Here is a 144179-nt window from a genome sequence, read left to right as displayed (position 1 = left end):
TTGCTCCCTCTTCCTCTCGCTCCCTCTTTCCTACAGGACCTTTGAAATGGCAGACCCCCCCCCCCAAATAGAGATGGTTGGTTTCAGGTTGGGTTCACGTGCTCTGCCGTCTCAGGCTCCCAGAGTTGTAAACTTGGGCTTCACAGCTATTTGCGTGAATATTTGAATAGAATTCTTTTGTGATGACCCGTAGTCTCTCAAAATAACCCCAAACCCAAAACATACATTAAAGTTTGGTAAAGCCTTCAACTTAAACTTCACTGTTTTATTAGGCACAGTTTAAAGTCACAAAAGTAAATAATGAGGCAAACAGAAAACCAAAACAAACTGCATTGATGAGAGTTCCGAAGCAAGCCAAGATAACTAATCATAAACTCCAGGAAAATAACCGAGAAAAGTCCATGGGAAGAACACCAGCACAGATAAACCTCTTTCAAGGTGAACACTAAATTGACTCCTGTAAATTCTAACTGCGCAGTTGCAAACTTATATACATAGCTTCCACCTGCAAGCCACAAGGAGGATCATGGTAATCTCTTGAGTAGACCCCGCTTTTCCCTTATCCTCTCCTCCCTGAGTGACCTAGGATGGGTAGGGGATGGGCCTCGATCCTCCTCTGACTGCTCAGCCGGCCTCTGACCTTCCCCAGCCTTCTCCACCTCTGGAGCCACACTCCCACTCCCTGTTGGCTGTTCCTCCTCTTCCTCAGAGTCAGTCTCCACCAGGGGCATGACATCTTTATTGGCCAAGTGTGACTGGACACACAAGGAATTTGTCTTGGTGCGTGTGCTCTCACTCTACATTGTTCTGACCTAAACCTTGTTCCAAGGAAACAAACACAAAACAGAGGTAACAGCAAAACCTTTTAATGATTCTTTACAAATTCCGTTCCTTCCCAGTTAAAAGGCTGTTTCAAACTAATTGCCTCTGATAAGAACGAGCCTTACCAAGGTTGTGCAAGTCTGCCAAGAACCCAAGATAAAGTTACTAAGAAATATTTCAAACACAAAGAGTCTCCAAACACCAACCAAGATATTACAAATGTTCACCAAACTTGAGTGCAAAAACTTCTTTGCTTCCTCCAAAGAACTCCGGTTTCTCAGCTGGCTTTTATCTCTTAACGGAGGGGCCATTACCTTGCAGCTTTACTCCCAAGTCACCCGTGCTGCTGAAGCTGCTCTTTCCTTCAAGCAGCCCTGTGCGCACTGGGTACAGACTCCTTGGGGACCTCTTCATCACTGCTTCCAGCCTCCACAATCTCCGAAGGCAGCATTCCACTCCCTGATGGTCCTGGCCCCATCCCTGCATCACATACAGACCCCTCATCTGAGTCCTCACTCTCCAAGTCCTCAGCTGTCCACACTTGCTGCCGATGAACCATAACATACATAAAAGAAAAGATGCATTCATCAAGAGTCAAGAATCATAAGATACAACACTTAATAATAGTCATAGAGTACAATAAGCAATCAAATCATAGTAGGAAACAGTCAATAGGATACAAGCAACAAGGTTACAGTTATACAGTCATAAGTGGAGGAGATGGGTGAAAGAAAGGATGGGAGGATTAATAGTAATAGTAATAGTGCAGACTTTGTAAATAGTTGGACAGTGTTGAGGGAATTATTTGTTTAGCAGAGTGATGGAGTTTGGGAAGAAACTGTTCTTGTGTCCAGTTGTTTTGGTTGGTGTGCAGTACTCTATAGCGTCATTTTGAGGGTAGGAGTTGAAACAGTTTATGTCTGGGATGTGAGGGGTCTGTAAATCATTTCACAGCCCTCTTTTTGACTTGTGCCATATATAGGTCCTCGATGGAAGGCAGGTTGGTAGTAATTGTGTTGTTGTTTTTTGCTGGTATTTTGCTTCTTTTTTTAATGAAGATTGGACCAAGAAAAGGCAACAGGTTCAGGCCTCACAGTTTGTTCTATAGCTGATTGTAGATTTGAAATTTTCATTTCTGTTCAACATTTTAGATCTGCCTTTTCCAATTCGTGTAACTCCCAACGAATATGGATCAAATGTTGGCCATACTGGATGGGAATCATAGGATTTGTAGTTCAGCTCATCTGTGGAAAACCTGGATGGAGAATGCTGTTCTAAAGAATCAGTAGAACAGTTTGCCTTCAGAAATTGTGGGTGCTTCATCAATGGAGGTTTTTAAGAAGAGACTTGTCTGAAATGGTATAGGGTCTCCTGCTTGAGCAAGGGAGTGGACTAGAAGACCTTCAAGATCCCTTCCAGCTTGATTCTGATTCTAATTCTAATCATTGTTGCTGCAATCCTGGGAGAAATTCTTCCTGACATTAAGAGACTTCTGTCAGAGCATGATTTTAGGATTAAGTTGTATAACATGACCTACCGTTATGATTTTATGCCATATCTGTTGAGTTCTATTCTTCAGTTTTCCCCAGTTTGTTACAAATCTCCATTCAAAATTTCAGAGATCTACTAAGGAGGGCGAATTCTTATCAAGGCCAAGCAACAGAAATTTACTTGCTAGAAATACAACTCAGTTCTGCAAAGCAGCGTCATAAGCTAATAGGTTCAAATGATTGCTCTGGAGAAGTCACATTTTGGCTTAATTTTAGTGGTTTCTTGTGAAATCAGTGTGTTTCTAAAGGCATATAACTATTTCTTGTCTTCCACGAGCTGTTCCTCTTTTGTTATCCACAATGAATAGAACCTTTCCAAAACAATGCATTCTGTAAATAGAGTATATCCTGAATTAGGAATGTATTTCAGAGGGCTACATTCTGTATTGGCCTTTGAGGGTGCAGAAGTTGTGGTACAATAAATATGCATATCCTGGAAAAGCAATGAGCAGGACAGATTTTTTTAAAAATAACCATAAATTTGATTGGATGAACTTGTACATGGAATTAACAATATGTTATATAAATACAGTTAATATAATTGCCAGTGGCAGTGATTGTCTGACTACATCTACCAGATGCTCTCAAAATTTCAAGTATTCATTTGCCCATCCCATCCTTCAGATGTTGATTAAGTCCAAATACATTTGGAGGACATCACACTTGGTATTCAATTTATCCTCATTCTTTCTTCCTCTAGCACCATCACTCCTTTTTAATGCTGTTTCTATTGTAAAACATTTTTAGGATGGTGGCTTTGGGCCAGTCACTCTCTCTCAGCCTAACCTACCTCACAAGATTGTTGTTGTTGTGGGGAAAATAGAAGGACGATCTGTTGAATATGTTTGCCACCTTGAGTTATTTATAAATAATAATAAAGGAATAATAAGTAATAAAGGGATATAAATAAATTAATTCTTTGTAATAAGAAGCAATACAGAAACCCCTGTATCAAAATTAATAATAAACCATAGAGGACTAACTATGGTACCCTGTTCATTTATTTGTCTTATTGGGTTAAATTGTTTTCCTACTGCATAAGACTGTCTTACCCATCTTTTTTTTTAATAAGCAACATTCATTGAAATGACCCGAGACTGGAAGGTTTATCATCCAGAAGATGGTTGTATGAAACTTGAAAGTTCTCTTTTTTTGTGAAAGCAAAACTCCCAGCATTTTGGAACTTCCCATTTCTGGCCATTTTAGACACACCACAAACCTTTCTTGACGGTTTGGTTTTTTTTAAGTTTCATTTTTTTTAAAAAAAGCTAAATAACGAGTAAAATAATGTGGCAATACAAGTCTAGAGTGTAACTGAATTTAATGTAATTTATTCCTGAGAAAACGGGAACGTCATCATTGGCATTTGTTTTCTGTAACGCCTTTTCCTTCGACCCATCTGGTAGAACAATCAATTTCCTTTGTAATAATCAATATGTATCACAGAGCTATTGCAATTATTCCAGGCAAATTAGTTTCTGGAACAAAATGGGAGAAATTCAGGATAGAGTTCTGAATATCTCCAAGAGAGATTCTGGAGCCTTTGATGCAGGTCTTAGTTTTGTTGTCCTTATATTTTATTTTATATTTTATATTATTATAAATAGCCCTCAATTTACAACCATCCATTTAGTGACTGTTCGAAGTTACAATGGCATTCAAACAAGTGACTTATGAGCATTTATCACACTTACAACAATTGCAGCTTCCTCATGGATATGTGATCAAAATGTGGATGCTTGGCAACTGACTCATGTTTACGATGGTTGCAGTGTCCCTGGGACATGTGATCCCCTTTTGTGAGCTCCTGACAAGCGAAGTCAATGGGGAGGCCAGATTTACTTCACAACTGCAGTGATTCACTTAACAGATAATCAGAGTTGGAAGGGACCTTGTAGGTCATCTAGTCCAACCTGCAGCTTCCAAGGGCAAGCTGTTCCATTGGTTGATTGTTCTCACTGTCAGAAAGTTTCTCCTTATTTCCAGGTTAAATCTCTCCTTGTTCAGTTTCCATCCATTATTCCTTGTCTGGCCTACAGGTGCTTTAGAAAATAGCTTGACCCCTTCTTCCTCCCTGTGGCAGCCCCTCAAATATTGGAAGACGGCTATCATGTCTCCCCTGGTCCTTCTCTTCACTAGACTAGCCAAGCACAGTTTCTGTAACAGTTCTTCATAAGTTTTAGTCTTCAGTCCCCTAATCATCCTGGTTGCTCTTTGTATTTTTTCTAGAGTCTCAACGTCTTTTTTATAATGTGGTGACCAAAACTGAATGCAGTACTCTAGGTGTGGTCTTACTAAGGCTTTATAGAGTGGTATTAGTACCTCACTTGATTTCAGTTGAATCCCTCTGTTAATGCAATTTAGGATTGCATTAGCTTTTTTAGCTGCTGCTGCACACTGCTGGCTCATATTTTGCTGGTTGTCCACTAAGACTCCATGATCCCTCTCACAGTTACTGCTATTGAGCCTGGTTTCACCCAGTCTATATGTGTACTTTTGGTTTTGGTACAGTTGTGGCAAGGACGGTCGTAAAACAGAGCAAAACTTACTTAGCAAATTCTTGCTTAGCAATGGAAATTTTGGGCTCAATTGTGGTCACAAGTCGAGGACAACGTGTATTGATATCATTTTGCTGACTTCTGAAGAGTAAACATTAACTGTCTTAATCTTGGAATGAGGAAATTCAGGTGACATTAAATATCTATGGAAAATGTGGTACTAGATGTAATTAGAGTTATTTTGTTAAATTATATTCTGGAATGATCTGTGCTGTTCTGTGTGTCTTTGCTAATATTTTATTCGGCCTCTCTGTATTTGTATGTTTAGGGTTCATTTCATATTGTCCTTTTATTGTTAAATCTTACTCTACATCATGGGTGTCAAACTCACGTCGTCACAGCAGCGTCATGTGACATATCAGAACTTTTTCCCCCTTCGCTAAATGGGGCATGGCCAGTGCGTGACGCATCCAGCTCATGGGCCAGGAGTTTGACAGCCCTGCTCTACATAATAAATATATAATTATCTACACGAGGGGTCTCCAAACTTGGCAACTTTAAGACTTGTGGACCTGAACTCCCAGAATTCTTCAGCCATGGAATTCTGGAAATTGAAGTCTAGAACTTTTCAAGTTGCCAAGTTCAGAGACCCCTGATCTACATAATAAATATTTGCATAAAAGTATTGTACCATGTTCTGAAATCCATAGGTCACATTCCAATGGAACAGGGGTGTCAAACTCAATTTCATTGAAGGCTACATCGCCGTTGTATTTGACCTCAGGGGGCTGGGGTGGGTGTGGCTAGGGTTGGCATGACCAGCTCGACATCACTCGTGTTGGGGTCGCCTGTGGAGGCCCGAGTTGTCTGCCAGTGATGGCCTCCTGCAACCTGCTGCCAGCGAAAAAGGAGCTCAGGAAGGGCCCCATTTTCACTGGCAGAAGCGCCGCGGGCTGGTCCTTCACTATGTCCAGGGCGGCCCCACAGGCCAGATCTAAGCACCCCTTGGGCTGGTCCCTGGCCCCCGGGTCTTGAGTTTGACATCCCTGCAATAGAAAATGTTACTTGTCATGCATTCCAGCCACTCAGTAGCTAGAACAAGCTAAAAGCTATAGAGAGAAATTTTCTCTGTAAAGTGTAGTGGTGGAAGCAACCAAACAAACTTCTGGGAAGTTGCCACAGTAGGGATTGTGAAGAAAGGATGTAAGGACCTCTGTTGGAGGGAATAGATATACCAGCCCACCACATCCCCGTGGATGCACGTGCAGTCATTTACATACACTGCTTTTGCAAAAATATTTTAAATCAAAAACAATAGTAGTTATAATACCCTTTATAGTTTCTGATGAAAATGATTTTGCAAAGTTTTGGATGTACCTACCCACTTTCCCCCTTCTAAAATCTAGGCAAGGACATGTTTATTAAGCTGAAGGGGGAAAAAAATCCTCTGTCTTCCACTTCTGCAACATTATTTAAATGTCTGCTTGTTTTGATCTGAATGGGGACAAAGGCAGCTAATGTTAAACACATCGACTTTGCAGTTGCCTCAGCCAGGTCTTTCCCCCTTGTTGAACTATCTGTTTAGCAAAAAAAAAAAAAGCAACACTGGTATGAAATGTGCTGGCCACATTGCCTAAGACTATGCTGCTTATATTGTGTTTGTTCTGAATGACTGTCATATACTGCTCCCCTGATAATGTGCAGCCTGTGATAGGCAAGGAGACTGGTTGGTTTTACCAGCTTTCTGGCCATTTCCACTCAGAATATCATTAGCTGTTGGGGAAAACATGCCAATCACAGAATGGAGGCTGGAATGGGACAGAACTAACAGCAGTGCCCTGATGTCCTTCCTGTATCTTTTCTCATATATCTTGTTCTGTCGGATTAGCTTTCTTTAACTTTCACGGAAGTTCTATCTGGGAAGCAATGCCCTGGATGGGAGGAAGTTCCTTTCATTCCACTATTACTCTATTTCACTGTTATGCTCAACTGATAAGGGCTATGGAATCAAAGCACTCACAGCAGTGCCAGCTGAGCTATCTGGGCCAATTGAACAATTCTGGTAGACAACCATTTAAATTTACCAGACATCAGTTGTTTTTACCATTGGAAGGAGAATGTAAAATGATGGCTTCCATGTGTCCTACTGTGCTATATAGATAGATATGCACTTGTCTCAGGGGGATTGTTTGCATGAAAGGAGAGTGGAATTGCCAGAATAATGTGAAAAGGGCACTTGAATCAAATGAATGAATGAATGATCAGATTCATATGCAAATCTGAATGGTTATCAGCAGACCATTACTGCATCCAGCTCTTTAGAAGACAACAGCAGAATGCCAATATATGAGGTAAACAGGAAGAGGAGGGGAATGTTTGCATCTGCCCAAAACAACCAATAAACACTTCTCTGACCCCATTTGCTAGAGATCACCTGACTTCACCTCCAAAATAATAGGTGGGAAAGGATCTTACATCTCTGTTAGATGCTGTTAGCTGAAAAAGGAAATTCCCTATCTGTGTAGTTATAGACAATTTGAGCCTGTCTGCCTAATGCAATTGGGATGAGGTAAGGGTGACTGTTGTAACACAGCAGAAAAATGACCTTTCACAGTATATCACAAGACTATTTACTGAAGTTCATTTAAAGAATCTCAAGTGGGAGAAGGAAATAGAATGGTATATTTATGGGCAATCTACAGTAGAGTGGCGTACTTCGTTGAGAAAATGCAGTTATGTGTTTTTCCATCAGTAGGAAAAGATGTGAGAAAGAATCAGACCTCCTTAATGCAAGCATGCATTTTCCTAGGATGCTCAGCTGCAGTGTGTACCCACACTTGATGTGAGGGACCTTTCTATCTTTGGATCTAAAGCACAGCACATCCTTTTTAATCAGAAGTTGGAGCTATTAAGCCTGATGTCAACCAAATCATGATATGAAATTAAATATTATTTTAATTCATGGAAGATGAGGCTCTCCATCAGTGATGGTATTCTACCGGTTCAGCCTGGTTCTGCTGAGCCAGTAGCGGTGATGAGCAGCGGAGACCAAACCGGTTACACCAAGACAAATTCCTTGTGTGTCCAATCACACTTGGCCAATAAAGAATTCTATTCTATTCTATTCTATTCTATTCTATTCTATTCTATTCTATTCTATTCTATTCTATTCTATTCTATTCTACTCTACTCTACTCTACTCTACTCTACTCTACTCTACTCTACTCTACTCTACTCTACTCTATTCTATTCTGTGTTGGGCCCACCTGCCTGCCTGGGCTTCCATACTAACCTTTATGTCCTGCTTTTGAAGCACAGCTGCTTTGCATGGCCCAGCAATTGCCACGCGGCAGCTGCTGAAGCGACAGGGAGAGTGCAGGATTGCAGGAGGTGAGTCAAAACGCCTCAAAGTGTATGTTTGGCACATGCACATGCACACACAGTGTGCCCACCAATGCCACACCCACTGAACCAGTGGTAACAATTTTTGAAACGCACCACTGCTCTCCCTGTGTTTAATTACAAATCCCATCATGATCCCATAGCAGAGTGGCGGAGAGTTCTGGGAATTATACTTTAGTACATCTGAAGAGCTTCAACCTGCTAGAGACTCTGCTAATTTACAAACATTTACAAGCCACATATAATCCTGTTTTTAGTATCTACCATACTATTCCAGTAAGATTAGTAGTAGTGATGAAAAACAAGTCTTGCGAATATTAAAATAAAGACTGATATAACAGCAGTTAAATCCGCTTTCCAAAGTGTGTTAAAAGTCATACAATACAGCTTTTCTGGTAAGTAATCAGTAGAATCCTGCACTGTTTTACTAGAAGCATGTAGGAGGAACAGTAAAGGTTAAAACTGTAGTAGTGGGCTTGTTGCCCAGAAGAGAATCGAGTGATATCTGCTTGTACAGCTTATATGTGGGAGAAAGTATGAAAAAAAAAAAAAACCTCTTGCAACAAGGCTGGAAATTTGGGGGAGTTTTATTTTGCTTATTATCAAGAGCAAACAATAAAGAAAAAATAATAATTCCACTCCCTCTTTATATTCCCAGAATGATATAATCTATGGTTGGGGATTAATGGCAGAGCCAGAGAGGATACAGAAAACCTTTAGTTCCACAGAGAGGAGTAGTTTTTTAAAATTTATTTATTTATTTATTTATTTGATTTGTCAATCGCTTACAAGATAATAGGTGTAAGAATGAACATGAGTCTGAACACAGGAAATAGGTATGAATAAATGGAGACAATAGGACAGGGATGGTAGGCATGATTATACACTTATGCATGAGAAATCAGTAGTATATGCATATCCCTTTAGAACTGCAGCATGGGCAGATATGGGGTGGTTAACATTTTCAGCAGAGAGACCAGTTAAGAATTCAACTGAGCCTAGGGTTGGATAGGAAAGAGTGCTTTGGATGAGAAAACACGGAAAATTGGATACAGGAGCCATACTGGTAAGTGGTCAATCACTGCTCAATCTGAATGGGGGCTGTGTCTTACATAACTTACACAGAGCATCAGGTAGCTGGATCCAGAGATACTTAAATTGAAGAAGCCTGCAATGGGAGGCTCTGTGTGTGTGTGTGTGTGTCAGAATTTGCAGATGGAAACTTTTCAAAGCGAGATCCAACCTAGAACTAAGGAGAAATTTCCTGACAGTGAAAACAATTCACTATCTTGTCTTCAGAAGTTGTGAGTGCTCCAACACTGGAGGTTTTAAAGACGAGATTGGATAGCCATTTGTCCGGAATGGTATAAAGTTTCCTGTTTGAGCAGAGGTTGGACTAGAAGACCGCCAAGGTCCCTTCCAACTCTGTATTCTGTAACAGTACTCATTGTTGAATTACAGTAGACGAAGTAGTTTTGGACATGGACTATCCAACTTCCCAAGTGATAGTTAGGGGACACAGGGGACTGAGCAGGGGTCTAGAGCAGGGGTCTTCAAATGTTACAGCTTTAAGGCTTGTGGACTTCAACTCCCAGAATTCCTCCTCTACTCATGTTAGCTCAGGAATTCTGGGAGTTGAAGTCCACAAGTCTTAAAGCTGTCATGTTTGAAGACCCTTGATCTAGAGTGAGCAGAGAGGCAGGCATGTTCCTGCCCTAATTGAGACTCATTCCATGGGCTGCATAAAAGTCCTTATCATCTTTTGTAGCCCTCATAGCCATCTAAATATATAGGAACATGTAATGGATATAGCCGTATTTCTCAAATCATCCAGAAGCTTCCTCTACTGTAACATGTAACACACACAGGGATCAGAATAAATCTTTGTAGAAAAAGATCTATGTAGATGTAGAAAAAGATCACATGGAAACCCCCTTTAAGTCATCAGTGAAACAGTTAATTTTTTCAAAAACAAATTGATGGGTTTCAATAACCTCTTTTTTTTCCAGTATGAGAAGAAATGAGTGCTGAGCTGAAATTACCTTTTAAAAAGAACATTTTAAGCAACTGTACACACTTCCTTGTACTCTGTGATACCATCATGTAGCCACAGTTAGATTGGCTAATCATGATTCTAATTGTGTCCAATTATTATATAATTATCTGAGGCTCCTAAAGACAACGCAGCAAAGGGAGAAATGGCACTAAGGCAGACACACATTTAGAGAAACAATTGTTCTGCATTGAGTTGAACAGATTTCTTTCTAATTTCTAGTTGGCCTGAAGATTTATGGCAGTTGAAATCAATTATATCTAGAGTGATAGAGCTAGATCAGGGGTCCCCAAACTTGGCAACTTTAAGAGTCCACAAGTCTTAAAGTTGCCAAGTTTGGAGACCTTTGAGCTAAATAAATAAAGGAGTAATAGAGGAAAAACTGAACATTCACACATATTAAGGCTTACTTGGAATTCTTTTCCCAGGAAGCATTTGTCCCCAAATCAAACCTTCAGAATGTGAAATTTTAGTAACAATAAAGTTTCACAGCATTGTTTCCGGGAAGAGTGAACAAAAACATCTATACATGATTCATTTATTATGTTCTATATAAAGCAGTAGCAAGTTTTATTTTCAGTTTGCTTTTTTAAAAAAAAAACACAACACAATCTCAGAGGAATAGTTTTGCCACAGTTGATTAACTGCAGGAGTTCCCCAGTTTACAACTAGGAAGCTTATATAAAACTTTTTTGGTATATCTATGATGAAATGCTCAAGACAGTGGTCGGTTTCAGCATATATTTTGCACAATGCAAGTTTATTATTTTTAGCTCTAGCTGAATAATAATAACATAAAAATATATATTTAAAATATTTATTTTTTCGCTCTATAATTCATGTTGACAATATTTAACTAAGAGTTCTGATTTAAGATTAAAATTTTATTTTTATTTTTATTAAATTAATTATTATTGCTAAATAAATTGATTTTAAAAATCAACCAGCACCTGATCTTCACAATTTTTTAAGTGACCAGCTGTATGTATGTATGTATGTATGTATGTATGTATGTATGTATGTATGTATGTATGTATGTATGTATGTATGTATGTATGTATGTATGTATATATGGTATTCAGCTTTGTTTGGGTATTTTCTCATGTCATTATAGTTGTGCTTTTAAAGTTGTAGCGATGTTTCGGCAGAATCTCATCTGCCACGATCAGGCTTCTGTATTGTGTTAGTCAGTGAGTCAGGCTTTCACAGCCGTTTCTGTTTTAAATTTGGTGCTAGCCTTGTGCTTTGTTAGAATGGTTTTTTCTTCATCCTGATTGGTTGGGAGTCTTGGTCTGTGTTTATTGGTCTTGGAGTTTGAATGTGTTCTGCTTGATTGGTGTTTCTAATATCTTCTGTCTGTTTTGTGTTTTTAGTGTTTTTTTGTCTTGATTGGCTGGCAACATTATGTTTCGTGTATTGGGTTTTTTAGTGTGGCTTGGCTTCGGGTGAATGGCCGGTTATCATTTATTAGGAAGCTAGGTTTCATCTGGGTGCCTGGTTGGGGTGTGTTTGAGCTGGAGGTATCAGGCAGGGTCTATTTGTGCCTAGGTGTTTGCTTGGCTTGTGGTGTGGAGATTTTTTTGTTTGTGAGTGCAGGCTTCCAGATAATTGACAGTCTGATGGAGTCATCTCTTCTATTCATGCTATCAGGTCTTTTTTTCAATCTCTATGGCTTCTCTGATAATTCTGTAGCTGGGGTTTTCTCTAGTGGCTAGGGTTTTGGTGCCATTGAAGTCGATGCTATGACCTGTGGCTTTTATGTGTCGGACTAGTGAGGAAGTGTATTCCAGCTTTTTACTGCATTTTTGTGTTCATCCAGGTGGGTACTTATTCTATTGATCTGTCCGATGTATGTGGCAGGGCATGATGTGCAGGGGACTTCAGAAATGCCTTGGTTTTCCAGGTCAATTTTATCTTTGGGGTTCCTTAGGATGGCTGCTATTTTTCTGTCTGTTTTGAAGGCAGTCTTGATGTGATGCCTGTGTAGTATCTTACTGATTTTGTCTGTGGTACCTCTTATGCTCCATAGATCTCTATTATGTCTCAATGTGTTTTTGTGGATCAGGCCTGTGATTTTGCTTTTGTGGAAGCTGTTGGCTGTCAGTACTTTAGTCGGGGTGCATAGTTCAGTTTTTATGTGTGTCTTGTCTGCCAGGTGTTTGGTTCTGGCAATTAGTGTTTTGGCCATGGAGTTTATCTGTGTTGGGTGGTGGTGGGATTGGGCGTTGACGTAGCGGTTGGTGTGTGTTTACTTCTGGTATATAGTGTGTCCTAGTATGCCATCTGTTTTATTGTAGATTAGTACATCTAGGCATGGTAGTTGTTTGTTTGTTTCCATTTCCATGGTGAATTTGATTTTGGGGTGTGTGCTGTTTAGGTGTGTTAGGAAATTGTTTAGGTTTTCTTTTCCATGGGGCCAAATAACAAATGTGTCATCGATGTATCTTAACCATAGTTTGGGTTTGTGGGTGGCATTTGCCAGGGCCCTGGATTCAAATTCTTCCATGAACAGGTTTGCAATAACGGGTGACAGTGGTGATCCCATGGGAGCTCCTTCAATTTGCTTGTATCTTTGTCCTTTGTATATGAAATATGTGTTGGTTAAGCAGTGTTCTGATAGTTCCATGAGGTGTTTGGGTGGTTGGTATTTGTTTTTGATGATTTCTAGGGTTTCTTTTATCAGGACTTCAGTGAATAGTCAAACCATGTCGAAACTTACAAGCAGATTTTTTGTTCCACATGTAGATCTTTGATCATTTTTAAGAGTTTTGTACATGTGAAGCTGCTGCTTCAGCATGGCGCTTTGTTAGTTATTTGGCTAGGTTTTGTAGTGGTGCTCCTCTGGAGCTGACTATGGGTCTGAGAGGTATGCCTTCTTTGTGTATTTTTGGGAGGCCGTATAGTTTGGGGCATCTGGAAGATTTTTCTCTTGGGATGATTGTTGGATCTCTTTGCTCATGTTGCTGGTTATGATTTTCTTCTTGGTTATTTTTTCCACATATGTGGTTGGGTCCATGTTTATGGGTTTGTATGTGGAATCTTGGAGTAAGTCTGTCAGTCTTGTGTGTGTGTATGTGTGTACATACACCCAATTTGATTTTTGCAAAGCATGACATTCATACAGTGCAATAAATACTTACAAATTTATTTATTAACCAAATTGATATGCCGCTCATCTCACTCTGCAACGCGACTTTTTTTTAATTAGAATCATATAGCAACATAATATGTTGCTTATTTGGGGGTTCAACATGTATGCAGATTTTTTCCATAAACTTGCCAATTTTAGAGAAGACATTATAAACAATAAGCCAATTATCTAAGATCAGCATGAATTTTGTTTCAACTACAATTGAAAACACTCACAGATTTTAGATATTTTATGGAAGCCTCACAAATAAATTTTAGTATCACTAGAATGCTCTCATGTTACAAATAAAATGTAGAACATTTTATTTATGATATAATTGTTGCCACAGTGGACTGAATCAAAAGGAAGGTAGTCAGGCCTTAATTGTTGAAGCCAACACAAGAGCATCACAACTAACTTTTGAGTCACCAAATATTTTGTGTCACCATGATATTAGGGATATGGTCTAGTTTCTAACCATTGGATCCAACCCAATAGTACTAAAATAACTACAAGTGATAAGAAAAACACAACTCTATGAATAACAAATCACAACCAGTTCAAGACCTTAGCTTCCTTTAAACATACACTTGAGAGGAAATGGTGGGATGGGGGCCCTCTGAGTCAGTACTAGCTTGGGAAAAAGTACAGAAAATTCCCTGTTTTGTCCCATAATACCTTTTCATTCTATCAATATGCAAACTTCAAAATAAGATTTCAAATTACTTAATAATCAAGAATGACCTACAGTACACATCCTTCCTACCAGTATTTCCAAAATACCTGAAATTACATGATTGAAAAAATACCCATTTCAACATTTATGTGTGTTGGACATCTGAAAATGGTTCTTCTAGATCTTCTTCAGATGTATTTAAATCATGACTCTAATTAAAAGGGGTGGAGTGCTCCCATATTTGGTGAGCTTCCCATATGTGGGCTTCTCTGAATACTATCATCTTTGGAAAGATAGCATGAAGTGCTTGAATTTGTCAAAGATAAGGACAGTACAAAATTTCTTGCTTGTGCGCTAATGAAGTTACATTTCATTTACATGAACCAGGCACAAAATTTAAATCCATATTTCATAAGGGGCTGTTTTTCATATGAATATGAAAACTAGCACCTTTGGGAAAAGAAACAAAATAGATATAGGATATATACAATGGTGGGTTTCCAAAATGTTTGCTACTGGTTTGGAGAGCTCGCTTCGCTGAATACCACTTCTGGACATATATTTACAGACATACCTGTATCAATAAATTGAAACCATGTTTTATTACAGTCATCTGTAGCTGGTCTACTCTATCAATTCTGCAAACCATTGAGTAATTGGAGCCATGGGTTTGTCTTTCTACTGCTAAACAGAAAGGAGGTTTTTTTTGCCATAAGTCTATTTTCTTTGTTCAGATGTCAACTCCCTTGTAATAGAGATAAATTTCAAAGGATATATTAAATTGTTTCTAAATTTTCATCAATCATGTTTTGCACGAAAGGACCTTGTTTTTACAGGAACTGGGTTATACAAGTTGTCTCTGGACAATAAAATAGTAATGTTAATCCATTCATGTCCAACCCAGTCAGCCTGGGAGGTAACTGCCTGTTCCAAAAAAGTCAAGGGAAATACTATAATTACAATGGGTGAAGTAGTAAATTGAAGTTTTTATTTAAAAAAATAGGGCTATGTGCAAACAGTTTCTCAAAATTATGCATTCTATGGAAATAAAGAAATGGGAGCAGGGGAGGAAGGAAAAAGACTTGGATGTGGGAAAGACAGTTCTCATAATGTCTTTTCTTCTTCTTCTTTCTTCTTCTATTACTTGTTAAATTTATTTGCTGCCTGTCTTGCAATGGGGCTACTGTCCTTTTCTTTTAGTTCACATGAATGTCTAAAACTATTGTCTACATAAAAACCCTTTGGTAGACAAAGCTGAAGGTTACAGTTACTCACATTATCTTGTTAAGTAGTCAAAGGTTTTTGTTTTTTAAAAAAATCCACCCACCCAACCAGTGTAATAATGAATAGAACAGCAGACTAAACCCAACTGTAACAGAAATTTGCTCCTTCAAATTCCTATACAGATGTAGTCCTTGACCTATGATCACAGTTGAGGCCAACATTTATGTTGCTAAGCAGACCTTTGTGAAGTGAATTTTGCCCTTTTACAACCTTTCTTACCACAGCTGTTAAGTGAATCACTGCAGTTATTAAATTAGCAAACTGGCCATTAAGTGAACTTGGCTTTTCCATTGACTTTGCGTGTCAGAAGGTTACAAAAGGTCCATCCATCTGCTTTCTATAGTCATCCAGCTCAGTAAACAACTCTGATATATATATTTCTTTATATCAGTCATATATATCAGCGGTCATCCCCATCTTCAAAAAGGGAGAGCCCAGCCTAGTTGAAAATTACAGACCAATCTCCTTATGCTGCGTCACCTGTAAAGTCATGGAATCAATTATTAACCAATCCATTATCATCCACTTAAAGACAAACAACCTACTCTCCAATAAACAATTTGGTTTCAGAAAAAAACTATCCTGTAATCTGCAACTCCTACACTGCAAAAAACATATGGACTACACAACTTGACCAGGGCAAAACAATAGATGCAATCTACATAGAGCCTTTGATTCAGTGGTACACGACAAACTACTATTAAAACTAAAATCTTATGGTATCTCTGGATAACTGCATAACTGGATAGAGGCATTCCTGTCAAACAGACAACAAATGGTCAAAATTGGGAGTGTCCTATCAAATTCTGTACCTGTCAATAGTGGTGTCCCCCAAGGCAGTGTTCTAGGACCAACTCTCTTCATACTCTACATAAATGACTTCTGTGATCACTTTAAGAGCAACTGCGTTCTCTTCACAGATGATGTAAAGCTATTCAACACCACAGACAACACTGCTACCCTTCAAAAAGACCTCGACTATGTATCAGAATGGTCAAACAAATGGCAACTTCAAATCTCAACAAATAAATGCTCTGTCTTACATATTGGCAAAAAAAAATAATAATCAGAAAATAAAATACAAGCTGAATAGTCAAGACCTTGTTGATGATCCAAGCTCTGTAAAGGACCTTGGAATACTCATCTCTAATGATCTAAGTGCTAGAGCCCACTGTAACTACATAGCCAAAAAGGCATTAAGAGTTGTTAACCTAATCTTACATAGCTTTTTCTCTGGTAATATTATACTACTAACTAGAGCATACAAAACATTTGCTAGACCAATACTCGAATACAGCTCATCAGTCTGGAACCCACATTACGTATCTGATATTAACACAGTTTAGAAAGTCTAAACATTAGAAGCGAGAGAGAGAGAGAGAGACAGAGAGAGAGAAAGAAAAAGAGAGAGAGAGACTAAACAAGGCTAGATGCTAGTGCCAATAAGAGTTAAAAATACACATATGTTGGGTGTTTTTTTTTGAAGGAATTAAGACAGAGAAAAGATGAGAGAGAGAGAACGAGCAAGCAAGTGAGTATAGGGAGTAATATTGAGTCATTACTATCACAATACTTAACAGTCATTGCTATGTACTTGGGGCTGAGCCAAAACCAAACTCACCTACACTTTCCAGTTTCAAGTTTAGCGTATGCAGACTTTTTCATTGCATTATTAATTGTTAATACTGAAGAACTTACAAAAAGTACCAAGTTTTGGTACTGTGTATACCTACAATTTTAGGCATAAAGCTAGCTGGGTGACCTTGGGCCAGTCATTCTCTCTCAGCTCTAGAAAGGAAGCAATGGCAAGTGACTTTCAACATTTTACCCAAAAAACCCTGAAGGGAATTGCCAGGAATCAACATTGACTCAAAGGAGATAAGAGATAGAGAGGGAGATAGAGATAGATAGGGAATGGAGGGGGAGGCAGAGGCAGGGACAGACAGACAGAGATTTGAAGAAACAGATGAACAAGGAGGAGGAGGAGGAGGAGGAGGAGGAGGAGGAGGAGGAGTGGGTGGTAGTCCAGATGGTTGACAGAAGCTAGCAGAAGTTTCCTGATGTAAGGAACTCAGCCTAAGACTGTTTGGAAACAGAACTAATTTAATCTATGTTGTTGCCCTGAAACCATAAAATAGAACAGAGTGTAGCTTAAAAATGTGTGTGTGTGTGTGTGTGTGGTGTGTGTGTGTGTGTGAAAAGAGATAATGTGCAGGCTTGAACCCTGAGCTGGCCAATCGGTTTTACAAATGAAGCTTAAACTAACAAGCAAAGAGTTAAATTCATTCCATGTAACACATCCTTTGTCACAGCAGATGCATACAGGACAAACAGCTTATTCATTTGTCCAGGCACCGAAAGACCATGTCCTGTCCAGTGAACCTCATCTGTCTATTTCCACAAGGTATCAATCTTCTTTAATTACCCTTGCTTTGATGCTCATGAAAAAAAGCTTTGAAGAAAAGTGTTGATTTCTAGCCAATATGAGTCCTTCTAATTTACTTATTTTGCCAGTTCCAGGCCTCTGTGAATAGCAGAGAAAAGGGGGAAGAAAATGAAGAGTCAGGGGAGACTGATTCAATTTGTATTCAAAGTGAGAACAGAGCAGCAGACATTGTTCTGTGGCTTACAATTCAATATTGTGAAATATTGATGTTTTCCAACCCGCTACCTCCCTGCCCCCCGCCCCCTAGGGTAGCATATCATCCAGACTGAGATTCCTCCAGCAACACAACATTCTAATGCCAATGTCTCAGAGTGCCAAAATCTGTCCGTCCCTGGGAGAGTTACTGGATGCACAAACTACTTGACTGTATTGTCCTACCAAATATCCAATGTTCTTCTTAAGTTCCTTCCTGGAGAAGGCAGGATGACTTTGCACAGCTCCTAGTCGGAACATTTAATTCTCTTTCCCCCATATTCTTTTCACCTGTTCATCCTTGCAGCTCTATCTTTAGGTTGCAAGCAAATCTTACCTGAGTTTACTTGTTCCTCAACTCTTGTGATCTCAGCATCGGTGTCCTCCAGCTTCCCACTTGGAGGCAAGGGTGATGTAAATTGCTATATTGCTGAAGGATATGTTCATGTGCTAGTCCATCTGGTTCATCACAGGAAAGTGTTGCCAAGGCTGACTCTGTCTTCTGCAACTCATAGACATACTTTTATCCCGATCAGGCAGAAGATTTTGCTATCTGTTGCTTTGAAGTTGCTGTTGAGACCATCAGCACTCTTCCCCAGATCAGTAGCATGAATAGAGAAAAACTGTGGATGAGATTGTTGGTTTTCTTAAATTTTCCTTTTCGTTTTTAGAAAGGCGAATCTAGATTTGCCTTACATACATGTATCTATTGCAAAAAAATGAATGACAGGTGGCCACACCCATGTTAGGTTTCAGCTTCACCTACTTTTCACAAAAAGACTTACCAATGCAAGATAATTTATCAGAGACATTGCATGTCTTTCAGTATGTTTAAATCAATTGGAATAAATATCGGTATCTTGGATTATTACCTGTCTCTATCCACTGATGCAGAACAGAAGAATAGATTTTTCCACTGATTTTGTACTATTGTACTGAATGGACTCTTTGTGATGATATGATCATTGAAGCCTCACCACTTCAGATTAGGTATAGTATGAGTGAACTGAGTAAGGAGTACCATTTACTAGTCCATGGCAAGGGTGGAATTCAATAGACGAGCTAATTGACTCCCCCTTCTTTTTACAGCTTGAAAGCATCAGACAAAGCCATTTTCTAGTAAAAAGTCTATTCTAACCTTATTACAGTATAATCTGAAATCTGGAACCTCACTTTTCATTCCGCATCAACTCATATTACTTCAGCATTTTCCTACTGTCCGAAATTACGTTTATCGCTTTATAACAACAGAAGATAAAGGCTATAAACACAGAGACAAATATAGATGAAGAACCTGCCGATTGAGAGTAGAGAGTAGTTGGCAGGAGAGATGAGGAGATGTTGCAGGTAAAAATAGCTTATTTAGTCATTTAGCTTAGCTGACATAAGTTGATCCTGCTGATCACATCTCTATATTGGAGGATCTCAGGATGCAAAGCATTCTGCAATCTCTTTGGATTAGATTGAATTAGTTGGACTAAGTAACAAAAGATTTTAGGATTTAGGTAGTTGTGCTCGCTTGGTTACAACCGTTACTTGATATGTGAGAATTATAGGATAGATTAAGGAGTTTGAGTGACATGTAGACTAAAAGGTAACTGGGACAAAACAACATTAATGAAGTATTTTTTTAGTACTGATATAAAAACTGGTCTGCCACTGTCTTCTCCCAGAATATTTTATAATAACCCCATCTAACCTACAGCCCTGGGACCCTTTGCAAATCTTCACCCGAGTATTGTACAATCTAAGCTTGATGACAACTAGACTGATTAGATGACTGAAGCTTCTGCCAGGCAAAAATCTAATTGGAGAGCATGATTGATGACTCTTGGCTATGGACATGTTTTGTGGATGATACACCCAGAGGGGTGGGGGTGGGGATAAGCAGGATCAAGGGTGACAGTGAATTATATATGTCAGAGTTGGCTACTCCCAGGCTAATGCCGGCATGTTAACTTCTAATAAATCCTTTCAAGTTTTGGGAGTGTTGCTCTAGGCTCATGATTTAATTGGAGTAACTGCCGGAATCCTGACACTTGACTTTGCCTAGTTTCTGAATGCAGACAAAGTGAGGCTTGTACTCGCATCTGCTGTGGCAGAACAGAAGCAGTTCATCTGTTGGTTACCGAGTCAATGGCTCAGGAGAAGATATCAAAATCAACCACAACAAAAACTTGCATGTTGCTGAAATTGATTTATCTCTTCCTGTCAATGAAAGGGATAAACTTTTATAATGAACATCAAAAGATTTCTCCTTCTTAATTCTATTGAATAAAGTGCCTATGGAATGAAAAAGAGGATGAGATTCATATTGCCTCAACAATGTCTTAGTGATGCTAAAACCTGCTTTAGCCATTAGAAGGGAGGTATGTAATTTCCACTTCAGGGAAGATTACAATGGATGAAACAGAGATCATCTCTCTGCCTTGTATTATTAAGGGAAACTAGGGAACATGATCAACTGCCATGAGGTGGCCATTTTTTGCCCATGGGGGAAAAAAGTTATAAAATAACATTGTGTCTTGCCAGCAAAACAGTCTGCTCTTCTCCAGAAGAGAATAGATGTTCCTAGCTTTGGTTCTCCTTTCCCAATCCTATCAATAAAACTCAAAGCTGCACATTTCAAGATTGTATGATTTTACCCTCCGCCCTCCATGTTGTCCTGAATGTCTCTGAGGCTACATATGAAAAAAATAATCATACTTTAAAAATAGAAATAGAGGGTTGAATTTGTTACTTCTTAGGATATTCGATGGATAAATATATCCTGTTTGCAACTGAAACAACAGAATCTCAGCAGATTCTCCAAAATGAAAAAAAGGGGGCTTAATTATCTTTGAGCATGTATTTTTGGCATAAAGATGTGATTGTCTTGTTTACAATAAATAACTAATACACAATCAATTTTTTTGTAGTCATTCATAAATCGTGGTAGCAAAACAACTCCACTCCAAGTCCTCTGGAATGGATCATGCAACTAGATTATTATGGGTTGTGGGAGGAGAACCGCACATTCCTACTTCAAAGACAGAATTGAAATTCTTGAGTGGCCCCACAAAATGAGAGTGTCTCACAGAACTGTGCTTCACTTTTATTTTCCTTCTATATCCACACTATGTGAAAAAGTGATAGAAAAGGTAGACATGGGTGAGTCTCCTCAGGCTATCCAGGGTCACACCAACCTGATTGGGCCACTATTTTTTTTTTGACTCCAGATCCCAAACTTTGAATGAAAGTACAAGTCAGATGTTCCACCTCTGGAAGTGTTATTCCTCATTACACATACTCTTTGCTTGATTCCTCACTGTTTAGACTTTCCACTTTGGCTCACTATTTAATGAAATTTGCTCCTCGTTTTTTTATATATACATTTTGTGGTCAGTTATTGTAATGTTTTCCTCTTATTGGTATTTCCTTTTGTTATCTGATCCTTTTTTTTCTTTGAGGAATGTTTTCACTAAAAAAATGTACTTTTTAGCCCTCTGGCGGGACTTAGGATAGCACAATATAAATCTGTCACTGCAGGTGGTGGAAATGCAGCACTATTAAGGAAAGGAAATTTTTTAAAAATAGCTTAAATTGCCATTTGGGGGAGGAACAGACTAGTGTAGGAGTGGAGAAGATAAACTTTCCCTCCACAAAGTAAATAGTAAAACAATTATATTCTATTTGTTCTTTCTCTGCATCTGTATATTGTCTCCTGACTATCTATTTTAAACACGTTCTTATTTCTTACCTCTCTTCATGAAATCTTAACTCATTATAATCTACTTCATTTGTAAGAGATCTACTTTTGTCCCTTCTCTCATTTTCATGTTTTCATTTTTCTCTGTGATCTTTCAAGAACTTGAAGACACTGTGAACTATGTCCTTCAACACATTCTGTTTCTTCCTGTCAACTTCTTGTGGTTTCAAAACTTCTTCTATTGATTGCTTTTGTAAAGTTATGGTACAATTTCCATATCACAACTATAGTTCTCTAATATTTTGTGATCATAGCTGCTGAAACTCAAACATCTGAAGAGGAAGATAGTTGGTTTTAAAAGGCTGCATGTTTTGTGTGGGATATTTCACACACACACACACACACACACACAAACACACACACACAAAGAGAGGGGGGAGGGAGGGGGGAGAGAGAATTATAATCAAATTTACTTGAAAAGTTCTTTTTATTTCTGCTTGGAACTCAATCAGGAAAGTGCAATTTAGTTTTCTAATAACTGTATCTCCATATTTCTGGCTTTTCATGCTGGCTTCATAACCAGAATAAGTGCTTAAGTCATTACAGTTTGGCCTCAAGGCCATTGGAATGTGTGTTCTGTATACAGGATTTATACATATATTTTATAATATACCATATATATAAATTATATGATATACATACATTATCTAGTATAAAAATGAAACCATTCACTGAGCTATGAAGAATCAACAGTATTACTCCATGTAAATGTTTAATAGCCTTATATTTTACCTGGATGTAGCAATAGATGGGTTTAGGATGAAGACTGGATTAAAATCAAATAAAGCAAAGGGATATAGGTCACTAAAAAGCTTGACTTAAGAACTGATACTCAACCATTCTGGAAGAAGTAACATTAGTGTGCTGCCCGGAAAGATCAGATTTGTAACTGGGGAATATGTCCTTGATCATAGCTGAATTTTTAGGTAGCATTGGCAAGAAGAGCTAGTTTGACAGTATGCTTAATTTATAGACAATGAAATAGTATTGCAGAAAAAAAATCTAATTTGACAAAAGTTGTCCATGTGCTCATTTTATTGATGCCACAATGTTTTGTATGTTGGGTCGCTTCTCAATATTATTTGGAGTCTTTGATTAATGCAAATAGGGCAGCTGGCCAGACCAGACCAGAGAAAATACTACTGAAAGCTTTGTTTTTGTTGTTTTCCAGACAAAATGGAAAATGTCTGCCTTTAAACTTTAAAATAATTAGGATCTGACTAGCTAAAGGGTTGTCTTATTCAGTACAAAACATTGGTATTTTAAGGTCTACAGGAAATAATGTTTGGAGAATGCCCACACTACAGATCAGGTCTATGGGAAAAGACTTTCTCTTGAATCAAACATAAGTGGGGGACATATCCAGGAGTGAGATTCAATTTTTTTAACAACCAATTCTGTGGGCGTGGCTTAGTTGGTGGATGTGGCTTGGTGGTCATGTGACTGGATGGACGTGGCTTGGTGGTCATGTTATTGGCTGGGTGTGGCCAACTCAATATCACTCACACCGAGGCACGCATCTCCTCGCCTGGCCTCTCATGACTGTGAGGATGCTGCAACAGTTGTAAGTGTGAAAAATGGTCATAAGTCACTTTTTTCAGTGCCATTGTAACTTTGAATGGTCACTCCACACAAGCAAAGTACCAGCAAAGAAGGGGGGAAAACTCCAGAGACGTTCCAGAGACAGGAAGTCTAGTCCTGCCAAGAATGTAATAAGGGTTAATGGAGAGGCAGTTTCTGTAAGAAACACCAGAATGTTTCCTTCCTGCCTTCCTTACAGGATTAGGCCAGTAATTTCTTCTAACAACCAGTTCTCCGAACTGCTTAGAATGTTAACAACCGATTCTACCAAATAGGTGCGAACCTGTAGAATCCCACCCCTGGACACATCCTTTCACTGGAGGTGCATTTGTTCACCTTTGTGATAGCTCAACTGCAACATGTGTGATTGGGAACACCAGGGTTCTGTTTTTTATTTTTTATTGTTATTATTCCATAATAGACCTAGACAAGTCCCTGAAATTTTCTTTGCAAATTTTTTCCCCAGAAGTGCTTTGCGTCCTTCCTAGGGATGAAAGAAAGTGAACTTCTGCCAAAGTGGGACAAGAATTCATGGTCTCCCATTTTCTAGCCTGATGACTTAACTGCTTCACTAAAATGCCTCTCATAGTGATTCCATTAGCTATGGAATCAAGATAGCCCTTGATAGTCTTTAATATTGCTTCTTATGGATAATGATATGGTTGTTCCACCAGCTCTTGGCTGGATATTCTGATATCCTCAAATTTATTTTTAAAATAAGCTATCCAAACCTTAGGTGAAACCTGTGTTTGCCTTGTATTACTACTTTGATTTCTCTTTGGCCTTGGGAAACTAGTTCTCAGAATTTTATATCATTATTTTGTAAACATGACAGTCTTAATTCTTCCCACTAGGTGTAATCTTGTTTGCCCCTCTTTAACAGTGTGTGATATTTCCGGCATTTATCCCTCACCGCCTCAACCCTGTCAAATGATTTATCCCTCTTAATTTGTCTGACTATTGTAGCCAGTTCCTTTCTTTCATGTCTATATTTGTGGTCGAAGCACAAAATTCTGGTTCCAGTAATTTTCACATGCCATGGTTTACATACTAGGAGTTTGAGATTGCCAACCACTTCTTTACACATGGTATGTGCATTTTCTGGATTTTGAATAAGTGTAGCCCTCCATTGTGGCCCTGTTGGACTGCCTAATGTTGATCTAACAGCTTTGGCCAAAGGGGCTCTCCACTTCAGTGATTTGTGATTTTTTTAATAATGCCTTTTATATGGCTCATTTACGCTACTTTATTTCCACATATCCACATTAAGTACAAGCCAAGTGTTAAGTAATCACTCTCTGGACTCCTATAATATTAAAACACTGTACTAACGGGATCAATGAGGGTGATATGAATCAACAACAGGTTTCCCCCTTTATGGCTGACTGATGTATAAGAACTCCTAGATTGATTTCACTGTGATCCATGTAAATCAGATCTAAGCATTTTATAGTCCCTGGGCCACATCTAGGTCTTTGGCTGTCCCTGTCCTGCCTGCATGAGATCAATTGGAAATTAGATACCAAATGTATTCTTACCAGTAGTAGCTAATCAAAACCATATAATTTACTGCTTTTTATAAAGTGATAAAATTCATATTGAGCAGAATTAAGTTCAGCCAAGATGTGGTATTCAGCAGGTTCTGACCAGTTCTGGAGAACCGATAGCAGAAATTTTAAGTAGTTCAGAGAACCAGTAGCAGAAATTTTGAGTAGTTCAGAATAACACTTCTGACTGGCCCCGCCCCCAGCTATTCTCTGCCTCCCAAGTCCAGCTGATTGGCTGGGTCTTCTTTGGTTGGCCTGCACAGGGGAACAGAGCTGGAAAGCAGGTTAGTGGGATGGGGAGGGAATGGGAATTTTGCAGTAACCTTCCTCCAGGAGTGGGGTAGGAGATTTTACAGTATCCTTCCCCCGCCACGCCCACCAAACCATGCCCACCAAGTCAACCACGCCCACAGAACCGGGAGTAAAAATTTTGAATCCCACCACTGGTTCAGCCTATTGGTTCGGCCCTCACAACAGTTCCAGTTTCTCATGTGGTCTCTTTGGAAAATTAATTGCTCACTTCTGATGTAAACTGATCATTTGTAATTTATACATTAATTTGTGTAGGTCTAGTCCACGCTTATTCTGGGTCTTATCATGAGGTACATGTCTAAGAGGGCAGATGGATCCCAATTCAAAAAAAGTATTTATGCTTTAAATTCAATATTTCAAAATCTGGGCCAATTCTAGCATTAAATTCCCCACAAATAAATTATATTTATTGTTTGATGTAACATATTAACTAAAATATTGCCCCAGGTTACCCCAGTTTACCTATTATCTAGGACAGGGGCAGGAGTGGGATTCAGTTTTTTTAACAACCAGTTCTGTGGGCATGGCTTAGTTGGTGGGCGTGGCTTGGTGGTAATGTGACTGGCTGTGCCTGGCCAACTCAACATCACTCACTTTGAGACACGCATCTCCTTGTCTGGCCTCTCATGACTATGGGGATGCTGCAATAGTCATAAGTGTGAAAAATGGCCATAAGTCACTTTTTTCAGTGCCATTGTAACCTTGAATGGTCACTCCACACAAGCATAGTACCAGCAAAAAAGAGGGGAAAAAATCCAGAGAGGTTCCTGAGACAGGAAGTCTAGTCCTGCCAAGAATGTAATAAGGGTTAATGGAGGGGCAGTTTCTGTAAGCAACACCAGAATGTTTCCTTCCTGCCTTCCTTACAGGATTAGGCCAGTAATTTCTTCTAACAACTGGTTCTCCGAACTGCTTAGAATGTTAACAACCGGTTCTAGCGAATAGGTGAGAACTGGTAGAATCCCACCCCTGGACAGGGGTCTCCAACCTTGGCAACTTTACGACTTGTGGACTTCAACTCCCAGAATTCCTCAGCCAGCACTGGCTGAGGAATCCTGGGAGTTGAAATCTGTTAAGTTTGGAGAATAAGGAGACCAGACATCTGACCAGTGACTTCAACTCTTTAATAATAACAGGAATCAGAATGGAACAGAGCAATGCTATGGGCAGCAGTAACCCTTTTATAGGGTTAGCTGCTGCCTTATTAACCAATGGAACTGCGCAACAGGTTCCAACTACTGACCAATAAGGACAGTCCCAAAAGTAACCAATCAGGGACTGGTTCTGGCCCAATCCCAAGTTGTTGTATAAGGACCAATCAAATGTGCAGGTTTTCAACCCTAACTTGCATTTAGGTTATTCACTTTTATTGATTCACAACAAAATCCACAAGTCGTAAAGTTGCCAAGGTTGGAGATCCCTGGTCTAAGAGGCACATAAATGTTTACACAGATTAAGATTCTCTGTTTAGATTTCAGCCTCAGTATTTAAATTCCATCAATATAGTTTCCCAGATTAATCACTTCTATTCTCACATCAAGATGTACTGTGATTAGGCAGTACATTCTATAATTATATTATAAAAATACTCACCCAAGCAAGATGTCAGGACATAAAAATAACTAAGTGAAGATGCTTGGAACTGGGTTTCATAATTCAGTTTGGGGCATGCTTTTCATAATCTTTTCATCCAGAATCTTACTTATGTGACATAGCAGGTGGTACCATCTATGTAACTAACTTCATCTGATCTTAAAAAAGCTAGAGTGTTAACACTGAGTGGGAGACCACCAGAAGAACTCCCCAAAACTGTACACTACAATAATTTAAAAAAACAACATAGAAAGCAGGAAAACAATATGAAGACTTCAGTCTGAATTTGACTCAAGAGGTACATTCCTTTTTTAATTTTATAATTAGATTAGATGGGGGGGGGAACTACCCCTGCTTTAGTTAGAAACTCAAAAGCATTTACTTTCTTATTACTTTATAATCCCTTTCTTCTAGAAATGTCAGAGCCATTTATCTACTGAGGCTATTACTGTGGCCAAGAGCTGCAGGAATGCTGGAACATTTATAACATAAACATGCAAGTCCTGAACTATTACATCAACTTATAAATCTAAAGGTTTTGCTTTAATAAACTGTATGAATGATAGATATGTCATATACTTTTATAGTAAGATATCTGCATAAGCAATAGCGTTTTCAGACAGCCATATAAAACCCTAGGCTCATGGAATTATTCTTTAAGTGATCAGTGTTGGACAGTGAGATACCAGTGATGGGCAGCAGGATCTGTACAGGATCTTGTAGAGTAAGTAATAACTTTCTCTCTGAGACAGAAGCAAACCATTTATTTCTACCCAGACAGGCACAATTCCTTTCATGTATTTATTTGGTTTAAAAGCTTATGTGGAAAGAAGCAAGCAAGCAAGCAAGCAAACTAGACAGCCTTGGCATTTCTTTCCCAAAGCTACGTCTAAGATGTGCAGTCTCAAAATGCACCAATTATTACAGTTGTAGTGTTTTATCTTATTACTCTGTAAGGTAGAACTTCTCCCGAATCAGCAAGGGGCTGATAACACAAGGAACCCACAATAATACTGACTCCTTGCAACATGTTTGCAGGATGTTATGTGTATATCTTTTGGCCTATGGAATTTATAAGAAAACAAGTGTGCCATGTCATTTTAATTATCTGAAACAAGGAAAGAAAAAATAGGTCACCGTTGCTTACACCCACAGTCAAATGCCAATTCAAAGCAAACAGAATTTATTTTGCTTCCTGAAGAGAGACAGAATCTTTTCACATGTTAATTTTGGTGCATGATAGCCCCTTGAGAAGTCTGATTTGCCACCTATAATAAATCACAACCATTTGCTTTGATGCAAATGGAAACTTAATAGAATTAATCTAGGCCTCACTGACTTCTATAGCCTTCCTTCCTTCCTTCCTTCCTGAGGTTCTTGGGGAGATAAAGAGAATCTGGGAGTTCAGGTGTGTAAATTCCCCAGTAGTCCCTGCACGAAAGCCTTGCGCAGAAGACAATCAAATGCTGGAAACAAGGTCAATGATAACTTATCTTATAACTTATCTAAAGTCAGTGGCCTGTTTGGTTAATTTTACTTAACACTTATATCTCCGTAGATCTCTGTTTGGCTTACAACCAATTTGGAGTTTGTCCAATTCAGAAGGAGAATATGACATCTCATTTCATACTTCAGATCTATTTTTGTTTTCATTTTTTATTCTAATCATGATTGTTTTGTTTCAGTGAAGTAATATTTGTATAATATGATTAAAATTATTAACATGTTATTATTTTAGAAGCTTAAAATATTGAAAATAAAAAGAGAGAAGTGTAATTCCCTTTGGTGCTAATTGCCTTTAGGATTTTAGTGTTACACGCATACAATTATATAGCCCATCTCCCCAAAACAGATAGCTGAATAAGCCCCAAACAGGTGTTGGATATCTTACTAGCTTCCAAGCATCAAGGTTTTAGCAAACCCCCTGAGGAAAGGAAACCTGTGTGATGGCACAGAGTATAACCTTGCAGAATAGAAGGAGAGAAAATCCATTAATCTAATATTGCCATCAATTGGACTCATTTATTTTTCCTGTCCCCTCACTGTAGCTGCTACAGAGTGGGCCCTTTTCTTCTTAATGCATGGACTGGGAAATTAGAGAGTGGTCAGAAAAGCATCAGATAAGGATTTTGAAAAATATAGTTTTCTTTAAAAAGCAATTAAAATAATTATACATTTTTTTTATTTTTGGTGTATCATTATTATTGAAGCCCTCCAGGTGTCTTGGCTGCACTTGGATGATTTCATATGAATTAATGTTTTCCCTTTTGCTTCTTTCTATGCATTCCAGAACATCCAAGCTGAGAGCTAGTAAGTTGATCATGGCCGAGCTGAATTACAACGATCAATTTCATCACACACAAATTTTAATCATTTTATAATAGTTGGCATATTTGAAACTCTAAGAGCGTATTATGGGCTTACTTATAAAATGGCTATTCTGGTGAACAAAGCAAGTCACAAAACACCTAATTACTAGAAGACAAAGTGTAGGTGCTGCTCCCATCTTTCCTTCCAAGTTAACCTTGGTTTCTTCAACTTGCTCCTGTCATTGTTGTGGAAGCTTTCCAGCACAGCCCTAAGCTGCCCAATATCATTTGTATTTATTGTCAGTTCTCCTGGGTGTTGATAGCCTCCAAAAGTTTCCACTTGGTTTATCTCAAAAAGCTAAGATAGGTCCAAACTGGTTAATATTTGGATGGAAGACCATCAGGAAACACTTGAGGTTAGAGTGAGAACTTGGAAACATTCTAGATCAGGGGTGTCCAACCTTGGCAACTTTAAGACTTGTGGACTTCAACTCCCAGAATTCATCAGCCAGCAAAGCTGGCTGAGGAATTCTGGGAGTTGAAGTCCACAAGTCTTAAAGTTGCCAAGGTTGGACACCCCTGTTCTAGATGAAGGCAGTGGCAAAAACACTCACATATTGTTGTCATAAAACCTACAGGACCATGTCCAAAAAGTCACACGGAGCTGAGCTCATCTTGGAGGAGACTTTACTACTACTATTTGAGGCTGGAACATTGCTTTGCAACATGCCAACTTTCCAATTTTTTAATTAAAAGAAGCCTTCAAGATTTCGTGGCTGTTTCAATATTTTGAGAAGGGATGCTTTGCCAGCCTCCTCTGGATTCTTTGCATAACCTTAACAACCATAGTTATCCGGTTAAAGCAAAGCCTATGGATAATGAGAAATTTCCTGATTGACAATACTTAGGCAATCAATCTACTTCCTTTTGCCAATTCCACAGTGCTTCTCCTTTTATTTTTGCAATTTCCCTTTCTCACCTTATCATGGATGATTGATGGATACATTTATTTGGAATATTTTCTTTATACAGCAAGAAGAGTCATTCATTTCAATAGTTTATAGTATATGCTGTCAAACTTAACTAAGACATGGAAAGCCTGTGCTAAACATCATTTGAGCCTTTCATTGTTCCCTTTCTATCTGCTGATTCAGCTCCAGAACTGAAACTTGGCTGTTAGGTTTTCTCCTCAATGTAACAGCATCAGCCAATAAAAAAAAAAAATGATGGAATTTTTCCTGAACAGTTCTATGACTTGAACTAATCCAAGCTGTTCATCATAGATACTTGACTAGTTCAGGAACTGTATATCAATTCAAGGGTTTAACAGGAATGAAAACAACATTAAAACTTACTGACCCTTCAATTTGGATCAGGCAATCCAAATAAATTAAAGATACTGCCAATTGCATGATGCAAGTCAAAAACAAAGGGAAAGTTTGGTTTGAATTCATCGAAGTCGTAAGCAATGCCAGAAAATGAAATCTGCACTGCAAGATAGGCTCAGTGCTTTGAACTTTCCGTTTGGTTGCACAGTTTGAAGGTTGCAGAATGTTGGGATTTCATTTTCATAGTCTCTTTCCTCTTCTCCATTTAGCTATAAGTCATTACTATTGGCAATTGGATGTTGCTATATTCTTATAAAAGAGCGAAAACATGTTTCCCTTTAGTTCTTTTTTAATGTGTGTTTTTTTTAAATGTATTGCTGTACACAAAGCTTTCAATCTACTAGATAAGATATTCGATTTAAAGTTAAAGGAATAGTTACTTCTTTGTCAGGATGAGGTTATGATGACAAACAGGCTTATTCAGACTGATCATTTTGTATCTCCTATTAGGGAAAAGAGTCCAATGCCGGAAAAGACAGAATGAGGAAGAGGACAAGGCGAACCAGCAGCAAGGTGGATGGACTCGGTTACAATGGCAATGGGGGCACCATTAGAAGTAGGACCCAAATGGAGACAGTTTGTCATGGAGAAAATCTATCTGTATGGTTACTAAGAGTAGACTCTGAGTTGAAGGCATATCACCCTCATCGCTGATGATTAAAGCTGTCTATATTCTACAAACTGCTGAGACTTGGATTGAAGCAGAGGTGGGCTGCTGGGGGTTCGCAGGGGTTCGGGAGAACCTCTAGCTAAGATTCTGTGAAGTTCGGACAACCCCCAAATCCCACTCCTGGCTGACCCCGCTCACCCTGCCCCTCCCCTCCCAGGAGTCCCCAGGTGGCCCATTTTGGATGCACACAAAGCTGAGCGCACACAGAGGCTTGGGAAGGGCGAAAAATGGGCCTCCCGGAAGTTCAGGAAGGCCGGAAACAGGCCTTTTTCCAGCTTCCAGTGAGCCTCCGGAGCCCAGGGGAGGCTTTTTTCGCCCTCCCAGAGGCTTGAGGAAAGCCTCCGGAGCCCAGGGAGGGCAAAAACATGCCCCCCATGGTACAGGAGGCCAACTAGGTCACACCCACCATGGCCACGCCCACCCAGGAACTGGGCAGAGAATCCTTTGCTAAAAAAAATTAAGCCCACCCCTGGATTGAAGCATGATATCAATGTGGTCATTCAGTCAATCAATTAACCACTCAGTTAAACAAAGCTGCCACAGGAGAGCCTAAGTGTCCGGATCTGGATCTTGTCCTGTTCTGGTCCAAAGTGAATGCTTGGATGAAGGTTGTCGGTGTCCAGATAGAGTAATAGTGAGGGCAACCCTCCTTGAAATTTGCTTGCCGCCTTCCAGAGGTCACCACAATTCCAGAACTTGCCTTAATTACCTGGCCACAGTCTGTCCCTCTCAGTTTTCGTTATTGAAAATCCTGAATGTAATGTAAATTTTGTAATGGAATCACAAAAGCAATATACAAGCAAGCAAAATAAAGGTTGAAATGTTGCTAAATATGTGCACTATGATAATAATAAAGAAGTTAAATAGTCCTCTCTCTTTTTTATTGGTAGTGGATTAAACTTTTTATTGCTGGCTTGTATTTCTGTGCAATAAGAGTTCTGGACTTATCTTGCTGCTCTTTTTTTTTTGCAGCAATCAGCAGGAATTCTTGTCAGATTTCAGGAAACCCTTAAGATAGATTGGTTTTTCTTTCTTTTAATCAGTGTCATGCCAAACTTTATGCCCCAAAATGAGAATAAATAAATTATGTTTTAACTTATTTGGCTTCAGATGTACTTTATCCTAACTGATATAATTTCAGTTGAGTTATTTATTATATTTGTATACTGTTACAAACAGAACTGACTTCTAGTTATTTTAACTGTATACTCACCAACCTTGTATCTATTTGAAGAAACTTTTTGTGATATTTCAGGGACCAAAAACTATTTCCCCAAATCTTTATGGTCCGACAGTGAGAACAATTAACAATTAAAGAACAGCTTGTCTTCAGAAGTTGCAAGTGCTTCATCACTGGAGATTTTTAAGAAGAGAGTGGACAGCCACTTGTCTAAAATAGTATAGATCTCCTGCTTGAGTAGGGGGCTAGACTAGAAGACCTCCAAGGTCCCTTCCAACTCTATTCTGATTGATTAATTGATAAAAGGCATCCATGTCTTTTTTAGGCCAGTGTCAGCATTGTTCCTCTTTCTGTACTTTGTCATTCATTGCCCCATTAATTTTTGTGGGTTGGAGTGTCCCCTAGTGACAAAGATATAAGATTGTCCTTGCTTTCTTTCTTTTAGAACTAAATACATTCAAACTCATCTCTGAGTATAGGTTGGAAAGGCAGTGAATAGGAACTTTGGAACAGAAAAAAATGAAAAATATTGGGAAGATCTCATAGGGCACTAAGTACAAATCTTTAATATCTAGTCTAGATCTCTTGAGGTGTGTGTGTGATATTGGCCAATTCTTATTTCTTTCCAGATGAAACAGGCGACTTTTCAGAGTTGTTTCCCGAATATCCTCATAGGCTGGATAACAGTTGTTACATTAAGTGTGAATTCTATGAAGATGTTCCTTCATTAATTCATTCATTCGAGTTGATGCTGCCCGACTTCAAATGATTCTGGGCAGCTCACAAGACAATACAAAAATACATAGTGAATAACAACAAAACTGTTTTCTAGCTTCAAGATTGTCAGTTTTATCTATGGAGATTCTCAGTCATTCAGGTCATGGTTGTCCCAAAGGTGCTTTTTTCAAGAGGCAACTGGGCTTTCTGGTTTTTCTTTGAAGACATTTCGCTTCTCATCCAAGAAGCTTCTTCAGCTCAGACTGGATGGCTCTGACATTCCACTCCATCAGGGGTGGGATATGACAGGGTTAATTACCAGTTTGGGATTTACAAGCTTCCCTGCCCGCTGTGAGCCACGCGCCTGTTAATCGTCATTAGCATGCTGCGTGCACAGAACCAGCCTTTGAAACAGCCCTCTTTTCTTGTATTTTTAACTGCAGCTGTGCCTCATTCAGCAGCTGAAGTTGAAAAATCAGGAAATAAAGATCAGGTAAGAGCCCGGGTGGGCGGGTGGGCAAAAACATCAGCAGACATAGAACTGGTTCTATGTCTGCTGCTCTTCAGAGCTACCGGTTCTACAGAGGTGGACAGAACTGGTAGAAACCCACCCCTGCACTCCATCTAGTCAGAGCTGAAGAAGCTACTTGGATGAGAAGCGAAATGTCTTCAAAGAAAAACCAGAAAGTCCAGTTGCCTCTTGAAAAAGTGCTTTTGGATATTGTCAGTTTTCTTGTTGATAGCTTCTGCACCACAAATCATTTCTGAATGGGGACTGATTGGTCATAGAGTTGCCATGGTCCTATTGCTTATCTCAACACAGCCTTATCCTGAGTATGGCCATCTATCTTCCTCTTAGGAATGTAAACTTTGCAGGAGAAGATTCAAGAATGAGCCCTAGATAAGTCAGTCACTTCTGGCTATGGAATTCTGGGAGTTGAAGTCCATACATCTTTAAAGTTGCCAAGTTTAAGAAGCATTGATCTACAGCAGAATCAATAAATCTAGACATATTTATATATCAGCTCCGTGATTAAAGCTGTATTTTTTTTTCTTGGTGTCTCTTTGTTACAGACTTTTTCTGTTCATTTCTCATTTTTGGAGGTTGATGGAACCAGCATTGTGTTTTGATGATGATCTTAGCTGATCTCAAACTCTTATTTCTTGCTTTGCTGGCATCAGCTTTTCAACCTCCATTTAAGTATTACAATGAGTTTTATATGGGCTGCTCATCAATCAGTTCCAAACTTGAAATTTTACATCTCTTTCTCCTGCCTAATCATCCTAGCAAATGGAGAGCTGGTCACTTCTCTGTAAAAGAAATAGTTATGCTAGTTCCAGCTCTCACATCTGTCCATCATTATATTATTTGTTCAGGGAAGATTATAAGTATTATGATTGATGCTAAGAATGGGCTAGGCATTCATGTTGTTAATATTTTCATAGGAATTGGCTGAATTTGGGAGCTGGAATGCAATTTTCCTTTGTTTTTCCACTTTTCTCTGATTCTGGCATATTAAAAAGTGCAGTAAAAAGGGAGATTACAAAATACTAAAGAAAGCAGGGAACAGAAAAGACACAAATCACCACATAATTAAAATGCATATAATTTTTTAAATAAATTTTCATAAACTAACTCCAAACTATTTTTTAAATACTACAGAAATAGAACTTGAGCTGAAATTTACATAGATGGGGAAGAAGTGATGGCAATGAATCAGATTTATTTACTTATTAAAAAAATGAAACAGATTTATCTATTCAGAGCATGTGCACACCAACCGTATTATATCAATGGCACACGAACCCGTATTCTGTGTGTTTCATCTGTTCTTCTTTTCCTGTCTGTAGCATCTGCCAAACATTTCCATAGGTAATTATGTATATGTTCTTTCTATTTTTCTCATCAATCTTATTTCAAGGTTCACTAATCTCCTTTTATTGTCTGCCAACATTGTTAAGAGTGAAACATGGATTTATGTGCTATGTGAAAACAATCTGAAAAAAATCGAGTATTTTTTAATTTGTATCATAGTGGTAGATTTAATAGTAGTAGACTTTTTGTTAATGCTGAGGCATTGGCAAAAGATTATTCCTGATTATTCTCTAATGCAGTGGGGTCAAACTTGTGGTATCACATGAAGTATCGCAACTTTTCCACCTTCGCTAAATCGGGAGTGGGTGTGGCTAGGCCACGAGTTTGACACCCCTGCTCTAATGGATATAATCCCTTGGTCAGTTCCATCAAGATTAGTTTAGCATGCATGCAAACCATTTATCAATTTGCTTTGTGGACATCAGTAGGATTGTATGAGCTACAAGACATTTAGTTATTCTGAACTTTAAAACTGGGCATTGTAACTTGCTAGGGGTTGTGTGTATTGTTCTTTTGACAGATTTCTTTTAAAAAGTCTGCCAATCATTTTTTTAAATCTGCTATCTCAGTAGGTAAGAATGTTTTGAAAGACCTTTTGTGGCACTCCTACTTATTTTTTTAAATGGCAATTTGTTGAGGAACCACTCTTTTGGCACAGAAGTGCAGAATTGCACATAGTTGTTTCCCACAGAACTTTCAGGAAACAACTGGGTTTTTTTATCATTCACACAGAAATGTAATTTATGGGACACTTGGCATCAAACAGCATTGTGTTGCTGTTTCTTGTGTTTGGTTGGCAATTACTGCAAATATGAACCATGCCTTTGGCCTCTTGATGTTCCAAGAATATTCTGTGGTGGAATTCATATAATACCAGGCAAACCACTACTTTCCAATGCTGGATTATTTCAACTGTTTTGTCAATATATTGAACTACTGTCACTATATACTTGCAATTCTCCCTGAGTCCCATCTGAACAGATTCTACAGTAGTTCAATACAAAAGCACCTACATACTTTACAAGGAAATAATCCCATTTCAGTCTTTGACATGATCTCCAGGCAAGAAAGAGGTTATATCCACCTATTCATTTTCCAACAGACCCAGGAATGATATCATTGAATCCTTACATTGCCTTTCTGTTTTTTTAAACTTCTAGTTTAACTGTGGCACAGAGAAATCTCTGTGAAAATAATTCTGCAATCATAAAATAGGAGCTTGGGGCCACTGATTCCCTATTGGTTGGACTTTGTTAGGCACAAAGAATCAGGGTCATAAAGTTGCAGCATAGAAGATTTATTCAAGCCTGTACACAAGAGTCTGGTCAACAGATGGTCAGCACTACATTGATGCTAGATAAGAGTCAATGAAATTCAGTGGTGGATTTTGATCTCTTGTGCCAATACAAGGGCTCTAAACTGTTGATATGTTTAACTCAGCTACCCAACTTTGCCTCTCTTCTCCTACAGAATTTTACCTTTGTCCAACCTCTTTCACTACCCTTCTGCCTACCAGGAAGCTTCTCCAAGCATTGAGCTATGGTCCATTATGGACTCTTAGCTAAGCTTAGGATTCTCTGTCCAGTCAACCTGTCCGTACTTTGACCAGATGCAAGGCAATTTGATCAAGAGTAGGTGGTGATGCAGAACAAAATATTTTACAAGAAACAGTGCCTGCATGATTAGATATGAAGAGAGAGAAAAACCAGTACGCAAAGACAGATCCTTCTTGGGACCATGGCCAGAATAACATCCAGAAGGAAGCAGATGTGATGCAAAGATCAGTGCATCAGCCAAGTGTTACTGCCTAAGACCATACCTGAATTTCTGTTGGGGGAAAAAAGTGGAACGTTTTCACAAACTCTAAAAAGGTTATGTGAGCAGCCATGTTAGCAGATCTGTGACACTGTACTACTTATATTGTAAAGATAAGTATAGTCATGTACATAATCAATAAAGAGAGAGCTAGTGGAGCCAAAAAATATAGTGCCAAAATGAGAATCCTTCTTGGAGGTGATGCCAGTTTTAAATGAAACATTTAAATTATGCATATGCTTTGATGCTGTAACCTCTATCACCCCGCCCCCCTCTTTTGGCAAAAGTTAATGTAACTGAACAAAACAGATTACACATAGCCATGGATACAAGTTTGGGCTTATTGAAACATCGCAACCCATTTAATTTACTGTTTCCATTCTGTGAGGAATTCCATTTTTCATTTTCCTTCCCCACTTAAATGTTCTCTGAAGGTGCAAAGCTTGTAGAGATGAGCAGATGTAAAGGAATCCTACAGCTCTTTTGTTTTCCACTGCCACATTCTGCCATTTGTTCCCTCAATACATTTTCAATTTCCTTTGAGAAATACCATGGAAAAATCTTTTTTGTATTCTCCTCTCTGCTCTGTCCAGCTCTTGTGGGGACAGCAGCACAAGAGGCTGACTGGGCTGGAGAAAAAAATATTGCGGCTCATCAGCCTGCAAAACTCAAGAAGCAGCTCTTCTGTTGCCTTCCCCTACAATTTGGCTTTAGGGTTGCAAGAATATCACATGCCTTAAGCAGAAGGTCACAGGAATTTGGTTTCCCATAGTTAATTCTTAGGACTGTAATAATGAAGTTTTGCTTCCCAGAAAAAAAGACAGATTCCATAAACCTACCCAATCAAAAAATAAAGCATGCGTTCCTCCTTCTCCTCCTCTTCCTCCATTGTGATGAAGGAAGCCACAGAGTCACTTGAAAGTGAGATGGGCAGCATATCAATGTAATAAATAAAGATAGAAGAAAGGAAAGAAATTTCAAAACACAAAAGCCTTACTGCAAACCCCTGAGTGGTTTCTATTTCCTCTGGCCAGGAAACGGAGTTGGGTCGGAAGAACTGTTTTATTTTTTAAAACCAACTTTGGCTTGTCACTCCTTTTAAAATTTTATTTTTCATTGACTCCCAAAGAGTTTAGCGATGGAGCAGGAGCAAATGAACAGTTGGTACAACTTCTTTCTGTGGCTGAGGAGCCTTGCTGAAGCAGCTCTTTCTCCCCCAACCAAATCTTGCAGTCCTCTGCAGTCACCTGCCACACAGCCCAGATAAACAGAATAACAGAGTTGGAAGGGACCTTGGAGGTTGTTCCATATTAGCATACTTGGAATACCCTCTTCTGACTGGTCAACAGACACTGTACGATGATTGGTTCAAATGCCCTGTTACCATTGGTTCGCTAAGAATCACCCGTGATTGGCACGGCCGATCACGGGAGATTCAAAGAACTGTCATTGGTTGCGAGCCGCGGCAAAACCCGATAAAAAGGGCTGCCGCGGCTCCAAGATCTTGTACAGATCTATACATTGAAATAAAGAGCTGAAAAGTCACACTGGTCTCCAGTCTCCTTTTCCCGTGATCGAGGTCTTCTAGCCCAGAGATCCCCAACCCCCAGGCTGTGGCCTACTACTGGGCCATGGTCCTATTCAGAATTGGGCCGCGTGAGTGGCTGGCCAGCTTTACCAGTACCTTCTGCCTAGGTCTGAGACAGGGTCACTATGTGATGACCCAGGGTGGGATACAAAACAAACACAGTCACAGAAAACAGGCGAAGCCCCTTTTATTTCTTCACTTTGCTTCCAAACTCCGAATATTCTTGACGGAAGCCAAAAAACTCCCACACAAACAGTTACAAGAAGAAGGGGAAAAGCAACACAAACCAGGCAAGATAGGGGCTGGAGGACGTCCACAGATCACACACACTGGGAAGGATGCCAAACTCAGAGAGGAACCATAAACTAGAGATATTTCCATGCTTTGTTTCCAGTGTTTCTGTATGCATGTCTGCCCTCTTATTCAGTTGTCACAGCTGCAGCCCATGAAGAGGATCAAGGCCCTCTCCTCCCGAGTAGACCACATCTCTCCCTTATCCTCTCCTCCCTGCATGCCCTAGGATGGATAAGGGATGGGCCTGGGTCCTCCTCTGACTGCTCAGCCAGCCTCTGCCCTTCCCCAGCCTCCTCCACAACCTCCGGAGCCACACTTCCACTCCCTGTCGGCTGTTCCTCCTCTCCCTCAGAGTCAGTCTCCACCAGGGGCATGACACACTGGCTCAAGATCATGCAGACAGCTCTGTAGCTGAGGCAAGACTGGAACTCAGTCTCCTGACTTCTAATGCAGTGCCTTAACTATTGGACCGAACCAACTTTTATAGGTAGCAGTAAGAGATGCCAACCTGGAATTATTTGAATGCTTCCATAGCTCCTGATATGCTAATCCTTGAATCTAGTAGTTACTCTAGCTGTGATTTGGCAACATGTTTTATTACAAGGGAACTCCAAACTACTTCCCAGGTTTTGCCCTTTCTACACTTCAATCCCTTTCATAAGTTCAAGGCCACTCTAAGATTTTTGTAGACCACTGAGAAAAATAACAAGATGAAGCCAACATAATCTACACAAACCATAATGACACCAAGCTGATGACATTTGCACAGTGATGTCTTCACATGAATGTGGCCCTTACATACTTTCATCCTGATGTCTGGCACAAATACAAAAGTTGTGATGTTTGTACCATGCTATTCTGACATTCTTCCCTTGCTTCCTTGGCCTGCCACTCATTCAATGGATGATGGCATTTCCTAATTCTTTGTACAGAGACAAAGGAGTCAGGAGGTCAACTTTTTCATCAATACTGACAATAGAAAGGTGTCCAGTGCCCCATTATGGGCCAGCAAGATAGCCTTGAGGAGTGTTTTTCAAACTTGGCCACTTTAAGATGTATGGACTTCAACTCCTAGAATACCTTGTTATGATCTGGGGAATTCTGGGAATTGAAGTCCACACATCTTAAAGTGGCTAAATTGAAAAACAGTGGGTTAGAGGGTGAAAGCTAAGCTGTCTCGCCAATGGCCTCTTTGCTCTTCCAAATATCTTGAAGGCATCATTGTAATGTCCTTTATGTCAATGTGAGGAGGCAATTTCCTCAGTTACGGCATGACACTGGAAAAAATTCCTCTCATCCATAGGTCAGCCCATCAATAGGCTTATATATTTCCTGCTATGTAAATGATACTTGAGGACTACCATTACAATTTTTACCCTTCTTAGAAGGAAATGATTTTAGCGTGAATGAATAGTTGGTTTTACTCTCAGTGTACCAGACATAACCCTTCTGACAAGACGTTGTTCTGCTGCCTAGTACAGAGAAACATGAAGGGAAGAGTGAGGGAATAAGCTTTGTAGTCTTCAAATTCCCAATGTTTAGCTTAAAGCAGGGGTCCCCAACCACCGGGCCCCAGACCGGTACCGGTCCGTGGAACATTTTCTACCGGGCCACCGGTTTGCTGGGCGCCACCATCTTGTTTTGATGAGAAAGTGCTTCCGGTGAGCTTTTCCGGTTGGAAAGCGGCGTTTGGGTCCTGAAGGAATCCTCGCGCCTTAGTTTCATCGAAGGGGGGGGGGCGGCTTCGAACAAAACTAAGGCATGAGGATTCTTTCAGCACCCAAGGCAAGGCAAGCCGAGCGACCGTCCCGAAGCCGTCCCGAAGCCCATCGACAAAGGTACAAAGGAGGAGTTGAAGGTGGCGGGGAGAAGCGGAGGGCGGCTGGCTGGCCGGTTGCTCGGCTCGCCTTGCCATACGTGCTGATGCCGGTACCGGGCCGCGGATCATTTTGTGATGCCGGTACCGGGCCGTGGCACAAAAAAGGTTGGGGGCCACTGGCTTAAAGGGTACTTTTACCATATCAAGTCTTAAAACTGCATGTAAAGTCCACGAATGAAGACATTGCATTGATTAATAATGAACCTGGCTCAGATGCATGCACTACCTGGTGTTCTAAAAGAAACTTGTGAAGGAGGAGGAGGAGGATGGGTTTTTGAATATATCAACATCAAGGCTAGGAATAATGATCTGCACCATAATTTTCCTTCAATTGCATCCACCATAATGTTGTCCAGACACTTCATAAGCATTTGTATCTTATTGTTCTTGTACAAGATAGATGAGATGAAATTGATAGGAAAGTGCATGGATAAATAAAAGCCTTAAAACCTGTTTTCAGGGGGGAAAACTCTGAAAGGAAAAATAAACTATAAGACTTGGAAACCACTTGAATCTGTGAGCCTCTGAGGGAGTATGCTGAAAACAATAAGGGAAAGATTACAGTATTTGGTCTTTTTAAAGCAGCAGAGAAGTTGAGGCATTCATTCACCCTTAATAATTCCCAACCCTTCGGCCAATTCAATTCTGGTTACAGCCCTTTTTATAGTGTGCCATCAACATTAGCTAGCAGTGGTCATCCAGATTTTGGGATCCCAAAAGAAAAGTCTGGTTAAAGTTGATGTGGACTCTGAGCTAATCAAAAATTGTATATCTCTGGTTTGGCAGTATGTTTAACTATATTACTTAGGCAAAATCTAGCCTTCTATAGCCCTTCTTAAAAAACAAAATTGAACCTGGAAACTTTTAATTTACTATCACCTAAAGGGTGATAGTAAAAATTACTATACCCCTACATATTTGAATTTGCTAAACAACCAAAATCACAGGGGTACAGGACATTAAGAAGAAAACAAAACAAGTCAATCACCATGATTAAAACAAGCCAGAACTTAGTTTGGTCTAGAAATTTAGCAGGTTCTTCTTGTCTTACATAGGACTTTGCAAAGTTGTTGTATGGATAAAAATTGGGGCCCCTATGTTGTCCTTTAAAAGGGGAGCAATAAAAATGCAATGCAATGAATTCCGGAACAGCAAAGGGGAACATAGCCCTTTGGGGTCCCTTGGGGTCCTTTGTCTCTTACATTTTTAAAAACTTTGCCTTCTGTCCTCTTACTTTCCACGCCCGCACTCTCAATTAGCACGGCAAGCCAGCCTCCTCCAGCTAGCCAGAGGCCTTGTTTCGGCCGGGCTTCGTCTCTGCTTGATTTTTGGCGATGGGAGGTTCGCAAAAGGGAATCCCAGGGGATCACCCCATAGCTCGATCTCCAGCCGAGCCGTCCCCCCAACGGAACCCGTCGGCTCCGAGCGACCGGAGGGGTCTTTGTTTCCCTTAAACTTGAACTTCGAATCCCGGAGGTTGCAATGGCGCCACCGGCCAGCAGGAGGAGACAGGAGGCCGGCGAGGCAGCCCCGCGGAGAGAAGCGGGGACAGCGCGGTGAAGAGAAGGGGCGAGCAAAGACGGCAACGGAGGCGAGGCTGATCTCTGCTAGCGGGCACCAGAGAGGGGAAGCGCCGGAGGAAGAGCGAGGTCTCTGCACCGGCCCGTCGCCGTCAGCTCTCAGCCACCTTCCCTTTAGGCAGCTTTCAAGGCGCCCCCTTGGCACCTTGCGCCCACCGGCTCCATGGCTGCTTCGGCTTCGCGGACCTTCTTGCTCACCGCCGGGACGCTTCTGGTGCTCCTCGTTGCCTTGCTCCACTCTGCCTCCCCAGGTACAGTCCCCGGTTCGTTCTCCCGACGGCAGGCCCGCGGGCGCCCTTATGGAGAGGGAGGGAACGTGGGAGCCCCCTGGGATAGTTTGCAGAAGGGGTTGGGACGCCTCTCTCTCTCTCTCTCTCCCTCCCTCTCACCCTCTCTCTCCTGTTAAATTCCTCAGCATGGCAACCCAGGAGGTGTGGGACTACAGTTCCAATGCTCCCCAGTTGGCTATGTTGGCCAAGGAGGACGGGAGTTTTAACTCTGGGTATCTGGAGGGCCGGCGCTCCAGAAAGTCGCAACGCCAGCCCCTTCCAGCCGTAGGAATACCTTGCGTGAGAAATGTCGCACTTTCCCAATTCTTATCGCTTCTCTTGCCACGAATAGCTCTTATCTCCACCTGCTTTGTGGGGGGAGGGGGTCTGTCAGCCAATTGGGCTTCCTGGGGGGCGGGGGGCAAATATCTGCTAGCCTGGACCTTTTTTTTTTCCCCATCACATAGAATGAACATGCAAATGTGTCTTCTTCAACATTGTCTTCTTTTTTCTTTTAAAAGAGGATTGATAAGAGTGTGGCTGTCCACAAAAGTTTTTTTTCTTAAGAAAACCTCCTAGGAATGCAGTGGAGCAAAAGTTTATTTGTGTACATGGTATCACAGCTTAACACACAAACACACACACACACTTTTGCAAAGCTCAGATCTCCACCTTCTGTTTTGGTTATGCAGTCCCACAGAGATGCAAAACCTGAAGCGGTTGTTCCTAAGTGTAAAACAAACACAAACATACAAACTCTTCCAAGGAACTCGGGGAAGCTTCTGAGCTGTTTACAAAATGCAAAGATTGCAATTCAGGGATAGCATTCCTCACCGGAATGCTGCAGGGTAGATTTGCAGTAACTATGCATAGGCTAACTCCAGAAGAGAAATGGTTAGTGATCAGAAATAAGATTTGGAGGGGAAAAAAATAATAATGAAACAATGAGGAATGATTGGGAGAGATCTTGCCACGCATGCTGTTGGAGAGGATTTCCAGGGTCTGGATTGTTTTCCCCTGCTCAGAACATTCCCCACGTCCTTTTTTTTAAAAAAATAAAATAAAATAAAATTACGTATCATTGGTATATGTCATTGGAAAAAATTGTCTGGAATCTGTAAAGATGCTTCAAAGTTGTATTGGAAGTGTAAACCAGCAAGAAAGGTCTTTTATCATGTTTGGTGGATGTGCAAAAGAGTTAGAAAGTTTTGGATTCAATTACAGGCATTAATTCAGAAGATTTTAAAGATGTATATGCAACTGAAACTAGAGGCTTTTTTGGGGGGATTGATTGATAAACCAGTTGGGAAAAAGTCCTGGAATTTCGTTTTTATATATGACTACTACAACAAGACCATTATAAGCACAAAGGAGATAGGATTTAATACTACCCACAATGGAGGAATGGATGATTAAGATGATGGGACTTGCTGAGATGGCCAGATGGACAAATCTGATCAGAGAAAAGACATTATCTAAGTTTAATGCTGACTGGAAACTCCTACAGATTTTGTGTGAAACAGGAAAAAAAAATGAAATTGTGACATGGTCTTACTGACTAGAAAAAAATAGATTGTAGAAAAAGTGTAAGTCATGTTGTAACCATGAGTAAGAAGTTAATTTATAACCATTGAAAAGAAAATCAAAAGCCTATTTTTCCTTCCTTCCTTCCTTCCTTCCTTCCTTCCTTCCTTCCTTCCTTCCTTCCCTCCCTCCCTCCCTCCCTTCCCCTTTGGATTCTGTCTTTTTCTTTCTTCTCTTTTTTTCTCTATTCTAAATATTAGCTCTTGCTTGTTTTTTAAAATAAAGTTTTATGTATAAGAAAAGAATGTTCCCCACCTCCCATTCTTTTTTTTTCTTTTCTTTTTGGTCCTTTTGATCTGTGTAAAAAAAAAAAAAAGCATGTACTTTTCTCTTGCAGGGAGGGCAAAAATGGTGAGAAGCTGTATATGCCCATACAAGTTGAGCTGGGAGTAAAATACAGGAATTCCTAGTGCATATTTGCCCACAGGGCCAGTTCCTTGCCACGATTAGATGATAGGATTGTTAAGGTAGGGGCTAAATCCTAAGCAAGACAGAGTGCTTTGGAAACAAATCCCTTTAGAAGCAAGGAAACATCAAGCTTGAGAAAATACAGTAAGTTCATGATGTCAGGTTGGAAAGTTGAAACAAAAACAAATGCGCCTTTTACTGAGAGGTTTCTCCTCTCCCAGGTTTTGAATATCAGCAATTTCATGGTGGTTTTAAAAAATGCACTGTGAAGTATCTTTCATCAGGCATAAATAAATTGTGTCAATACAACTGTGGTTGTTTCCAGCAAGATGCCTTTGAACATAAAGGTAGGTGTGGCAATGCCTGAAGAGTTCCCACTGCATTTTTCCCCAGCTCTTCTGTTTCTTTTGGGAAAAAACACATTGCAGGACAGTGGCTTCAGGGAGTGGCTGCTTGGAACACCCTAACATAATATGGAATGTCCTGTCCAGAGACTCTACTGTTAAAAGCACCTGCAACTCACTCAGAGGCCATTTATTGGTTCTCCGAGCATGTTTCTTCACATTATTCTTCAATCTATATACAGTATATTTGTCCAAACTCTCCTACTGAACCTCAGCTTTGTTCTGTTAACTCAATTGCAACAATTGGAGGTACAGATCAAAGAATAATCTGGCCAAAACCAATTGGATGAGCAGGGAAAATTTTTCTTTTTTTTTGGATAAAATAATTGCTGGCTCTGGTTCTGTTCGGTTCCAAGTCAGTTCCAAATGAACTTGTTAGAGGTAATCCTCAACTTGCAACCGCTTGCTTAGCAACTATTTGAAGTTACAACCTACCTAAAAGAGATTTACGATTTGGATCCGAAGTTCCAAAGGACGCCCGTCCCCCACAATCACATGACGGCACTTTGGACTCTCAGCAACATGGCTACATTTATGGCTGCGTGTTGCACCCTGTAGTAATGTGACCAAGTTTTATAACACAACAGCATTAACACAAAACTGGCAGTTGTTTCTGGTTTTTGGCAAAAACTCTGTCCATTGTGATCCACTGGTTTTCTGAACACCTGCCCCCCAAAATGTAAAATTGTAACCACCCCATTTTTTTCTACTGTTACAATATGCAATGGTAATGGGAGGACTCTATTACAGTCATAATTCAAAGGCTACCTGTACAGGTAGTCCTCAACGTACGACGTATGTTGTATGTTGTTCAGTGAAAAAGTTGTTAAAGTGAATTTGTCCCTTTTTATGACTTTTCTTGCCACATTGGTTAAGTGAATCACTGCCGTCATTAAATTAGTAACATGGTTGTTAAGTGAATCTGGCTTCCCCATTGACTTGGCTTGTGACAAGGTAGAAAAATGGCTCCTGAACACTGCAAGTGTCATAAATAGGACGCTTCAGTTGCCAAGCATCCAAATGTAAATCACCTGGCTGTTGGGTTGCTTTAATGGTCATAAGTGTGAAAAACGGTCCTGAGTCACTATTTTCAGTGTCGTAACTTTGAACGGTCACTAGGTGAACTGTTGTAAGTCAAGGAATACCTGTACGTGCTTGGAAAGAATTCTAGAATTTCAGAAATCTGGAATTTAGTTAAAGGACATCCGCATGAATGATCATTTCTTATGTTTACCGCTACATTCTTCACCTGAGCAGCTTATCTTGGCCTCACCTTTCCTCACCAGCTGCCTTCCAGAGTTGCAGTTCTTAATCTCATACTTAGAATGATGTTTAGCCACGCTAAGAATAGAGTAGAGTAGAATAGAATAGAATAGAATAGAATAGAATAGAATAGAATTCTTTATTGGCCAAGTGTGATTGGACACACAAAGAATTTGTCTTGATGCATATGCTCTCAGTGTACATAAAAGAAAAGCTACATTCGTCAAGACTCAAGACTCATAAGGTACAACACTTAATGATAGTCATAGGGTACAATCAACAATCAAATCATACTAGGAAACAGTCAATATAAATTGAAAGGATACAAGCGACAAAGTTATAGTCATACAGTCACAAGAGGGAGGGGTTGGGTGATAAGGAGTGATGAGAAGATTAATAGTAATAGAAGTGCAGACTTTGTAATAGTTGGACAGCGTTGAGGGAATTATTTGTTTAGCAGAGTGATGACATTCAAGAAAAATCTGTTCTTGTGTCTAATTGTTCTGGTGTGCAGTGCTCTATAGTGTCGTTTTGAGGGAAGGAGTTGAAACAGTTTATGTCCGGGATGTGAGGGGTCTGTAAATATTTTCACAGCCCTCTTTTTGACTCGTGCATTATACAGGTCCTCGATTGAAGGCAGATTGGTAGTAATTGTTTTTTCTGCAGTCCTAATTACCCTCTGAAGTCTGTGTTTGTCCTGTTGGGTTGCAGAACCGAACCAGACAGTTATATAGGTGCAGATGATAGACTCAATCATTCCTCTGTAGAACTAACCGGGAATGATGAGATAATAGTCCAGCACATCTGTAGGGCCAGTCTACAGTCAGCAGGATAACAGCACAATCTTATACAGGTAGTTTTCGACTTGCAACAGTTCATTTGGTGACCATTTGAAGTTCCAACAGCACTGTAAAAGTGACTTATGACTGGTTTTTTTCAACACTTTTAATCAGATGTTTGTCCACTGGTTCGTATTTAGGACGATCGCAGTGCCCTGGGGGTCACGTGATCAGCTTTCACAGCCTCCCAACCAGCAACGTTGATGGGGCCTCCGGATTCACTTAAGGACCGTGTTACTACCTTAACCAATGCAATGATTCGCTTAACAACAGTGGCAAGAAAAGTCATCAAATGAGGCAAAATCAACTTAACCAACGTTTCATTCAGCAACATCAATGTTGGGCTCAGTTGCGGTTATAACCTGAGGACTACCCCTACACGTCCACTCAGAATTAAACTCTGTTAAGGCAAACCCACACAGTCCCATTGCCTACTGGCTGTTCCCAAGGGACTATGCCCACACCCCACCAGGGGAGGGATTCAACCGGTGTTACTACCAGTACCAACTATGTTTTACTGCATGCACGCGTAAAAAACGATCAGCAGTGCCGCCCGGTTGGTTCTGCCAGTTTCCTGTGGAGCTGCACCCTTTCATCTGATTCTTGACTGGTCTTATAGATGGGCCGGATTATTATCTCATCGCTCCCAGTTAGCATGGCTAAGTATCATTCCCAATATGAGATCAAGAAATACATGTCTGGAAGGCAGCTGGTGAGGAAAGCTGCGGTAGACCAGCATTTCTCAACCTCAGCAATTTTAAGATGGTGAGGAAAGTTGCAAGCGACAGGTGTGGATTTCTTCTTTCCTGCTTTTTCAACTGCAGCTGTGCTGTGCAAAGCAACTGAGGTTGAAAAAGCAGGAAATAAAGGACAGCGAAGAGCCCAGGCAGGCGAGTGGGCCAAACAGCAGCAAACGCAGTATCTGCTGCTCTTCAGAGCTACCGGTTCTATAGAAGCGGGCAGAACTGGTAGCATCCCACCCCTGCATCCCACCCTCTCTGTCTCATCGTTCCGCTACAAATGAGATGGTCCAAGCACAGCTTTAGATGCTCCACTCCAGAAGTAACTTTTTCCCCCTTCTCCCACCTCCAGATGTTGCACATAGCCAACCAAGGGCACACTGATATGCCTGGGCCCTGGGAGAGGTCCAGTGGTGTATTAACCATTAAGACTAAGCATGTGCTTAGGGCACCAGGCCCAAAGGGGGCACCACAAAGTTGAGAATATGGCTTCGTGTGTACAGTATGTACAAAGGAGGGAGGGCACCAAGATTTGTCAGTGCTTAGGGCACCAGAGAGCCTTAATCCGCCACTGGAGAGGTGACAAAAAATGTGCTCTTTGCTGCGCTGTGTGTCAGTAAATTTGTGGCTTCGGTTGGTTCTGCCAGTTTCCTGTGGAGCTGCACCCTTTCATCTGATTCTTGACTGGTCTTATAGATGGGCCAGATTATTATCTCATCGTTCCCAGTTAGCATGGCTAAGTATCATTCCCAATATGAGATCAAGAAATACATGTCTGGAAGGCAGCTGGTGAGGAAAGCTGCGGTAGACCAGCATTTCTCAACCTCAGCAATTTTAAGATGGTGAGGAAAGTTGCAAGCGACAGGTGTGGATTTCAGCTCCCCAAATTCCCCAGGCAGTGCGGGAATCCTGAGAGTTAAAGTCAGGGGTCTTCAAACTTGACAGCTTTAAGACTCGTGGACTTCAACTCCCAGAATTATTCCTCCAGTCATGTTAGCTCAGGAATTCTGGGAGTTGAAGTCCACAAGTCTTTAACTTGCCAAGTTTGAAGACCCTTGCCATAGATCTTAAAGTTACCTAGGTTGACCCAAGGTGCTTTTTCACAGGAGGCAACTGGACTGCCTTGTTTTTTTTCTTTTGAAGACATTTCACTTCTCATCTGAAAAGCTTCTTCAGCTCTGACAGGAGAGTGGGGAATAGAAAGATTTATATTCCTTGCAGACCCGCTGGTAATCTGAACACCCTTTGAATGGTGTGGGAGTAGGAATGGATTTCCAGAGAAGAAAAATTACAGACTAGAGGAACCAGGAGCACTACCTAGGTGATCCTGAGAACACAGATAAACCTCCAAGTGCTTCAACAACTCGCTAAAAGGACGCAGATGACCAGCTGTCTGCAGGGAATATAAATCCTTCCATTCCCCATTATCCTGTCAGAGCCGAAGAAGCTTCTTGGATAAGAAGCAAAATGTCTTCAAAGGAGAAAACAAGAAAGTGCAGTTGCCTCCTAAAAAAGCACCTTTGGATCAGGGGTCCCCAAACTTGGCAACTTTAAGACTTGTGGACTTCAACTCCCAGCTATGCTGTCTGAGGAATTATGGGAGCTGAAGTCCACAAGTCTTAAAGTTAGCAAGTTTGGGGACCTCTGACCGGGATGATTGAGAATCTCTACAGACTTTTACCTTGGTTGAGAAACAAATTCCTCATTGAATACCGGTATCTGTCCTTGATTTGTTTGAAGAAAATGTTAATGATTAAAATACAGGTAGTCCTTGACTTATGACTGGTTGATTAGAGACTGTTCAAAATTATGACAGACCCCCCCCTCCCAGGTATTTATAAGCCCAGATTCAAAGTTCTGATGGCCACCTTGCCGGCTGCATGACCGCATTTTATGTGCTTGGCAACTGGCCAGCATGTATGGCCACTGATGGCATCCTGCGATCATGTGACCATGATTTACGATGTATTTGCCAAAAACCAGTGTTTACAATGGGCTAACTTAACAACCGCTGCAAAAAGGCCACAAAATTGGGCTTGTCACAAAATTAGTGATGGTCATAATTTATGACCATAGTTGCAGTCTCAATTGTGTTGTAATTCGAGAACTACCTGTAGTTTTGAGAATTAAATTAAATCCTTGGCCACTTTTTCTTTTAAAAAATGTTTATTTTCTTTCTTTCCAAAAAATCTGAAAGTTTTGCCAACTGTTGTAATGAAACATTCCTTTAATGAATAATTGCCCTATTAAAATTTATGAATGAAATAATTTTCAGGAAAAAAAAATGCAGCATACTTTATTTTTGGATGGTGCAGGCAAAAGACTCCAAATGCTGACATGCATTGACATGTGAGGGAAAAATAAATTTTCTAATAACATTCTTTCCATAGCAGTTTCCATAACTATTGCAATTATTATTATTATCATTGCAATTACTGTTTCTAAAAAAAGGAAAAATAAAACATCTTGATTATTGGAATGTCCTTTTATTTGATTGCCTATCCATGTGGCAGCCCCAATACAGTATTTCTCAAACGCAGGCCACTAAAAGGCGTGGACTTTATGCTTGGCTGGGAAATTTGATGAGTTGAAAAATCTACTCATCTTAAATGTTTATGGAGATTCTCAGTCATCCAGGTCATGGCTGTCCCAAAGGTGCTTTTTCAAGAGGCAACTGGACTCTCTGGTTTTTCTTTGAAGACCTTTCGCTTTTCATCTAAGAAGCTTTGTCCAGCTCAGAGCTCAGAACGGATGAAGCTTTTTGGATGAGAAGTGAAACTTCTTCAAAGAAAAACCAGAAGGTGTAGTTGCCTCTTGAAAAAAGCACTTTTGGGATACTCATCTTAAAATTGCTCAGTGTGGAAAAACACTGCCTTGGCCTATCTTGTTTGATCTTGGAAAGCTAAGGAGGATCAGGAAATCCAAGGACTGTAAAGCCATACTGAGGAAATCTGGGAAAAGCAACATAAAATAAGATTATGACTCTGAATCATGTCTACCCTGTTAGAGGCGCAATTCCAGTGGCACAGACTGTTCAGCACTTCATGACCTAGTGACCACAAGGGAGCAGTAGGGGATAGGTAGAGAGTTATGGATTTGCTCTGTCTCCTCTGTGTTTCACTCTGCTTGTTTTAAGAGATGGCTAATCTCAGAAAAAGAGGAAGAAAGGAGAAGAAGCTCCTGCAAGAGAGTGACTTTGATATGGACTCCTGGCAACTGGCTGGACTAGTACTTGCAATTTTCTTGGCAAGATTGCTCTTGCATCCTTTCTAAGGCCGAGAAGAGAGTGACTAACCCCAGGCCATCAGCTGGTTTCATGCTTAAATTGGGACTAGAACTCACAAGTCTCCTGGTTTCTAGCCTGGTGCCTTAACTGCTGCTTAACTTAGCTTTCCAGACAATATTAGATAATTACATAATATTTCATCTTTGTGCTCTTTGCAAAACTTTAAGAAGGCAGATCCTATCAAAACCCTATGAAAAATTATACAGTAAAGATCAGAAAAGGTCATCTTCTAGATTGACTTAATTCAGGGACCTTCCAAATCCGTCCCAAATGGAGCAGCATTTCTGCCAACCAGCATGGATCCTACTTCTGAAGTTTCACTAGAATTTGGAAGGATGTATTGTTGGGCAATCTTTGAATAAGAACCATTCAAGAGCTTGAAGTAGGGAACGAGAGAAAAGATTTTTGGTTGAAATATTTAATTACTAGTCTTAGTAAATGGCTTTACTAAGGCTTTATAAAAAGGAAAGGAAAACAACAGTAGCTTTGGATAGGTCTGCTAGACAATGTTGTTACTGAAGCCAGGAGCAGAATATTGAAAGGGTCTTAAAGTTACATTGGATTCTTATTATGGAAAATGGAAATTTTCTGCTTCTGCTACTATTTACTTTATTTCTATATTCCATTCATGTTCTATATTGCAATTTCCATGACTTTGGAGTTTATTGACTATAAAATAGAGCAAAACAAAGAATCCTTTAACTGGCTTTAGATTCATATTTTTCCAGCCTTAAATCTTGTTCCAAAATTGCAATGCTTCTTGTCTATTAATGTACATCATTTTTTATTTTCATGCTTTAAAAAAAAAGATAGGAGAGAAAGAAGTAATGCCACTGTCCTTTGTCCAACCACATCATGATTTTTTCATGAGCTGTACAGCATGTAAAAGCTTTGGCATTGAAGCTGGCACATGGAGAAGCTATTTGAAATTTGGAAAGAATTTAGTTTTTTTTTAAAACAGATAAATATTTTCAAATTTTGTTTTGATGGGGACTTAAAATCCTAACCTACATATTTGTTTCAAACTTATAACTTTGCTGATGGCGGTGAACTTTAAACTGATCCCAGATTAGGTGGTGGCATAAAGCCAGCCTGGCCTAATCAACAAGCTAAGCAGAATCAGACCAGGGTAATGCTTGGATGGAAGACCATGAGGAAATATTAGGAGTATAAGTTTGATTGAGGCAATGATATAAAGTCAAGCATGACTCACAGGGAGGGTAACTCGGAAGGTGATGGGCTCTCCTTCACTGAACATAATTAATGTAGCGGGGATGGTTTCTACTGAGCAGGAAAATCTCCATGAGATTAAACTAGAAAATTGAATTAGAACATCTCTTACATTGTACAGTTCTATGATTATGTCTTTAACAATGGGTAACCTGAGGCATCTGTCTCACTAAGGCCACTGGCTCCCCAGAGTTTTCACTTCACAAATGACCAGGCTCAAATTATCCATGTTGGCCACATTATGTGAAGGCTAGCTGTCTGGTGAAGGTTCAAATTTTTGTAAAAGATGGAAGGAGAGAGAAGAGGATGTCCAGCCACAAAGAGGATAGACTCAGTGACAGTGATGATGAATGCTTTGTTGAAGACTTGGAAGACCGGGTTACGGAAAGATTCTCAGGAAGAAAATTTATCCATGTGGTTGTGAGGAGTTAAAAACGATGGCACATAATCAATCAATCAAAATCACAGTATATTTATTTCTCTTCTCCTTCAAAAAAAACACCAGTCTTTCTTTCTTGTTATGAAAAACTGCAGAATATAACTTTTAAGTTCAGTGCACAATATCTGTCATTTTCTTAAAACATTTTATCTAAGAAATTAATTTTTGTCTTGAAAAGTTACAACACAAAATATTAGTTAGCTTTCGAAGACATCAAAGAAGTCTTGCTTTGTGAAAAACAGTTTTCATCAGTCTCACTTTTATAAATAAATAAATACATACTTAAATATAAATAAATACATGCAGTATTAATATTGATGCATTGTGGAAATAACTTCAAGTTTTTTATTTTTAAAACTAAAACTTGGCTTTAAGGAAACAACCTTCAAAATTATGTCTATAAAACTGATGATTTTGTGGCTACTGTAAATGTAACAAAAAGTAACAAAATGCACCTCAACTTACATTTTACAAAGATAAAAATGTTTTGATATTTTATAGTTTGGACTTTGGCAAAGGAGAATGTTTCCTAATCCCTAGAAAAGTTGCATCTGCTGATTTATTGTTTGTATTTACTATTAAAAACACAAGAAGGATCTTCATCAAGTGCATGTTAAAGCTTGAGTATGTGTTCCTTGACATTTTTTCAGATTTCTGAGAGAATGTTGGCAAGAACCAGTGGAAAATTCAACTTGCACAGGAGAGATGGAGTGGAAAACCTTTCTATAAACATATGAATCTTTCTTAGGTGGGCAAAAAAATACCTTCTTGCAACACAAAGTGGAAGAATATTTTGTAGTCAGGTCTTATAATCATAACCCAACATAGTCGTGGGGCCTCTGTAAAATCTGCAATGGAGCATCCTTGATGGATAAAATGCTGTAGTGTTAGTTTGCCCTTGTTTTGAGTTCTGAAGTTAGACTTTTGTTCATTAATTGTTTTGGGTAAAGTCTTAGGAAACAATGTTAATTTTCTCCTGAAAGGATTTGAAGGAGAACATCTTAAAATTCATTTTGCTTGACACACTGGAACTTAACACACAATATTATGCCTCTTCTTTCCCCCCACAACAGCAACCCTGTGTGGTGAGTTGTATTAACTAGACAACTTGTGGATATATATCCTTCATTCAGAATGAAAAGCTACCAGACAGAAATGTAGACATTCTGTTTTTGCTAGATGAATAAAATGATGCATTCTTTGATCATCATTATTTCATTGTATCCAGCTTTTTTTTCTTTTTCCCTATTTCACTGAAAAATGAAAAATAAATCTAAGTTCATTTTTTAGTAGTTCATCTTACAGTGGTGATCCCATTCCAAAATATGGCAGGGAATGAGTCATAATAGAATAGAATGGAATGGAATGGAATAGAATAGAATACTTTATTGGCCAAGTGTGATTGGTGTGATTGGACACACAAGGAATTTGTCTTGGTGCAAATACTCTCAGTATACATAAATGAAAAGATACATTCGTCAAGAGTCAAGAATCATAAGGTACTACACTTAATGATAGTCATAGGGTACAATAAGCAATCAAATCATACTAGGAAACAGTCAATATAATATAGGTTTGGATGGGGAGGATTAGAGTTAAGATCAGGTCTAAACAAACCAGGTGTTACTAATGGGTCCTTCCCGATTCAGGGATTTTTCTGTCTTTACTTCTGAATGGGGTCGCACTTCTCCAAATAACACTAGTATGCCATATGGGGGTCTTCCAGAACTCTTTGCTCCTTCTAAAAGAGCAAATGACGGTTGTATTCAGAAAGGTCTTCCAACAGATGCATCATATGCATCAAATGTGCCCATTCCTGGATGGAAAAATCTTGGTTAGTTCACATGTGGACTATTGCAATGAATTCTGTGTGGGGTTACCTTTGAAGTCCATTTGGAAGATGATCTCGAATGCAGAAGTGCATACAATTATGGGCATGCTATGGCTTCAAGAATTGCACTGGTTACCAGTTGATTTTTGACTAGTTTCACACTTCTGGTTATTACCGTCAGAGCCCTACAAATAATAGTTATTTGAGAATCTCCTGGTGATTGTTCCATCAGACAGATTTGGTATACTCTGAGTCTCATCTACTAAACAATGCCATGAGATGAGATTTAGGATGCATACATTCTCTGTCATGGCCCCCTGTAACAGAATCTTATTAGGGTTTCCAATGACCTCAATCTTGTTCTTCTTTGAAAAAGCCTCGCTGAGCTTACTGTTTCCCTGGGATGTGGGTTAGGATGGGATGTAAACTAATTTTGTGAGATTTTTTATGACTGCTTCTATAGAATGACCATTTTAAATGCCTGTGACATCTGGAATCATTGAGAGGGTTGGATGGCTTTAGAAATATGACTTTCTTTCTTTCCTCCTTTCTTTCTTTCTTTCTTTCTTTCTTTCTTTCTTTCTTTCTTTCTTTCTTTCTTTCTTTCTTTCTTTCTTTCTTTCTTTCTTCCCCCCCTCTCTCCCTCTCTCTCTCCCTTCCTTCCTTCCTTCACTCATTCACTCACTCACCCACAGTGAGATTATCTGGGGATGCAGAATCAGCAGATATAGTATTCACTCTTGGCAGCGGTCAGTGTCTATTTACCAGCCTAGACAAAACTGGATACAGAGAGGCAAGCTTTCTGAGCTTCTGTCCAAAATACAGGTGCCAAATAAATTGATGGATTATAGAATGTACAAAAAGAATTTCAAGACATGCTGAACTTGACTTACTAAGAAGTTTCATCTGGTTTCAGATATGTTGGACATCTGGAATGTTTCAGCTACTGGTAGTATTATATCACAAATAAATGCTGTAAGATTCTGGAGTCAATAAAAAGTTATGATCCAGAAGGAGTTATCAGCCCTTGAAAGATATGACAGCCAGTTGGATGTATTGATTAAGGCACCAGACTAGAAATCAAAGGCCTGAAGTTCTAGTCCCACCTTAGATACTAAGTTACTCTCTCTCAGTTCTAGGAAGATGATGTGGGCAAATCACTTCTGAAATCTCACCTAAAAAATCTTGGAAACTTAGCTAGGCAATTGCCAGAACTGAAGACTGACTTGAAGACGGAAAAAAGATAGATAGCAGAAATTAATTAATTCATGGACTGAAAGATCTATTATACCAAACAAAATATTTTTCTATCAACTTTGGGCTTAGTAACTAGTAACAGGGAAGAAAATAATTTCACCATTTTTAACCTAATTTGAATTACTGTGACAAATGGAATATAGTTATTCTTTGAATCAGAAACGGATCCAAATATGTATAGCTTTCCTTACTGTTTTGGAGTTGACAACTGGCTCAGAAATACCATGCAAAACCATGTATATTAAGAAACATTGAATGCAAAATAATACAGAATAAATGTTGCCAACAAAACATGTGTGAAATTTTGAGCTGTTTAAAATTGCAGACGGGGTGGAAATGGGATGTCACTGATTTATGAGTGAATTCATACTTGATTGACATGAGTTAGTGGTTACCTACTAAGAAGGTCATAGGCCCTGTCACTTCCATTATTACTATGGTTGATCACACAATCAGCAAGACATTTAGACTGCATTTGGCATTTTTGTCCATCTATTAAGTCCTTCTCAAGGATCCGGGATAGGCAGATGTTGCTTAATAATATTAAATGTGTGGGAAGAAATATCCACCTGGTTCAGTTCCAAGATGGGAAAAAGACCCTGGAAACATGGAGGCTGATTGGAAATATGGTTTACTGATGAAGCAGAACCACATGGGTTTGTGGTTCCGGGTAGCTGACAAAATGGAGTTGAGAGTGGGGGGGGGTGTTATACCTTCTTTGAGCTTTGCACTTGAACTTCCTGTTCCTGTGCAAGAACATGTATTCTATTGGCTGTTGCCAGTCTCCTATGGGGTCATGAAGAGGTTATGTAGGGATTATAGCTGGCTCTATAGGCAAAAGAGGAAATGCAAATCCTAGGTGCTTGTCTGAATTAAGTTTGGTTAATGTTTGGACTGCTCTAAGATGATGCAATGAAGGGGCTTGTGTTCTGAAAGGGTGTTGGGCAATTCCTATTGTGGCCTAATAGCTTTCATCCTATTTTGGATCTTGAGTGAGGGCTAATCCTACCATTCTACCTTTGTTCAGACTTTGCTGCAGGGAGTTTCAAAATATCGTGTCTTGAATGGATTACCAAATCTGCATTTCTAAAAGCTGCCTCCTCAGTATCTGCTGGAGGCTATTTAGAAAGATTGAGTCTGTTTCCTGCCTCTAAAAAAACATGTTTTTCCATTTGTCATTTAGGGAAATACAATATTCTGCCTTTTTTTTTTTTTAATATTCCTCAAAATATTTCATTCTTCTAGGAGGGGAGTAGGTCCTGACTTTCTACAAATGTATTGTCTCAGGTTGTAAGCTCTTTCAAGTAAAGCTGCCTGTTGTAATTGATTGATGGTAGTTTTGTCAGTGCTTATGGTATTCAAGTGGTGCTCCAGGAGTTTCGAATTGCATTCAATTGCATCCAAGGTGCCGGCTACTATTAGTACTAGCTTTGCTTATTTTGCCACTAACAGATAACAGATAATCAGAGTTGGAAGGGATGTTATAGGTCATCTAGTCCAACCCTCCTGCCCAAACAGGAGACCCTACACTGTCATTCTATTTCTATTTGCAGTTGTTTATACCTTATGATTTTTTTCTAGTTCTTTCTCTTCTCTTCAGCTGTTTTCAGGTATTGAAATGTCTACTCACCAGACTTTTTTTTTGGTCTTTCTTATCAGTGGTGGGATTCAATTTTTTTTTTACTACTAGTTCTGTGGGCATGGCTAAGTGGGCGTGGCAGGGGAAGGATACTGTAAAATCTCCAGTCAGAGGTGGTATTTGCTGGTTTTCCAAACTACTCAAAATTTTCACTACCGGTTCTCCAGAACTGGTCAGAATCTGCTGAATGCCATCTCTGTTTCTTATCAACAACCATTAAGTGTGGGGTGTTGTGTAACAGATGCTTCACTGTTTGAAGTCTAGAGTCCCAAAGCATTTAGCTTTTTCATTTACTTCGTCTATTTTCTGGTCCCCCAGTTGTTGTTTGCAGGCAAATGATATTTCTTGCAAATATTCCAGTGCATCATTGTTGTCACTTTGTCATGCTGTTGTTTGTAGTCAATTTCTGTGATCTTCTTGCAGCAGCTAATTGCTGTAGATTCCTTCACCGTTAATATTTTCAGCTTCTTTGTAGAGGCAATGTTTGCTATGTTCTCAATTCTGGCTTTCTATGCATTTGTTCTTAAGATTTGTGCAGCCATAATTAGCCCCTCTGTCTCTTTCTTCAGCTGTCCTGCTCTTAGCTATTGCCAGATCTTGTTATTGGCTTTTCCTGCTACTTTTTATACATGTAACTGGCTTGGCAATACTTTGTTTTGCCATATCTTTTCTATTCATCATTTGGTCTTTCTTATAGACCAGCTTGGTTTCTTTGGTATTCAATAAACCTTCATTTTCAGAATCATCTTCATGCCTTATGCCACAAGAGGGCAAAACAAAATGTAGACCTGTGGTGAAAGGTGGGAAGATCACAAAGGCAGAGGTGGGATTCTATCTGGTCGGACTGGTTCTATAGAACCGGTTGTTACGATTCTGCATAGTTTGGACCAGTGGTCACCAACTAGTGGGCCAGGAACCACTGGTGGTCCATGAGAAAATTTTGGTGGTCCTCAGAGAAATGTCACCCCCAAAGCATCCCCCAAAGCAATTAATCCAGGCTGCGCAGAAACACAAGGCCTACATGGCCCGTGGGAACGCAAGGCTTGTGTCACTTGCATTACGAACAACATGAGGTAGTGGTGGAGGAGGGCAGAGGGGGAGAGCTTGCCCAACGCGCCTGGCCTGGCCACAGTGCTGTTTTTTTCCACTTCTTTCTTTTGCTTTTGGCTGCATGTAAGGAAAGCAGCAAAAGTCTTTCTTTCTCTTCCCCAAACTCCACCAGAAATGAGTCTTTGGGACCCTGCAAGGCATCCTGCTCCAAGAGGCTGTGCCGGTGCGACAAGTCTCACAAAGACTCATTTCTGGCAGAGTTTGGGGGGGAGAAAGAAAGTTTTCTGCTGCTTCTGCTGCTTTCCTTGCATGAAGCCAAAAGTGTCTCTCTCTCTCTCTCCCTGGTGTTGGAGACGGTATCTTGAGATCCCAAATAAAAAATGATTGATTGGTAGGAAAATGGGGTGGGAAATTTTCCTGCAGACTTTTTTTTGGGATTTTCCCAGGGTCTTTGCTGCTTTCTGCAGTGACCCTGGAAAAACATCAGCAAGCCACTGTTAGTCAAAATTCATATTAGTGGTCCGCGGGATTTAAAATTATGAGTTTGGTGGTCGAGGTCCAAAAGGTTGGTGACCCCTGGTTTGGACAACCAGTAAATCACGCTACTGGCTAGCCCCTCCCCTCCCCTCCCTGCCCACTCACTCCTTACCTGGCATGCATGCCATCAACTTGCCTGCGTTGTGTCTTTGCCTAATTTTTGGTAAGTTGTTATTTTTCTTTCCCCCTAACCATCAGCTGTTCTGACTATTAGCTGTGCCGGGAGATTTTGATTAGCTAGAAAGCAGGAAATTGTTGGATTTCTTGCTTTCTAGCTAATCTAAAAGTAGAGCTGAACCTTCCTTAGGACTGAAGCTTCTATTTTTCAGTGCAGACTTAGGTAGCAGATTGCAGAAAGACAGATCTCTGAGTGAATCTGCGATTCTGTGAGCAATTCAATCTGCCTGCCTGCTTTGCCTGATTTTGAGTAAAAGTTGCTCATTTTTTATAAAAAATTCAATATTTACATAAATATTTACAATATTTACATACAAGGCATGCCCATCCAGTCACATAACCACTAAACCACACCCACAAATTAGGCCATGCCCACAGAACCGATTGTTAAGAAATTTGAATCCCACCCCTGCCAAAAGGACATAGAATGGTCCTTCACTGCTACACCTAATTGGCTCTCTGTATCTCTATGCAAATTCATCTTTTCCTTATATAGCCCTCAGTGCTAGAACTCTGAGATACATATAGGAATTGCCTCTGAGCTTGAAACACACCCAGGAGGAGAAGATACCATTCCATAAAGAAGGTCCACAAGCCTAGGAGAGCATGTTTCTTCTCGCTGTGAGGCTAAAATCATAAAAAGATCTCACTCTCAGTTAATGTTTGACAATATATATTTCTTTGTATGTGTTGTGGTTTGCCAGCAGCACGTGCAGATGGGTGAGGTCTCGGACAGCGAGGACTCAGATGAGGGGCCTGCGTGTGATGAAGGGATGGAGTAGGACCATCAGGGAGGGGAATGGTGCCTTTGGAGATTGTGGAGGCTGGCAGCAGTGATGAAGAGGTCCCCGAGGAGCCTGTGCCCAGTGTGCGTGCACACAGGGCTGCTCGAAGGAAAAAGCAGCTGCAGCAACATGGGCGACTCAGGAGTAAGGCTGCAAGGTAATGGCCCCTCCCTTAAGAGATAAAAGCCAGCTGAGAAATGAGTTCTTTGCAGGAAGCAAAAAAGTTTTTGTACTCAAGCCTTGTGGATGTTCAGAGTATCTTGGTTGGTGTTTGGAGACTCTTTGTGTTGGAAATATTTCTTAGTAACTTTATCTAGTATTCTTGGCAACTTTGCACAACCTTGGCAAGGCTTGTTCTTATCAGAAACAATTAGTTTGAAACAGCCTTTTAACCGTGAAGGAATGGAATTCATAAAGAATTGTTAAAAGGTTTTGCTGTTATCTGTTTCATGATTGTTTCCTTGGAACAAGGTTTGGGTCAGAACAGTATGATATGTCATTGGTAATTTGAAGTAAGAGTCATGTGAATAGTGTTGTTGGACTTCTAGTAGCTGTCATGACTTGTTCTCCACATGTGTGATATCTTTATGAAGGTTTTCATAAATGACATGCCCCCGCCCCGAGCATTTGGTTTTAGCTACAAGTTTCCAAAATGAAAGTTTCCAAGATTCTTCAATGGGAGACTTGAGAGCTATAAACCTGTGCTTTTTTATTTTACAAGGTTAGCCTTCTTCTTAAAATAGATTATCTCATCTATTTTGGTGGAATTATTTTGCCTGTTCCACTGTATTTATTTAGTATTCACTGTATTTAAGCAGTTGCATCAGAGGTGGTATTCAGCAGGTTCTGACCAGTTCTGGAGAACCGGCAGCAGATATTTTGAGTAGTTTGGAAAACCGGCAAATATCACCTCTGACTGTCCCTGCCCCCATCTATTCTCTGCCTCCTGAGTCCCAGCTGATCGGCTGGGTCTTCTTTTGTTGCCCTGCACAGAAGAACAGAGCTAGGAAGCAGGTTAGTGGGGTGGGGAGGGAATAGGATTTTGCAGTAACCTTCCCCCGAGAGTGGGGTGGGAATAGAGATTTTACAGTATCCTTCCCCTGCCATGCCCACCAAGTCACGCCCACAGAACTAGTAGTAATTTTTTTTGAATCCAACCACTGAGTTGCATTAATACTGTAAGATATTCTGCGTTGTTTCTGATCTTTCTATCTTTCACTGCAGGTCTTCATTCTGTTCTGTTTACTTGTCCCATCAAATATTTCTACTTTTGAAAATGTCTCTGTGAGTCAACAACTATTGGGAGGTGGTTAGGTTGGCTTTCTAATTTGTTAGCTCTACAGATTTTCTGAGTACTGGGTGATCTGAGAATCCATTGGATGAAATCCTTGAGCTGGCAGACCTTTGAATATAATGACTAAACAGCTGTGGTATGGCTATTGAGTGATTTAAGAAAGAAGGTATAATTGCTCTTTTCAAAAAAACAAACCTTTGGGAGAAACAGATGTACAAGTGTGGTTTATAATTAAAAGCTGGAATAAATCCTTTTTCTGTATAAAATAAGAAATGTTTTGACCCAGAATACCCTCAATATATTAACAGTTTATACAATCACCCTTCAATTACTGTGGCAATGTAAACTGTATCTGCTTTAGGCATGTACTGTATCTGCACTGTAGTGGATGGATAGTGCTAGAGATCTATAATGTGAATAGCCTTGGGTTCCTAAGTAATCCAATCTGCTAAATGACCTTAAGTTACTCTGAATTGATCCATTTCTTCTGTCCTAAGATTCTTCTCCTATTGCCCATGTTTACTTAAAGGTACATGCCACTGCATATGATAGGGTTTGTGCTACGTAAAAATTCATAGCATTTCAGTTCTAAGGCATTCTCTTTTCTTCTCTTTCAACCTATCCTTTTATTAATATTGTGGTGATTTACTCTGAGGCCAGTACAGGACAAAGGAAACATTGAATGTTGAGTAAAGAAATTCAGGTTCAAATCCCCGTTCAGTCATGAAGGCAAGAACATGACCTAGCCCAATTCATTTTATAGTTATATGGACCTCCAAACCTTGGTGCATGACAAGAACTTTGCAAGTTTTCTTTGCTCTTATTTTTGTATTTAATTACATAGTATAATATATAATTTTATATAATATAGTGAATTGATAATGTAACGAAATTCAGTTTGCTGGCTGAAGTGGAACAGAAATGGTACACTGCCTCCATTACCAGGTTTAACATTTTTTTTTCTTTTTTAAAAATAAATTTTATTAATTTTCTATTCATTACATTTCTTAGTGCTTAATAAAAATCATGTTGTATGGGTATTCTGTTTGCTTAACAATACATCTTTACATTCTTAAGCTCTACCCTGTTTTTCTAACCACTGATAAAATAGATTCCATGTTTGACAATATTCTGTGTCTTCTTTCTGTTTAATTTTCAATGTCAGTCTATCAATTTCTCACAGTATAATATCTTCTTAATTATCTCTTCATCTCTTCATTTTCCCAATATTGCGCGAAACTAATCCTCGCTGCTGTTAAGACTTGTAATATTGAATACATACTTTTCTTATCAAGTTTTTTCTGATATCATACCTAGTAAAAACAGATCAGGTTTAAAATCTATGTGTTTCCCTATCATCTTTTCTAGCCACCTGTGTATCTGTGCCCAATTTTTCTTTTTTTTTTGCTTTAACATAAGTCTGGGTTTAACATTTTTCAAAGGTCTTTTTGGACATTCATACTCAGTTCTTGCTTTCATATTCCCCTCTTGTAGTCTAAAGCAGCTTGGTTTAGCGTTACATTCTCAAAGATTTGTTCATGGGTTAATTTTACTGTAAAAATTGATTTTTGTAGGCCACTGGGGTTGATATCTGCATTACAGAATGACGTTCGTGTTCATCTCTGCAGCAATAATGAAGCTTATTCCTCAGAAGTAGTTTCTGGACAAACATGGTAGAAGCTATAGAGGTTTGATAGTTCCATAAACACAGAGATAATACAACAATTACCCACCTGAACTTTCAAAAGAGAAGAATCCTAATGGTGCAGTTTATGGAAACTGGCAAGTGGTTCAGGACCCAATCAGAGGTGGTATTCAGCAAGTTCTGACCAGTTCTAGAGAACCAGTAGCGGAAATTTTGAGTAGTCCAGAGAACTGGCAATTACCACCTCTGACTAGCCCTGGCCCCATCTATTCTCTGCCTCACGAGTCCCAGCTGATCGGCTGGGTCTTCTTTCGTTGCCCTGCACAGGAGAAAGGAGCTGGAAAGCAGGTTAGTGGGGTGGGAAGGGAATGGGGATTTTGCAGTAACCTTCCCCCAGATGTGAGGAGGGAATGTAGATTTTTACAGTATCCTTCCCCTGCCATGCCACAAGCCACGCTCACAGAACCAGTACTAAAAAAAATTTGAATCCCACCACTGGACCCAATGATATTTCATATTCACAGTATAAAGGCAAATTGCTCTATTTTACTCCTAATGTAATATGCTCTATGTGAAGCCGTCCTTGAATTCTGAAGCTTCAACTGAGGCAAAATAGCAGCAGTGCAGGCAGTTATGTATGCCGCTAGAATGGCACATGTTATACTACTGAGTGGTGGTTGCTTCTGGTTCCAATTTAGAGTGTTGTTTTTGACTTTTAAAACCTTACATGGATTGGAGCCATTGTATTTAAAAGACTATCTCTCCCGGTCACATCTATTCATCCCATCAGGTCAGGTACGAGGGTCATGAAACATATCCTATCTGCAAAGAAATTCCATCTTACTCAGGAGCTGAGCCTTTTCTGCTTTGCCACCTGCTCTTTGGAACACTATTCTCCTTCTCCCGAGGTGACATTAGCCCTGATCCTATTCACCTTCCAGAAAATTCTTAAAATGTCATTTTTGCAGAAGACCTGGAAATCCCTTGCCTAACCTATGGTCACAAGCCACGGTCATCTCCATCTTCAAAAAGGGAGACCCCAGCCTAGTTGAAAATTGCAGACCAATCTCCTTATGCTGTGTCACCTGTAAAGTCATGGAAACAATTATTAACCAATCTATTATTCTCCACTTAGAGACAAACAACCTACTCTCCAATAAACAATTTGGTTTCAGAAAAAAACTGTCCTGTAATCTGCAACTCTTACACTGCAAAAACATATGGACTACACAACTCGAGCAGGGCAAAACAATAGACGCAATCTACATAGAGCCTTTGATTCAGTGGTACACGACAAACTACTATTAAAACTAAAATCTTATGGTATCTCTGGACAACTGCATAACTGGATAGAAGCATTCCTGTCAAACAGACAACAAATGGTCAAAATTGGGAGTGTCCTATCAAATTCTGTATCTGTCAACAGTGGTGTCCCCCAAGGCAGTGTTCTAGGACCAACTCTCTTCATCCTCTACATAAATGATCTCTGTGATCATATTAAGAGTAACTGCATTCTCTTCGCTTATGATGTAAAGCTGTTCAATACCACAGACAATACTGCTACCCTTCAAAAAGATCTTGACTATGTATCAGAATGGTCAAACAAATGGCAACTTCAAATCTCAACAAATAAATGCTCTGTCTTACATATTGGCAAAAAAAAAATCAGAAAATAAAATACAAGCTGAATAGTCAAGACCTTGTTGATGATCCAAGCTCTGTAAAGGACCTTGGAATACTCATCTCTAATGATCTAAGTGCTAGAGCCCACTGTAACTACATAGCCAAAAAGGTATTAAGAGTTGTTAACCTAATCCTATGTAGCTTTTTCTCTGGTAATATCACACTACTAACTAGAGCATACAAAACATTTGCTAGACCAATACTCGAATACAGCTCATCAGTCTGGAACCCACATTACGTATCTGATATTAACACAGTTGAGAAATTCCAGAAATATTTCACAAGAAGAGTTCTCCACTCCTGTACTCATTGTAGAATACCTTATGCCACCAGACTTGAAATTCTAGACCTAGAAAACCTTGAATTACACGTCTTCGGTCTGATCTAAGTATGGTATATAAAATCATATATTAAATGACTTACCTGTCACTGAATACTTCAGCTTCAACCATAAGAACACAAGAGCACATAATAGATACAAATTCAAGGTTAACTGCACCAAACTTGATTGCAGGAAATACGACTTCAGCAACAGAGTGGTCAATGTCTGGAATATTCTACCTGAGTCTGTGGTTTCTTCCCAAACCCAAAAACTTTAACCTTAGACTGTCTACTGTTGACCTCACCCCTTTCCTAAGAGGTCTGTAGGGGCGTGCATAAGCGCACCAACGTGCCTACTGTCCCTGTCCTATTGTTTCTTTTATTTTTCTTATATGTACCCATTTCATGTATTCATAAATATGTATATACTTATACCTGTTATCTTGTAAGCGATTGACAAATCAACATAAATAAATAAATAAAAATAAATAAATAGGGAGCCTACAATGTAGCTGTATTATGAGTCTTTCAAACACCCACCCCCATGATCTTACTTATATTTAATTGTTTTTAGTGGTTATTTAAGATGTGCTTTCATATTCATATAGATGCTCTGATGTACCTATCAATTCTATGGAAATTCGCATTTTTGTCTATGCTTGTTCTAATGTGGGTCGTTTGTTAACCAGACACCAAGTTATTGGCAGAGCACTGTGTTTTCATGTATACTTTCCCTGAATGCATGTTTTAAATTTTCAAATATTTTGGAAAGCAGCTTGATCCATGGTTCATTGGGGTGGGTAGGAATGCCATGTTTTAGATACCAGATTGGCAAGCAAATGCAGTGGGCAGCAACTCTACATGGAGGAATACGTATTAAGACCCGCCATAAGTATGTTTCGTTTTGCTTTCCCTTCTTTTAAAAGCCTCCAAAGAGAACTAGGATAGAGAAGCAAATCCTTGTTTATAGTCACATTTGTTTTAAATGGAATGTTTCCATATGGCTTTTGGGCTGCTTTAGTGTTTTTCATGCCCTCTGTCCCACGAAGAACCTTTATACTAGTTCCAGTTGGAAAAGGGTGTCTATAACTGGTGGCAGAAGAACCTGATTGATTTCAGACTTCCTTCCTGCCAAACCAGACCAGCAGAAGTTCAATTAAATTATGTGGCTGGTAGCAATGTATTCAGTCTTTGTCAAGGATCAGCAATAAAGTCTCATTTATTACAAAGTGAAAACCAGCAGGATATGAAAGCGCCAAGCCCGTAGAACCTTCAGATATGGCTATTTAATACCATAATGAAAGGTTGACCTAATAGAGTTGCCAGCAAAATTACTCTTTAAGAGGATTCACAGCTACTGCTATATCCAGGTGAGATGTGTATTACGAGCCGTAGCATCTTTAAATTCAGTTTCACTGGCAGGTGAGCAGGTTTATTACAACATCTCTGTGGGTTTTTGGAGGAGTATCAAATGGACTGATATTTTAACAGTCTGCCTGTGGAACTCTAGTTTTGTCAAACTATGCATCAGATAAAAACCTTACTGACATTTTTTTCCTTGTGCGCAGAAAAGTCAGTAATCACTTTTATGACTGATCTGTTTGCCAGCTACACGAAACGGGGGTTAATCCACTTGCCAGGAATTTTAAAAAGTTTAAGCTGCTTAATATACGCACTGATGGTTAGCTGGATCCACGTGAGTTGTGCCCCCATGGGAGTTTCAGAATATTTGCTGATGTGCTAAGGAGGGAGGGAACATACACATTCTTTTAGGCTTAAGGAGCATTTAGTTTTTTGCTATATTTTCCAGGAAAAATAGAGCTTTTCCACCTGGAGCATTTATACCAATCTAGTATCACCTCTCTGCTGTTCTTTCCCATGGTGTTCTCCTTGGCAACTGAGTTCAGTCCCACCGCCCCTGGCTTTGTTCCACGTACACAACATATGGGCTGCAGTTTCATCAAAGGAATCCTTTAAGTCAGGGGTGTCCAACCTTGGCAACTTTAAGACTTGTGGACTTCAACTCCCAGAATTCCTCAGCCAGCTTTGAAGTCCACAAGTCTTAAAGTTGCCAAGGTTGGACACCCCTGCTTTAAGTAGTGGCCCACCCAACCTTTTGGGTCAGCAGTGGGATCCTACCTGTTCCACGACCGGTTCGGCGATCGTGTGCACGCACACCTAACGTGCAGCTTTCCACACACCAGCTGAGGCCTGCAGCACCAATCAGCTGAGAGGAAAAGCACAGGGGTAGGTGGGAGGGGCCAATCCTGCGCTTTTCTTTCAGCTGATCATTGGAGCCTTTTTTTTTTTTTACTGTTGGTTCGGCTAAAATGGTAGCAATTTTTGCTACTGGTTCAGGTGAACTGGGCCAAACTGGTAGCATACCATCACTGTTTTCAGCACCAGGGACTGGTTCTGTGCAGAGAGGTTTTTCCATGGACTGGAGAGGGCGTGGTTTTGTGTGTTGCCTCCATCCCGTGGATGGTTCTTTGCTTATTTGCGTGGCCCAGTTTCTGGCACGCCACAGCTCAGTGCTGGTCCACGGACCTGGGGTTCGGGACCCTTTGCTTTAGTGATTTGGTTCTCCAGATCCTGTGCAAACGGTTTAAGGCAGGGCTGTCAAATACTCAGCCTGTGAGCCGGATGCGTCATGTGCCAGCCACGCCCACACCCGATTTAGCAAAGGGGGAAAAAGCCCCAATATGTCATGTGACATTGCCGTAATGATGTGAATTTGACATCCCTGGTTTAAGGGATCGGGACAACCTGCACAATCCCACTCCTCCTTTTGCACACGGCTCAATAGCAGAGGGGAATAAACATCGTACTGCATATCTTAATAATTGCTTCATGCTGTCCAGAGGCTCAGGTGTGACAGTAGGGATTTAAAGTTGGCTTGATGGATTCTGATTAAAGGCAACTCCCTGATTATTGTCAATGAAGGTAAAGCAGGGAAACTGTGTAAAGCGTGAGCATTTTGGGTGGGAGAAGGAAGAATCTGAGTAGCAGAAGACAAACAAGATCTTGTATTGATGCCTAATTGGACAAATATGCTGAAGGAAGTGGACGCAGGGCATAGGTTCTTGCTGGCTGGGGAATCCTGGGAGTTGAAGTCCACATGTCTTAAAGTTGCCATGGTTGGGGAACCCTCTTCTAAAGGAAAAGTAGCTTTACTGACTCTGGGACCTTTTAGGAAAAATGCAAAGATGCCGTTGCAATGCATGTAACTGCTTTCCCATACTGCACATTGCAGGACAGACCAATGGCGTAATGATGATCCAAGCGTCCTTGTACCATTTTGATTTTCCTAGGGGCCCTCTATAATTGGCATTGTGTAGTTGTGGATTGTTATAGAAAAATAAGAAGAGTTTCTCCTGTGTAGCTTACCAAAGAGAACTTCAAAGGATAATTGCCATGTATCTTTTTATATAGATACGTGGTCCTTCTTTGGCCTTATTTAATGACCAACAGTTTCTGAGACATTTGATCCGCTTGATGACAGCTTGAGACCAATCCTGTGTCAGATGATTGCATTCACTTCTCACGAATCATGAAATTCACTTTCACTCAGTATTCTTGTCTTATTATGGATCCGTTGAACTGTTCAGTACACCTAAAGAGCACATTTCTTTATGTGGGGGATTCAGTGGTTTGTTCATTAAATTGGAGTGTAGATTGCTAGCCTTGGTAAGTGCTATTCATTTTATACAGTCCTATTTTGTGCGTGTATGTATGTGTGTGTGTGTGTGTGTGTGTGTGTATGGCTTTATGGTGGAATTGGATAAACTGGTATTTCTTCTAAATCAAGGGTAAGCAACTATGGCCCCTTTATGACCTGTGAACCCCAACACCCAGAATTCCTGAGCTAACCTGGTTGGTTCAGGAATTCTGGGTGTTGAAGTCTACAGGTCATAAAGGGGCCATAGTTGCCCATCGTATTTTACATAAATGTGTGCACTTTTGTTTGTTTTTACCTGAATTTAAGCCACCCACCTTCAATGTTTGGGATTGTCTATAAATAGCTTTTAGTTGAATAACCTTTTAAGTTTAAAACAATATGTTTGTGCTCTTTTTTTCTGGCTATACTACATATGACTTGCATTTTCCTACCACTTAACTTCCCATAACTGGTTTCCACATCCGCATGATTGAGCCCTTTCAACTTTGCTCCACTACTGCAATATCTTAATGACTTGGATCTTGAATTTATTATATTGCCTCTTATTTCATCTCCATTGTGTGTGCTAGTGTTTGTGCCTCTCTACTTGTGGTTAGAAGATTACATGTCAAATCTTCTCATTAACAACCTGGACTGGTGATGGGTTTTTTTTTCTTCAACTCATGTGGTTTATTTCTGTAGCTCAGCCAATTTAAATGCATGCCTTGAATCTAGACTGCTCTTTGTTTGGCCTTTTTTCATTGTGGTTTTTCATCATCTGTACAATATTTCAACTAGCACTTTTATTATGGGAAGTAATGGTATGTGGATATATGCTTGGCAAATACTGAAAATGCAGCTAATGTATCTTGGGAGCTGTTGTAGGTTACAGACTCACCATATAACCTGTGTATACTTAGTTTGCTTTTAGTTACATTATATAATGTTCCTCAATGAACACGAAGGTGTTTTGTTGGTGTTTAAGCACATCAGCTCACTCTTACGTACTTTTGTAGCATATCGGAAATTTTTATGTTGTGCCAAAAACATATGGGTGCATCCGGATACCATCAATTCTATCTGAGCATGCATGCTTATTTTATAGAATAAGCATGTTGGAATGTCCCACATGAACCTTCATTTATATGTATACAATAACAATTTATTCTTCTTGGAGGGAAAATTACTCCTTTTCTACTGTTAATTCTTTGATATCTAAGAAGTCTTCAATTTCCTATTGTTCTGAAAACCCTGATTTTGCGCCAGCTGATTTTTATCATCTTAGCAGACCTTTAGCTCGGCTTATTTCCACCAGTTTCTTTTCAATGATTCGGTCATTTGGAAGTAACTACTATTCTAGGCTTATTCTAGTGTTTTTTTCTATTTAAGATAGCCAAGTGTAACTGGACAGCTACAAAAAAAAGCCTCCTGTCATATGACAAATTAAAGGCCAATTCATACTGTATTTTTAAGAACTCCCTTGAATTGATCTTGTCTTCTAGGCAAGAAGGGGCATGTTCATATAGTTTTCTTGGTGCAATACAAAAGTGGTTTGCCATTGTCTTCCTCAGTGATCGCTATTCCAGCTGTCCTCAACAAATCCAATATTGACTCACAACTTTCTAATTTAGTTTACATCTTGGGATTTCATAACGTTATATGGTGGCGCAGTGATTAGAATGCAATGCTGCAGGCTACTTCTGCTGACTGCCAGCAGCCAAAAGTTTGGCAGTTCGATTCTCACCAGCTCAAGCTTGACTCATGCCTGGTTTTAAAGAATGCTCGGGGAGAATTCTCGGGGAAAATAAGGTTCTGTAAATATTTTATTTGCTCCCAAACACCATGATTTATCCAATTTCTGCCATGGAATGGCAGCCTGTTAATTTGTTAATGCCATATCTTGTATTCCTTGGGTGAGAAGTTGCTTAGTTTGGTCATTCCTAGGGAGGATAAGAATGGCGCAGAAAACTCATATAATGCTCCCTCCTGCTACACAGCCTGTTGCTTGGAGAAGGGAAATTATCTGTGAAAATTAAAGGGGTCAGTCCAGCTGAAAAAAAACAAACCTGGATTTGCAACCAGGAGTTTATCCCTAACTTCCAGGGTCTTACCTGGATTTTTGGACATACCTCTCTCAACTTTTAGTTGGATATTTGAAGTTCCATTTGGTGTAGTGAGAACTCAAAAAATGTGTTTGTGTTGATTCCAGCACATTTTTTTTTGCACAAATTCTTACTTCTGCGCTGTAGTGGATTTGGCTTCAGAGTAGTGGTGGGATTCAAATTTTTTTACTACCGTTTCTGTGGTCGTGGCTTGGTGGTCATGGCATGACTTAGTGGGCGTGGCAGGGGAAGGATATTGTAAAATCTCCATTCCCATCCCACTCCAGGAGAAGGATACTACAAAATCTCCATTCCCACCCCACTCCACCCCACCCCACTAACCTGCTTTCCAGCTCGGTTCTCCTGTGCAGGCAACAAAAGAAGACCCAGCCAATCAGCTGGGACTTGGGAGGCAGAGAACAGATGGGGGCGGGGCCAGAGGTGGTATTCCGAACTACTCAAAATTTCTGCTACCGGTTCTCCAGAACTGGTCAGAACTTGCTGAATACCACCTCTGCTTCAGAGTTTGGTGCCATGGAGATTTCTACAGCTTCATCTGTGTAACAAAAAATGTTTAATAGCATTTGATGATCTTAGGACTAACGCTACTACATGATGTGCATGTAGTATTTAAAAGCAGCAACCTGTTCTATTTGTATCCTTCTGCTTTCCAGAGCAAGTTTGGTTTGGTGAGCTATTTGGAAATTAGATAGATAGATAGATAGATAGATAGATAGATAGATAGATAGATAGAGAGAGAGAGAGAATAAATAGATAAATAGATAACAGATAGGTGGATAGGTGGATGGATGGATGGATAGATAGATAGATAGATAGATAGATAGATAGATAGATAGATAGATAGATAGATAGATAAGAGAGAGAGAGAGAATAAATAGATAAATAGATAACAGATAGGTGGATGGATGGATGGATGGATAGATAGATAGATAGATAAGAGAGAGAGAGAGAATAAATAGATAAATAGATAACAGATAGGTGGATGGATGGATGGATGGATGGATGGATGGATAGATAGATAGATAAGATAGATAAGATAGATAGATAGATAGATAGATAGATAGATAGATAGATAGATAGATAGATAGATAGATAGATAGATAGATGGATAGATAGATAGATTGATAGATAGATGATAGATAGATAGATAGATAGATAGATAGATAGATAAGATAGATAGATAGATAGATAAGATAGATAGATAGATAGATAGATAGATAGATAGATAGATAGATAGATAGATAGATAGATAGATAGATAGATAGATAGATAGATAGATAGATAGATAGATAGATTGATTGATTCCTCTATTTTAATTCAAGATCCCCATGTGAGCAGTTCCTTTTTCAACAAATCAATACTACAATTTTGAAAAGTTGGCTCTTCAGTGGACACAGAAAGAATGCATCAGAGTAACTGTTTACTTGCATGTTTGTGTGTTTTTTACATTTTTTTTAAGAAAAGAAAGTGCCAAACAGACCTTTGAGAACACGCTTCCGTTCATCATCTGGCAGGTCGTTCCTTCAGCGGAGACCATCCCATTCAGCAAACGCAAGCCCGCGGAGATATCCGGGTTATCTTCATGGATATGGGGAGAGCAACAGAAAAACGAGTTTTAAGTTTCTGCCAAAAGAAGAAAGAGCCCATTATGCTAAAAAAATAGGTGTGTGTCTATGTGAAAGTTTTTGACCATCTGCTTATTGTTCTCACTGTTGTGTTGTTTTATTTGTTATGAAAAATCCTTTGATCTCTTGTCCTTGGTAATGCGTTTTGTTATTTCATTCACCAGAACAAATGATTACATCTACTAACAATTGATAACCATTTGTTATCGATCATAAAATTGATTCTAGTAGTGCTAAACTGCAAAGAATGAAGTTCTTCCATGGCCACCAAGAAATAAAATAACAATGGTGTGTTATAAAAAAAGAGGAAATCTGACAGGGCACTCAGAAAGGAAGGCACACACACTGCTAGTAAAAGACTTGATTAAAATTGCAGTGACTTCAGAGAAGAAGTATTTTTGCAGTGTTACAACTAAACGGAACATTTGTAATCCAGGTTTATTTCACTTCTAACTTAACATCCATCAGAAATAAATGCTGGCACATATTGTTAGCTATTTATTAAACCGATTAATTAGTTGTGGGGGAGGGCAAATGGCATTCATATCGTAAGAATTTAAATCAATGAAGCTTCAGGTTGAGGCTTTTTTTTTTTTTTTTTTAAAGAGTTTTATCTGGAGCTTCACTTCAGAATGCTTCCCCTAAAAATGGTATATGAGGATTTGACATTGTTTTACTTTTGCTGGGGAGACCCATAGCCACAAGAGCTGACAACATTGGTACTAGTGCTTGCCCTGATGGCAATTTTTGTCAAGGGCAGTTAGAATTCTTTGAAACAGAGGCTTCCATCCTGAATGGGCCAAGCACTGTTGACATTTAATCTTTCCAGTAATAAATATATTGAAATCGTGTATGTGTTTCTTGTTGTGTGCAGCATCTGAATCAGTACATCTGGTATCACCACATTCAAGGAACTTCCCAGGGCGTAATCAACCAGTGCATCAGGTTGTATTAACTAAGAGGAAAGTCCCTGGTAAGTTTGGAAATCGGTGTGCAAACTGGCAAGTCATATTATTGCATAATGACTTTTTTTTTTTTGCTAGAAAGTGAAACTCAGGTTAACACAAGGGAAGACATTCTACTGCTCTCTTTTAGACCAGGGGTCCCCAACCGCGGTCCGCGGACCGGTACCGTCCAGCGGAACAAGCCTTACCGGGCGCTGGTTGCTGGGCGCCGCCATCTTTTTGGTAAAAAAGCAATTTTTCATCAAAAAAGATGAGCGGCGCAGCGCTCGTGAGCTTTTCCGGGTAGAAAGCCATTTCTACCGAAAAAACTCACCGAGCGCTGCGCCGCCATTTTTTTTGGCGAAAAATCACTTCCGTGACGCCACCGGAAGTGATTTTTCGTCAAAAAGATGGCGGCGCCAGCTGACGCCGGAACCGGGCCGGCGCCCAGCTGACGCCGGAACCGGGCCGCGGCGTCGAAAGGTTGGGGATCCTGTTTTAGACCACAAATCCCACACCTCTTAGCATCAGGATATACTGATCCTGATGATGGATGAGGATGATGGGAATTGAAGTCAAAGAAGGGAGCACCAGGCTGCCTATCGTCTATTTAGGAACTATAGAGATGTGCTTTATTCTACAAATAGGTTTTTTTTTTAAAAAAAATATCTTAAATTGTCTTGAAATTGTTCTGAAGACATTTTGGTTGTTTGTTATGTTCACTGGAAAATATGAGAGTTGCAATTTAACACATCTGGTATGTAATTTTGGGGAAAAGGCTCCAGATAAATGCTAAGTATCTTATTTTTTTTTCCAGTTTGTATCTGGGTGGAACCATAAATTATTGCATACTGCATTGTTTTCTCTGAAGATACTGCTTCAAAATATTTACAGTGAATCCTACAGATGATAATGAGACAGTGTTTTATTCACTTACTAATGTGGGGCTAGAGTTGACATTTTTTCATAGGAATTTAGATGCGACACATTCTTGAATCACTCTTGTTTTAATCGATATCACACTGTCTTTTATGCATGTATTCAGATATTTATAGGTCAGTTATAGCAACTCAAAACTAGAACAAGTCATTATGCAGTACTAAGGAATATCTTTTCACCATCCCTCACAATACCACTGAAATCAGACTATAGTTGAGGCTTGAAATAAAGCTTAGTTGAAGTCTAAGAAGTATGACCACTTTCCATATTGATGACCTTGAGATACATTGGAATAATGACACCCAAGAAATTCTCTGTGTTGCATACTCAGTTCATCTGGCCAGCGTCAATTAGGACAGCTGCTATACAGTAGTTGGAAGTGGTGGATACTACAGGCAAAGGATAGCTCTGTTCACTTTGAATGAAAAAAAATCTTTTGTCTGCAGAAATTTTGTAACTCGTTTAAGCTTTCAATGTCTCTTATAAACAGTCTTGACAGTTAATCCAAGTACTGTTTTGTTGTACCGTGTTTCTCCAACAATACGGCCTCCGCCAATAGGAAGGCCCAGCATGATTTCTAGGCATGAGGTGAAATTAAGCCCCACCCCCAAAATTTAGGCCTATTTAACCCATGTGTTTCCCCGCCATTTCTCACATTGTTCGTTAGAACTACACGAGGTGAAGAGAAATGGGGGGGAAGGGCGAGGGTGGGTGGGGAGAAAACTTGCCTTTAGTAGTGCCCCGCAGGTAGCCTAGGCTAGAATACCCCGATCTACTGATAGAACATCAGCCGATAGACGCTCCCCGAAGGCAGAGTCCCCAACCGCTTCGGGGAGAGGCATGGCTGCTTGTGTCCCCTCGCCATTAGGCAGTGTCTTTTGGGCGATGGAAGCTCCCCAAGGGCAGTCACCAGCCACTTCGATCAGCCGATAGAAGCGGCCTTGGAGTGAGCGCACACGCACACTCCCCTCGCCGCGAGGCCGATCGAAGTGGCTGGTGACTGCCCTTGGGGAGCTTCCATCGCCCGAAAGACACTGCCTAATGGCGAGGGGACACGGGCAGCCACACCTTGTCCCGAAGCGGCTGGGGACTCTGTCTTCAAAGGAGCTTTCGTCGGCTGATAGAAGCGGCCTCACGGCGAGGGAAGTGTGCGTGTGCACTCACCCCGAGGCTGCTTCTGCTGGCCGATCGAAGTGGCTGGTGACTGCCCTTGGGGAGCTTCCATCACCTGAAATACACTGCCTAATGGCGAGGGGACATGGGCAGCCATGCCTTGCCCCGAAGCGGCTGGGGACTCTGCCTTCAGGGAGCTTTCGTCAGCCGATAGAAATGGACTCGTGGAGAGGTACGTGTGTATGGGCCACTCTATGTGGGGGAGGAAATTAAGTCACCCCCGAAAAGACGGCCTAGCCATTTTTTCGGGGCTCAAAAAAATAAATAAGGCTTGGCCTTATTTTGTGAGAAACACGGTATTGACTATTTGTTTTTACGATATTTGCTTTTATCTCATATTGTTACATGGTAAATCATATGGAGGCTTTTGTAGAATACTTGGCTGAATAAACAAATGGATATGTAAATAAATAAACGTTTTTCTTAGAATCAGTCAAGTGCTGCCACAGTAATTTTTTGCTGGTTTTAGAAAAATGGGGTGGAATTTGATATTTTTGTACTTTTGAAAGTTAAGGAGGAGGAGAAAAGCCAATTCAAACTCTATTTTTTTTCACATGTTGGCTTCTTTGCCAATAATCAGATTGCTGACTCTTTGTCTAGAGGAATTTGGAAATAATCCCTATCCCAGTGATTATGTAAGCTTCTCCCTTCTTCAAATCAACTTCCATATTCATGTCACAAACACCCATAAATCCCATTGTCTCATTTCAGAGGAAGATGAACTGGAAGAAACGAAAGACACTGCTGTTCGAGTCATGTCCTCTCACTCAGTACTGGTTACATGGACAGATCCCTTCAGTGAAAAGCAGAAAAGACCCATGTCCTCTAGGTCAGTGATGGCTAGCCTTTTTGGCATTGAGTGCCCAAAGCGCACAGGCGTGCATCCCCAAAATGCAATACACGTGTGTCTCCCGTGCATGTGCCCCACCCCCTGCGCATGTGCACACATCTCCCATGCATGCGTCCTGCCCCCACATGGGCCTTGCACATGCATGGCAAAGACCTGAAGATTGGCCGATGGGAGGCATGCACACACATGCGCAGCGGAGCGGAGCTGGGCAATGGCTTGCATGCCCACAGAGAGGGCTCTGCGTGCCGCCTCTGGCACACATTCCATAGGTTTGCTATCACGACTTTCAGTACTAAGCATTATCTGGGCTCTTTACATAGGCTTGCCATAGGTATGCCAATTCTAGCTTGTTGCTTGCAGCCTTGGGAATCTAGCATAGCTGGGCAATACTTTAAGAAAAAAAAACAAATCTGACTGATTTGTTGCCCTTTAACCACAGAGCCAATACTACTTTACAGTCCTAATGTCACGTCCAATATACCTACAGTAATTGGGTGTCTAAACTCCATTGTTAAGTTTTTGGCAGTTGTTTCAAACTGAAAATGTTTCTTTCCTGCAAAGATTCTTGTGAAACATTCTTTCACAGGTTTAGTTGAGTTGAAAGGGGTAGACTTGCAAGAATTTCAGCAAGTCAACAGTATCTAATTTGAAATCATTAGATAGATAGATAGATAGATAGATAGATAGATAGATAGATAGATAGATAGATAGATAGATGATAGATAGATAGATAGAATACTTTATTGGCCAAGTGTGATTGGACACACAAGGAATTTGTCTTGGTGTAAATACTCTCAGTATATATAAAAGAAAAGATACATTCGTCAAGAATCATAAGGTATGACACTTAATGATAGTCATAGGGTACAATAAGTAATCAAATCATACTAGGAAACAGTCCATATACATCGTAACGATACAAGTGACAAAGTTACAGTCATACAGTCACAAGTGGGAGGGGATGGGTGATAAGGAGTGATGACAAGATTAACAGTGCAGAATACATTACATACCAGTATATTAAGTTGCAGTCATGTAGACTCTCTTAGTTTCTCTTTAACTACTTACTATGAACCAGGGAAAAGACAGGTTTTTTTTTTCTCTCCAATGGAAAAAATCTGCAGCTGACTTTTTATAAAGCAAACACTCTCGTTGGATAGCTGTAATGTGAGGTTCAACATGTATTAAACTGAGATTATTCTTCTGCAGTCACATCCTGAATATTCTGACCAAGAGTTGCTATCCCCGAAGAATTTGTTAAGTTCTTCAGAGGTTGCGTGCACTGTGTATGTAAAGTTGTGATATTTGAACCCTTGCTATTGTTGCTTTACTTTTAATGATTCTGGCTAATCCTGCATTTTTCTGTCTCATTATTTCTAGGCAATACACAGTCCGTTACAGAGAGAAAGGGGAATCGGCAAGGTGGGATTACAAACAAGCATCTATCAAGCGGGTCTTGGTAGATAAACTAAATCCAGACACTATGTATGAATTTGCAGTTAAAATCTCACAAGGAGAAAGGGAGGGCAAGTGGAGTGTTTCAGTTTACCAGAGAACCCCAGAAACTGGTATGTATGAAGTATTAATCAAAATGGTGCCTGTAAATCTTTTCTGGAATTGTTAAGCTTCCAGTCCAAAAAAAAACAAATGAAATCATTATGTTAAGGTAGTTGTCTTAGCAACAATATGAACATGATTTACCATTACCTCTCCCAGGATGGGTTTCTACTTTCTCAGTCTGGCATATAAACTCAGCCTCTGCACAGCTGCTGTTTTAAGAGGTGCTACCTAGTTGGGCAAAGCAGGCATACAGCTTTAACATGATGTCAGCTTGCTTTTAATTGTCTTCATCTTTAACCAATAGAGCTGCTCCAGTAATTTCTCAATAAAAGTAGCTCTCTCGGGCCTTTCATTGGCTATCCGTCTACCCTATCCACAAAGCGGTACTATACTGACATGCATGGATGGCTTCAGAACTCGGAATTACCTATACTAGACAGTAAAAGTGTAGCATGGAAAACAAGCAGTGAAATACATGGGAGTCCACCATCTATATTGATTCTTTCAGAGTCTCCAGCATTTTGTAAATGATGGGCATGTTTGGAAATTGAAGGACATTCTTGTAAAATAACTGCCAGAAGGATGCTTGCTCTTCCACTGAATACCTGCTACCTGTTTATAATTGTCACAGAGCTTCATTTGATCAGAATGCTGTTTGCTACCCATCAGCCTTAGTCCATCAGAATGTCTCCTAGTCTTTAGCCAGTGTCCTATTCCTGGCACAAGGGCACATTTCCAAATAGAAACAGTAGGTTGCAGCCACCTATCACTTTTGTTTTCTAAGAAAAGTTGTATGCTCTCTTCAGAGTCCAGAGGCATTACTGGAAATAAAAAAATTCTAGAAGCAAATATTTAGGAATGAAGCATCCCTGTGTCATATGAAGAAAGATGTGAGACAGCGAGCCTATTGGGCACTAAAGGAATGGTTTATTTATGCGTCTTTCCCTTCCTTCCTTCCTTCCTTCCTTCCTTCCTTCCTTCCTTCCTTCCTTCCTTTCTTTCTTTCTTTCTTTCTTTCTTTCTTTCTTTCTTTCTTTCTTTCTTTCCTTTTTTCTTCCTTTTTCTTCCTTCCTGGCTTCCTTTCTCTCTCTTTCTTTCTTTCATGCTCTCTCCCCCCTCCCTTCCCCTTCTCCTCCCCTTCCCTTCCCCCTCCCTCCCCCTCCCTTTCTCCCCCCCTTTCCTTCTCCTCCTTCTCCTTCCAATGTCTGCTGTTTATTTTGCAGCTCCTGCTAGTGCCCCAGAAAACCTCAATGTGTGGTCAATTAAAGGCAAAACTCCTACTGTTGTGGCTACCTGGGATGCCCTTGCAGAAAGTGAAGGAAAAGTCAAAGGTAAATGGGGGAAATAAATCAGAATAAATTATGTATAAATTTTATTGAGCAAAAAAAAAAAAAAGATTGCAAAAGCAGAAAATCTAATACATACTTACTACACACACACATACACACACACACACACACACACACACACAATGTTCATCTTATACTAATATATTCATACTAAAATGAACAGATTCACTTGCCCAGGGCATTAGAATTGAGCACTGCTACTTATATATAACACTGTATCTTTTATACTCCAGCTTTTGACTTGACGTGCATTGCCAGTGTATTAATTTTAGTAATGCACGTTCTAATTCATCCTACCCATACAGTCTGTCCGCTGGAAACAGGATTGTTTTCAGTTTCCTCCTTCCAACCGTCTGCCAAATTGTTTCAGAATACATTCTCTCATACGCCCCGGCACTCAGACCTTTCGGCGCAAAGTCCATTTCCTACCCGGGAGACACCACATCTGCTTCAGTGGAGGGTCTGCAGCCTGGAGAGCGCTATATTTTCAAAATTCGTGCTGCAAACAGGAGAGGCCAAGGCCCTCAGTCGAAAGCCTTCAGTGTCGCCTTGCCAGCAAGTAAGTACAGGGTCTCCATTGTTCACACCCTTTTTGTTTCCTTTTCAAATTGCTCGCATCTCGATAGTTTTGGAACAATCCCTGCTCTTTTCCAGATGATTGAATAGTTGGAGGAGTAGGCTTAGGAAATCTTTTAAGGCAGATAAGGCTCTTAAATCTCTGTATCCCCCATCTCCCACTAATTTCAGACCCCTTTGCTGGTCCTTGGAGGTTTTTAAAAGGGAGACAGGTCAATGAGATGATTAAAAAGAGAAAGATTGAACGCAGTGAAGTGGACTTTGGCTATATAATCATAGGGGTGCTACTAATATTTAAGAGCTGATTGCTGGCTGCAGCAACCGTGCTGCACCATAGAACATCTGACTGATGTATTAGGCATTGAGGCCCATCTCTGCTGCCAACTGGCTCAAAATAGTTTTTTTTTTTTAATTAACAAAATTACCCTGCATACCCTGGCTAACGGCTTGCCCACTACTGGCTTCAACTGTGCCCCTTTTTGCCAGCAGATAATCTCTGAAGAAATGTTGTGTTTGACAGAGCAAAAGTTTCTCATGTTCAGGCTCATGCAGCCCTTAATTGGATGGATCCTAAAAACATATCCTTTTTAGGCATAAAGTTCTGCAGAGATTTTCAGTTAGATTCCAGCGCCTGGATGGTGGCAGAGGTTGGTTATTCCATTGGCTAATCCAGAGGCTATATGTCTACCATTTCCATCTTGCACTGGGTAATTAAAATATAGCAAGATTGTGACAATCAGAATGTTCAGAAACAAATTTCTATCATCAAAATATTTTTCTTTATTTCTTGATTCCAATGTTTGACTATATTCTCTAAATTAATATCTCAGAGTTATATTTAAAACTGAATGATATTTTACTTTGACAGTGATCATGTTGTATGGCATTTAACATCAGATATAATTTCTGAAAGCACAGCTGATGGCATTTAGTTTGGCCCAATACTGAGTAACTGACATTTTTTCTTCCCTTATTCTTTTCAAGAGTAAAACAAGCAATAAAGTCTAGAAGTTTTAAAAATGAATGTGTTGAGCTAAATTTTCATGTTCAGAAAACAGATTTTAAAATATTTAATTAATATTCATATCAGCTTTTAATCCCCATCAGTAAACAATTCTGAATTAATATACTACCATAATTATAATTTTAAAAACTACTTTGGTATAATTACAATATGTTTTGTTTAGTAAATCTTTCTTTTTTCCCTTTTTCTCTCTCTCTTTTCTTTTCTTTTGTAATTGTTTATTTTGTATTTTTATGTTCACTTCTCTCTTGTCTCTTTGTTTAGCTATTACAGACAAACTGAAGACAAACCAACAAACAAATATTGAAGAAGATTTGGAACCTAAAATGTCTGAGAAAATTATGCCTTCTTCCCCTTTTCTATCTTCTTCTGCCTTGTCTCAAAATGCTTCACCATCCTCTTCTTCTAAGCATGTTTCTAGTCACCCAGTTGCTTTTCCTGAAGAGATAGATTCAAAAATTCCAGTTTCTGATCCCAAGAATAAAGTCTTAGGCAGTTCAAAGAAAGAAGCAGAGCTGAAAATGGCTTCTCATTCTACAAAGGACATGGTTGATTCTGTCAAGGCGACATCAACAATGCAACCCAAAGTTCAGAATGTTAAAGGGAGTGCTAAATCCCATTCCATCATTAAACCCGCACATAGTTTCACATCCTCAGATAAAGCACCTCTCAGGACACGCACATTAGTAAGGGTAGGGCAAACAAATACTGATAAGCCTAGATCATTACCATCTTCTCCCCTTCCCAAACATACAGAGGATGAAACAAAGAATCTAGGACGGGACAGACCTAATCTTTCTCCTGTCCTTAAAGCTACTTTAGATAATTTGCCTGTAGATAATGAAAATAACAACCAACTGGATAATCTGGAGGATAAGCCCACAATGTTTCCTAGAACTCCAAAAGAGAGTCATTCAGTTGTACTTTCAAATAAGCAACTGTCTGCATCTCGGAAGACAACTCATAATAGACCCACCAAATTGCGTGTTCCTTCTATATCAATTAAATCTTCTTCACCAACTGCAGCTGCAAAGTCTGAAAAACATTCACATCACTTCTCTTATAAACTAATTACGCCTGATACCAGTGATAGTCCTGATAGTGATAAGAGCAGAGGAACAGAAAAAAGAGAGCAGAAATTAAATTCCAGGGTGTCTTCTCCTCAGGGAGGTTCATCTCCATCTGTGCAAACAAAGCCTCTCACATATTCTAATCACCATGCATTGAGAGATCCAAAAATAACTACCTCTGCTGTTTCTGCTGCTGCTACCCATACTTTACCTCATTCACGTGTTTTATCTTCTGATAAACATAAGTCCAAGGGAAGAGATAATTCTGATGATAGTGAAAATGAAAATAGTGAAAGAGAAAGCGATGAAGAAGACAAACAAGGCTCATCATATTCTAGACCAAATTTTAGGCCCTCTTCAGGCCTGGCTACGTCGGAACGCTTTGATTTATTAAAATACAGATCTGTTATTACTTCTAACAGATTTGCAAATAGAGCTACCAATAATCATGATGCAAGAATGCAAGCACCCAAAGATCCTTCTGCTACACAGTCTTCCAAAGTTCATCCTCAATTTAGTTCTCGTTTAGCTTCTGGCAGTACTAGTCTTAGATCTAATTTCAATATCAATAAAAAACAGGGAAGTAAAAATGAAAATCCTCTACCATCTACTCCTCTCCATAGTTACTCACCACCATTTTCTAAGCAGTCTTCTTCAGTAGATGATTTCAAAAGGAGATCTGTGGCTGAAACTAAGAGTCACCACAGAATTATGCCTACTACTAACAAACCTAATCCTGTAAACACCCAAGAAAATAACCATAATAAAGAAAAAGAAACCACAGATACAGATTCCTCAAGAATATCTGCAGAAAAATCATCTCTTCCACATTCTCCCACTTCCTGGTCTCAACTTGATGATCTTAAGATCAAGACTACAACTCCTAGGACAAAACAAATACTATCTTTGCCAAAGAAAGCAAAAACTGCTTTATCTCGTAAAATGGCAGAATCCATTCGTTCCTCAAAAACATTAACTGATTGGGCACAAGTCCGAACCTCCTTAAACTCAAGAAGTGATCTGATTTCGCTTTCAAGGAATGACAAAGAACTTACTGATAATGACAGTTCAGAAGACAAGGAAACAAATGTTAAAGAGGAACAAAGGGGATCTCCTCTAACACCTACTAAAGAAGTTCCCATATCTAGAAGAATATCTACATCTTTGTCTCAGGGAAGAAGCCGTTCTCTTTCAAAACATTTTAATTCTCGGCTTGATAGAACTGGTGAAAGATCTTCAACTCCATTGTTACCAGAAAAACAAGCTGGGTCAAGGGTTATAACTTCGACTGAAGTTACCTCTGATATGCATAAATTGCCTTCATCTTCCCAAAGATTTAAATATGTACAGCCAATATCTACCTCTTCCAAAGACACAATCAAAGATTATCAATACAATAGAGAAACTTCTTTGAAACAAACTCGCCTTTCAGAGCCCCATTTTCCACCTGAGTCTAGAATTTCAAGTAGGATAGCATCCCACATAAACAAAAAGCATGGACTTTTCCAACCAACCCCTACAAAGGTTGAACTACCTCCAAAATTGCCCTCAAAAATACATCAGTCAGTTTCAAATAATGATGATGATTATGAAGACTATGACCAATCAGAAGTAGAGAAAGATCCTATTTTGTCTTCATCAGCCAAGACTTCACAAATTTCTAACAAACTGAAATCCTTGCCTAAATTAAACTTGACTTTGCCACGCATCTCTGCATCTGTGTCTTCTCATAGTCGCCTGACTTCTAGTGTTTCTCCAACACATTCCTCAACATCTCCCTCAGTGCCTCCTGTTCAACGAATACAGAACTCAAGGTTATTAAATCCTTTTCAACGACGTCAATTTCGATTTCCTCATAGACAAGGTGAGGTAAAATAACTTTCTATTTAAATTGAAAGAGAAAAGTTTTATGTTTGGGCTGTAAAAATCTCATTAGAGGAGACTGGTTTGTTTTGAAGCCATTCTCTTAGTTTTGTGCATTAAGACTTGCAGTCTCTTTGAACTTTTGCATAATTGTGTCCAAAGATATCATTGAACTGGTCTTTCAGTGAAATTATTTTTTCATCATCTCCCACTAAGAAAGCCATATTTTTGTCTAGTAATAATCATATTATGTAATAATCATATTAATCATAATCATAATAATCATATTATTAGTCTTGATTCCTGGTAGCTGGGTGTTCATGTTCTTTAGATGTTTCATATAGTGCCTTTCCTATCCTTTAATTAAAGAAACATATTTATTAGATAGCACACACATTTTATGTACTTAGTATATAATTGTAAAGCACAGCAAAAAAAATCATGAAAAAATTTAATATGTGATAAGCCTGTTTTGTATACAAAGGTAATGTGTAAACACACTAAAATAGTAGTGGCCATATGTGAAATAGAAACACATTTTGTACAAATACGTTTATTAACCTAATATGATTAGATAATCTAGTTTAAGCCATATATGTATGCCTGAAAGACACATTTATCCATACCTATTTACAAAGTGTGTTTTGTCATGTTGAAAAGATTTGAATGTAATGACGTGAATTGTAATTTCCTACCCAAATGTTTGATTGCTATGTGTTTTCGCCTTGTATGTTTCAGGTAATGGTGTGAGACCCAATCTGACGACAAAAATAGATCCAAATAATAAAATAGTTCTAAATAATAATGGAAAACGAAATGGACAAAAAATAATAAGTGGTCCACAAGGAGTAAAGTGGGTAGGGAGATCTTATTTTAAAATAACTGAAAGATTTAATTTTATGTCCCTTTGAATTGGAGGACATTTCAATCAACATACTGCTTTTAGATTGTAGATCTTGACCGAGGGCTGGTGCTGAATGCCGAAGGGAGATATCTCCAAGACTCCCAAGGAAAACCTCTCAGAGTAAAGTTAGGCGGAGATGGCCGCACTATCGTTGGTATGTTGTATTCTGATGTTCTACGGTATGGTTAAGACTTGTTTTGTTCAATAAGCTTCCCAAAGAATTCTACATTGTGATAAATCCTGAAAGTAAATAAATCATTGATTTACTTACTTGATTTATATACCTGCACACCTCACTTTTATGTGACTCTAAGCAGTTGTTTACAATAAAACATCTGCAAACGTGAAATAGAGGGAGTCCTCAACTTACAACAGTTCACATAGTGACTATTCAAAGTTATGACGGCACTGAAAAAATTGACTTGCAACTGTTTTTCACATGACTGTTGGAGCATCCCTACAGTCATGTGATCAAAATTCAGATGCTTGGCAACTGACTCGTATTTATGATGGTTGCAGTGTCCTGGGGTCATGTGATTGATTACCTTTTGCAACCTTCCAACAAGCAAAGCCAATGGGGAAGCCAAATTCACTTAACAACCATGTTACTAACTTAACCACTGCAGTGTTTCACTTAACAATTGAGGCAAGAAAAGTTGCAAAATGGGGCAAAATTCACTTTAACTATCTCACTTAGCAACAGGAATTTTGGGCTCAGTGGCGGTCGCAAGTCGAGGATTACCTATAATAGAGAATCAAAATAAAAACACATAGCAACTGGGCATGATCTACTTCATCATTCATATCACCAGGTGATGGACTGTAACTCATGCCCAGGGATCCTGGCTCAAGCATAAAACCAGGTTTTCACAGCCTTTAGATAAGGTGGAGCCAATCTAAACTCAGAGGCAATGGAGACCACAGCAGAAAAGGCTCTCCTTCTGGGCCCTGCCAACTGTCACTCTCTAGCTCAGGGGTGTCAACTCAAAGGCCGGGAGCCAGATCTGGCCTGCAGGGTGCTTAGATCTAGCCCGTAGGGCTGCCCTGGAAACAGTGAAAGACCAGCCCACGGTTCCTCTGCCAGCAACAATGGAGCTTGAGAGGGCCCTCCCGAGCTCCATTTTTGCTGGCAGAGGGTTGCAGGAGGCTGTTGCCGCCGAAAATGGAGCTTGGGAGCCCATTTTCGCTGTCAGAGTGCTCGGGCCACCACAGGTACCTCTGATACGAGTGACATCAAGTTGGCCACACCCACCCTGACCCCTGACTCCCCAAGGTCAAACAAAACCCTGATGCAGCCCTCAGTGAAATGGAGTTTGACACCAATGCTCTAGCTGATGGTACTTGGAGCCCTTCCTACCAGATTGTATAAGAAAGGTCATGGAGTGAGATAGCCCTGTCAATAACCTGGTCCTAAGTTGTAAAGAGCTTTACTGGTGACAACCAGCGATTTGAATTGTACCTGGAAGCATACTGGAAGCCAATGCAGCTCTTAGAACTAGATTATTAGATTATTCCCATTATTCAGAAAACATACCTAGGACCAGGCAAAGCAATCTGATCATATGAGCCTTTTTTTTTTAACCTCTCAATAAAACTCATCTGTCAAGCAAAATGTACATCAGGAAACCATCAGAAGATTTTAAAATGTGCTTCTCCATTTACTGCTCTTTGAATGTCAGTCCATAGTTTGCTGAAATGGAGCCTCTCTACCTTCTGCCTCCCAAAATAAATGATTTGGGTGAAATGTGTCACTGTCTTGAAGTAGCGTTCCTTGTTAAATGTACCACTGGCCTTTTTGTAGTTTGGTGACACGGCTTGGTCTTTTGACAACAGCTGCTGTATTTAATTGAGCAACAGTGGTAGCCTCAACAGTCTGCTGTTTCTCACAAAGTTAAATAAGATTGAGAGGACTGGTAATGGCTGCTGTGTGTCTTATGAAAGGCGTTTTGATCTAAATCAGTGGTAGTCAACCTGGTCCCTACCTCCCACTATTGGGCGTTCCAGCTTTCATGGTGGGCGGTAGAGATTTTGTCCCCTACTTTATAAATCACCATTACTGTGGAACCGGTGGGCGGTTAGAGAAAATTTTACTACTAACAGAGATACAAAAGTGGGCGGTAGGTATAAAAAGGTTGACTACCCCTGATCTAAATGAATAATTGTCTCATCAGTCTTTTTATTAAAAGGTTTGTGCACCATATCGAAAAGAATAATTGAAGCAAAAGAGTCCGTATTCTCTTGGGTTTCCTGGAAGAAGTCAGTATATTGGGGGTGGGGGGTGCTGAGGATCTAAAGATTTTGTATACAGGCAATCCTCAACTGGCAATCTTTTGTTTATTGACTGTTCAAAGTTACAACGGCACTGAAAAATGTGACTTATGACTATTTTTCACAGTTCTGACCTTTGCAGCATCCTCATGATCATGTAATCAAAATTCAGATGCTTGGCAACTGATTCATATTTATGACCATGGCTGTGTCCCAAGGTCATGTGATCCCCTTTTGTGACTGACTGACAAGCAAATCAATGGGGAAGCTAGATTCACTTAACAACCGGGTTACTAACATATCGACTGCAATGATTCCCTTAAAAACTATGGCAAGAAAGGTCATACAATAGGGCAAAACTCATTTAACAAATGTCTCACTTAACAACAGAAATTTTGTGCTCAGTTATGGTCATAAGTCAAGGACTACCTGTAGTATGTTTTACAGAATGGAACTACAGCCCTGAGAATTATTATTTAAATATTCAATAGTTCCTGCATCTTAAATTGCATATGCCCAGTTTTCTAGACTATGATCCCACAAGTCCAATTCCTAATGTCATAAGGCAGTGATTGAAGTACAATTCCCTCTTCTTGTCTTCTGATAGATTCTAAAGGTGCTCCAGTAGTAAGTCCAGATGGCTTACCTTTGTTTGGACACGGAAGATTTAGCAAACCTGTAGCAAATGCACAGGATAAGCCAATAATAAGTCTTGGAGGTAAGCCTTTGATTGGCCTTGAAATGGTTAAAAAAACCACCACTCCTTATACCACAACAACTACAACAACTCCTGAACCTACAACGACTCCCGAGCCTACAACTATGATGACTACGACTACTCCTGAACCTACAACCACTGAGCCACCAACAGAGAAACCACCACCTACCTGTCCTCCAGGCACCCACACAGAGAATGATGAACAGGGGAATCTTGTATTAGACTCGGATGGTCTGCCTGAATGCTATTCTGAAGGTACCCTCTCTTATGTTGGCTAAACATCAACAATATCTTTGAGTATATCTTCTACAGCAAAAGTTGTGACATGGGGGAAAGGCGTTAGTTTTCCAGCAAGGCTTTACAGCTGCTGGGCTAACAAAGCAGGTAAGATTCAAGCTATCAAAAGTTGTGGAAGAAGAAATTATTCCCCGTTCTCTTACATCTATTGCAATGACAAATTGTTGAGCTGTTTAAACTAGCAAAAAAAGGAAATAAGCACAATTTTTTTTTAAAGCATGCCTTAGGTTAGATATAGACAGTTATGCAGATAGAGAGCTTTTAAGCAAAAGTTAAACTCCAGGAGAAAGACATTAACTATACAAAACAGTTACAAAAGTATAGAAAACAGTTAATTTTCAAGATGGGCTCCTGTTCTGTGATAAGCTTGTATCTCATCAGCAGTGAGGGTTATGTGCATGTTGCATGTAATAATGTCTCCCAAGCCTGACTGCTCTTCTGTAAATAGAATTAGTGTCTTAGCTCTCATATACATTGATCATACAGAAGTCATTTACATACAGAAGTCATTACTCTTCTGTCAGTCCCTGTAATGTATAGTATCACTTCCCACACTGACATGGCATTGGTATAACCGACCATCAAGGGTAAATTCTATAATGTGTATTCTTAATTAAATGTTAAGGAAAATGCTTCAGATTTTAGAAGAAGGGAAAGATTTTCCTCATCATTTTCAGAAATGGAGAAGATTTTTTTTTCCCTCTTCAGTTTTGAATGTCCACTCAGTTTGCTTTTTATACAGAAACCGAATGACTCCCTGCAAGGTCCTTTTTGGGTGGTTTCATTGCTCCTGAAGGAGCAGGACAGCAATCTGTTGGTTCTGGGCATGCAGTTCCTGATGGAGCAGCCAGTGAAACCCAGGACAGACTTTGCCCAACTTCAGCTACTTTGCCAATTGAAAACATTCATCTCATTTTTTTTTTAGATTTATATCCACCATCATTGTTTTTATAAATAACCGAAGGTAGCAAACATACCTAATACTCTTTCCTCCTCTTATTTTCCTCTGTTGGGTGGGTTAAGTTGAGAGAGAGTAATTGCCCCAAAGTCATGCAACTGGCTTTCATGCCTAATGCGTTAGTGACTGGTATTCGTGTCTTTACAAAGCTGTGCTTGAGTTGTGATCATGCATAATAGGCGCTTACCTTTAACTCCTCAGAGACTCCTATTGGAGCATAATGTAATGCAAGAGCCATTTCGCCAAGGTAACATTTATACTGAGTTGGTTACCAATATGTTTCCAGTGTGTTAGTTATGATGTATAAAGCTCTTATGCCTGGATCCTTATGACCTCGGGATCATCCTCTCCAAGTGGACACTGTCCAAACTGTGTGTGTGTAAGCAAAGAAGCTGTGTTGAATACCCTCATCCTACAGGCTCTTCTCTTGCCTTATGGGCAGTTTATATTCTGGGCCCAGGATAGTTCCCTTTCTGTTGATTTCTGAGAAGGAGGAATGGGATGTAGAACACAAAGTATTGGGCCAGCTGCATTTATTTATGGGTGGTTTAATGTGTTGGTTTTATTGAATGTGTTAAGATTTGATATGTAAAATGTCCAGAATCTTTCATTCGAGCAGCATATACTGTTAAGTGTTGAGGGGAAAAAAACTGATAAATAAGTAAATGTTATAAGTAAATAAATGTAACATCATGAAATGGTTACTTACATTTAGCAGGATGATAAACTATTTCCAGACCTCACCTACAAAAATTGCCTCTAAGTGTGGGATCTGGAATCCTTTTAAAGGCAACACAGAAGAAACTAGAGTCAAAGGACTAAGCAATTGGCCATGATTTTGAAGGATAAAGCAAAATTGCAAAGTGAAAGCAAGAGATGGCCCAAGTTTTCTTATCTCCAAAATGGTATTAGGTAAGTCAGTTATATTTACATATTTTATTTTACTTTTTCTGAATGGCATTACTTATTGGTTTTTAGTACTACTGACCAAACCCTGTGGAGTTAGTTGAAATTTTTAACAACCTACCCAATATGATCTATGACAAGGTTTATTAGAAACTGGAGATTAGCAACAACTGCCATGGACTTTGCTGTTTATAGAAACTGCCCCTCTGTGTTGCACTGCAAATTGTTTTGAAAGTTGCCTTCCAATTCTACATGCAGTCCACAAAACACTACTTAAGTTATGAGTATGTAATTTAGCTCTGCTAAGATATGCAACAGGAACAAAGAATGACCATTATTAAAATGGCATTATAGCAGTAATGATCATAGGAAGAAAGTGCTAATTCAGCTTTCCCAATGTAATTCCTTCAAAATGTGCTGGCCTACAAATTCTATAATTTCCACAAGTGTGGCCATAGATCAACACATCTAGGAAGAACCAGTTTGGTGGTAGCTTTTCTAAAGCTAATTGGATGTGTAAGAGAAAAGTATGAACTGGTTACTTACATTTAGTAAAAGTAAAAAAAAAAAAAAAAGCAGTGAGCCACAAATCATTCTTTAGCTCTTAGAAATCCTCATCCTTCGAAATGGAGAACCCAAACCCATGTATCTGTTTTTTAAAAAATAATAAATGCCATTTTCTGAAAAGTTATATGCTTGCTCTTATGAAAAGGCATTGGCAGAGATTTCCAGTGTTCATGACAGAGAATAGATTTTTTTAAGCCATGGGCATCATCATGATGTTATGACAATAATTAAAAGTTATTTTTTTAGAAATGTATGGTTATAAAGAACCTACAGATTTCGTTCTCTCATGATACCTTGAACTTATGTATGAATATCTATCTGTCATGAATGAAGGCAAATATACATGTCCCAGGATAATGTTGTAGGACCCAATCTGGATCAGTCTTCTCTGGTCCAGGTGAATGACCCAGATTGGATCCTGAAATATCTGTCTGTCTTTCTACCTATCTGCCATGAGCATTGTGTTGTTGATCTAGAGCATATTTTATATTTTATGAGATGTTACAGTAGCTAAAATAGAACAGAGAACACGGTGGGTAGAGGGGAATGCTGACATGGGCACGATGTGTATGCTACAATTCATCTAACTTCCATCAGTTGTCCTGACAGAAGTCTATTGTGGCAACTTTTATATGATTATGTCATAATGTGCATGTCAGCTTAAGTTGCCAGTGACCTAAGAAGAGTCTACTATGATTGTCTTGAATTCTTAGGAGAAAAGTGGAATAGATATGTCAACAATAGCAGTACAGTAATAATAAGGAATGGCGCACAAAGAAAAACTAATCTCAACATTGATATTGGAACTGATAAAGTCAATGTAGTGCACTTGAAATGTAGTACATTTCATGACTCATAGGTTAAAACTTCTAAGACTGGGCAGTACATACGTATTCTAAATTAAAAAAAAGAATAAGAAAAAGAATTGGTTTGTAGATGTAAATGTAGAGAGAATAAGTGAGAACACAGATGTCAGTGGAATTCTCTCTGTAATAGAAATTATTTGTGTATCTATGCAGAGATGTTTGTTTTGGTGATGCATATGCAGAGATCTACCTAAATCATATTTTGAAATGCAATCTCTCTATCTTTCATCTTTCCAGCTACCGCTTCTCCAACGGGGCCTTCATGTTACTCTTTACACAGTGTCCTTCATGGTTGAAAGCTGTTCAAGAACCAGTCTGGAATATACAAAACCTGACTCTGTTCAAAAGACCAGGATTTGAAGAATTTGGGGTTTGCCAGCTATTCAGATGGACATGCCGACAGGCTAGATATTGAGTGAACTATTTTTGCTACTTACTACTGAGCACCTGAGGTATCCCTGGGCAGCTCTCATTGAATGTGATGAGCATCTTCTGAATGCCAGCTAGTTGGCAGAAGCAGTGGCCAATGTGTTGCAAGAATATTATTCATCCTTGTGTGATGCTAGAAGATAGATAACAGCTTTACCACAGTCCCACCAAATATAATCAATATCTTCCAGGGGCCCTTCCAGAAAGTTCTCTTCGGATGGAAAAATGCAGCAGCATTTTGGGTCAAATACTGTTATTTCTCAGGAATCCAATCAATTGATGCCTTCCAAATGGACTCAGAAAAATGTGGTGTGACAAGAATGCTGCTGTGGGTTTTATTTAAATCCTTTGGTCCAATTTTCTCCTTGGGGTTTTATAAAAATGAATTTAGCAGAGACGGTTATGTTTCACAGACAAGGAATATTTGGGAAGTCCCAATGATGCGGCAGTGAAATCCCAGACGGTTCAAGAACTATAGACAACATTAAATCCACTTTTATCATGCTATCATGTTACTGGAAAATCATGTTATTGGAAAATAGGGGCCAGTAAACATGAACAGTAATGAGCGTATTAAGGAACCAGTAGTTTCTATGCCACATTCTTTTTTAAAAAAAAAAAGTTTAGTTAAGCAAGCATTCTCTTGAACTAGCTGTACTCAGAATTCACGAGATGGTGAACAACCATTTAGTTACCTTTTATGATTAGATGATCCTTTTTGAACCTTTATACATGTTGAGTCTACGAAGTCTACGAAGAGATCTGAAAAGAATGATGAAGTGGGTAATATAAGCCAAAGAAGAATTATTGGCAACTCAGCGCTAGAAGAATAAATGGTCGATTTTGTTTTGCCCCTTCCAGGATTTGCTTTGGCATGGCTCCTAAAATGGTATTTTTCTTCTGCAGTCTGAAAGTGACCCGAGATGAAGAGCTTAGGCTTAGAAATGAGGCCATTGTTCAGGCTGTGTTGCAACTGGTGTTGAATAATCGAAGTGGAGTAGTTTGAATTTAGCAGCTTCCACATTGTAGTATCTTCCAGAGATGTTGGACAACATTGCCCATCATCCTTTGCCAGTATGCTCATTGGTCTCAGCCAACACATTGGAGAATATCAAACTGAAGAAGGCTGCCTTAACAATGATTCTGATTCATGTGAATTTTTTTCTAGCAATAGTCTGTTGTTTGGAAGGCAATGAGTATGTTATATAGAGCTTTAAAAGTGTAATATAGTAGTAACTCCAGAAAAGATATGATATATGTTTTTATTTGCCACCTTTTGTCTCATTGTGTTGCTTACCAATCAATATCTATAGTTTATTGTTTTGAAATAGAGTGCCGATAAATGGGTTTAACTGTGCAAAAAAGATTCTAAACTTTCTTTCTGTTGACTTATTGGGAGAATGCATAAAAGGGTTGTTCAGGCAAGAGATGGGGGTGCTTCTTAACAATCAATAATTAATCATGGAACATCTTTCCATCCCTCTATTTATTAATTTCCTATAAGTGAGTAGCTAATGCTGATTCCTATGGGAAAACAGATATGTTGCAGTGAGGGCAAAATTCAACAAAATGTAAACAAACTATGTCTTCCCCATCCAAGTTTTTACTACCATATTGGCAGTTAGTTAAGTGGAAGGTGATATTTTGACAAAAATGATCTTCACAGATTCCACCTTGTTCTTTATCCTTCCAAAGCAGTTCAGCATAGAGATCAATTAGTTGTTTTTACAGTAGAAGTCATTGGCTTTAGATAGGGATAATCAATAGCCATTGAATGAAAGGGAATCTGCTTCACTGTTTTAATGTATTCTTTTTTCCATAGATGTATTCTCAGGGTTTGATGCAGATATAAAGGGAACTACAGAGTCGTATGTGGTTTATGATGAAGGTACTGATTACTTCAAAAATCCTCTTCCAAAATGGGTTTTACCTTTCTTGTTTGCTTCTAAAAATGCAATTCCAGAAAGATATAATGAATTTCTAAGAATGTGCTGGTAGCCTAGACCAAACTCCAATCTAAATAGGTCTAAGCAGGAAAACTGAATTCCAAATTCTGATTTTAGGCCAAACAAAAATTAGTAGGTCTGCAGGCAGCATGACTTTCTCCATAAACATAAACTTGACAGACAGATTTGTGTGTTTAAACAAAGTTTTAAATGACACTTGTTCCAACCACATAGAAACAGGATGGAGTTAAGCAGATTTTAATAGCTGGAGGGGGGTGGTACTGATTGAAGGTTAGCTCATTCATTGCTTTCTTATACCTAATTTTTATTCATGCTCATTTTTTAATATGAAGCTTGGATAATGCCATTAACTTAATGGAGAAAATAAGTAAACAAAAATGACAGACCAAAAGGAGTTTCTTAATCTTAGCTTAAATGGACTTTTTGTCATTAAAATTTGGCATGGAGCTTTTTCTTTTTTTTTACATAACAGAAAGCAAAACAGGTAAAAATAATCAAGAGCAAATATCTCAGTGATCTGTTTTGCTCATTGAGTTAATAATATTGATCATATTTTGTGTCTTGTTCTTCCAGAGGTTGTGCCCTCTGAAAAAAAATCACAATTCTGCTTTCCTTTACCAGTGGCTATCAGATTGGCCAAGGACACTTTTTGTTATGTTTATTTTATTCCTTGCTCCATTCCAGCGAGAAATTTAAAGCTCTCTAAGTAAACATTCCAAGCAGGAGATGAAAACTGTCTTATATGAGTAAATTGCCCATTAAACAGATCACTGTAAATTAAGCAACAGCAGGACACCCAGGAGGATTCTCAGCTAATCCCACACAGTCATTGTGCAATGCCAAGAACTCTGTCCAACCTGCAGGCACACGAAGCTAGAAGTCCTTCTGGGACTGTTTTTGTTGTGAACGCATGTGAGATGAGAATTCATGGCGCAAATCCATCTTCATATCTCATGGGGTCTTTGGTCAATTATACTTGATGGGTTCCCCTATGTAATTGCAAACTTCTCCCCAATTATTAACTATCTGTCCATTTGTAATAATATTTAATGGAGGTCTGGACATGCACAGTATACTTTGGACATAGGTGAGATTCTACTGGTTCAGCCCGGTTTGACTGAACCGGTAGCTCCGAAGATCATCTGGAAGCGAACTGGTTTGCTCCGAAGATCAGCTGCTGGGCCCACCCACCTGCCTTGGCTCCATACTGACCTTTATTTCCTGCTTTTGATGCTCAGCTACATCGCGCAGCACAGTGAACTACTGCGCGTCAGCTATTGAAGAGACAGGGAGAGTGCAGGAGAAGGTCAGTAGGAAAGCCTCTGTGTGCGCACACACAAAGCACACCCACCAAGCCACGCCCACCGAACCGGTGGTAAACCAATTTGAATCCCACCACTGACTTGGGACTTCATTGTCATAATTTATATACCACTTTCCAGCTCAAAGGAGTTTACAATGAAACGATTAAAATGCAATAATATAAACATGTTTAAAAGTACTGTAAAAACAACATATTTATTTAAAACATGGTAGGAAAATAAAGCAAACCTTTTGTGCAACATTCATCCAGGAAGATTTGGGTGAAGAAGGAGTTTTCATCTACAATATGTATAGTAGGTTCCTAATACTTTCAAGGGCAAAGCATTTTGCCTCTAGAAGTGGTGGGTGCCCCATCACTGGAAAATTTAAAGAAGAGATTGGTATAGGGCCTCCTGAATGGACTAGAGACCTCCAATGTATCTTCCAACTCTGTTATTCTATATTTGTATATTAACTTAGAGAAGTAAACCTAAGATGCAAGAGAAGTTATCTGACCATATTAGTGATTATCTGGGACATACTTTATTAGGAAAGGCCTGTATGTGCTGGTAACACCATCTTAGTTGTATCAGTTCTATTGCTATATAAGGCCAGAGCCCAATATAATTAGCAAGATAACACTTAATATGTATTGTGTGTCTCTTGTAGCTTTTATAACCAGACTCATCTCTTTCTAATTAATGTTTACCAAGATAAATGACCTAGTTGGTCATAGCATTTACCTGTATATTGGCCTTGGGTCTTTTCCAGTCACTAATCAACATTCCTTTTTTCACTTCAACTATGCTGAAACATGGTGATTTCTTCAACAAAGCATCTGGTGAACTTCTTGGCTAAGCAAGAAATTCTTTCCAGTGCTGCACTGTAAATTTTAAAAGAATGTCCATTTATTACAAAACCTTATGCAACCCCACAGTTAAAAAAGATCAGTAACAATTGGACAAATTTAAAATAGGACTACCAGGATGGTAAGAGTTCCAGAGAGTTCTGGGATCCAATCACTATGAAAAAAAAATAATTGAAGGATCCTGGCACATTGAGGCTACAGAAAAGATGATGAAGGGGAAATATGATAGCAGAAAAGCAAGTAGATTGTTCTGTTACCCTGGAGGGCAGAATTGGAACCAGTGAGTCAAAAAGAAAAGAAAAGAGGTTCAGTGGGAGCTTCCTGACAGAATAAGTTGACAGTGGAACAGACTGCACAAAAAGGCTTCTGCAATAGAAGTATGGACCAAAAATCATGAATTCTCCTTTACTAAAAGTCTTCAAATAGAGCGTCAACTCTGAAGCGAACCTGGCTGAAGCCATCTTGTGCTGCCTCACAGTTGCCACAAAGCCTGAGAAAGAAGGGGGGGGAAATGTAGATAACCCAGCTTGCAGTCAAAATAAAAAGATTTCCTGTGGGAACCAAGGTCATCATAACAGGTGGCTGGTGAAGGAAGAGAGGAGCCTGCCAATTGTATTCATTGGACAATATGACTGATGACAGGGGGTGTTCATTCTTTTAATTAGATGAAAACTTTCAGAGTTTTCACCAGCTGTGCTGATATGATTATCCAATAAACATGTTCTTAGAGGAATTTACCCCCTCAGAGTTTTGATTTCAATGGGTGCATTACTCGGAACATTGACATAGAGGCTGAATGGTCAGATATGCTGTGTAGGCTTCTGCAATAGAAGTATGGACCAAAAAACTTTTCTGCTTCTTCAGTGGCCTATGACCAAGCTTAGGCACTCTTTTAAACAAATGCATCACATTTTCTTTCTGTTTTGTCTAGATTATGAGTTTTTTGAAACTACTTTGCCTCCATCCACCACCACTACCACTACTATTACCACCACAGAAGCATTGCCTGAAAACAACTTTCCAGAGTTTAGTGTGACGGGCACAGATCCTTTATTAGAGTATGATTCTGCTGGAAAGAAACGATTTACTGGTAAGTCTGTAACTTTGGTTAAAAAACAAAGATTACCAATCCTCTGATACGGGCTTCTGAAGCTAAATATTTGACAGTCACTCTTGTCAGCAAGATTATTGCTGTTAATGGCAGATAGGTCCTGTGCACATTAGCTGGGAACCATTTCTTTTTGAGATAATAATAAGAATCATAGTCAAATAGAGGAAATAAAACCATTGATAAAGGTTATAAATTCATATTTTAAACATCTTTCAGAAGGACTGGCATAGTGTATCTGTGAGCATTAGAACTTTTGCTGAACCCTCCTCCCTATAGAAATTGCCCCTCCCTGCACATAAGATAAGATAAAATAAAACTTTAAAATTCTGAATTCTTACAAAATTGGAAAATCTTGTGAGATTTTTATAATTTTGTACAAGGATTACAAAATCTAAGGTCTTGTGCTAGAATGCTGATTTTACAAGCCTGCCAAAATCTCGTGAGATTTTTCTGGTTTTCTGCACTTTCTTTTGAAATGTGCATGTTCTTGCATGAGAGGACATGAAAAGCTCTTGCAGTCTTCTCCCACATAAGTTTTGAAGTGGAAAAGGCCTGTCAAAGGTTGTTGGCTTTTAATCAGCTCTGTCCCTTTTTACACACATTTTCCCCTAAACTAATTCAAACATTGTTGCCTTTTGTTGTAATGGAATTATTCTGTTCTTCATCCTGACCTTGACGAGATAGTGTTCCCAATTCTGACACTCTTTGGAGGATTCTGACACTCTGGAAGAACTTGGAGGAGAAAAATCAAGTCATTATTTGTTCCTTCTAAGAATAAAGCATATTCTGTGGTAAATGTTAAAAGGTATTTTCTTCCTGAATTGGCAAAGAGGAGGATATTTTTCTCAAAATCTGTACCGTATTCATCAACCTCTTGAAAATGTAGAAATTATACAGTAACTGCAGTGTCTTGTTCCAATGTAGAAGTTGGCCTATATGGGAAGAAATGTATGAATAATATTTTCAGTCCAGTAAACGTCTTTCACCTGGCAATTCATTTCCCTTCTTTTGATGTAGATTCAGCTTCATACAGACTTGTAATTTTAACGTTGTGTATTATGTTGCTGCTCCACAGTCTTAAATCTAAATCTAAAACTGTAAAGTTTCTTTGGGTTTTTTTTTCTTTTTCATGGATGCAAACCTTTGTACAAAACAAAGAGAGATTGGAAGGACATACCCATAGTTATTAAGTGATAGACATCACGTTCTGCTCTTCGGTGTAATTGCAAGCCATAGATAGATAGATAGATAGATAGATAGATAGATAGATAGATAGATAGATAGATAGATAGATAGAATTCTTCATTGGCCAAGTGTGATTGGACACACAAGGAATTTGTCTTGGTGCAAATACTCTCAGTATTTGATTTTCTGTTTTATGCTGTAGTGCATAATTGTTTTTTTAAAGTTCTTTATAATGCATTAAATGGCACACCCCTTGAATGTCTAACTTACATCTATGAACAAAACAAATCTAAACTTGTACTTTAAAAAAAATAGTAGAAAAAATGCTGTACTTCTGGATTAAGAACTGCATCATGTGAAAAGGAAGAGTGGAATTGTATCCAAAGTTTATTATTATATCAGAAGGTGATCTTTTGATGTTCAATGCCAAGTAGGGAGATTTCTCTCAAAGCAAATGTTCTCTTCAAAATAATATTTTTAAAGGTTTACAACAGGAGAGGAAATAATTGAATTCTCTCTCTCTCTCTCTCTCTCTCTCACACACACACACACACAGAGAGAGAGAGATGATAGGATTACTTTCATTTTTAAAATCTGATCTACATTATATAACAGGATATGAAACTGCATGTAAAGTTTGTCCCGAGAAAGCTGTTTTTTAAAAGAAAAAAAAAATATTATTTTTAGGTGGTGAATTTGAATCAGTTTTTTCCTTTGAAAAAACTACTTTTTGCTTTGGTTTCAATCAACCCTTTGACAAGTATATCTATTAGGCTGTCAAGAAGTCCTCTTTTACTCTCACCAACAGAGATTAGGTCATTTGGGAACAAAAAGCAATCCCAGTGCTTAAAAATAAATGCACATTTGGAAGTAACAAAATCTAGTAAGATTAACTGACATTTTTGTTATAAACATTTTGTTGGCATTCATGGAGAGAAAAGGACAAATTATTGTTCTAACAAGAACTGTAAACTGTAACAGAATAAATATTTCCACTGACTAATGCAAAGAGATTTTTCAACATCAAGCTGAGATTTGAGATAATATGTGTGCCCATTAATTTACAAGATCTGTTTGCATGAACCTTTCTCATTGGTATAAAATACAAAAGTGTTAAAGTGAGCTGAAATAGCAGTGTCTTCATTGCTAATTGCATAAAACTTTGAAGATGAACTTTGTGTCTCAGGAGAAAACCAAACTGGCATTCTTGCCTACTTGCTAATTGCTGCTATTTATAGATCTTCAATATTTCTATAGATTGCTGCTTAAAGCAGTTTGCAAGGTATGGTTAAAAAGCCAAGTTAAGATGGCAGCCATGAAAGTACAATTGAAGCTTCGTGTGTTTCCTATGTGTGATGCAGCCAATCAGGGACCATTTAATAATTTCACATCTCAGTTGTAGAGAGAAAAAGTAACCATAAAATTGGTTTAGGTCCATAGTGTACTTTCTCTGCAGTATTATGAGCATTATGATTAACCCTTATGTACTCAGATTCTAAGCACATATTTGAAAATATACTGACCTCTAGTTGAGACTCTCATGAATCATAACTCTTGTGCCATCCATTCTCTTGGCTTTTAACTATTTTAATAGAGGGTTCCTTTGAGATGCAGTTATATGTATAGAGAGGGAAGAGAAATGGTCAAAAAAGCACACAGCCCAGGGGGAGCTTGTGCTAATTGTACAGGTATCTTATGTGATTTTCCCTAGCTTCACCTGTTGCTTCCTGTCTGTTAGAAAGCTTATGGTCCACTTACAAGTATGGTCAGGCACAGCTAGCTGAATCAGTTTAGTTAGAAGAATATCTGCAATGATGGTATTGATGGTATTGACTTTTGCATCAGTCCTTGGAGATTCAAGATGTTGTAGGATGTAGTGCAGAGCCATATTAACAGCATCATCTGCCAATGGTTTTCAGGTGGGCCGGCACTAACCTTTCTAAGGTTTTCATAACAATGGACGTCTGAGCAACCGGCCTGTAAACATTCAGCTTCTTGATGGAGGGTTTTTTTCGGCACTGGGATGGATGAGCATTTGAAACAAGAAGGGACATAACACATCTCTAGGGATTTATTAAAGATGTGGATGAAGATGAGGGCCAGTTGGTCAGCACAAGCAAAAGGAATTACCTTGTCTGGACCTGATATTTTTTCATGCTTTTTTCTGTGAAATGGACCTTGCATATCATTTTCTGTGATCACCAGAGGAAGGAGACTTGTATAACAACCAAATCCTAAATCTTTAAGAGGCAGAATTGTGTTGTCAGGCATGTGCAAACAGCAGCCTTACTGCTATTTAAAACAAATGTTACCAATAAGACCCTACTTATTTCCTAAACTTCCTTCTACTAAGAGTCGTATAGCTGCTGAAAGAGCTGACATTTAATACCACCAATTGTTTACATTTTATACTGAGGTTATTCAAAAAGAAGATAAAGCTCAGTTTATGTGGGAACATTAAACAGAAACCTAATTGGTATACAAATTGCATATGCTGATGCTTTTAAAAAATGGTATATATATTATATGTTCTGATGCTTTTTTTAAAAAAAAAAATCCAACTTTGTAGTTGCTTGCAACTTTGTCAGACTTTGCCAGATATGTCAAATATGTGCAGTGGCTAAGCCCTTTTTTGTGCATCTTTTAAATAAACCCCCTTAGATTTTAATCCCCTTTTAAATAAATCCCCCTTAGATTTAAAAAAAAAAAATGTCCTTCTTTTGCAGACTTAAATCCCTTTATTTGCTATACAAGGTTTTAATAGGTGTGAGGGTCCTTGGTGCTCTCTGAGCTTGGTCCTTGCAGACATTTCATTACTCAAACTAGATAACATCATCAGATAAATTAACAGGTAATTTATTCTTAATTTGTAGTTTTAAAAACAAACACACACAATATTCCTATAATATAATATAATTACATTATATATGTAACATGTTTCAAGGGCTCATTTTTCTAAACTTACAGAAACTTGCCTGCTCCATTCATGGCTACAAATATGTGCAGTGGCTAAGCCCTTTTTTGTGCATCTTTTAAATAAATCCCCTTAGATTTTTGTGTCCTTCTTTGGCAGACTTAAAATAAGTCTTCTCTTCCATTTGCAAAGTTAGCAAATGATAGGAAAATAGATAATTCTTTAGTTCAGTAACTGTGTTTGGTATATTTTAACCAATTTGCACTTTCAATTAGTCTTGGAAACTTGTCTGAATGTCAAATAAAGTTTTCCTTTTACTAATCCATCATCACCTCCATCTTTGAGACTGAATGGTCTTCTCTTGTGATTTCTTCCAGCTCCTTATGTGACTTATCTAAACAAAGATCCAGCAGCTCCATGTTCTTTGACAGAGGCACTAGATCACTTCCAAGTAGAAAGCCTCGATGAACTTGTTCCCAAGAACTTAAAGAATCCAGAGATGCAACCTCAGAAAACTCCTCACAACATCACCATAATAGCTGTGGAAGGCTGCCATTCTTTTGTGATTGTTGACTGGGCTGCACCTACCCATGGAGATCTGGTCACAGGTACACGTATGCTTACTGCAATGATCAGACTGGTCATTGAACAGAACAAGGTGGCTGAATTGAACAGAACATACATATTTTTTCATTTCTTGCCTGTATTTTATTTTGCGATAAATCCCCCGATGCCTTTCATTCAATTGTATTCTAGATTTCTTTCCAATAAGAAATAATTTTTAGCCTAAACTACAGAGCTAATCTCTTTTTAAGTTGACCAAATAAATAAATAAAAATGTCTTGACGTGCTATTGAAAAATCATAAAGTGAGGATCAGTCTCTCTACTTTATATTTTGTGAGAGGCTTTACTGATTGATCTATAAATTGAGAGGCTTTTTCAAAATTAGGGTGCCCCCAAGAAAAGTTCCTGACTCTTATGGATGTATATCAGATTTCAACATCTGATCGTACTTGGAGAAGAGCCTCATTTGAGGATACATAGCACTCTTCTATATGTTGCTTTTATAAATACTGCTAATTTATTTCCTGGATTCAGGACCAAAATGTGTAGTTTTACTTGATGGGAAAGTCTAAAAGCTGCTAAAGAGGTAGGGAATTACAAAGTTGAAGGATTCAATATCCTTAGAAGCCTAAGGTCACTTATCTATGTCTATTACTTTCTTCCTTCACTAATTCAAATTTATTTCTTTGTGCCATCAAGTCATCTTGACTACTAGTAACTGGTGGCACAGTGGTTAGAATGGAGCACTGCAGGCTAACTCATTGCTCACTCTAGGAGTTCAATTCTGAGTGACTCAAGGTTGTCTTAGCCTTCCATCCTTCCCAGGTCGGTCAAATGAGGACACAGATTGCTGGAAGCAATATGCTGACTCTGTAAACCGCTTAGAGAGGACTGTAAAGCACTGTGAAGCGGTATATAAGTCTAAGTGCTATTGCTATTGCCTGGACTAGTCCCTGTGTTTTCTTGGCAAGACCTTTGGAAGTGGTTTGCCATGGCCTTCTTCTGGGGCTGAGAGAGAATGACATTAGGAATGTGGACATTGGAATTTTTCAAAGGTTTCTAGGGGCCATATGATCTTGAGAAAAGGTCTGGTTGCTTTAATGAATCATAGAGCAATGCTACATGTGCAACCCTGCACATTTTGAAGCATTTTTTTCTGGTAGAATCCAAAGTGTTCCACAACTTTTTTGGACATGGGAAGTACTCTACCTAGCCAGATAGCTAATGCATACTTACATAATGTTAAAAGAGCCCTATTCCCCACCTAGCTATGCTGCCATCTCTTTTTGGCAGAAATGGGAATTCCCTCCAGCTTTGAACATACTAACAAAATAATTTTGCCACATGGTACTGTATGATGTATTAGGCTGCTGAAGTACCCTAGGGTCTAAAACATCCATGACACCTATCTCTTGGCAGGTTATTTAGTTTACAGTGCATCCTATGAAGATGTCATCAGGAACAAATGGTCAACCAAGACTGCAGCAAACACTAATTTGCCCATTGAAAACTTGAAGCCAAACACAAGGTATTATTCCAAAAGATATGTTTTAACAAGCCTGATTTGGAGGGGTGGGAGGGAAATGGATATAGAAACATTTATATTTACAGTTGAAAGACATTTTGGAAATCATCCTATCTAACACACACACACACACACACACACACACACACACACCAAATCCATCCTGCAGTACATTCATGGCTTAAACATTTGAAGTCAAGGACAGAGTAGATTTTCAAATATCCCATAACTCTTATTAATCCAACTCAGCCACCAAGTCTATCTTGGATTTGCACCAAATCTTTTCTTTGCCACTGAGCCTCCTTCACAAGTTATCAAAGTTGCAGGCACATGTGGCAGGAGATATGTGAGAGAGGAGGAAAAACAAGGTATTATTAACCTGAATTTCATGAACTGAAAAAATACATTGTGTTTGTTTTGTATTCCTCCTAACTAATTTACCCAGGTGGATAGGAACAACCATGTCCAGAATCTCTGATGAACACAAATATTTAGGCAGACTCAAAAACTCCAGCATAGAAAGTTAACTTGATTTTTGCCTCCTTTTCAGACGTAAGGTTTAATAGGGTAGCAATTTCTCCTTTGATCTGCTGTGTTTCCTACTTGACCTGCATTTTATTTGTGTCAGAATTCCAAGTAATACACTCATAGCAAACATAACTCCAAGGCAGGTAGATTCCTCAAAGAATAGTTTTATTTGGATATATCATATTGGCACAGGCTGGTGAAAACCGACTGTGAATGTTCCTGTGGTTTTCACCTAATTAAAAGTAAAAGTTTTTTCCCTTCCCCAAACAATCAGTCACATGGTCCAATCAAGTGTCATCCGTTGCCTGGTAACTTCACTCCTCCTCTTGCCGACCACCTGTGGGAATGTCCTTGGTTCCCAGGAGAAAGTATTTTGTTTTGGCTACAAACCCCAACTATCTCTATTCCCCCCTCCCTATCCCCCAGCTGTAGTGTGGCAACACTGAAGCCTCAAAATGACCTTGGTCAAGTCAGTTTCAGGGTTGACAATATGTTTTACATAGCCCCTCTGTTTTTGTTAGGACTGGTGATATGTAGGGTTTATTCCACTGGACTCAGTTATTCTGATAAGTTTGCAGTTTGCTTCCTCTTTCCTTTGGCCTTATCCTATTGTGGGGAAGCAAATAGGGGCATATGACAACAATGGCATCACATAAAATATGTCATTTATGTATTTGTATCAAGGACTATGATGTCATAATGTAAGTGATATCATTTTGTACATTGTCATCTTGATATCATTGTGGCTTGTTATGAACACCACTGATTGTGACTTCCTTCCCACTAAAGCTCCAGCGCTATCAGTCAATATTCTCCACTTGGAGCATTTCATTGGAGACCAAAGACGCTTTTCAAAAGACACCTGGAAGGAAAGTCCAGTTGCCTTTTGAAAACCACATTTGGGACAACCATGACTGGAATGATTGAGAATCTCCATAGACTTTCATTGGAGCATTTTGTACAGTGGTGCGATTCAACCAATGTAACAACCGATTCAGTGATTGCGCATTTCACGCACACACGTGTGCTTCACACATGTGCACACCATTTAAAAAAGCCCATTTTCAGCTATAATACGTACCTTCTACTGCAGCCTCGGTGAGTAAAACAGCTGAGGCACGGCAAAACCGCTCAGCCGCGCAAATCAGCTGTGCTCCAAAACAAGGAAATAAAGCACAGGAAAAAGCAGGGGTGGGTGGGCAGGGCCAAATGACCACCGGAACCACCGGTTCTCCCAAACCAGTCCAAACCAGTAGAATCCCAGTCCTGATATTGTAGCTGTTAGGCATTTTCCCTCTGCTCCTTGTTGGCCACAATCGTTTTTGCACCCACAGTGCTGAGAACAAGACTCAACATCTGAGTCTAACAATACCCAATTATGAGGGAACATTGTAGGCAAAGATGTTTCAGAATCTGAGGAATAATCAGGAATCACCACAACAACAAATCAGAAAAATGTAGCAGTGACACTAGCATATGAGGAACTCATTAATAATAATAAAGGAGATTATTTGTAGCTCAGGGTTGAAATGAGGGGCCCTTGGTGCTCTCTAAGCTTGGTTCAACCAATAACTTATTTGTACTCAAGTCCTTTTGCTCAGTTGCTTCTATTTGCTAACCAAGAAGCTCCCACTCTAGATTGTATAATAGGGGAACAGAATTTCAGGATAGGGTCGAAGCCTTTGCCTTTTCTTTGACAGCTAAGTATCATCTACACCACCAGTGCTGTGTTTCTCCCAGAACTCCCAGGCAAAAATAGCTCCTTATCTTGAGACTTTAAAATTGCCCCTCAACCACTGTAAAATTTCTGCAATTTAGCAACCTGAACTGGGAGATTAAGCTAGCTTCAATCCATGTGTTCATGATTATACGCAGATTATGAGGAAACTCTGATTCACAGAAACTGAGCTGCCTGAAGTGCGTTCCTCAGGCTTTGTTGTGGTTCCTGCTTGAAGGATCTTATGTCTACTTGTTCAGTTGAGCTTTAGGCTGTTGCTTGGCAAAAGACCTGGCTAAGGTATTTTATTCTGTATAGTTGTTCATTTAGTATACATTTTAATATAGTCAGAAGTAGGTTAAAATATACAAATAACTGACACACCATTGTTGTAATGTAATACATGAGTTAAGATTTTATTCTTCTTTTATTAGGTCTTGTCTATTACTGTCCTCTGTACCTTCTAAGCTTTGCAGCTGTTTGATATCTGCCTTCTAAGACCTCAGATCTTGCCTACTTAAAATTCACACTTAGCAAAATGTAAAAAATAATCTGTAGACACTAAGGTAGAAGCATAAACATCCTCGAGTTGAGCTCAATTCCTGATTACTCTTTCCCGTCGATGTTCGTGGCAGTGTTACAGAAATAATTTGCTGTGTTTTTTTCAACTTTCCAGTCTAGTCAGAAGCTCTGGAATTCCCAGGCGTTCCTCCATCCAATTTCTAATCAGGTCCAATCCTGTTTAGCAGAGGATCAGCCAAGGTTGGCTAAAGCATTTGGAACTCAGAATTATGATGGATTGTGATTAAAGAGATTGCTAAATCTCGAGCTATGTTGCAAATTGCTTAATCTATCAAGTTTAAAATACTTTGCCATAATGTTTATACTGTATTTATTTCTCTGAAAGGAAGAGTATGGTTTATTTTTAATATAATTTACTTTTAAAATGGATAGGACTGTCTCGGCTATCCAGAGCATCTGTAAAAATTTATCATTTTAAAAAGTTGCTCTTCTTAAAGAAAATCTGTTGCTTTCTTGTGAATAGGTGCCCCAATTTGCAATTTTGCAATAGCAACTGAATGCTGCTTTATTTATTCAGATTTTGGGTAAAACTCAACTTTAAATATTCCTTAGAGTTTTCTTATTCTGTTATGATTCTTTCTTAATTAATTTTTATTTTTACAGTATTAGAAGACATGGAATATTGTGTCTAAGCTGATCTGTATTTTTTTCTTTTTTGTAAACAGACCATATGATACATTTTAAATAATTAAATTAGAAGTGTAGATGAGATAATATATTTTAACATTTTCATCAGTTAAAATTAAGGAATTTGTTTTTGCTTTCCATTCCATCATATTGGATCTCTGGAGATACAAAGTCACTATTACTGAATTTCAGAAGTAGTAGTCAAGTCCAAAAGCAAATAGGAATTATAATACTGTGTGCAATTCAATTAATTACATGATTTATTTTCTAATGTTGTGGCAGATTTTTTTTTAAACTACTGAATGTAATTTTTGTCCAAAAATGAATCATTGATTATGTCAGCTCTTTTTCAATATGAAGTTTTTTTTATTTCTCTTCAGCCCGACTTCTAGTCTGAAGTCCTAGGACCTGGCACTGTAATCATATCAGATTTGTCTGTACAACATTTAATTAGAAAGCGAAGAGGATATTGCCAATAGTATTCATCCAAATTTGGATGGCATTTTCTCTGTCAAAGATTATTATTTAAAAAGATCAGCTGGGAAATTTTGGCAATCTTTCTCCAAAATTTCTATATTGATGAGGCTACTTACTAGAGAAATGAAACTCCTGTAAACCAAAGATCAAGCTTAAAGAACCCCAACAATACCACATTTGTTCTTCTATTAAAATGTCCTTATATTGCAGTATGGTTTTTGTGTGTGTACCTTCAAGTCAGTGTTGACTCCTAGTGACCACCTGAACTAGTTCCTGCAAGGTGTTTTTTTTTTTAAGTTTTTCAGAAGTAGTTTGCCATTGCCATCTTCCAGGAGCTGAAAAAGAGTGACTGGCCCAAACTGGCTTTGTGTCTAAGGCAGGACTAGAACTCAAAGTTTATCTTTAATAGTTTCTCTTTTCTTTCAATTTGAGAATTTTCTGCCTTTTCAATTCTGTGGTTCTGAGAATTTTGAAAGGACACCTACCTTTTATTTGGATATTTGAAAATATGGCAAGTGTCAGTGTCAATATATAATTCATTCTTCAAGGGATGTACTTCTCTTTCTTCCAAACAATCTGAAGTGGCTGGTCATAAACACGTGTGCAGGAGCAGTTGTAACAGCTTTCAAAGTATGGAGAAGAGGCAAATATTTTAATTATTGCAAAATTGGGGCTTCATTTATGCTCTTGCACTTCTTGAAAAGCAACTTTTTTAAAGGCTTTGGTTTCCAAATTCTGGCATAATAACTTCTTCTTCTGCAGTTTTTTGATATTATGTCAAGTGCTAAACATTTATCAAGATAATATATTTTCCTACAGTTAATCACAAGTTTCATTGCATGTCTTGCCATGAAATCAATATCCTTGGGAAATAAGATTTTTAGTAACATGTTGATTTTGGTTTTTTTCTTCAGAAATTGATTGTTTACATTCATATTTTAAGCTTCTTTGCTAATTTTCCCCATGTCCATTGATCCTGAATGAATGGCTAAATGGATAGATGGATGAATACTTTTAGAATTTCATTCACATAAAGTTATCTTGGCTGTATGTGCTCTGGTTAGCTAACAGTGCATGTAGAATCACCGAGGGCTCAGTTTAAACCAGACCTCAGACAGTTTATCTTTCCAGCTCAGAATTGCTATTAAAATAAAGCCTGCAATTGAAGCCACTCAAATTGACAAGGTGGCTTTTATGTACATTACCAGGGTTGTGCAGAAGGCTATTTTTATTCATCAGATTTTTCTTTTGCCCCCAACTCTCTGGGGAGATATTGATAGATCTCCTTCCAAGGAAAGTATGGGCTAATTCATGGATGTGCCCATGCCACAGAATTTAATATGGCTGTTTAACATTTGATGGCTTCCATCTGTCTTCATCAACCAATTTTACAGAAAGTAAACATAGAGCTTGAAATAATGCTGGATATTTAAACACTTCACCTATTGTGTTTCACCACTGTTGGGCTCTTTGCTCAATTATCAACTTCTGTTGGTTCTTATATAGTTTCATGACCGAATAAAACATTTTTGATGAAGCTATCATTAGAGGTGCCTCAAAAAACAAATTGTATTTAATAGCTTTTGTGGAACTTTTCAGGATTCCTTCTAAAAAAGCCTGTTTGGAATTTGTCTAATTTTATTACCATAAGCTGTTATTATTCTGCCATTTTAATAGATGCTGTTTTTCCCTCTTTCCTTGATTTAGGTATTATTTTAAGGTCCAAGCAACGAATCCCTATGGTTATGGTCCTATAAGTTCATCCATCACCTATGTCACTGAATCTGGTATGGTGATTTAATATAGTATTAAAATACAAAACATTTTAAACTGCAAATTATAGCACTATCAACAAGAATCCAGTGTGTGTTTAGATTTCAGAATAAAAACAACAAATGACAACAGGAATGATCAGGGAACTACCCAGTAAAAGGAGGAGGGGGTGGAGGATCTGTTGGAATGTTAGGAAATAAAGACAGCTTTGCCCAACCTGAGCTTTCTTTAGATATGTGGATTTATTTCCGAGCTTCTCCAGACAGAATGTTTGTTGTTGAGAATTCTGGGATTTGAAATTGCACAATTGGATGGTAATTGTTAAGTTCAATTGTTAAGAATTGAACTTAACAAAAACAAAATGATGAAGTGCTGATCGTCTCTGGCCAAAGGGGTGAATTTGTGCTTCAGCTCTTTCGATACAGAAAGCCATCATCCATGTTTTCTAACAGCTTCTCAGGTTGCTCGATGTGGATTAAGTCTTTAGTTTTTCTATCCTGATAATAAAGAAAAGGAATGGCAGATCAGTTCTGTTTTCCTTTCAGGAAAACTACATGACTGTTTCCATTAGATCATCAGGGGTCAAACTCAGCACAAGAAAGGTTTACCTTTACCTTTACCCTGATAATGGGGGGAAAAGGTTAAATTAATAAATGAAGAGAGAAAATTCCATTTCTGTTCCTTGCTTGGCAAGACACGTAAGGGTGGTTTTTTTTTTCCTTTTAATCCTGAGCAGCTGAGTAATTGGAAGCAATTGTGTCTGTCAAAAAGTTTCCGAAACAAATTTTTCTTTTTGATTTTTCCCCTTCTCAGCTGAAGCTTGTTTTCATTTCATAAAGCTGATTCTGTTCTTTGAAATTAAAAGCTTTTAAATAATTTTAAAATATGTCCAGCTATAGACATATTTTTCCATGCTATTTTTACTTGGAAGGTTGATCGTAGGTAGATCAGTTGGCACAATGTAACAACCAAACACAATGAGGTTGACACTTTAAACTAACTCTGGATAACTGCAAAGTTATTTTTCCCCCACCCCTTAGATTCTTGAGTTCCTGACTTGGAATTCATGCACATAACATAACCATATTTCAATAAATCTGCCTCCAAATCAACTCAACAGTTCTTATGGATTTAGAAGAGGAATTTTTGAATGCGTAGGATGTAAAAATAATGTCCAATCAAGTACCGTCACATGGATTTCTGGTAAAATCAATTGAAGCCTTAATTAGTTAGCAGCTATATCTGCAAGGGAAACAACATGTCTGCTTGGCAAAAAGATCAATTACATCATTTTATAGCAAGTCCTGCCCATTTTGGACATGAACAATAATATCATGAAAAGGGAGACATTTTGTAACATGGAGTGGTTATCTTATTTCTCTAATCATCATGAAAGTGCCAGGAGCTTGCAGATACCTAATCAGTTGATTAGACTAATTAAAAGAATTTTTAAAAATAGACTTCTACACTTACTAAAGAATCATTCCACTAAACTAGTTGTAAATGTACATTAAGATATAATTTTAATACTAGCACCTTAAAAAAAGAGTCTCGGTCAAGCCCTAGTATAATATAGAGACTTTAAAAGGAAAAGAAAAGGAAGGAGGAGTCAGAGGAAATGAATATCCTAAAATATATGGAGAAATTACAAAGGGGCAGCAGTGCTTTAGGTCTTCTTCATCAGAGATGTTAAGAGGAGTGGAGGCATAAAATAATTTATCCTTGAAGTCCAAACAACCCTCCAGTGTAGGAAGGCAATAAAAACATTACTGTTTTGTCAAGCTTTTGAAGTAGGTCACACTGTTTTTAGTTACACTTCTTGCTTTAATTGATTTCTATATGATACTGTATGTGAGCCATTCAGAGTTTATGAAGCAGGACATATATTATACAAATCAACAAGAAGATTCAGAAATTACTTGTCTTCTTTTGGCTGTGGCTGCTGATTTTTTAGAGTAAACCATTAAAACATTTCCTTGTTATTTTCTTACAGATAACCCTCTTCTTATTGTAAGACCACCAGGTAAGTTTCAGTTTTGCTTTCTGGTGCTTTGTGGTTTTCTCCTGAGAGTGACATAGATTAAAGCTATGATTTAGTATCTAGGATGGAGTGGAGGGGCAGGAAGGAAAGAAGGAAATAATCATTAGAAAGCAGAGTTTGGAAGAGTATCCTCATCTTAAAAGCCTTTACAGCATCAACACAGAAATCGGTTCAGTCTGTGAGCCACACTTGTCCTTGAAAAAGTGTTACTTGGAGTTGAGGCAGGTGTTAAGTCAGTTTCTTCACAACTCTTTAACCATTGCATAAATAAACTACAGTTATTTCTTTTATCTTCTGTGTCTCATGATGTTGCCTTTGTCTCATCCAGCTCCAGTATCTGAGAGAGCCTATTCCAAAATAATATTTTCTCTTTTCTCCCAATATATCTTTGGCTGTCAGCCTGATCTGGCATGTTTCATTGATGTATGACATTCAGGAATTAAGATTTGTTTAGGTCCTATTGACCACTTAGGCTTTTGAGAATCATAACCCCTGCCCTCTGGTTTTATACGGTAATGGAAAGTTGGAATAATCTTGAGGAACCAGTGGAAAAGCCACAATTAAGGCAATGTTTAGATAAAAGAAAATTGAGTCCAGAGCAGAAATATAAGTTGAATAAGCATCTCAGACATGTTCTTCCCTAGTTCTTATAAAGATAGAGGGGAAACACATTCAGAGTTGCAAGATTCTGTTACCGTAACCTTATAATAAAATATTACCATTCATAACCCTTGCATCTGAGTCTAGTCTACTTTAAAAAGGACTAGTGGATAGTACTCTAGCCATCTGCAAGAGACCTATACTTTGTTTAATCCAGTTTATTATAATTAAATTACATTAATTAAAATGTAAGTACTGTCAGTGTAATTGCTCTCTGTGTAATTAGTCATTTTGCTTTCTGTGATATTAAAAGTTCCAATATGACATCAAAATTTGAAGGAGAGGCTACACTCCAAAGAAACTCCAAAGAGTTTATTAGCTCTTGGAGTAGAAGAAGAACAGAATTCTATATCTGTTTGTCAAGTTAGTAAACAATATTTCAGGCTAGTGACTTTTGTGTGTTTGCTATGGTTCTAGAAGTAATTTAGATTAGATTATTGCAGTGCATCTTTCCTTATACAATTCAAGACAATGCCAACTTAGATTAGCCACTTGACATTTAATACATTTTTAGCACAGTGTTATTGTACAATGGATTAAAATTATGTTTTGGAATCGTAATTTGTTCCTGGGTTTTCATTTTTAATATTTAAAATGCAGAAAGTGCCAAATGAGTCTTGCAAGTTGTTTTTGAGTGCATAACAGAAACCATATGGTTGGCTTCACAACAGCAACTGTAGTGGTATATGGTCGATTTCACTGGCACCTCTTCATGGGAAACCACGCTGCTGATGAACAGCAGTGATCCAGATTCATTGCATAGGTCTCCTTCTTCTTTCTTTTTTTATCCTACTCCTCCTTTTTCCAATAACATTGTGGCTGAAATGCTAGGTAAAGTGAGAAGTTTGATGTAGGAATTTCAGTCACAGCTCAATGGGCTTATCTTTGCATGTTATTCCTCATTTGATGGATATTTATAGGATTATGCCTTTTTTCAAATTGAAAAGAACCTATTAAGGAAAAGACCAAATAGTGCTGGGCCCCTCCTTTAAAAAAAAATTTATGGTTCTCGTGCCATGGGACAACTGACACCAGTGTAAGAGATTGGAGAATATAAGGAAAGCTCATATTTTAGAAGTGAAGGTCATTGTAAACAAGAAGGTGCTTTTATGTGCTATTATATCATCTGCTAGGGAGCCAGCTAAATCAGACCCTTAAACTGGAAGTATTTTGTGCCAATTAACCTAATGGTTTCCTGAACTGTTGCAGGCAGTGGTCTCTCCCATACACATAGACTACCCTGATTTTTAAGTCTGAGAAGGCAGTTCTTCGGTGTTTTCTTTTGTACTTCAAAACTAATTATTAAAAAAAAAATTAGGAGTGTCCATTACTGCTTAAGTTTACATGTCAGAGCACAAAAGTTATAAAATAAGGACAGTTGATTTCAAAAAGAAAGGTAGATAATTCCTATAATCTTCGGGAGCATATTGTGTACGGTACCAGATTTTGTTGTGAATGTTGGATATACACTGAAGTGTTTTCTGATTCGTGGTGCTCAGATTGTGGTTTGCTATATAACCATTCAGACTTTGAATGAAGGCAAATATACCAGGATACCTGTCCAAGGATACTGTTGCAGGCTCCAATCTGAGTTGGTCACCAGGATTTGAAGTTTAGACTTCTGAGTTTTTGGACTCGTGATGGAGCCTATCCTTAGGGGACTTCTCTCTAGTAGAATGGGTTATTCAGATTTATTATTAGCATTAGTACTTATTCAGACTTTTTCCAGACATTTTGCAGTGGTGTGGAGAGAACATAATGAAGGAAACAAAAGGCTTCCTCAGCATTTAGTCATCTTCCACTTATAACACTATGCTTGCATGATCACTTCCAAATTGAAGTAAATCTGTTTTAGTAAATCGTGTGCTGGTCTGGTCAAGTAGTAGCATTTAGTAAGTTATTGTTAAGTTACTATTGTTTAATATTATTACATTTGGTAGTTGAGCCTTTAACCTGTTTTGTAGGTGGTGAACCCATCTGGATCCCATTCAATTTTAAATATGATCCCACATACTCAGAATGCAGTGGGAAGCAATATGTGAAACGGACGTGGTACAGGAAATTTGTAGGTGTCGTTCTTTGTAATTCATTGAGATACAAGATTTACCTCAGTGATGATCTAAGAGGTATGTATTTGGGTCATCTGGCAGTGCTCAAGTAAGTTACAGTAAAGTTTCAAAAATAAATGTGATTAGCTTGTATGATTAAAATGCATCTGAGCTATTGGCTGGCACACAGTAAATGACATCATCTCTCCCCCCCCCCCATTTTCCCCTTTTAATTTTATCCAAGTTATAAATTGAAAATACTTTGGATTGTCTCCGAGTCTGTTTGAATAATTTGGGGTAATTCTATTATTTGAATTCTCTATCCACTTTCAAGTGAGTGAGATGGAGCAGGAAGAAAAAAAAAAGACAATATTTTGCAGTGGAGTACCTTCCTAGCTTGAGCAAGAGATGCCTACACATTTTCCTCTTTCTTGTTAAAATTGTGGTTTGGGTCCCCCTTCAAAGAGTAACAAGCCTGTGTCTTAGTAGGCTACTCTGTCATTCCATAATGCTTTGCTTTGAACAGTGCTATGCTCCAGGTAGGATCATTCAAGACAATGGATTTACATTTTGCTGCATAATACAAAATATCAGTTCAGTCTCAATCATTTCAGTTAAAGTCACTGCAGTTTTGGAAATTTGGAGATTTCGCATTTCCTCACATCTGTAAAAATCAGAGAGATACTACTTCATTTTCAGCAAGTGAATAAAGAGATGCTGTAATATTTTAACTCAGATCTAAATGGAACCAATCCCACCTTTTAAAAAAGAAACATATCAGAACCAGACCAAGAAGCAATAATTATGTTTTAATTTTTAAATCATTATAGAAAATATTTTAAATGGGTTATTTTTAGGGGAAAATGCTTAAAATAGTATGCATGTAACCTAGAAGTGATTTTTTTAAAAAGTACAGTCAAAATGTGCACACCTTTAGGGTTTACACATGGGAAAAAACACAATCTGGGAATAAACTCATTTATTCATCTCAAATTGTAATTTTCAGACTTGGTTCAGTTCAGTGAGGGAGAGAAAAATATTTCTCCATGCATTCATATATGGCTATTTGTACCATCTTCTTCTGTTTTATGTGGAATAAAAATTCTGCTACCTCATTTCAGTGCAAGTTCTTCATTATATACATATTAATTGTTCCTAACTCATTGGAGAAAGGTAACCACAATACAAAAAGACTGCTGCCAGCCCAATGGCAAATGTGCCACTTGAAGGCAAGAGAACTTTAACTGCGATTCTTAGCCAACTATTTTTGACCGAATGCAAGAATGTTGGCAAGGACCACTGGCACACTTTCATACTGGGCCAGTGGATTATTTCATTACAATGCTTCTATTGTTGCAGAAATTCATAAACGTAATAAATAAGTTTACTACCAAGGAAGGGACAGAACATTCTTCTCCCTGGGTTTATACTAGTCTTGGCTGCAGCAAACTCATTCTAAGTGCTTTTCACCCTCCTTGCTTTTTTTCCAGATACATTTTACAGCATTGGGGATAGTTGGGGAAGAGGTGAAGATCACTGTCAGTTTGTAGATTCACACCTGGATGGACGGACAGGACCACAGTCTTATGTGAATGCTCTGCCTCCTATTCAAGGTAAAAAGATAAGTGCAAAATTAATTTGATGGGGCCCTGGAGATTTACATTCTATACAACAGTGGTGGGATTCAAAAAATTTTACTGCCAGTTCTGTGGGTGTGCTTCGTGAGCATGGCTTGGTGGGCATGGCAGGGGAGGATACTGTAAAATCTCCATTCCCTCCCCACTCCTGGGGGAAGGTTACTGCAAAATCCCCATTCCTCCCCACCCCACTAACCTGATATCCGGCTCTGTTCTCCTGTGCAGGGCAACAAAAGAAGACCCAGCCGATCTGCTGGAACTCAGGAGGCAGAGAATAGATGGGGGCAGAGCCAGTCAGAGGTGGTATTTGCCGGTTCTCTGAACTACTCCACCAGTTCTCCAGAACTGATCAGAACTTGCTGAATACCATCTCTGCCATACAAGTTGTAAAGGCAGCTTATGCCGAGTTCTTCAAAAACTTTGATTTTGTAATACTAAACTTGGAGTGGTTTTTCTCCGGTGTGACTGGTCTATCAGAACAACTGGTCTACCCAATCATGGGACAGAGCATACTGCTTCTGCTTTCCCTTTCAGCCCTGATCCAGGGGCCTTTGCAGGCAGTCACTTTCAAGACAAACTATTCTTGTGTTAAATTTATGTTTTACCGACAAAGAAATAAAGGGAGACTAGTATGTCTCTGTTTCAAGCTATTCAGCTCTCATCAGCTAGCCGTACCTTTCTGGGATTCAAACCCGGGCTGCTTGCATTTTTGGTAGATGTATTAACCTTTAAGCCTATGGCTAGCTAGCTGATATTTCAGCCTTTTTTGTTCTCTTCTTTCCATTAGTCGCTTCTGGTTGGTGGGGTGGAGCCAAAATGCACCTCTGCAACTTGTTTCAGATTGCAGAAAAAATGCTATGATCTTCTAAACCACTAGTCTAATTTGTGTTTACGTGGCAAGAGCCATTCCTACTTTAATAGAAAAGACATGAAAGCGTTATTGGCATTAATGGTACATCAGAACAGGACACAGTTGTCTCTGCCTATTAATTTGGAACGAGTCCCACTAACATGTGAAATGGCAAGCTGTGTTATTATGTGACACATAATGTTTCTGTCTGTTCAAATTGGCATACATTAGTGTGGGTTGTTCTAATTCTCACAATAACCCAGACAGTGCCTTGACGATCCAAACTCTGTCAAGGATCTTGGAGTACTCATCTCTAATGACCTAAGTGCTAGAGCCCACTGTAACTACATAGCCAAAAAGGCATTAAGAGTTGTTAACCTAATCCTACGTAGCTTTTTCTCTGGTAATATCACACTAATAAATAACTAGAGCATACAAAACATTTGCTAGACCAATACTCGAATACAGCTCATCAGTCTGGAACTCACATTATGTATCTGATATTAGCACAGTTGAGAAAGTCCAGAAATATTTCACAAGAAGGGTTTTCCACTCCTCTACTCATTGTAGAATACTTTATGCCACCAGACTTGAAATTCTAGACCTAGAAAACCATGAATTATGCCGTCTTCGGTCTGATCTAAGTATGGTATATAAAATCATACATCGCAATGACTTATCTGTCAATGAATACTTCAGCTTCAACCATAACAACACAAGAGCACACAATAGATACAAACTCAAGGTTAATCGCACCAAATTTGACTGCAGGAAATACGACTTCAGCAACAGAGTGGTCAATGTCTGGAATATTCTACCTGAGTCTGTGGTTTTTTCCCCAAACCCCAAAAACTTTAACCTTAGATTGTCTATTGACCTCACCCCTTTCCTAAGAGGTCTGTAGGGGGTGTGCATAAGCGCACCAACGTGCCTATCATTCCTGTCCTATTGTTTCTTTTATTTTCTTTTATTTTTCTTATATGTATCCATGTATTCATAACTATGTTTTTACTTATACCTATTATCTTGTAGGCAATTGTCAAAAATAAATAAATAAAATAAATAAACAAATAAATAAAATAAATATAGTCACTCAATGCACTCAAGCAGTTTTGAGAATAAAAATGTGGTTATGCAACGTATTTCTCTGGCCCTAATCTTGTGAGACGCAAGCAACCAGAGCTACAAGTGAAGGGTGTATGTTGGCTACTTTATTCTATTTTACTTATAATTTAAGAATCTGCTCAGACAGTTTGCCTTATTTTGGGAACAGATAAGGTGCCATGGAACTTAGGAGAAGTTAGTCTTAGAACTTTTGTGGATGCGCAATGACTTAAGCCTAATTCCCTGCTTGATCTCTTTGTCTGGCTGGTAGTTTTCCAACAGGTCTACAATTATAGAAGGAGATCTGTGTGGCAGATTGGTAAGGTATAAATATAAATATCTATCTGGCTTCAACAGCTTTCTTTCAGATTTGAGGTATAAGGCCACTTCTTGCAATAGCCAAGAAAGGAAGCTCAAACAAAGGAACAATGAGTGAAAGAACTTCTACAAGTCAGAAAGAAATTAGGCTGGCCCCACACCAATTCCATTTGTTTCAGAAAGGGACCTTCAGTCAACAGCAAAACTGAACATCTGTAATGCAGAAAGAGAAGTAACCAAAGACCAGGTGAAGCACAGGATTATTGTTGACGGATATCATGCAGCAAAAAAGAGGAAGAAGAAGAGCTGGTGGAAAAATTACAGGCCAAGAAATTGTAATTCCCTTCTATTTCAAACCTTCTGCATACAGCAGAGCAGAAAGAAGTGTATTTAACCTGTTTCTACAACAGGATAAATTACATGCCATAAGGAATTACACAAGGAGACAATTGGGTATTTTTGAAGAAAGTTCAGTTAGCAAGGTGTATGTCACTTCTTTTCCTCCATGTTCATTTTCTTTACAGTAATTAAATTAATTATTGAACTAAAATTAAAGGTATTAAGTAAAATTAAAAAACTGATTACATCCCTCTGCTACTATTAATATACTAACTTCAATATTTTGGTTTCTTCAGGTTATTATCGCCAGTATCGACAAGAACCTGTATCATTTGGACGCATTGGATATATGACACCCTATTATTATGTGGGCTGGTATGAGTGTGGTGTAACAATTCCAGGGAAGTGGTAGCTGTTCTGCGATCCTCTGGAGCTCTTCATCACAACTTTTGAACAACTACCATTGAAGGACTTGGAGCAACTGCATCTGGAAATGAAAGAAAACAAAAATCCCTCACAGAAGAAACACGAGAAGAAGCTCACTGGAACTCAATGATGCCCTTATCCTAAATCAATGGTGCTGCTTGATTATTCTGCTTCAGGACATACAGGTGAAACTCGAAAAATTACAATATCGTGCAAAGGGTCATTGATTTCAGTAATGCAACTTAAAAGGTGAAGCTAATATATGAGATAGACTCATTACATGCAAAGCAAGATAGTTCAAGCCATGATTTGTCATAATTGTGATGATTATGGCTTACAGCTCATGAAAACCCCAAATCCACAATCTCAGAAAATTAGAATATTACATGCAATCAATAAAACAAGGATTGTACATAGAACAATATAGGACCTTTGAAAAGTATAAGCATGCATATGTACTCAGTACTTGATTTGGGCCCCTTTTGCAGCAATTACTGCCTCAGTGCGGTGTGGCATGGAAGCTATCAGCCTGTGGCACTGCTGAGATGTTATGGAAGACCAGGATGCTTCAATAGCGGCCTTCCGCTCTTCTGCATTGTTCGGTCTCATGTCTCTCATCTTTCTCTTGGCAATGCCCCATAGATTCTCTATGGGGTTCAGGTCAGATGAGTTTGCTGGCCAATCAAGCACAATAATCCCACGGTCATTGAACCAGGTTTTGGTGCTTTTGGCAGTGTGGGCAGGTGCCAAGTCCTGCTGGAAAATGAAGTCAGCATCCCCATAAAGCTCGTCTGTGGAAGGAAGCATGAAGTGCTCCAAAATCTCCTGGTAGATGGCTGTGTTGACCCTGGACTTAATGAAGCACAGTGGACCAACGCCTGCAGATGACATGGCTCCCCAAATCAACACAGACTGTGGAAACTTCACACTGGACTTCAAGCATCTTGCAGTGTGTGCCTCTCCATTCTTCCTCCAGACTCTGGGTGGGTCCTTGGTTTCCAAATGAGATGCAAAAGTTGCTCTCATCGGAAAAAAGGACTTTGGACCACTGAGCAACAGACCAGTTCTGTTTTTCTTTAACCCAGGTAAGACGCTTCTGACGTTTTTTGTTCAGGAGTGGCTTGACAAGAGGAATACAACATGTCCAGGATCCGTCTGTGTGTGGTGGCTCTTGATGCACTGACTCCAGCCTCAGTCCACTCCTTGTGAAAGTCCCCAACACTTTTGAATGGCCTTTTCCTGTCAATCCTCTCCAGGCTGCGGTCATCCCTGCTGCTTGTGCACCTTTTTCTTCCACACTTTTCCCTTCCACATAACTTTCTATTAATGTGTTTTGATACAGCACTTTGGGAACATCCAACTTCTTTTGCAATTACCTTTTGAGGCTTTCCCTCCTTATGGAGGGTGTCAGTGATGGTTTTCTGCACAACTGTCAGGTCAGCAGTCTTTCCCATGATTGTGATTCCTATTGAACCAGACTGAGAGACCATTTAAAGGCTCAAGAACCCTTTGCAGTTGTTATGGCTTAATTAGCTGATTAGAGTGGGACACTTTGAGCCTAGAATATTGAACCTTTTCACAATATTCTAATTTTTTGAGATTGTAGATTTGGGGTTTTCATGAACTGTAAGCCATAATCATCTCAATTATGACACATCACAGCTTGAACTATTTTGCTTTGCATGTAATGAGTCTATCTCATATATTAGGTTCACCTTTTAAGTTGCATTACTGAAATAAATGAACTTTTGCACGATATTCTAATTTTTCGAGTTTCACCTGTATATGAGATGAATTTGGGTTGTCCTGCCTTTTTCTCCTTGGTTCTAATAGGCCTGGAAATGTAACTGTAATGAGCAGTTATCTATGCTCAGTGAAGCCTAATATATTTGATTAACCACACAGAAAAAAAATGGAATTGTGATATATCTTGAAAGAAGATGACTTAAGCATGCTGTGCTTGCATTATGGAATGGTAACCACTTTCCACTGATATTAATAGAATTCTTTGTTGTTATCCACTTTGGGTTGTGAGCTTCAGAATGTTGGCTTACAGCTGCACTGTGTTACAAAACACCCCTGAAAACCAAATGGAAGGGTTGCTCACAGCTTCTTCTAGGGGTTTGCACATGGCTGAACAAAATATAACAGGTCACCCTGTAAATTCAGCTAGCACAATCAACAACCAGTACAGTCTGGTTGCAGAAATATTTTTTAAAACTGAGATTTTGTAAAGAAAAGAATTTAGATAAATATGTTTATGGGTTAATGTTTATGTAAAAGGTGCTATTCATAACAAGTCTTCCGAAAATATTCTGTGAAAAATATACTATGCACAATACATTAATTGCATATGACTCAGGCTTTTATTCTTGTGGATGACATTGAACTCTAATGAAATAGAAAACGTAGAAAAAGAAAAAAGAAAAGAAAAAATGGAAAATTTCAGCAGAGAAGTCTGAGCATGGCATGTTTCAGCAACAGTGGATTATTTGGTCCGTATTCTAATGTAGTTGAGATTCTAACCTCAATACAAATTTAAGCAAGTGTACATTAAAAGAACTTCAGATGCTCTTCTGAAGTCTAAATCACAAACTAGTTTACGTGGAAGAGAAAAAGCATTCGATTACAGTGAAACCGAAGCTGCTTAATCTGCCATATTATGTACAAGACTACACAAAATTGTAATGTCAGAAGAGTTAAAAAATAATTCCACCTCTTTCTTCCCTTGTCCACATAGCCTCAGTTATACCCTCCCTCCCATGGTGGTTATTTTTAAAATACGTTTAAAATGCAATATAACATAAAATATCATAACTAGTACACCCTGTCCCCTAGCTGCACAATATGTGCCTAAATTTGAAAATTTAGATAGCTCGAACATCAAAGCCATCAGTTACTGAAATCTTTTTAAATCTTTTTCAAACACATGTTTATTTAGCCTAGAAACCAAACTCTGAGAATGAATTCCATGAACCTGGATGGGTTTGAGGCTTATTTTTCATGAAGAACAGTATCACGTTAACTTTTGAAGAGACGACAGTTTCAAAACAGTTCATAATATCGCTTGAAGGTCACATGCTTCAAAAGAAGAAAAATGCAAGAGCTCCAAACATAGCTTGAGTCACTCAGATTTTGAGTATCTCATTTTTTTTTCAGAAGCAAAGCCCCTCACCAACAATATTATTACACAAACCTGGGCATTATATCTGGCCTTTTGGCTGTCCCTGTCCAGCTTATGGCGTCAGCTGGACATTGGCGGGTGTGAGTGTGTGTCTCGGCAGGGGTTGCAAAGTGACATTGTCATGAGGTGGGGTATCTGTAGCCCTCCACAACAGTCCCAGCTGCTCATGCGTCCTCTTAGGAAAATGAATTGCCCACTTCTGATTTAACATATAGCCAGATATTATGCAGGACTTATTTTTACATTTTAATTTATGTTGTTAACATCCTAATCCCATCGATATGGCAATACGTTACTTGTTTTTTAAGAAGAGATCTTTGAGATACATGTGCAGTTCTCCAGTGCACATGTGGAACCAAGCTGTCACATCCTTCCTGTATAACCAAATTGTTTAAAGAAATGATGTAGCCTCTGCTCAGATGAACCATGTGAACGCACAGAATTCTCATATGTGTTTAAAAAATACAGGATGTAGATACGGCTGTATGGATACCGTGTTTCTCAAAAAAAAAAAGGGGGGGTTTTTTTTTTTGGAAACAAAAAAAGAATAAATGGTCTGTGGGTGAGAAAAATCCCCCCCCCCCCTTTTTGGGGGGGGAAGGAAGGGATTAAAATAAAATCACCCCCCACCGCAAATTAAAACTCCAAAAAAAAAAAAAAAAACCAAATTCAAAAAAAAAAAAAAAAATTTTAAAAAAACCCCCTCCCCCCCCCCCCCCCTTTCTAACCTAAATTAGGACTTAATTTGCTTTTTGCTCCAAACCTTTCTTGCGGGCGGCTGGGTGGGGCCCCCCCCCCCTTTTATTCTGGGCTCCCCTGGGGGGGGGGGGGGGGGGGAAGAGGGTTCCAATTTGCTAGGCAGCTTTTTTTAGTAGACTGATGATATCTTGCATATTTAGACAGAGACCCTCCAATCTAGCTGGATGAAAGTGTCTTCCTTCCCTGTACTTCCTCTCCATTTAATATGGAAAATCTAAATGAAAGTATAATTTTCTTGCATTGCACAATTGCAGCAGTGTTGCATTGCACAATTGCAGCCCTTCAACATCATGCTAAAATTACAGTAATGAGGACAGACTTTACACCTCTGTAGCATTGGTTGGGTACATGATGTTACAAGTAATCAATAGGAAATGGTTAACGTGGGTGTACCTTTTTGTATTAAATAATACTTTCTGATACCACTTTATTGGGTACTGTCTCTCCATTAAAGTCCAAACATTTTGGGAAGTAAAACAACTAAAAAAAAATCATGAAGAACACTGTTGATATTAAGCCAAACTTGCAGGTTCTCCCAGCAATAAACAATAAAAAAAATTGGAAGCAGCCACAGAGCTGGACGTAAATAACCAATTTCCAAAGTGTGACAAAGTTTGTGGTTTCCAGGCTTCCATGTCTATGAGCTCCATTTGATATTGCCAGTGGAGAAATATGACTACTGGATGAAAACACTGGAAGGCATCGTTGTTTATCATTATTTTTGGTTTATGTCCATACTTTACACATTGGATTTTACTTTCCACTTATCTCCGTTAAAACCAGAATTACATATTCTAGTGGTGTTTCCTGCGACAATGCAGTTTTTTTCTAGAAAAAGATAGTTGAGGATTTGTAAATGCAAACATTAGGCCTCGCACCAATATGCAACACTCTGATAAAGCAACTCCAGCCTTACAGAGCCTTGACATCACTGATAAGGCCTTATTACTGACCCGTAGGATTAGCCCTAACTTTAGCTCTCTGGGACATTGTGCATATGTAATAGCAGACAAACTCCAAAAAAGAATGCACTGATATGTGTTTGCGGTACTCCTTGATGTGATTGCCAGGTATATGTTTTCATGGGTGGTCCTGAGCAAAGCAATGAAGAGCACATAATGATATCTTGAATCAGAGGTGGTATTCAGCAGGTTCTGACCAGTTCTGGAGAACCAGTAGCGGAAATTTTGAGTCGTTCGAAGAACCAGCAAATACCATCTGTGACAGGAGATTTTACAGTATCCTTCCCCTGCCATGCCCACCAAGCCACGCCCACAGAACCTGTAGTAAAAAAAATTGAATCCCACCACTGTCTTGAATGATGCCATGGTGACTTGTAGCTGGAGCCTTTGTAAAAGATTTGCTAAGGTAGTAAAATGTCTTCTTCAAAGCAGACTTTATTTACCATCTGTATAAACCTGGAATTCTCTTTTTGGAACATAAATGGTGCATAACAAGTCACTACTGTAATCCAAAAGTTCATGAACTGTCCCGAACAGGAACATCTGAGCTTTTTCTTGAAAATCACTAGAAAGTTTAAGTCATGGGGGAACTGGGGAATTCTGGGAGTTGAAGTCCATATATCTTAAAGTTGCCAAGTTTCAAAGGCACTGGTTTATGTCCTCCAGCATGTGAACCACTCATAGTTAAGTGCTTTCTGGCAGCCTCCATTGGAGAACTATAATTGTAAAACATCCATGAGTTGCTAAGACCCTACAATCTTCCCAAATAATCAACCAAGTTGGCTATACTTCCAAGAGAGACTGGCTCAAGGGATCCCTGATGTTTAAGAAACCAGCAAACACTTTCCATTCAATAATGCTTTCCCAACATAGATGGAATCTGATTCTCTGCATCTGCTGCTTTTGGAGTGTGGAGCAAAATGAAAGAGTAGCAATTCTGGGTGTACAGTGATAGTAACCACTATGTAAATTAATAAGCAGCAGTACAGTGATAGTAACCACTATGTAAATTAATAAGCAGCACCAATATAGGAGATCCTTCTCTGTCACAACTGGTTGTTATTTCTTCCACCTTTTCTAGCAGCATCCTGAAAGGGGGGGGAAAACTTGCTGGAATATTCATCATTTTTCTAGCCAAGCTATTTCCTGCTACCTTCCTGTATTTTACGCTGTGGACTTCAATGCATTCAATATATGAAGACAGCAGGCCATTTATCTCAACTACCAAACATCCCAATGCACTCTGTAATGAAATGACTAGTACAAAAATTCCATTTCCTTTTGCTTTGACAGTAGTCTTTCTGGAAGATATTACCACAATTTATATATTACTAATGGAAATAGCAATTTCTCTTGAGTTCAACTATCATTCTGATTGTTTTCAGGCCTCTTTGCAACCATACTCAGCAATATTTCTCACTTTCCCTCTCATCACATCTGTCTAAAGAGGCCATGTGAAGCCTGCCATTTAAGCTGATCTCTCTATTTTCATAGATAAGAGAGCTTTTGGAAGCAAACTCTACAAGTTACCCATTTTCCTTAGCTTTTTTGAAGTGTCAGTATTGTGTCCATAAGCTCTAAAATGAAATAACTTGAAAATATTTGGCCCTACAGTAATCTATACATCTGATATTATGAAGGATAAATGCTCTCAGTTTGAGAGAATTGACAACTTCTAGTTGGAGATGCAGTCAATTAGTTGGGTGGGATGACTAGCCACCCAGAATCACCTTGTAGGGGAGATGAGCAGCATAGAAATTTCATAAATAAATAAATTCTGATATTCCCCAGGGCCATTGGTGCTGAATTGATGTAGAAATGCTGCTTCAGAAGTAGCCATTTCTGGCTTCCGGTTTGAGCTTCTTCAGCGACAGACTGAAACCTCATCTCTGCGAGGCTTCAATCCATGCTTGCCGCTGGAGCGCCCCAAGCCGGCTGGCTTCAGGGCTAAGCCACCCCCTAGAGGTGGTGAAGAGGGGGGAGACTGCCTGCAGGGTTGAGGAGAGCCGCATCTCTCCTCCCCAGCTGGCCATTACTCCCTTTCCCGAAGGCAGTTGCAGCGGTGGTCAGAAATGGCCACCACAAAGAAGAACTCGACCGGGAAATAATGTGCAGGAGGAAGATAAGAGGAGAAAGTTTTGGTTGACCGGGTCAAACAGCAAAAGCAACAAATAAGGTACCTTGGAATTGAAACTATTAAAAAACAATAACATTGTTCCCTAAGAAGATTTTTAAGCTGCGAAGGAGAGAGAAAAGGGAAAAGATTTTTTCTTCTTCTCCTTTTCCTATGCTGACAGCTAAGAGACTTAAGTAAGAAATTGGAAAAAAATCCACTTTGACATCAATAGGCATTTAATGCTGAAAATAAAAAGTCAAAGGGATAATAAAGATTTCTGGATAATTAAAAGCTTTTGAAAACAGGAAAGGAGAGAGGAAGAATAAAAGGGCAGGATCTGGAAGGGAGGAGACTGCCTGGAATTAAAAAAGGACTTATAGCAAAATCTCAACAAGACTTCCAAAAGATACATTCTAACTGAAATATCGCAACAAAAACCCCAGGAAGAGAAAGTCGAAAAAGAAATAAGAAGATATAACTCAGGACTATTTGGATTACTTCATGATTTCTGGATTTTTGGTTATTGTTTTGAATGACTAAAATCAATCAGGTGGTTGTTTAAAACTGTTTAAAATGGCTCCACTTTTAGAAGAACTGAAAATGGAACTTAAAAAGTACAAAGAAGATGCACAAGAAGGGAGAGGCTCTTTTGGCTTCGTATTTCAGTTTTTAGAAATGGAGATTTGGAATTATGAGAAACAACAAGAAATGCCTGCAGAACAAGAAGATTGCGACAAAGAAGAGGCATCTTTAATGAACAAGTAATCTTAGATGGGGGAAAAAAGGAAAGGGGGGTAAGAGAATGGAAAGTTTAAGATTGGGAAATACCCCCCCCAAAAAATAGAGTGAAAAATAAGTATAAAATCAGAAAGCAACAGAAGAGGGAAATGCAGAAGAGAGAATTAGAAATAGAGAGACAAGGGGGTAAAAAGGGGAGAGAGAAGATGAGAGGGAAGAAAGAAAGGAAAAGAAGTCATAAAGGACAGAAACAAAATACAGAGAAACAGGGCCTATTTAGAGATAATGGGTGAAAATTTAATGGAAAAAGGGATTCTGCAAAGGTACATAAGATAGTATGGTTATATTAGAAACAGAAATAATTTTAGAAAATATGAAACAATGTATGATTAAAATGTCTGATAAAATAGCTACCGTAATTCAGTGGAATGCTTGTCAATAAATAAATGTAATAAAAGGTATATTTAATGATTTATAAAACATATGTGAAGAGAAATAAGGGAAAAATTAATTATGGAGATTATATGTGTTTTTAAGGAAGTATGATATTTAATTGAAAAGAAGTGTTAAAAATGTTAAGATTTTAATGATTATTAATGATAGAACTGAACTGGAACAGAATGAGGGTTTATAATTACATATATTTACAATCTTTTTTTAAAAGAATATAGTGTATTCTTATACACTAGAATAAGAATAAGAATGTACCAAGCAGAATTTGATTGGAAGTTATGTATTATGTATTATATTGAAGGTCATAACCTTAAAGTATATGTTGAAGTTTAAATAAGGGTTGAATGGATGTAATTAAAAGATATAAGGGTGTCATACTCCAATTAGTAACTACAGGAGAAAACTTGTTTAATGAGAAAAGATAATATGAAATTGAAAGAGAACAGACAAAAGTATAAATATAATGATTTGAACTGAGATGAGATAATCAAATTAAAATTAAGAAAATCAAAAGAAGGGAAAAACTATATAGAAAATGTAAAATAGTATAAGATATGGAATAGAATACAAAAAGGAGCATGAAATTGAGTTTTGTGTCTGTATAAAGAAGTTCAACCCGGGACCATGCTATTTTCAAAAAAGATGTTTTACTTGTATTTTGTATGTGTGAAAACCCAAATAAAACTTTATTAAAAAAAAAAAAGAAGTAGCCATTTCTGCTCTTGTTGGAGAATATTCTTGGTTTGACACACTTCTGAGATCACATTAGAGTAGGGGTGTCCAACAGTGGTGGGTTTCAAATTTTTTAACTACCGGTTCTGTGGGTGTGTCTTGGTGGGCATGGCAGGGGAGGATACTGTAAAATCTCCAGTCAGAGTGATATTTGCCAGTTCTCTGAACTACTCAAAATTTCCGCTACCTGTTCTCGAGAACTGGTCAGAACCTACTGAATACCACCTCTGGTGTCCAATCTTGACAACTTTAAGACCTGGGGACTTCAATTCCCCAGCCAACCGTGGGAATTCTGGGAGTTGAAATTGACATGTCTTAAAGTTGCCAAGGTTGGACACCCCTGCATTAGAGCAGCATTCTGGCCTCACTAAAGGAACACAGCAGTGGTGGGATTCATTTTTTTTTACTACCAGTTCTATGGGTTTGGCTTGGTGGGCGTGGTGTGGCTTGGTAGGTGTAGCAGGGGAAGGATATTGTAAAATCTCCATCCCCTCCCCATCCCACTAACCTGCTTTCTAGCTCCGTTCTCCTGTGCAGAGCAACAAAAGAAGATCCAGCTGATCAACTGGGATTCAGGAGGCAGTGAATAGATGGGGGTGGGGCCAGTCAGAGGTGGTATTTGCTGGTTCTCCGAACTACTCAAAATTTCCGCTACCAGTTTTCCAGAACTGGTCAGAACCTGCTGAATACCACCTCTGGAACACAGGTATAGAACTGCTAGCCCAGTGTGACAGCATGAGAAACCAGAAGGCATCAGAAATTTGCCATCTTAGAATACAGGTACACATAGAGTTACCAGATTTCTGATCAGGCAGAACAGGACATCAGCAATTGGAAAGAAGAATAAATGGGAGAAAGGAGAGCAAGCTATCTGTTTAATGTTTTATTTATATTCACAGGAGAGGAAGGAATTACTGGTGAGTAGGCAGGCACAAAATGGAGAATACATCTTGAGAGGAATGTGCAAAAGCCAGTTAGAAGGCAAAAGCCTTCACCACCTAAATTTCAGGCAACAGCACAAGCCAGCAGTAGGTCACTAAGCAACTAATTAAGGTCACAGAACAGAGTGTGTTAACTTGTGGTTAGCACTTATTATGGAAGTGCTACACCTCAGAGAAAAGCAGCTCAGGAAGAGATAAGCTTATTAAATACTCAAAAAAAAATTAGACAAGATTTTCTTTTAAGGCCATGCCTATCAGAGAACACAAGGACATGCCCTTCTTTTGCCAGATGTTTGATAACCCTGGATGCACAGGAACATATACTACTTTGTTTTAAAAACAAAGCCTGAAGAGATGTATGCTTACTTCTGGACCCTGAGTAAGATTAAGTAGTCAGAAATGGTCTAGCAACTGATGGGCAGGTTTTGCTCTGTACTTAGCAAGTGTAGAAAGTTGGCTCAAACAGTAAGCATTGAGTTTCTCCACAAGCTCTATTCACATAAACATATTATACGCCTATGTGTGTGTAAAGTCCAGTTTTCCAAGCAAATCTGAAAATAGTCAAAACAATTCAGAATAACTCCAGGTGCGTTTTAATTTTGATTCAGCAGAGCTAGAAGATGGAAAGAGTTAGTCATCTGGAACAGTTTATAGTTCAGAAATATATTCAGGTGTACGTGATCAAACTCATAAGGATGTGTAACCTTCAATATTCAAATCTATCTCCTCAGCTTGAGCAACTTTTTGCAGACTTGCTTCTTATTGCATTTAACTATGACTATCTGCTTTATGTTGACTTCTGGTTGTTTGCTCCGGTCTTTGATTATTGCTTGCCTTGGATTATACACAGGAAAAATAATATTTTGCTTCTATGTACCAATTGAAAATGTTGCCTTCTGGAGTTGATTGAAGCCATATTGAAATTGTTTGAGTTTTGCTGACTTATAGGTCCATTAAAACTAATCCTCATCCCTCATAAATACATTCTACTCGCTTACATGGTAGCATAAAAAAACTTTCCATTATGGGTCTTCTCAAATCTTTGGTGGATCTTGAGCTTATAGGTTTCACTCAAAATTTTCAAAATATGTTTGCATTTTAAGCAGGGCAATAAAGTATAAAACAATCACATTCTTCACTTTTTGGACACATTTTATGAGAACTATGGGAAAAGTCATCTAAAGCCGAGTTAAAATCTTACAGAATAGCCGATTAAAAACAACAACAACATTGAAATGTGGAAAAATATTTTACAATCTCTACAAAATGATAGAGTGCAACAAGTCTGTTCATCTTCTAGCTGGCTTGTCCTTATTCTAAGCATTGGCAATATGGTTTTAAAATGATAAATGCTTTAATTTATTCTGAATTGACACCAACAATCTGTTCTTGATTATGTTTATGCTCATATTGGCTGTGCAGTGTAGTAGTCTTTTTCTTGCTTTTCCATCTCTTTTACTTTGGGTTTTTATACCTTCATTGAATGTTACCTTAAACCAATAAGTTATTCAGCTGGCAAAAAAATTGGCAAAAAAAATGACAGTTGTTATATATCAGCTGTTCTTTCAGCTTTAAAATGCTCTGATATGTAATTTGAGATTGCAGGCAACTGAAGGAATATTTTCAAAATATATATTCTTCCTGTGTCCAAGAAACTTTGCAAACTGGATATTCTACTTTTTTTATTGGAATGTTTACTATAATTCCCTTGGAGGTCTATTCTTATTAGCTCCAAAACCAGGAATATTTATCATTTGAACATGATGTCCATGCTAATCTAATACTTCTATATGTGACCAAATTAGAGCATATTTAGAGTAGAGGAGGGGAAAAAACTAGAATTTCTAATACTTAATGTAATAATTAAATTAAGAAATATAGTAGGACTATCGCATGAGTGGGGCTGGGAGGTGGGATTGCTTGGGACTATTTTAATTTTCGCAGAATGCAATGCCTCCAGCCTAGTAGAATGAAAATGGTAGCACCAATAATTCCAGGCCTTTAGGTCAGATAGTCTTGTCAATGCTACCACTAAGCCATCAGCTACAGTCTGTGGTAACCACAGGAAATATATATCTCCAGTTAATGAACCAAAACAAACCACTGTAACAGTGGAAAAAGACAAACAAGAAATGGCAGTTAAACCCAGGAAAACACAACTTGTCTAATAGAACTTTCAGCCACTTCCAAGTGACTCTGAAAGAGCCAAATTCCACTTGGAACCCGAAGGTATATTGTTTGTGGCAAGTTGGACTTCCTTTGGCAAGAGATTGTAGTAGCTGGTAGGGCCAAGAAGGCCCAACTGATAGTAAACTAAGGAGAAAGACCCAGCTAGAACACACAAGTTCTTCAAATATGTAGTTCCAAATCATTCAGAATCTTGAATTAAGCCTACAAACCTAATACAGTTCAAATAACATGTATCAAGAATCCATTCACAACCAGCAATTTGGCAGCAATATCTTTACCAGTTAAATTTCCTGGAAATTATTTACATTTAGCCTCATGTAGAACATGTTAGGTTATATGTTAACATCACGTAGAATATATAACCTCTCTGTTCACGTACAGATTTTGCCTTTTCATCATCATCTTGCTTAGCTATACTTTGAATTGCATTTAAAACATTGTTTTTAATATATTTCTCTTCTCATTTTTATTGCATTCTTAATCACTGGCTTGGATGGAAAAACAGAATATACGTTCACAGACATTTTACAGAAACATGCTTTTAATAATCTATGTGTCTGAAGAATAATGTCAACTGCAAGAAACAACTGAGAAGCTTTGAACAGTGGGAAAATGAAGACATTGCATTTAGTAGAAACAGCTGAAGATGGGGCTTTCCACTGTGTAAGCATATTCATTATTCAAGGGAAGGTCACCTGGGTTTCCATAATCATGTGAGTTTCACTATCCAACTCCCTTTATTTCTTTCTGTGGGCACACATTCGACTAGATGGTCATTTGAAAGGTTACATCTACTTGCTTGAGGGAAACCCTTTTTACCATCCTAACTGGTGCCCAGTTTAAACTCTACTGTGTCTGTGATGCTACCTGTTGTCTGTAAATCCAAAAGTGATTTGATCCATTCTAACTCAGCTTTTTTTCTTAAAAGTTTTGTAATAGAGTACAATGTGTCTTTACAGCCTTATTTGTTACCTAATAACATGAAGGAAATGTATGCAAGGGACCACAAATGTAGCAGTCTTTATTTTTTATTTTTGGTGTGTGCAAAATTTCACATGAAACATCCACTGGGAAAAACATTTTCTAAACAGAATTTGTGAACAATATCTACTATTTCCATACTGACCTCTGGCAAACTTTTTCAACTTTTGAGTCATGAGCTGCCTGTCTTTGGACAATGGTGTGTTTCCTTGGGAGTGAAAGCATTCCATATCCTCCAACAGCATATGAAGTTCCAAAGGTTTACTTAAACAACTTATTCCCCTATGATCCCATTCAAAGTACCTTGGAGTAACATAGGACTGGATACACTCCTATAAGATACACCTAGAGAAACAAGCAGCAAAAATCAATATTAGCAACATATTCCAGAAAGTATGTGGAACTAAATGCAGAGCTTCAGCTGCCACCCTCAAGTCATTAGCACTTGGGTAGGTCTTCTCTGCAGTTGTGCCCTTGTAGGTACCCCTACTGTGCCCCTGTATGGCTTAACAACTGCTATACTAGTAAGTTAGATGCCAGATTCAACAATGCCATGAAGATTACATATAAGTGGATGAATTAAAACCACTCCAACCTTTTGGCTTCTAGTTCTGAGTACAGCAAACTTTATGAAGGCAAGATGCATTAGTGAGAATACAGAAAAGCCATACGCTAAACAAATAAATCCTCCAACTAAAGCATGCAGCTTTATACCAAATAAATGCATTAGGACCTAACTTTGTAAAATTAATTTGGCACCAATTTGGGCTTTTATGGAATAAAATGTGGGCCCTACCTTGGCAGCATATCAACAGTTCTGATAATGTCTCTAAATGAACAACACATGTTAAAATGAAGAACTTCCCTGATAAGCTCACAATTTTTGGATACTCTTTTCACTCTTTGTAACCTGATGGCAAAACATAGAAGCAGTGTGATAAACATATGTTATCTCAATACAGGAACTGCTGATGCTTACAGTTTGTCACAATTTGCTATCCTGGTACAGTGTCCTAGTTTTGTAGCAGTAGATACCTTCTGGTTTATCTGCAAGTTTTACAGTTATATCTAACTGAACAGAAGAAGCTGCAGTCATAAGGACTTCATTCTTGCAAATTTGTTCAGTTGCTTACATGTTCCGATGGGTGTTATTTTGCCAGGAATGTTTGTCAGTCACTGCTTCCGAGTTCTTGAAAGCTCATGTTACAGAACATCTGGTGATTCTCTGAAGTGAAGTGACCCATTCCAGTCCATTTCAGTTCACTGATTCCCAGAATGTCAATATTCAGTCTTGACATTTCTGCTTTGCCAATATTATGTTTGCCTTGATTTATTGTTCTGACATTCCACATACCAGTGTGGGTATCTGTATATTTATAATATCAGATTTTCTTTTTGCCTTTGGCAACATCAACAGTTGGATGTCCTTTCTGCCATATTACAAGCATCAGTGCTATTTGCACATATCCTCTGTTCTTTCCTAATAGTTCATTAGACACTTTCTGATCTATGGGATCAATTTTCTGCATCAGTTTGACTTTATCCTGACTTATGGTAATGGATTGCCATCTTTTCCTCCAGCAGATAGAACTTACAGTAGACTGACTACTTATTTAAGATCAACCCCTCTACAATAACTCTTCTGCTCTTTCTGCAGAAGCCCTTTCAACACTACAAGGTAACTAACACTCCATCAAGAGGATCATAAGAATTAGATACATTTAAGTAACTATGATACTAAGGGAAGTTTGGGGTTTATTAGGAAATGCCGACTTAAGGGATCTTTAGTGATCTCTGTGCTTGCTTGTTTTCTTGCAGATGTTTCATTACCCAAACTAGATAACATCATCAGTGCACTATAGGAAGAGAAGTTGGTCCATTTTTACTTCTTTTTTGTTGTGAAATGCTGAAAACATCTCTATATTCATCTCTAATGATCCAAGTGCTAGAGCCCACTGTAACTACATAGCCAAAAAGGCATTAAGAGTTGTTAACCTAATCCTACGTAGCTTTTTCTCGGGTAATATCACACTAATAACTAGAGCATACAAAACATTTGCTAGACCAATACTTGAATACAGCTCATCAGTCTGGAACTCACATTACGTATCTGATATTAGCACAGTTGAGAAAGTTCAGAAATATTTCACAAGAAGAGTTCTCCACTCCTCTACTCGTTGTAGAATACCTTATGCCACCAGACTTGAAATTCTAGACCTAGAAAACCTTGAATTACGCCGTCTCCGGTCTGATCTAAGTATGGTATATAAAATCATACATCGCAATGTCCTACCTGTCAATGAATACTTCAGCTTCAACCATAACAGCACAAGACCACACAATAGATACAAACTCAAAGTAAACCGCACCAAACTTGATTGCAGGAAATACGACTTCAGCAATAGAGTAGTCAATGTCTGGAATACTCTACCTGACTCTGTGGTTTCTTCCCCAAACCCCAAAAACTTTAACCTTAGACTGTCTACTATTGACCTCACCTCTTTCCTAAGAGGTCTGTAGGGGGTGTGCATAAGCGCACCAACATGCCTACCATCCCTGTCCTATTGTTTCTTTTATTTTTCTTATATGTATCCATTTCATGTATTCATAACTATGTATATACTTATACCTATTATCTTGTAAGCGATTGACAAATCAAAATAAATTAAAAAAAATAAAAAATAAATTATTCTAACCTAGGAAGTAAGCATTAATAAAGGAGTATATTTGTATCTCAGTGCACCGATGATCTTACCTAGTTTGGAGTAATGAAACACCTGCAAGAAAACAAGCTCAGAGAGCACCGAGGACCCTTTCATTTCAACCCTGAGCTTCAAATATTCTCCTTTATTAATGCCTACTTACTAGGTTAGAGTAATTTAGAAATGTTTTCAGCATTTCAGCAACAAAAAAGTAAAAATGGACCATCTTTTCTTCCTTTAGTAAACAGTAAAGAGTCCATTCCCATTAAGTAAAATTATGATTAGCATTTTTATTGTTCTCTTGAACAATTGTTGCCTATTTTGTAGCAGGATACAAATAAGTTGTGCACAACAACCACCATTTTATTAAGTCACTCTTCTTAGGACAACCTTGATCAAGGTAAGTAGACTTATTTTTCATCTTTCCCTGTGGGAGTTGGAAGAATAACAGTATGATTAGGAGGTTTTTCAACAAAGCAAAAACTTCCTATTGAACCTATGGGATTATGGTTGCCATTGCACATGACATATTTTGATATTCAAATCAGTGCTTGGAGAAAAAGATGAGTATAAGGGGAAAATAGAGATGAGTCTCCTTGCTCAAGTCTAATTCGCTTGTTAGGATGAAACAGTTGCTTTTGATTTCCTTTACCGTGTGTGGTTAAGACAGAGGAAAATTAGACACTTTTACATCGACAGTGTTATGTCTTTTGTAAGACATTTGTTGTTGTTTTTATCATTTTTTAAAGTTTTTCTCTTAGATTCTCTCCACTAGCATTAGAAAGTGTTTGGTTTCACTTCATTTGGTATTTGGACTCTTTTGGGGCCCATCTATATACACTGCTCAAAAAAATAAAGGGAACACTTAAACAACACAAAGTAACTCCAAGTCAATCACACTTCTGTGAAATCAAACTGTCCACTTAGGTAGCAACACTGATTGACAATCAATTTCACATGCTGTTGTGCAAATGGAATAGACAACAGGTGGAAAGCATAGGCAGTTAGCAAGACATCCCCAATAAAAGAATGGTTCTGCAGGTGGTGACCACAGACCACTTCTCAGTTCCTACGCTTTCTGGCTGATGGTTTGGTCACTTTTGAATGCTGGCGGTGCTTTCACTCTAGTGGTAGCATGAGACGGAGTCTACAACCCACACAAGTGGCTCAGGTAGTGCAGCTCATCCAGGATGGCACATCAATGCGAACTGTGGCAAGAAGCTTTGCTGTGTCTGTCAGCATAGTGTCCAGAGCATGGAGGCGTTACCAGGAGACAGGAGGTACATCAGGAGATGTGGAAGAGGCCGTAGGAGGGCAACAAGCCAGCATCAGGACCGCTACCTCCACCTTTGTGCAAGGAGGGACAGGAGGAACACTGCCAGAGCCCTGCAAAATGACCTCCAGCGGGCCACAAATGTGCATGTGGCTGCTCAAACAGTCAGAAACAGACTCCATGAGGGTGGTATGAGGGCCCGACGGCCACAGGTGGGGGTTGTGCTTACAGCCCAACACCGTGCAGGACGTTTGGCATTTGCCAGAAAACACCAAGATTGGCAAATTCACCACTGGCACCCTGTGCTCTTCACAGATGAAAGCAGGTTCACACTGAGCACATGTGACAGATGTGACAGGATCTGGAGATGCCGTGGAGAACATTCTGCTGCAACAGAACGTGCAACATCCTCCAGCATGACTGGTTTGGCAGTGGGTCAGTAATGGTGTGTGGGGTGGCATTTCTTTAGGGGGCCACACAGCCCTCCATGTACTCGCCAGAGGTAGGCTGACTGCCATTAGGTAGCGAGATGAGATCCTCAGACCCCTTGTGAGACCATATGCTGCTGTGGTTTGCCCTGGGTTCCTCCTAATGCGCGACAATGCAAGACCTCATGTGGCTGGAGTGTGTCAGCAGTTCCTGCAAGACGAAGGCATTGATGCTATGGACTGGCCCATCTGTTCCCCAGACCTGAATCCAATTGAGCACATCTAGGACATCATGTCTCGCTCCATCCACCAATGTCACATTGCACCACAGACTGTCCAGGAGTTGGGGGATGCTTTAGTCCAGGTGTGGGAGGAGATCCCTCAGGAGACCATCCGCCACCTCATCAGGAGCATGCTCAGGCATTGTAGGGAGGTCATACAGGCCCATGGAGGCCACACACACTACTGAGCCTCATTTTGACTTGTTTTAAGGACATTACATCAAAGTTGGATCAGCCTGTGGTGTTTTTTTTCCACTTTAATTTTGAGTGTAACTCCAAATCCAGAACTCCATGGGTTGCTAAATTTGATTTCCATTGATAATTTTTGTGTGATTCTGTTGTCAGCACATTCAACTATGTAATGAACAAAATATTTAATAAGAATATTTCATTCATTCAGATCTAGGATGTCTTATTTTTGTGGTCCCTTTATTTTTTTGAGCAGTGTATTTGGTAAGATATTGTCTTTTTTAAAAAAAACTATTTTACTTCTAAGCTTATTTGGATAACTGTATTTACCTACCTCCTACTTACCTACCTACTCTACTGTAGCATAAATTATAACCATAAAATTAGAGAGTCGGTTTGGTGTAGTGGTTAAGGCATCAGGCTAGAATCCAGGAGATGATGAGTTCTACTTCCACTTTAGACCCAAAGCCAGCTGAGGGACCTTGGACCAGTCACTCTTTCCAAGCCCTAGGAAGAAAGAAATGGAAAGAGTGGGGAGAGGAAGAGGGAGACAACATTTATATATTGATGCTCAAGAAAAGACTAGAAATAATATTATTCTGATTTGATTCTGTAAATAATTCATGTAGTTAAAGAGACTATCTGATATCAATTAGGCTACAAGGGTTAAGAAATTTAGCTAATTGAAATATTAAGGGTTAAGGGATTTAGTTTATTGAAGTATTAAGGAGTAAGGGGTTTAGTTTATTGAAATATTAATCACAGTTCTCTCTTCCAGGTTCTGTCCTGTATACAGTAAAAACATACTGATTCATTTGATTGCTAACGCTATAGATTAAGCTTGTTCATACTTTGAAAATGATTTAAAAGAAGTGCTGAATGGAATTGATGCAATTGTCCTTCTTTTATTATTTATTTATATTCTTTTAATGTGCCATTTATTTCATTTTTTCCAGGCTTACACTTTCAAAAAAAGGCTGTGATGCTTGAATGATTAGCAATGACTTGTATACATGTACACGTGAGGTCTAAAACACTTCATCTGAATCATTTTTGAAGTCTGTATTGCTCTGCTACAAATGTGCAAATATTCATAAGTAAAGTTAGGATTGTTATTGCTGGCATACTCTTTTGTTCTCATACTAGGGATCAGTTTGTGTTTCAGTCTCTGCCTTCGAAGAAACTTCATCAGAATCCACAGTTTATTGCTCCTTCCTAAATAACTACCCTCCCAATAATCAAAATAAATTATTTCAATTAACTCTAGCAGAAGTCCCCAAAGAACAATATTGAATAGAACTAACTGAGTAGTTAAACCATTCTTGGCCTGGTTCCCGTTATGGCAGCAAGCATAAAAAGGTTTTCATATTCAGGGGAATGATATATATATATATTTTAGTGAAGTAACTATAAACATCTAGTGCAGCAGCTGTCAGCACATTTGTGATAGATCATTCTGGCCATTCAATGTCCAATGATGGGCACCCTGAGAGGATTTGGCTCCCAGGATGGGAGAATGTTTTGTTAATAATTCCAACTGTGATCTAAATATTTTTGGTAGAACAATTTACAGCACCATTCCCTCCATACTAGGAACTGCCTGCTCGGAATATTGCAAAGCCGATTTATATAACAAGCCACAGCTGTTACTAAATCATCATTACTACAGTATTCAAAGCAATCTTCTCCAATTCAGGTAGACAATCAAAATCTTCTTAAATTTAATTCATAGACTGGTGGGCTTAAAAAGTTAAAACAGCCTGTTTTCTTTCTTAAAAAATAATAATAAACTCAACAGACTTACAGGGAGATGTCAACATGCAGCAATTAATTCTGACTCAAAGCAGTTGCTTACATTACATTTGAGATGTAAACAGATCTATTTATTGTCTTTATGTCTATGAAGGCCAATCTTTCTTCAGGAGAGATTCATCTGTGAAAGCTGAGATAGGATCAGATAACCTAAATCTCAATACCTATTAAGTCTTGTGTGTGTATGTATTCATATCATCTGTCACTCTTTTTCAATTGATTGAGGTGTTCAGTGCCTTATTTTATTATGTCATCACTTTTTAATTCCTGCTTATTTATATTCACATTATTTATAAAACTGGAAATGACTCAGGTCTCTCTGGATCATTGAATAAGCCTGTTTGCTTATCATCTAGCAAGTATGTAAAATACACATCTGTTTTCTTTGGTCTTTTTATATCATAGAACAAAGAAAACTGCTTTTTCTCTTCCTCTTCTGAACTGTTTTAATAAGACTACCAGGAATTTAAATTTATAAAACAGGTCACAATCACATTGCAGTTCTCCGCTTATGTCCTATAGTTATTCACTAAAGTGTTTCTGAAAGTTCTAGAGATGTTCTGGTTCAGCTCTTGGGTAAGGTATCTGGATAAGAAGGCTTTGGGGGAGTCTTTTGGAGAAGCCCAGAAGTAAACCCCCTCTGCAATGGAAAAATCCTTAAATCCTTGAGCTTATTTTAAAAAATAAATAAATAAGGCACCTATAAACTACAGGTAGACCTCTCCTAATATCTGCCTTTTGACAACTGAAGTAACACTGTGATTGGTCTTCGCATTTACGAACTGTGCAGCATCCTTGGAGTCATGTGATCTAGATTCACGCAGTTTGCAACTGGTGGGTGTTTACGACTGTCAGAGAAACCCATGGTCACATGACCACCACTTACAGGCTTCAAGGTGGGATTCCGACAAGCAGAGTCAATGGAAAAGCTGGAGGTAGAATTGCAAGTCACTTCATATGATTTCTTGCTTAATGAAGATGTTGCTTAGCAACAGAGTTGCTAGTCTGAGTTGTGACTGTTAAGCAAGGACTACCTGAGAAGCCCAGTTTGTTTCAAAATCTTGTCAGTTTGATTACAATAGTTTTAAATCAAACGAAGGAGAGGACAATAATAAATTATAGCAGTGTAAAAGAATGAATGAAACTTGATAAGCCAGTTCCCTGTTATAGTTGCTTTTTTTTTAGCACTATTAAGGTTTATAAACAAGCACCAACCACTGCCTATTTCACTTTACATTTTCATCCAGAAATGTAGGCATATTCATTAGCGATTGTTACTGAGAGATTTTATGAATGTATTGAAATATACACCACAATTATTAAAAATATAAAAAATATATTTGTTCAGTCAGCAAAATATGCATTGTTTCAGCACCCAATTGTGTTTGTCATTGCTTCTTATTTTCATTCTTAAAAACATACCAAAACTTCCAGCAAATGCATCAGTTGATTTTCCCATTTCTGTTTGATCTAGGCCACATACCATTGTCTCTAGGATTTTTCTTAAATCTAGTTCAGTATAAGCAGCAATCAAAATATTTGAAGTTAATGACTAAGAATATTTCATTCTTAAGATTCAAATCTTGAGGATGTCCATCTGATGAAACCTTCTCAAGAAGGAGCAGGCAATTATGACTCCCTTATGACCTGTGAATTTCAGCTCCCAGAATTCCTGGGAGTTCATGTCAGCAGATCATAAGGGAGACATAATTGCCCACCCCTATTCTGAAGGAAAGGAAAATTCTTCCCTTCTCAAAAACTAGCCAAAACAGACATTGTTTCTGCAAGCATGTGACATTCAGGTTAATGTAATCAATGACATATCTGATGCATTTGTTTTTTATAATAATATATGGATTTTAGCCTCCTGTTTTATTGACTTGCACAGAATCCAATTGGATTAGAGGCATGAAGGTAGAAATATTGTAAAATAAATAAATCGTTGGAGTTTTCTTTCTCTTCTTGCTCTCAGACATTCCATTTTTCCTCAGCTATTTCAATGTGTTTCTGAGCAGGGTCAATCACGAGGGCAATTTGGATTTACACGATTGTTCATAAATTTTACAAATTGAATGGGTTGTGGTAGTAAATTTGGTGATACCCTTTGTGTGATATGTTTTTTTTTTTTCAGAATTACTAAGACACAGTCACAGATCATTGCAAACTAATCTGATTTCCTGACAGCCCAAATACCACAAAGATCAATCAGAAATCTCATGAGCCTCTAGTCTGACTTAAGAGTTTGTCAGGATTTGTTCTAGCTTCCGTGTCTGTCTGCCTTTCTCTCTCTGCACATCTGCATGCATGTGCCTTTAAGTCATTGGTGAGTTGTGCCAACTTCATAGACTACTTCCTGTAGTGTTTTTAGCAAGATTTTTGGAAGTGGTTTACCCTTCCCTCCATTCTGGGGTTGAGAGCAAGGGACTCACTGGCTGAAGGTGACTTAGCTGGCTTCATGCCTAAGGCGGGACTAGAAAATATAGTTTCCTGCATCTAGCCTGGTGCCTTAACCACTATACTAACGGATCAGAGGTGGTATTCAGCATATTCTGACCAGTTCTGGAGAAATGGTAGTGGAAATTTTGAATAGTTCAGAGAACCAGCAAATACCACCTCTGACTGGAGATTTTACAGTATCCTTCCCCTGCCATGCCCACCAAGCCACACAGAACTGGTAGTAAAAAAAATTGAATCCCACCACTGTAACGGACACTATTCGGTTTCCCATTATTATTGCTGTTTATTATTCACAAGAGACTTAAGCATTTTTACATGCATTTGTGTGAAATATGTATTTTGTTTGTCCCTTGTCAACATCTGCCTCAAACTCCAAGGACACAGAGAAGTTTAATTGGTTATTGTCCTGCAATTATGGCTTTGTCTGCAGTTTAATTCTTTAATTAAAGCCACTGTCTTTTCGGTGTTAACGAAGCCCATCTAAATATGCATTCAATTAAGACCATTTAGAGAAGACATACTTTCAAAATGCTTAAACAATTAAAAATCTACATAAATGGCCAAATAACTACTGAAACAATGTTTTTAATATTTTGCTAGGTCAGGAGACAGACACCACAAAGACTGATGGGCTTCTATTGTTTATGGGGTAAATTACCTGACAGGTAGAGTTGGACCCTCTAATACCACAACAAGTCTCAAGACAGAGTCATCTTGAGTTTCTTTCTCACCCTCACCCAGGTTGATCTTTACTTAATGGATCTTGTTTCCTTACTTCAAAGTTATGCTCCTCTACAGAGAGAATATGACTGACCGAAAGTCATAGAGTCAGCTTCCATATCAAGGAGCGACTAGTACCTGGTTTTTCCTGCTTCTAGTCAAATACTATAACCACCATTCATACATTTATATTATCTACTCTGATTTTGTAGTCTATCTCCAGCAGAGAGCTTCTATTAATCAGGATACTTCTTCCAGTTCAAGCCAATGCATGGTGTCTTCTGCCAGCACAATAGATACAACTGAGGAATGAATACCTCTTTCTTTCCTATCCCCTTATACTCTCCTTCTTGTAAAGGCAATTTTGGAATGTCCTGGAAAGAGCAAGAAGGAAATAAAATCCTATTGTTTCTGAGGGCAATATTGCATAATCACCCATTTTCTTCCTTGACCCTAGGTCACAAAATCTAATCAAGTTGATTCATCCCATGTTCATTATTTGTTTTGTGATTAACATATTTGATGTACAAAACTAAGTGTTATGAGTATATTAAAAGCAAAGAAGATATTTATAGTTTTCAAAGCGAATTTCTTTATATTACAACCCAGATGTCAGTGAGTTTTCTTTCCAACTTGGGAATATGATTTCTTAACAGTGAAAGGAGGAAAAAGAAGAAATGTACATAATTTATATCATCTGCTTGGAATAAGTACAATGTTTTTGGTTACCAGTTTTATTTTTATAGTTCATTATAAAGTTAGTATGAAGTTCATTATGAAAGGTCCCTTGAATATACTGAAGAATTTAAATTGGCATTTTAACTTCTAATTTAATTTTTAGGAATTAGAATATAGAGTACAAAGTAAAATACCTCGAACTATGTCTGGATTTTGCCTTTCTTATTTGGCTTGATACAGTTTATTTTATGAATGCACATTCAAATGATTAGCACTAATGAAAGGGCAAAATGTAAGGATAAGAATCTGAGGAAAGAGAATTAACACTGTTAAAAAGAATGGCAATCCCTTCTTTAAGTCATTCTTGTAATCAACAATCTCTTCCTACAGTGCTCTATTTTGGTAGATCATTCCTTGATGCATATTTTTTTTCCCAAAGGGTTTTTTATTTTTATTTTTTACACATCTCTTCACATGAGCAATGTGGTTCCTATCAAATCCAGTACATGTCAATAGTGGTGTTCCCCAAGGCAGTGTTCTAGGACCAACTCTCTTCATACTCTACATAAACGACCTCTGTGATCATATTAAGAGCAATTGCGTTCTCTTCGCTGATGATGTAGAGCTGTTCAATACCACAGACAATACTGCTACCCTACAAAAAGATCTTGACTATGTATCAGAATGGTCAAACAAATGGCAACTTCAAATCTCAACAAATAAATGCTCTGTCTTACATATTGGCAAAAAAAAATCAGAAAATAAAATACAAGCTGAATAGTCAAGATCTTGTTGATGACCCATGCTCTGTAAAGGACCTTGGAATACTCACCTCTAATGATCTAAGTGCTAGAGCCCACTGCAACTACATAGCCAAAAAGGCATTAAGAGTTGTTAACCTAATCCTACGTAGCTTTTCTCTGGTAATATCACACTACTAACCAGAGCATACAAAACATTTGCTAGACCAATACTCGAATACAGTTCATCAGTCTGGAACCCACATTACGTATCTGATATTAGCACAATTGAGAAAGTCCAGAAATATTTCACAAGAAGAGTTCTCCACTCCTCTACTCATTGTAGAATACCTTATGCCACCAGACTTGAAATTCTAGAACTAGAAAACCTTGAATTACGCCGTCTTCGGTCTGACTTAAGCATGGTATATAAAATCATACATTGCAATGTCCTACCTGTCAATGAATACTTCAGCTTCAACCATAACAACACAAGAGCACACAATAGATACAAACTCAAAGTAAACCGCACCAAACTTGATTGCAGGAAATACGACTTCAGCAATAGAGTGGTCAATGTCTGGAATACTCTACCCGACTCTGTAGTTTCTTCCCCAAACCCCAAAAACTTTAACCTTAGACTGTCTACTATTGACCTCACCCCTTTCCTAAGAGGCCTGTAGGGGGCGTGCATAAGCGCACCAACGTGCCTACCGTCCCTGTCCTATTGTTTCTCTTATTCTTCTTTTATTTTTCTTATATGTACCCATTTCATGTATTCACAACTATGTATACATTTATACTTATTAGATAGTAAACAATTGGCAAATCAAATAAATAAATCAAATAAATAAAATAAGAATACAACATTTATACATAGTCATACCTACATTTCCATCTATCTTTTATAATATCACCTCATGTCATTATCCATTCCACCTATCTTTAAATAAATTTCCATTTCATATTTCAATTCATTAATTCAATATCAATATCATTCCATCCACACATATATTTTCAATTCTTTATCTCCTATTATTTCCATTTTCAGCTTACCACCTATTTTATTTTACATTATACATCATTATCATCCTTAATTTTCTCTAGGCTAATATATAATAAACAATCTAAAAAGAGTAAAAATAAAATAAAACTAATATATTTAGGATTCACATGGTATATCCCCTCAATCTATATAATTTTATAATTTTCCATTCCCCTACTTTAATCCCCTACTTATTATACATTTCTGTTATCCACTAAATAATCAACTGTATATTTTAGAATGTATATATGTACCAAAAAAAATCACAATAGTAACTTCTTAATATCTCTCACTTTATCTTTGCTTATTTTATATATAATTATATAATCATGTTTTTTCTTTCTTTCCATTTAGCCAAAGTTTATCTATATATTTTAATAAATTTCCATTCCCCTGTTTTTAATCATCAAAAATACTCTCATTATAAATACTTTATATTCCCATATGATCCCTTCTAGTTTGTCATGTTTTCTATTTTCTCATAGCCTTTATATAATCAATTACATTTTCTATTTCATATGTCCCAACAAGAGAAAAACAAAAGAAAACAGAAAGTTAAATATCCCTTTTGGTTTCCATAGCCTATAATTCACATTTTTACTTTCCCCAAATTTATCATATTCTGTTTTTCTAATATCATTTAGACAGTTGGTTTGGGTATTTTCCCACGTCATTGTAGTTGTGCTTTTAAAGTTGTAGCAATGTTTCGGCAGAATCTCATCTGCCATCATCAGGCTTCTGTATAGTGTTCATCTG

The 144179-nt window shown here is 38.7% G+C and overlaps 1 protein-coding gene and 1 long non-coding RNA gene across 3 annotated transcripts; one reads left to right on the top strand and one right to left on the bottom strand.

Moving 5' to 3' along the window:
• The first annotated feature begins 41503 nt into the window (after positions 1–41503).
• On the top strand, positions 41504–120389 carry FNDC1 (fibronectin type III domain containing 1). 2 transcript variants are annotated; one of them, XM_026675256.2, is made up of 20 exons: positions 41504–42381; positions 72052–72255; positions 73092–73190; positions 75985–76102; positions 77504–77691; positions 78907–79014; positions 79403–79591; positions 80897–83566; positions 84304–84422; positions 84512–84623; positions 87345–87710; positions 93301–93366; positions 96547–96705; positions 101203–101433; positions 102810–102918; positions 108554–108633; positions 110613–110642; positions 113285–113446; positions 114859–114981; positions 117913–120389. In XM_026675256.2, exons 1-20 carry the CDS (start codon positions 42294–42296, stop codon positions 118026–118028), a joined length of 5337 nt encoding a protein of 1778 aa, XP_026531041.2. In that variant the 5' UTR covers positions 41504–42293; the 3' UTR covers positions 118029–120389. The 2 variants fall into 2 exon arrangements, with proteins under 2 accessions (XP_026531041.2, XP_087825566.1); XM_087969440.1 differs by having other exon boundaries at positions 41505–42381; positions 80906–83566.
• Positions 69862–72156, bottom strand: LOC148132885 (uncharacterized). Its single transcript, XR_015750281.1, has 3 exons — positions 72073–72156; positions 70914–71127; positions 69862–70492 (listed from the first exon to the last, which is right to left on the bottom strand). It is a non-coding gene; the product is annotated as an uncharacterized LOC148132885 (long non-coding RNA).
• Positions 120390–144179: the final 23790 nt, after the last annotated feature.

Source organism: Notechis scutatus, chromosome 1 (genome assembly GCF_049901735.1).
Source record: "Notechis scutatus isolate UNSWTSFEM ecotype Mainland chromosome 1, rNotScu1.2, whole genome shotgun sequence".
NCBI classification, from domain to species: Eukaryota; Metazoa; Chordata; class Lepidosauria; order Squamata; family Elapidae; genus Notechis; species Notechis scutatus.
The sequence above is the reverse complement of the archived record's forward strand: the minus strand, read 5'-3'. Positions and strand labels throughout refer to the sequence as shown.

Excerpts from the sequence above, each read along its gene's own strand:
- FNDC1 (XM_026675256.2), top strand. The coding sequence starts at position 42,294 with ATGGCTGCTTCGGCTTCGCGGACCTTCTTGCTCACCGCCGGGACGCTT. Across the intron at positions 79,592-80,896 it reads CAGTGTCGCCTTGCCAGCAA|CTATTACAGACAAACTGAAG; the intron begins GTAAGTACAGGG and ends CTCTTTGTTTAG. Across the intron at positions 96,706-101,202 it reads TGGAAAGAAACGATTTACTG|CTCCTTATGTGACTTATCTA; the intron begins GTAAGTCTGTAA and ends GATTTCTTCCAG.